The sequence below is a fragment of the Ailuropoda melanoleuca genome, chromosome 15 (genome assembly GCF_002007445.2).
Source record: "Ailuropoda melanoleuca isolate Jingjing chromosome 15, ASM200744v2, whole genome shotgun sequence".
NCBI lineage: Eukaryota > Metazoa > Chordata > Mammalia > Carnivora > Ursidae > Ailuropoda > Ailuropoda melanoleuca.
In genome coordinates this window covers 3,363,676-3,507,854 of record NC_048232.1, presented here as the reverse complement: position 1 = coordinate 3,507,854, position 144,179 = coordinate 3,363,676, and the positions used below count along the sequence as shown (strand labels likewise).

Below are 144,179 nucleotides of genomic sequence, written 5' to 3'. Positions count from 1 at the left end.
GATGGCGGGGACCCGGCAAGCTCTCTGCGGACAGGCGTTTACAACCAGGCATTGCGGGATTTAAATATTACATCCAGTGTGTGTGCATATGTGGGCAAGTGTGTGCATTATCTTTCTGGGAAGATACTAAAGAAGGAGTACAGGGTAAACAGCTGTTCCTTTTCTGGGTGGAGAAAATTAAATAAAGAGAAGAGTTTATTTTATTTTATATCTGTCTGTTCTGCTTTGATGTTACCTGTGAAGGTCATTTATTTCTCATTGTTAAAAACGTCTTGGTGGTAGAGTCAATGCCCCCTTTTTTCCTTAAATATCCTCTATATTAAAAGTGAAAGCAATTTATTTTAAAATAACTACCTTATGGCATTTTTTGGACTTTGATTGCTAGATAAAGACATCAAGGCAGAGAATTTACTTTGGTCTCTCACATTCTCTACATTTCTCAAAGTTTAAACCAGCATTTTAACACTTGCTTATGCTTTCTAGATTGACATCACTATTATTTCCACTAACTGGAAAACATTTTGTTGTGTGAAGAGCAGACTTCCTTCATGATGGTCTGAGCTGGAGGCAGAAGCCTTAAGTCCTCTCCAGGGGACCATGATGCGTTCGGAGCTTTCAGTGTAATTAGTCCGATCCCACCGCTTATGGGAATCACAGGGAGGGCAAATCACTTTATTAGGTTTCCAGCACCTTTATTACCCAGTAATTTTATAGTTTGTGTGTTAAATGCTCCAAAGCTTATAATCATTTCTGCTCTCATTCAGCACACCTACCACTTTACAAATGTGTGAAGGAAAACAGGAGGCCAAGTGCACTGCCAGGTTAGGGAGGCCCCTGCCCCTGCTGGCCTGGCGACATAGCCATGCGACTTCTCCAGCTAAGTTTCCTTCTCACGCACAGTCATCTTTAAAAGTGAGGTCTGGGGGCACCTGCGTGGCTCAGTAGCTTAAGCGTCTGCCTTCAGCTCAGGTCATGGTCTCTGGGTCCTGGGATCGAGCCCCACGTCAGGCTCCCTGCTCAGCGAGGAGTCTGCCTCTCCTTCTCCCTCTACCCCTACCCCCCACACGTGCTCTCTCTCTCTCTCTCCCTCTGCTGTCTCTCTCTCAAATAAATAAATCAAATCTTAAAAAGATAAAAATAAAAAGTGAAGTCCAGGAGACACTCATAGGGGAAAAGACATTGTTGACGTGTTTGGGGGTATTTAATGAGGAATTCATCTTGTTGGAAACACCTGCTCGCAGGATGCTGTCTCAAGGCTCCCAGCAGTGAAGAATCTTGAGACTGTTCTTCTGTGGCCAATCCTATGACACCACGTCCTTTCTCAAAATGAGGGTCCATACGCGGGAATAGTTTAGGATGACACAATGGCAGGACGTTGAGAGTTTGGTTGTTTTGGTAATCTGTTATAATATGATAATTTTATAATAAACAATATGATTTTTGAAAAAATAATATGATATTTAAAGCAATTACGGGAACACCCCTTAACTTCAGTTTGCTAACGGCTCGTCTGCTGTCGTGTGAGTCCTCAAGTGTGGGGCTCAGCTGGATTGCACATTCCAGAAACTCTTCCTGTCTCTCTGTGTGAGCCCCATGCCCCTCCACACCCAGATATTTATAACGCCTTTCACTCCATAGTTTTCTATGACCCCTATTTATGTTGGGGTAGACTTCCCTACCAGACTTTGGAGCTAAAGGCCCTTCGCATGTGTGACACAGGGGCTCTGACAGAGATTACGCCAGGGTAGGCAGATTCAGCAGAGGGAGCGAGCCACACAGGAGGCTTTGCCCATCTGATGTAACATTGAACGAAACACATCATATCCTTGTATGTAGTCTTTAAATCATACCCCGGAAGAAATACAGTACATTCTCACCATCTTTGTCTGATACGTGCTCAACACTGTGGAGGATGATTCTATCATAAACGGTGGCCTAGGGACCTACACAGCACTTATAACTTTGGAATTGGGGAAGTGGTTTTTTCCACAGAAACATAAACATATTTCTAAGTTAACCTTTACTGCACAATTGATTTGTACATTGGAAACTGATCCTACGTCATTGCTTTCGCTCTGACCCACGAGTCAGAAGGAACAGTGTTACCCCCCCCCAAAGGCAGAACCCTGGATGGCTTGTTTGGCCAAGTCAGAGGATCTGAGCCATCGTTTTTTGCAGACAGCCAATCAATCTCACCGATGCTGGAGACACGCACGCTCCTTAAATCCCGTCTGCTGTTAGAGCTCCCCACGTTCGTCCCTCCAGGCTTTGCCATGCCTGACTCGGGTTCTGTTAGTGGCTCGGTCTAAGCTCCAGACAGAACTTAGTCATGTCTCTGTACTTGTCTACCTCACAAGAAGGAGGAACAATGACATTGGATCGTTAAGAAAAAGGATGTAACTAGAGACTGGATGATAGACGATTTTGAACCTTTGGCCAGAGGAGACCAAGACGCCTATATGGGGCAAATGCTCTTCCCCTCTCTTCCTTGTGGGTGGTTACCGATGTCAGGTTCCTACACACACAGACTAAGAATAGAATATGGTCTAGGGAAATGTGCCAAGGAGTCTTTACATGTTCACATGAGTCCCAAGACAGCTCATCAAGAGAGTTTCAGTCCAAAGCTCCAACCAGAAATAAAAAGAGCACATTTCTGGAGGACCCTCTTTCCATATGCCCCTCAAGAACCTACCAGATGATCGAGAAGTTGGGTATTCTGGGCCCTGGCCAATTCAATCAGCTTCTCTCTTTCTACTTTTAGGTAAGACCAAAGGGTCCTCAGGTGGCAGTGCTCACTGTAAAATCCTTAATAAACGTAAATACAGCAAGGTCAGGGCTGGGGCTGTTCCTACCATATGCACCATACATGCTGTACACGGCCTGCACTGTCCCGGTACGACATGTTTTAGAACATCAATTCTAGGACTTTCTCATAAATGAAGAGCAGACCTTAGATGAACACCAAGTTCCATCATCTCCAAAGTGCCAGGCAACCATGGCACAACCAGTGACCATATGTGCTCCTTGGTCCCAAATTCCTTCATCTTTAGAAGCATTTAGAAGGTGTGTGTGGCATGTCTTCTCCCCCATTTGCTACCATCCAAGGAGGGACAACTTCTGTTAGTCATAGAGATAAGCCTGTGATCCACGCTGGCCATTCAAGTCACACTCTTTCATCCCCAAATCTGCACTCAACCCTCACTGGGCCAACAGGAGCCCTAAGACAGGTGGGGTTCAGTAAGGAAGCAGGAAGTATCTTTTTCTGAGATCCTGAAATCCTAAGGAGAACTTCCTTTCCACCAGATGGAGGAAACATGTCTCAGATGAAGCCAGTATTATACGAAGCACAACTGTAAGAAACTAAGTTCCAGTGCCAGAGGAGACCAAGACTCCAATATCATGGAGTTCCTGGCTCTGGCTCTACCTGAAGGCCAGTCACTCCAAGAGCATCCAGTCCCTGGGCCCATGTTTACCTTTTGTTTCATTGACATTGAGCTGTATTTTTGTCATGTGCAACTGGAAGATTCCTGCCGAGTGCCCTATGATTTTTTTCAAACAGTATGTCGTAGAAATCACATGAAAACACAAAACACAGGCTGTTTTTCTGAAGGATCAATATCAGTCATGCAAATTGCTTACTATCCATTTATCACCTCTTATTCATTACGTGGAAAATAAATACCCTATTTTTGGAATAACTTTGAGTTTTTGTAGGGGTCTTCTAATTAAATCATTATTCAGTTTAATTGAAACACTAGCAGCACACTGATTTGTCCAGAAGTCAGTGGGCATTATTGTAGTATTAATGTTTTTAAAGATTTATTTATTTATTGTAGAGAGGGGCTAGGGGCAGAGGGAGAGGATGAGAGAGAATCTCAAGCAGATTCCCCGCTGAGCACGGAGCCCAATGTGGGACTCGATCTCACAGCCCTGAGTTCGTGACCTGAGCCAAAACCAAGAGTTGGAGGCTCAAATGACTGCGCCACCCAGGTGTCCCTATAATATTAATTTTTTAATCAGACTGATAATCTTAGCAGTTTGCTTTTTCACAGCGAAATAGCAGAGGAGATCCCTGCATTTCTAGAGTGACGCTACCACATTGACCGATATTCACAACTTCTAGAATTTGAGGTGCCTACTTCAAGTGGTACTTGATCTGAACACAGGGATGGGTGGGTTTGCTCCACGGAGATAGGGACATTTTCTATGTCGCCCCAATGTATCCCAGTCCAGAGCAATCCCAGAAGATGATATCAACGTGGAGCCTGCTAGGAAACATCCTTTGGATGGGAGCGAGTTGTAGACAAAAGCAGAAGGGCTCTCATAAGGCAGCAAATGAAATGGTAACATGTGGGCTCCAAAGCAGAGTATTATGTTCATAGAGAAAAGGCAGATCTTCTCTCGATAAGAGGGAAAGACAGAAGGAAGAAATTTCTGGCAGTGTTGGTAGAAAATAAAATTTAAAGGATTAGAGGTAAATTTCCTCCATGGAACTTAACTTGAATATCAAGGCACGGACAAAACAACAACTAATACACACACGTTGCTATAGATGTGACAGAGATGCCAAGGGGTGGGGGGGGGTTGCAGGAGGAGGGTATGCTCATGGGCAAAATCTAGCTGAGTGGGCTGTTTCACACAGAGGGAGAAAGGGAAGGGAATGTATAATGATCTCATTATTTGTGTTGTATGCATAGTCTCAGATAACATTTTTTTAAAATGTTTTAGTAGTTTAGCTATTAAGATAAAGAAAAACACTGCTAAATGCAATCCTCTTTCAAGGGGAATAAGTTTCATTCTATAAACACAGTTCATTATACCAAAACCCACACTCAGAAATTCTTTGAGATGAGAAGCCATCGATCGGTGCAAGTTGCTTGCGGCTGGCTGGGAGCTGAATTTCTCTCTCCTGGTAATGCCAGTTAGCCTCCTGTGACGCAGTATTTCTTTTTAGCATCATGTAAAACGTCTACACTCTTACAGACATAGGCCTTAAAAGCTGGAGAACCACATGACTCACGCACAGTGTTTCAAAGGGAAACTTTAATTGCACATGTGGTTAATAAATATTTTGCTATGCCTAACCCATTAACAGTGGAAGGATTGAGTTATGGATCAAGCCACAGACACTTTTTTCCCCATTTCTTTATACCCATGCAGGTAACCACAGCTATTTAGAAAGGCCCTGCTTTGCATGTGTGCAGAGCCGCTGGAACAGCTACTAGGAATGCTATTTGCAGCCCTAATAATAGCAGAGTTTCAGAAGCTTAGGTGTATTCTTGGAGTGACCCAATTCACTCAATCACCCTCCAGACACAATGCAAGGCTATTGAAGGGTCCGGGACCCCAGCGGATTTGAAGGCTTTGTCCTTATTTCAGGATGTCTTTGTTGCAGCAACAATAGGTGACATCCCACACAATGCCGGGGCATTTGCACAACAGCCCATTGCAACTTCCTGTTTGGAGTGAATCAGAGTGATTTCTGAAAAGCCTGGATAGGTTAGTGAGAAAAGGGGCCAAACAACGCCGGATTTCCAGGATTTTCCCTTGTTGAAGATGAAACCAAATGTGTGCCAGTCAAGGGCAAGGGCGGTACGCCAAGGGGCAGCCCACGGGGTTAGGCCTGAGCTCACACATCCATGAACCGTCCCCAAAACTACTCAGGAGAGAGACCTGCACCTACACTCGAGGCCGAGGTGGCTCGTGCAGGTGCAGAGCGGCCTGCTTGCTTTCTGGAGGCTTGAGCCAGGGCCTCCAACCCGCGCTTTCCCATAGACTGCTGTTTATGAAAAGGTTTCCTCGAACTCTCGGAAACATCTTTGTGCAGTTAAAGCTACCGTGGGTGTTCGAAACCTGCCAAGGGAAGAAGAGAAGGCAACACATCTTCTCGACGAAGTGTGGCTAAAGAAGAAGGCACATTCCTGGAAGCTGCCAGAAGGGCTGACAGAGACCTAATGTCCACGCGCACTGCTCCCGCCCATCGCCTACAAGCCTGTGGCCAACAGAGGGCGTTGCAGAAGGACCCTGGGTTCCGAGCCTGGGCTGGGGGTGTCTCAAGTCCCACCCTTTCGTGGCTGTGTGGAGGGGGTGTCTGGAGCATGGTCACCCCACAAGGCCCTCCTTCCTCACCGGGGTTAGCAATGGCACCCTGCGTTGTGGCTGTGGAAGGGACCCAGCATGCAGAGCCCATAGCGGTCCTTCCCACTGAAACTGGATGTAAGAGACATCTCTCCACACTTGGAGCTGATTCTCGTTAGACTCTTGGACCGGGACTATGCGACAGACCCATGGCATCTGATTATTTCCAGCACAGCTTTCCAGAAGAGCTTTCAAAGGGATCTAAATCCTTTTGAACGGGGCCTGTACACGCAGCAGTATGTGCCTCTGAGGCGGGTCTTAGTTTGACACCGGAAGCAAAGAAGCCTTATCGGTGGCTTGTTGATGCAACATGACCGAGTGACAAATGTCTTTGGCAACTTTCCTCTGAGGACATAATACAGTTAGAGGAGAGCCCAAGAACACACTAACAGTACAAAATACACTCACTTATTTGCCGTGATGGTGAGGGCTGACATTAGTGAGCAGATGGTGTGGCAGAGACACTGCTCTTCACTCGGTAGGCAATGTCACTCACCAACCCGTGGAGGGAGACGCCATTATGATCACGAGGGAGAACACGGGATGAAATGAGCTAGTGGATACTTGATCTCGGACAAGAGAGAAGTCTAGATGTCTGCTACCATCAGGCACTCGGATGAAAGATTTTGATTATAAAATACTTCTATCTAATACTTACTCTCCTGTTGCGATCAAGAAGGGGTGGGTCACTGCGAGTGCCTACATTTAGCAGACGGGTCAATGCACATGTGACCACACCAAGTGATTCATGACCAGCTTATGTTTCTTTCTCTGCTCTAATTGTATCCTTGCACCTGGTTTCAGAACCCCGTGCAAGTCCTACCATAACCCACTGGCTGCGTCACCTTGGACTGGTGATTTCACCTTGCTGTTCCTCAAGTAGCCCATCTGTAAAATGGGGTTCATAACAAGAGCCCACGCCAGAGTGGGTGTCATGAGGACTGGATTAACTGAGTTGATCCCAGGCACATAATAGATACTCAATAAGTGTTAGTTAATACAGAGATTACTAATTATCACCCTTCCGTCTATTCTGTACAGAACTCTGACCTAGGACACACAATCACAGAATTCAAGTGCATGAGTGGACTGGGAACTACAGTTTGGTGCAAGCTCCCACCCTTCAGGAACTCACTGGCCGACCTCTTGGGTGCACACCACTCTCTACGAGATTCTTCCTTATGCTCCACTCCTGCTTTATGTTCTTTCCCGTCCTCCCACTCAACTCTCTGTGCAGGGGGGAGGAGTGAACAAGCTTCCCTCTGCGACCTCCAGCTGCCTGGCTCTCGCTCTCTGGGCCTTCCGGTCGGTCCATGTCTTTGTCGTTTTCTCCAGAAAAACTGGGGTGTCTCTTCTCTTCTCTTCCAGTATTTGCACCTAACAAGTTCCTTCTTTTCCTGGATTTTGACTGTTGGCCTTTCATCCAGAATACATTTATGTTCATTCCACAGTAAAAATTATATTTTAATGTACCAATTTTTTTTTTTTTCTCCAGGAACACGTGTCCTCTAACTGCTAAACGGCAGGCACTGTGTTAGGGCTGGCGATACAAAGGGAAAATTTAATGCAAAATCCTTCAGTTGGCCCTTGGCCTGTCTGCTAGGGGACACGGACATTTTTGTAGACGATGGAAATGCAGTCAGTCCTGTGACTGCGGACAAGTGTCCAGGAAGCACGGAGAGCGGGGCAGCAGTGGCCCTACGAGACACCCCCTTACCCGGCTGGGGCTGCGCCTGGTGCGGAGGAGTAGGGAGACCCGTACTTTCTCTCCACCCTCCTGAGAACTCCGTGCTGCAGGCCGGTAAGCTGGGCCTTGATTTGGGAGGAGGAGCAGGGGAGAATGAACCGATCTTGTTTCCCTGCACAAAAAGGATTCAAAGACAATCTGCCTGGAGATGTGACTGGGGAGTAGGAGCCCCGGCCTTCCTGCAGCTGACAGCAGCTTGAGACAAGTCCCAGCAGCAGTTTTGAGTCAGGGCTCACTGTCTGTGAAGGTGGAGGAACTAAGGGGGAAGCACGGAAAACTCCCTACTGAGAGGAACCCACTGGCAGGTTCTCCATCCCCATCATCTATCATGTCATACCCGCTACCTCTGTGAATGCAGCTGTCACACTACTGAAAATCCCACTCCAGATCTCACCTCCGGCGAATGGAAAGCCATGCAGAATCAGTAGGGAAAAGAGACAGTAACGGAGGTCCCCACCTCTGTTTGCTTTCTCTCTCGAGGAAAGAAGGATGTGCCTTCTCAGGGACTGGGACAGGTAACGACTAGCTATACCTTGTCTCCTAAAATTGCAGACAGTTCTCATAGCTGTCCAAGAGAGAGGAGGCACCAAGAACCCATTACACCATCCGTAACACCTGCCACTCCTCCCTCCCCCCTCCCTCCCTGTAACTCCCACCAGATAAACAGAGGGGAAGATAATGATGAGCTAACATTTGGAGCTGTTGGGGGTCAGGTGGGGGACCCACGTTCCCTGAATGACAAAAGATAAGGCCTTCGAAGTCAAGAGCTCATTTTGAACATCCGTATACAGGTGTAAACCCCTACCCCACAAATTTAAGTCCTCATTGATTTTGAAACTGAACCAAGATTCAGGTAGATGCGTGGTGGTCATCCCCAAGGTCTTTCGAGCCAAGTCGGTATGAACTTCAATTGCCTGAAGTTCAAAACGACTTGTTTTAGATCCCAAAAGACACACAGGCTCCTTATCAATTGAGTGTGTCCTCCCTCCCTGAGCAGATAAAGTGCCTGCCCCGCACCGTACATGTGAGATTCCATCAGCAACCGGAGGGTATGTGATATAAAGCATGTCCACAAGGGAAGAATCATCTTTTACCAGCAATCTGCGGGCACTACTGAAAAATGTTCTTCTGTGATCAAATTATTAATGCTTTCACATCAAACAAAAATTTCTTGTCTAAGCCCTGGGTGAATATCAGATGCCATTTTTTTCTCGGCTCGGCATTTTGATGTAACTATGTGATAATGTCCAAAATAATTCCGCGTCTACATAGGCCAGGTGACAAGTTGCATATGTGGAATTATGGCATTTAGTAAGGGATATTAGAAGTATCCAAAGCATAATGAAAACTGTATATTGAAGCATAATTTTTCTCCTACAGTTTTATATGCAGTTGGCAAAAAGCCGGCAGGAAAAATTATGCCAATAGTGAAAGTACCCCCCATGCATTCTCTTACAACCACTTTCCTATTATGGATGAAGTCAAAGATGAAAGAAGAAATCACTGCAGAATTATCCAAAAGAAAGCATAATTACACAACTATTATAATTAATGCTGTGGAAATCATTTCTGTGAGTGTGAAAAATTAATATTAACACTTCTATATGAAGACTACAATTTTAAGTCAAGCTGGTCTTTCAAAGACAAACTAATTACCATTTTTAACAAAAAGAGAGATATGCCAAATGGCATAGTATGTGTTCAGCCTTTGTTTAAGAGGCAGAATGGACTTGAGCAATGATAATTGACTCTACTCAACATAGCTCATTTAGACCTAAAAGAACGGTTTCCTAAATAGCAGGTTATCAGTTTTAAAATTATCTAGATAATTGCCTCAGATCTCCAAATTTCTTTGCTGTTAACATACAGCTAAAGAAATGTATCTAATTAAACAACAGTAAAAAATGCAGATTTGGTTGATTAATTCTCTTCATCAACAAGCTTAATTTAATATAAGTATTTATTGAGTATCTATTTTATGCCAGCCACCAAAGAAGCCTCTTAGATTATGAGCCTTTCCTGATAAAAACTAAGATTTTTGAAAAGGTATGCCAAGCCTTCCACAGTCTGGATCCGTGTTTATCTCCAGTTATCTCTTGTGCCCAGTAAAACCCAAATAAAGCCCTCTTGCCCTTATTCGGCTCATTATACTTCTGCTCTATACAGAGCAACATGTAAGAAAATCCTTCAAGCCTCAGAGGAAAGGCCACCCCCTTTATGAGGTCCTCCCTGGTATGGTTCGTCTATGCTTAATGTCTTTGAGCAATTGAGAAGAATGAGTTATATTCACATGTACTAACGAAGAAAACCATCCAAGACAGATTTCAAAGAAGTCATTAGAAGCATGTGAAGTTCTTTTTTACACGTCGCTGCCTAGATCCATCCTCTGCCTGTCCTGCTTTTATCTAACAGCCTTGAAGGTGCCAGCTGGTTCGGTCTGGCCAAAGAAAAGCACCAGTGATGGCTGAGTGTGAACAGGGAGACAAGGGGTGTCTCTCCCCAGCTTTGACATGATGCCTGTGGCAACAACTGGGCTCCTCCTGAATTCACTGATTCCAGTGGCCTTTTGTTCATGGTTCTGCCTCTCACTGGGCTCCTTCTCTACACTGAGCTCTTCCTTTCATCCCTTCTGTCACAGGGTGGAAATGGCTCCCAACCACTTCTGGTCTCAGGTCTCACCCTGCCTCATTCACATGCAGCATCAGGCATTATTGGACCCAGTTTTTAGCTTTTGAGGTTTTAAAAGTGGTTTAAATGGTATTTCATGACTTCTACCCTCTCTCAGAGGTCTTCCAAAAACCAAAGATAAAATACACTTATTTTTAAAAATAGATAAGACATTTACTATTTTAATTACCACATTGGTCCATGGATTTCTCCCGTAAGTTCATCATCACCATAAGGCACATTATGGGTCTCAGTGATCTTATTTTTCCTGTATCTTGAAATGTTTTGCTACTTATAATCCCAGAAATTATATCATCATCTCTCATCTTTATTCATCAATTATTCCCAGCAATGCTAAGAAAGACCAAACAATGAGAACTGGAGGGTGATGAAAGGGCCTGGAAGATGAAGCAATTGTGAAAACATATCCTCAGCCTTCTGTTTTCTTCTTGCGTGGACTAAAGGACTGCACTATCTTCAGCGAAGATTTAGAGACTGGGGGTGACCGTGGGAATTTAAAACTTTTCACATCCTATCCCTAATGGTACAGAAGAAAACTGGCAGAGGAAAACCTTTCACACTTATTAATTAAAAGATGAAAGAGATGGAGATCAGCACTTGACACTAATCATGATAGTAAAATTGATGCATAAGTAAAATTTTAGATTATAAATCTATATGAATATCCTTAAACTCAACAATCATAGAGTGATAATTACGAGGGGCTGGGGAAAGGGGCAGGGGGGAATTCTAGGGGATCATGGAAATGTCCTGTAGGTTGATTGTGAATGTATGTATGCCCCCAAGGGGCACCTGGGTGGCTCAGTCAGTTAAGCATCCAACTCTTGACTTTGGCTCAGGTTGTGATCTCAGAGTCTTGAGACTGATCCCTGCATTGGGCTCCACATTCAGCACGGAGTCTGCTGAAGATTTTCACTCTTCCTCTCCCTCTGCCCCCCCCCCAAAATAAATAAATAAATATACTTTTTAAAAAGTATGCCCCCAATAAATCTGGAATTATTAATGATCTATTGCTGTATAACAAATTATATCACGACTTAGTGTTTTGGGACAGCACGCATTTATTATCTCACAGCTTTTTTGGGTCAGGGGTCCAGATGCAGCTTCACTGGACCCTGTAGGATGGAGTCTCATCAGGCTGCAGCCCAGTGGTGGCCAGGCTGTGGTCACCTGGCAGCCCAGCCAGGGAAAGGATCTTGACAAAGTGGTTGCTTGTGTAACTCTATTCCTCGAAGGCTGGCAGAGGGGGCTGCCCTCAGGTCCTTGCCAAGTGGGCCTCTCCATCACGGGGGCTCGCTTCCTCAAAGCCTCAACCCAAGAAGGCAAGGGAGATACCACCAAGATAGAAAGCACATCTTTTGTGACCTAATCATGGAGACCTCAACACCTTTTCTGTGTTCTGTTGTTTGGAAGCCAGTCCCTAAATGCAGCCCACCGAGCAGGGGAAAGGATTACAGAGGTGTATGTGGGAGGTCGTTATTGTGGCTGTCTAGAAATCTGCCTCCCAGGAATACACTTCTTTCTTTCCCCAACTTTACTGAGATATTATTACGTGTAACATAGGTAAGTTTAAGAAATATCATGTGAGTTGTTTCTTCACTAAGATCTCTTCATTTGAATCATTTAGCCTGAACTTTGTTTCCTTCCAGAACCCTGATTGCCATAAGCAATACTGAGTTTGGACACAGTTGTGTTTACAACACACCCATACACACACACACACACACACACACACACACACCAGCCTTCCTGTTTGGGAAATACTGGGAGACCCAAGTCTTCCCGTGGATTGTGTGACCAGGGCAGCCGCCCAAGTGTGTCTGGAACAGGTGAGGGTCAGAGAACAGAGCACTACTGCACGCTCGTATCTGGGTATCCATGCCCTAAGAAAATCACTTAGGAGCTGTACAAGTACTTCCCTTATAATGTTGTTTTTGTTACTAACCACTCAGTTCTTTCCAAACAAAAATCATGCAAACCGAATACACATTCTGGTAATCAAAGTTTTGAAGAAACAAAGAATCCACACTCTCCCTGGAAATAGATGGTGCTGGGTTTGCTTGTTGTCTCGCGCTGGCCCCTCAGCTACCACGGAAGGATTATTTTCTTGACTGAAAACCCTGCCTTCACCCAGTACCCCATGGAAGTGTTCTTCTGGTCCCCACACTTCCACATGCTGCACATGGGGCCAGACCCTTCCATTCTGTCTCTCTTGGACTCAGTTTGAACACCATTGCAGTCATGACTCATACATTCCTTAAGAGCCTGTTTTTCATGATGACACAGATTCTAGAAAGGTAGAAAAAAAGGCAGCTGGACCTGGAAGAATAATGGACCTTTAGCTCCAGTCTTCATGAGTCACTGCGGAACTCCCAGTAAAGACACCCTGGTAGATCTCTGAATATTTCGGTAAACAATGTCATTCTTCAAATGTGGCAGAAATTCCTAAACTAAGACCACATCCCATACAATGACCCGAGGGACTGTTTTTGCCTGTGCCTCTCCCAGGCTGACTTGCAGAGCTGCCTGGTTGATTCCCATGGTGCCTAAGATGATGTTTCACATAGGGCAGGAAACTAATACACATTTCTCAACCACACTTTAATCTGATGGAGTTGAACAGATCACTTCTAACTTCAGTTTTTGGTCTGAGTGCCGGTCCATTTGTCACACGGGTCTTATTTTCACCCAACACTCAACATGCTTTATTTACCTGTATCCAAATGCATGACACCTTCGTTCAGATATCTCACAGGGCGGTAAAAGATCACATGTCCATAACTTGAACCTTTCATATCTGAAAAATAATGGCACTTCTCAGTCTTATCTCAGCAAGTAGCACGCCTGCACCCACCTACTCAGGGCAGAAAACCAGTCAGCTTCAATGGTGGCCTCTTCTCAGACTCCACACTCATTGGTGAGAACTGTCGAGACAGTCACCTACATGTGTGTGGAATGGGAGCTTCTCTCACTGCCCCAGGGCCGCCATCAGGGAACAAGCCTGCACCATCTCTTATCTAACTTCTGCAGGGGTGACCCCGATCTAGAATTCCTGCTTCCATCTGGGCCTACAATCCCTACCCCCCCTGGCAGCCATAGAGTCCCATAAAATATAAACAGAGAGGTCACCTCCTCAGAGAATCCCCTTGCCTCTCCTCTTACATATACTCACCTCCCTCCCTCCATACCCTGTTATTTACTGGTTGGGCTGCACGAGTTTTCAGTGACACTCATTGCTTCCAATACTATATACAAAGGCAGAGACTTCATCGGACTTGCCCGCCACTGCACCCCCAGTAGCAGTCACACAGCCACCACTTAACAAATATTTATTGAATTAATAAATGATGTAACTCCTTCTAAACTGGGTTCACCTTTGTGACCCACCAGTCTCAGCCCCTGCCAGCACCCACACAAACCCTGCCACATAGATCACCACGCTGTCCACGAATGCCGGCTGCTTGGCCTGTCTGCGCGGCTCTGTGCCCATTTGTGCTTCGCTGACAACGGTTTTCTCTTCTCTCTAGAAATCCATCTCCTCTGCCCTCTATCCAGACCTGACTCTAATTCCATTTCTATGGGAAAATCCTTCCCCAATCACACTGGGCCATAGAGATTCTGTCCTTCTCTGACATCTTCCCCTCTATTAAAATCCCCTATTTTTGCTCATGAGTCACATGATATTTTAATTCAGTGTTCTTTAAAAACTATTTCCTACTAAGCTTGAATTGTCAGTAAAAGCTGAATCAGAGACTGGAGCCCATTCATCCACTGCTAAGAAATCCAGGAGAAAAGTAGTAACCTTGAAGAGTTTTTAATTATTTTAAACTAGCAGAAATCCATCCCTGCCTTTTAAATGCCCAGAAGTTGACTGGAGACCAGGGAGCTGTCGTTTCAAAGGTCTCTGAAGCAGTGTGATATTTGTCATTTAAGAATTTCTTTCTACTTCTGTTTTGCTTATGAGCCATAGAGAGGGATCAGGGGAAATAACAAGAGAAGGGACTTTCCGCGAAGAGGGTTTTTAGAAAAGACTCAGGCCCTCCCTCTCCTCGCCCAGTGACCCCTAATGGCCCCTGCCCTTCACCAACACTGACTGGAAAGTGTGTTTCCACTTCAGAAAGTCACTGAAGGCACTCGTGGCTTATTGGATAAAGTGGAGCTTATGATGATTTTACAATATACAGATTCTTAAACCCAGAGAAAGGGTTCCACTATTCTCAACATACGCTTGGAGTATCGGAATACATTCTTAAACTGAAAAAAGAAACAACAGCACAACAAAATAGCAATGAAAATAGAGCTACTGTGCATTACTATAAATTAATTCTAAAACAGTGTGACCACGTGTTTGAGATTTTGATACCCATCCGACTCAACAGTAGCCAATAAGCCATGGAGTCCAGGAAATCCAACCAGCAGGTTGGGGCTGGTGAAATAAAATCCAGAGTTTGGTTTTGACACACGAAGTTGACGGTGCCCTTGTGGTGGAAATGCCAGGTGGGCAGCTAGAAACACCAAAGTGGAGTGCAGGGCACACTTGGGTAGTGACAAAAATACAGGGATTGTCAATCTTATGTGGTATTTAAGACCATGGGGAGTAAAGGCAGGGTAGGTGGGAAAGGCTGGATAAACAAGATAAGGGGAAGAAAGCAATTCAAGAGGAGGGAAGTATGATCTGATTCCATGTTACAGTAGGTGAAGGAAAGTTGGGGGCAAAGGAGAAGATGTTGTGCAAGAATCTAGCTCAATTGACCTTCTGAATGTAAGTGATGTCTACATTCCCTAACAGTGAGTAAGCCATTTTTTCTCTAGAAGATGTCTGAGCAAGTGGTTTAACACAGTTCTCCTCTTTCAGGACAAACAACTTCCAGTGTTAAAACACTGTTGATCATACAGACACTTGGTTTGTTTCCTTCCCAAATGGGAACTGGGCTCACCAGCAACAGCCACCATGTTTTTGAGGAATTTATACCCTCCCCTTACAAAGAGATGAGTGCCTACAAAATCACTTCAGATCTCACCACTTTTTCCCTACCAAAATGTAAACCCCTTTCCTGAGGAAAACTGGTCTTTACAAAAATCGTCTAGGCTCCCCAAACCCAGGACTTATTGCCTCAAGTTTACCGAGTTTAACTGTTGGCTGCTAAGCCAGCTGACAGGCAAAGCAATAACACATTCTTTAACTTGAATTTTTTGTTAGTCTATTGGCCACCCCGTTGAGTCAATATTCAAGTTTCCATAGTATACACCTTATTTTAAATACATGCCAACCCAATTTCCATATGTTACATTTTCTTCTTTTCTTCATCAATCACTGCTATCTTCTAAAGGAAATTTAGTCGACACTAATAAAAATGGAAATCTCCTTTGGAAGAGAGATGAAAGGTTTTTCACATGGGTTTAAATTAACAATCAATTAACTAGAAACGACGTAGTGATGTGAAGTCTGTGGATATGAGACAATGCACGGAAAATGCAGACCTCACAAGTGTAAAATAGGGCACGCAGGTACGATAGTTAGACGGGGGCAGGTGTGGGGTTTGTCGGCCCTGATGTCCATACAGTTTAAGGGTCTGTTTTATGGACAAGAATACAAAACACAAATACCAAAGTCGGGGTGCATTTGGAAAAAGAAAATGAAATAAATGATAGATGTTGTCACACTACAAATACCAGGACCATCACAATTCCAAGAGAACCCATAATATTGGATTCATTAGCTGCCCAACATATCTAACCCACTTTCACACATTTTTCCCTTCCCTATTCTTTGCCTTATCATTGGCAATGGTTTTGTGACATCATCTTCCAGAGGTAAAAGGAAAATTCAGTCTTCCCTTCAGCAAAACAAGACCAGTTTTAGTTTTCTTTCTTTCTTTCTTTCTTTCTTTCTTTCTTTCTTTCTTTCTTTCTTTCTTTCTTTCTTTCATCAGGCATACTTGGATGAATCCCTTCCAGCTTTACAACTCTTTGTTGATGATTATTGGTAAATGTTTTGGATCTCTTGTCAAACTTGAGAAACCTCTATCAACTTCTTTCATCTGTAAACTCTAAAAATGGCATCTTATGCTTTCCTGCATAGTAACTAATTATAAATCACTACCTGGTAGTGACCACTTCTGTTAGAAACTTACCTCCTCCTTTTAGTACATTCCTGTTTCAATATGAGGAAAAAATATTATACAACCTACATCTCAGCATGAGAATCATCTCCACTGATGTCACTGCTCATATTTATAGTTTTTGTTTCATACTCAATTGATTTTTATCTCAATCCCCCCCCCCAGTCCTTTTACTAGATGACTAGAAAAGGCACCTTTTAAAGTCACAAAACCAGAAGTCTGGAATTTCTTGCTTCATTGAAACATTCTAAAATGGCTTTCCAAATTGCTATTCAAATGGCGTAGTCCCAATTTAACTTCCCCTTAGTCCAGTCTCAAAAATTCCTGTAGCCTCCCGCCACCAGCTGACACCACAAAACTACAACAGGAGACACTGGAGCCACAGAAGAGACAGTGGTCTCCACTAGTGTGGTTACATCCCTTTAGAAAAATATTCACAAGATATGACCACGTTGTCATTGTGGAGGTCTGAAGTTTCTCCAGCTTCATGTAAAATGCACAGATTCCCTTTCACAAAACACAGAAAATTTAAATTACCAAATTTCTTCTACCTACAGACGAGGAAGGCTCGAAAGATGCTGCAGAACTCCATTAAAATTCCGGATCCTTGCCACTGCTTTTTCAGACCTAGAGTAAATCAAGCCAACTGCCACATTACTCGTCAGAAAAGGATCATTTGCATGACATGAGGTTTTAGAAGCACCTTTCCTCTAACACTTTCCAAATTCGCATTATTTGTGGTTCAAAGCAAATGTATAATTCATTCATATACTGATTCACCCATTTTTTCCTTCTCTATGCCTTATTTGCACTAGATTCTGGCAGAAGGAAACAAAGACAGAACATGCTTTCTCCCTGAGGGTCAGACTCTAGCCAGGGTGACAGGAAAGTCAACCACGGACAACACATCAGAATAAACGCATAGAGGAGTCAGCACAACACAAGTGACGTACAAGCGGGGTCTCTGGGGGAGGGGGTCTACCCTAGGCCTGTCACCCAAAGTAAGATGTCTAAGCTGCACATTAGCAAACATATAAGAAAATGATAGTCAAAGAATAGGATGTGAGGGCAGGGGAGGGATAATTGCTGAAAACCTTACAGGAGGAGCCGCAATAATGACTGGTGTTTATCGTATAACAGATTTATTGGGTAATTTGCCCACCATCGCATGCTAATAAACCACACAGCCAAGACAAAAAGCCAGACAGGCTAGCTGGAGAGCCATTTCACTGCTGCTTGGAAATAATGGTAACACTAATAATTACAGGAGTAATGACAATATAGCTGTAGGTAGACAACAGCGTAAACAGGGTGTTCATATGGAATGCTCCTTCCTGTATCACACACCCCCAGACTTATTTTCATTCAGTTTTCTTCCAGAATCATCTACCTAAATGCTTCCACTTTACTCCATTCTTTCTTCTATAGAAATTTATGATACCATTATATTCAACATGGGTGGAGCTAGAGGGTACTACGCTGCGCAAAATAAGTCAGTCAGAGAAAGAAAAATACCATATGATTTCACTCATATGTGGAATTTAGGAAGCAAAACAGATGAACATATGGGAGGCGGGAAAGGAAAAGAAAAAAGAGAGAGGGAAACAAACGATAAAAGGCTCTCAAATATAGAGAAAAAACTGAGCGTTGGTGGAAGGAGATGAATGGGGATGGGCTGAAGTGTGATGGGTGTAACAGAGAGAACTTGTTGTGATGAGCACTGGGTGTTATATGTAAGTGATGAATCACTGAATTCTATACCTGAAACCAATTTCACCATAGGTATTAACTCACTAGAATTTAAATAAAAACTTGAAATAAAAAAAGTGCCAAAAAAATAATACCTAACAATTTTTACTTTTCTTAAGGGTACATTATCCTTGAAGTAAATTATTACAATACTGTAAGAAGATAGAACAATGAATTTTTTAACTGCTTCTATTTTTTATAATAATGCTTTTTTATTATATTATGTTAGTCACCATACAGTACCTCCCTAGTTTTTGATGTAATGTTCCATGATTCCTTACTTGTGTATAACACCCAGTGCACCATGCAATACGTGCCCTCCTTAACACCCATCACTGGCCTATCCCATTCCCCCCCTCCCCTCTGAAGCTCTCAGTTTGTTTCCCAGAGTCCATAGTCTCTCATGGTTCATTCCGCATTCTGTTCACGCCCCACTTTCTTCTTCCCTTTCTTCTTCTACTGATCTTCCTATTTCTTATGTTCCATAAATGAGTGAAACCATATGATAATTGTCTTTCTCTGCTTGACTTTTCGCTTAGCATTATCTCCTCCAGTCCCATCCATGTTGCAGCAAATGTTGAGAAATCGTTCTTTTTGATGGCTGAGTAATATTCCATTGTATATATGGACCACATATTCTTAATCCAGTCATCTGGTGAAGGGCATCTCGGCTCCTTCCACAATTTAGCTATTATGGACAATGCTGCTATGGACATTGGAGTGCATATGGCCCTTCTCTTCACTACGTCTGTACCTTTGGGGTAAATACCCAGTAGTGCAATTGCTGGATCATAGGGAAGCTCCATTTTTAACTTTTAAGGGACCTCCACACTGTTTTCCAGAGTGGCTGTACCACCTTGCATTCCCACCAACAATGTAGGAGGGATCCCCTTTCCCCACATCCTCTCCAACAATTGTTGTTTCCTGCCTTGTCCATTTTTGCCATTCTAACTGGCATAAGGTGGTATCTCAGTGTGGTTTTGATTTGAATTTCCCTGATGGCTAATGATTTTGAACATTTTTTCATGTGTCTGTTAGCCATTTGTATGTCTTCATTGGAAAAGTGTCTGTTCATATCTTCTGCCCATTTTATGATTTGTTTATTTGTTTCTCGTGTATTGAGTTTGAGAAGTTCTTTGTAGATCTTGGATACCAGTCCTTTATCTGTGGTGTCCTTTGCAAATATATTCTCCCATTCCGTGGGCTGTCTCTTAGTTTTTTTGACTGTTTCTTTTGGTGTGCAGAAGCATTTTATCTTGATGAGGTCCCACAAGTTCATTTTATCTTTTATTTCTCTTGCCTTTGGAAATGTGTCATGAAAAAAGTTGCTGTGGCCAATGTCGTAGAGGTTGCTGCCTATGTTCTCCTCTAGGATTTTGATGGATTCCTGTCTCACATTGAGGTCTTTCATCCATTTGGAGTTTATTTTTGTGTATGGTGTGAGAGAGTGGTCAAGTTTCATTCTTTTGCATGTAGCTGTCCAATTTTCCCAGCACCATTTATTGAAGAGACTGTCTTTTTTCCACCGGATGTTTTTTCCTGCTTTATCAAAGATTAGTTACCCAAAGAGCCGAAGGTCCTTTTCTGGGCTCTCTATTCTGTTCCATTGGTCTATGTGTCTGTTTTTGTGCCAGTACCATGCTGTCTTTGTGATCACAGCTTTGTAGTACAGCTCGAAATCCGGCATTGTGATGCCCCCAGCTTTGTTTTTCCTTTTCAACAGTTCCTTGGAGATTCTGGGCCTTTTCTGGTTCCATACAAATTTAAGGACTATTTGTTCCAGTTCTTTGAAAAATGTCATTGGTATTTTGATCAGGATGGTATTGAAAGTGTAGATTGCTCTGGGTAGCATGGACATTTTAACTATGTTAATTCTTCCGATCCATGAGCATGGAATATTTTTTCCATCTTTTTGTGTCTTCTTCAATGTCTTTCAAGACTGATTTGTAGTTTTTAGAATATAGATCCTTTATGTCTCTTGTTAAGTTAATTCCGAGATAACGTATGTTTTTGGTGTTATTGTAAGTGGAATGGATTCCCTAATTTCTCTTTCTTCAGTCTCATCGTTCGTGTATGAAATGCAACTGATTTCTGAGCATTGATTTTGTATCCCTCCACATTACTGAATTGCTCTACAACTTCTAGTAGTTTGGGGGTGGATTCTTTTGGGTTTTCCATATAGAGTATCATGTCATCTGCAAAGAGAGACAGTTTGACTTCTTCTTTGCCGATTTGGATNCTTTTTAACTGCTTCTGGATAAGAAATAAAACTCTTGGCAAGAAAAGTATCCTACACCAAGTCATATCAGAAAAAACCACACCCAGATCTCCAAGCTTCTTGATTCTTAACCAATTCATCAAACTCATTTTTCTGGTTATTCATTTCCATGTAGCATATTACCCCAATACTTAGGGGCTGAAAGTAAGCGTTCCATCTTGCTCACTTATTTTGGGGGTCACAATTTTGGAAAAGGCTTGGTTGGGCATTTCTAGCTCAAGGTCTCTCCTGTAGTTGCAGTCAGGTGGAGGATGGAGCTGGGATAGCTGGTTGAACATCAGAGCTGTCCAGACCCCTCCCTAGTCTGTCTCTGTCTCTGTATCTGCCCCTTTACACCCTCCTTCATGTAGCTCAGGGCCTCGCTATGTGTTCTCTCCATGCAAATATTCCAGAGAACAGGTGGAAACTTCCTTATCTTCTCTGTGGTAGCCCCAGATGCCACGTAGCATCACTTCCACATTTTCTGTCGGTTATGAGTGAGACATCAACCCTTTCAGTTTCAACAGGAGGGGATGTGGTCCCACATGCCTACTCCCCTCATCCCAGGCCAAACCCCTTTCTGGGTTCCAGCTGGGGTGGTTTCCTCAATCCTAAGGCTTTGAAGAGAAGGAAAAGAGAAAAAAGAGAAGGAGGGAATGATAGGAAGTTAAGAAAAGAGATAAAACAAAGGGAGAAAGCAAGAATGGAGAAATGGGTCAACTGTTGAAAGGAAGTGATGTACACTGAGAAGGTGAAATAGCTGTTGATGGCAACCCCAGTGGACGCCATCTTCAGGCCACTTGATTTCATTTTCACTTATCATTATGATGTCAGGTTGTAGCAGCAAATTATGTAATTTATATTTCCCTTTTAGAAACTTCTGTTCTGGGGGTGCCTGTGTGGCTCAGTCAGTTAAACATCTGCCCTTGGCTTAGGTCATGATCTCAGAGTCCTGGGATCAGGCCCTGCATTGGGCTCCCTGCTTGGCAAGGAGTCTGCTTCTCCTTCTCTCTGCTTGTGCTCTCTCTCTCTGTCTCTCTCAAATAAATAAATTAAGTCTTTAAAAAAAATAAATTTCTGTCCCTAAATGTTGTTTCAATAGTGAACAACAGTCAACAAACCCTTTTTTTTTTTTACAAATTTCTCTACTATTTTTTCCTCTAATTTACTACAATTGTAAAAGGTTCCTGAAAGTGGAGCTAGAACCAATAATCCTAAAACTTGTATGGAACCACAGAAGACCTCAAATAACCACAGCAATCTTGAAAAAGAAAAGAAAACCTGGAAGCAGCACAGTTCTGGACTTCAAGTTATATTACAAAGCTGTAGTGATCAAAACAGTATTGGACTGTTTGGGCATAGAAATGGACACATAGATGAACAGAACAGAATAGAAAACCCAGGAATAAACCCACAATTATATGGTCAATTAATCTTCAACAAAGCAGGAAAGAATATCCAATGGGGAAAAGACAGGCTCTTCAACAAACGGTGTGGGGAATATTTGACAAAAGAATGAAACCAGATCACTCTCTTTCACCATACACAAAAACGAATTCAAAATGGATTAAAGACTTAAATGTGAGACCTGAAACCATCAAAATCCTCGAAGAGAACACAGGCAGTAACTTTTCTGACCTTGGCCATAGCAACTTCTTTCTAGCTATGTCTCCTGAGACAAGGGAAACAAAAGAAAAATAACTATTGGGACTACACCAAAATAAAAAGCTTCTGCACAGTGAAGGAAACAGTCAACAAAACTAAGATAACAGCAAATGGGAAAAGATAGTTGCAAATGATGTATCTGCTATAGGTTAGTATCCAAAATATATAAAGAACTTGTACAACTTGATACCCAAACAATGAATAATCCCATTTAAAAACGGGCAGAAAACATGAACAGGCATTTCTCCAAAGAGGATATATAGATGGATGCCAGACCCATGAAAAGATGCTCACCATCACTCATCACCAGGGAAATGCAGGTCAAACCACAATGAGGTATCACCTCACACCTGTCAGAATGGCTAAAATCAACAACACAAGAAACAACAGGTGTTGGTGAGAATGTGGAGAAAGGGGAACCCTGGTCCATTGTTGGTGGGAATGCAAACTGGTGCAACCACTCTGGAAAACAGTATGGAGGTTCCTCAAGACGTTAAGAATAGAATTACCTCATGATCCAGCAATCACACTACTGGGTACTTACCCCCAAAAAATGAAAACACTAATGAGAAGGGATACGTGCACCCCTATGTTTATAGCAGCATTTTTGAGAATAGCCAAATTATGGAAGCAGCCGTTGATGGAAGTGTCCATCAACTGATGAATGGATATAGAAGATGTGATATACATACAATGGAATATTACTCAGCCATATTAAAGAATGAAATCTTGCCATTGGCAATGGTATGGATGGAGCTAGAGAGTATTATGCTAAATGAAATAAGTCAGTCAGAGAAAGACAAATACCATCTGATTTCATTCATATGTGGAATTTATGAAAGAAAACAAACAAGAAAAAGGGAAAAAATAGAGAAAGAGGTAAACCAAGAAACAGACTCTTAACTACAGAAAACACACTGCTGGTCACCAGAGGGGAGAATGGGGGAAATAAGTGATGGGGATTAAAGACACACTTAGGATGAGGAATAAGTAAGTAAATAAGTAAGTAAATAAATAAATAAGATTTTTTTAAAGACCTTGCAAGTGAATCACTTCACCTTTAGTCTAGATCTGAAAATCAGTGAATATGACTTACAACCAAATCTTCCCCATGTTTTCACAGTAATTCCTTACAAATTTTAATTTTTAATTTTAGGTACAGCAATGTCCTAATAGAAAGCCAGCCGGTGGGGAGCTGGAGTTGGCCTGCAGAAAGGAGTGGGACAAGCAGCCCTAACATGCTGATTTCTGAGGTGGAAACACTCGACTACTGGAACGCACCATCAGTTTGGATGAATCCATGTTTCGGGCAAGAAAAGAGTCTTGCAAAAATGTTATTATTTCTCTTTGAAATACGAAGATAAGAATCAAAAACGAAGTTCAATGGATGACTTGTTCTTTTCTATAGGATAATTGGTTGGTATCAATTCAGTTTGCAGAAAGAAATATGCAAGCACTGATTAAGCTCCTCCATCTTTATGATTCTACCCAAAACTGTCATCCCAAAATGAACTAGGTCACCAATTAGGAAGGGAATCACACGAATCATGTTTGCCTCCCCACCCCTGCTGTAAATGAATTTTGCAAACTATGTATTTGAAACATTCGAAACTCATCAATGCATGTATGTATTTTATTCTGCACAAATCCTTTTAAAAACCTCAAAGCATCTCTATTCTTACTTATGTTGTGTTACAGACAGCAGTCTTCATGTGAGAAGAGAAAGCCTTCCAATGGGTAAGTAATAATCTCTGGAGGAAGCAGGAACTGAAAAGAAGCATACCTTTTGCAAAGTGCTTTAGCAAAAATGACAATGTCAGTTAACATATCAAATGGCATTTCTGAAATGTCAGAAGGAAGGGGAAATATCTTTGCACATGCAATTGAGAAATAACACAGCAGACCGTCGCGTCCTGGCAGGAAAGATCCATGAGGAAGCCACTGGGCCATCCTGAAGACGCGAGGGCCTAAACATTGCTGGAAGATTTTAGCAGCTCATGCCTGCTCCAGCAGAATGCCCCTCGAGGGAGATGGTGCTGGAGGGCAGTTCTAAGAGTTCTCCTGGGGTCCCTGATGGAGACCTTGAGCACAGGGAGAGAGAGGCAATTGAGAGCACATGAAGAGGAACTGCCTCCCTGGAAACCTGGAAACTTTATGCAGATGAAGAGGCTGGGACAACCAAACAGGCGTCAAGTAGATCCATGCAGGAACCAATTCCTCATCATACTTCCCAGGGGCTGCAGAAAGCAGTGACATTGGAATCAGCTTGTTTTCAGCACCTGTTAGCAACCACGTCTAGAGCTTACCAGAAAAAGATGCTTAAATGACAACTTCTATTTCTCATTCCAAACCTGAAAACTGGCAAGTAACCTTTATCTTTATCATACCACCAAAGAATGATTTGCCTGTCAAAATACACAAGACAGCACACTGAAGGCAGTGGAACAAATATGGTAGAGGTTAAATAAAAATCCAGTCAGTCCTTTGAAAATCATAATCATCTCCAAACCCAGAAACCACTCACTGGTGATTTCTCTGCCTGCCTTGTCTTTAAATATTCAGGCTTTGTCTTCAAAGACATTCAGCTGGAACATTCCAGTGGGCAGGACAGATCTGCCCATATGTTTATTGGAATTGACAGTAATGGAAGAGATTTCAAACTGTAAAGCTCAGAACTTACCAAGGAGGCATCATCTTTTATGCAGAGGGAGATCGGAAGCCAGGAGCCCTGGACTGCATTTGGGCTCTATCAGTTACTAGCCATGTGGCCTGGGACAAGTTACCAACCCCCATGAGTTTCCCATCTATGAACTAGAGATGATAAATCCCCCTTTCAGGGTTGCCCTGAGATTTCAAGAAGTTCACACCTGGGGGGAAAAAATCCGTTGTAAAATGCGAAGTCCCATGTAAATAACATCTGCCTGACATGGACATAATGACTTCTAGCAACGGTTCCTCCGTCAGGTGGGAAAGGCAATGCCAACAATCCCAGCTTGCTGCTAGGAGAAGACAGGGGAAGGAATCATATTTAACTGTGACAGGGTTAAGGGAAATCAATGTTATTAATAAAATACTATTTGCTATTTAATTGGCTTATGTCTACCAAAACTCCCAAAGCTAAGATTTGATGAATACAATGCTATGTAGAGTAGAAGTTGCAAATAAAAATGCCTCCATAGGGGCGCCTGGGTGGCACAGCGGTTAAGCGTCTGCCTTCGGCTCAGGGCGTGATCCCGGCGTTATGGGATCGAGCCCCACGTCAGGCTCCTCCACTATGAGCCTGCTTCTTCCTCTCCCACTCCCCCTGCTTGTGTTCCCTCTCTCGCTGGCTGTCTCTATCTCTATCAAATAAATAAATAAAATCTTTTAAAAAAATGCCTCCATGGGCCAAGAAAGCCACATAAGAAGAAATGTGGGCTGGGAGTAAGAAACACAAACACAAAAGCACAATATTGATTGGGAAGAAGCACTTGGCCCCAGCAGGGGCAGCTGTAGGGTGTGCTGGAGACCTTGCGGGAATGCGTGCAGGTATCCCTTAACAAAGGCAGTATTGCACCAGGGAAATTTGCGTCTAGTCTTGCTGGATTTCCCTCATTTTGGGGGGAGAAGATGGAAATCTAGATGTGTTATGAAATCTTCCCATTTTTTAAATTTGGCTCATCCTTCCCCAAAAAACTACCACACAGATCAAAATGGGAGCCCAGGAAACACACATGCCATTGGGTCTGTTTGCCAATAGCACCCTCTGAGGTGAGAAGACAAGAGGCGGAGAGTGGAGGGGCTGGAGGTTGAGCACAGACCTGACTGACGTCAAAATTCACTGAAAGTGTTAATTTGCCCACGTGGAATGTGGATGCTGTCAGAGAAGGCAGTCGTATGAAAAGTGAAAGTCGAAGTCATGGCCAGGTCATTTGTGGGAAATGACCACTGAGATCATCTGGCCTCATGTGAAACTGACCTTTTCATTTCTTTCCCCTCATGCTGAACATTCCTGAGGCCGACACGCTGGAGATGAAACCAAAACATCCCCCTCTGGCCAGAGAGCCTCGATTCCAAACAGCATGCACATGATACATGGCTGAGGACAGCAAGGTGGCTGGTGGTAAAATCTCGTCCCAAGTCGATTAGCTGAGCCCAGGAAACAGCAAAGCACCCTTTAGAACACAGACTACTAGAGAAACGTGAAGCCTGGAATTCAACTCAGTCCTGTAGCTTTTACAGCAATATTTTTATGACATCTTAGAAAACACACAAAAAGAACAATATGTACAAAAACAAACACCACCATTAAAAAAAAAAAAAGGCAGCCTCCTGGAAACAAAGACTAGTTTTGATCTTGGAAAGAAATTCTCATTAGTTTGTTCATTAGATGAGAATCTTAATTTCTCAAGCCAACAGCTCCCAAACACCCTGGGCATCTACAGATGAAAGACATTAGAGAAAACTGAATTTATCAACCTGTTTTAATTTAAAACTAGACATACAACTAGGTTGTATATGTTGGGGGTGAGGGGACTAATAAGCAATTAGAAGCTGTTAGTCTGGACTTTTTATTAATTATAGACTTATTGGTATTTTTGTTTCATGATAAAAAAATATATATATACATTTTGGTTGATCCAGAACAACTGATTCAATCAGTAAACTCACAGGAGTCAAACTCAACAGACAGAAATCCATTGCACGTCTGCACACCAATAATGAAGCAGCACAAAGAGAAATTTAAACAATCCATTTACGATTCCACCTAAACTAATAAGATAGCTGGGAATAAACCTAACCAAAGAGGTGAAGGACCTGTGTTCTGAAAACTATAAAGCACTGATGAAAGAAATTGAAGATGACACAAAGAAATGGAAAGACATTCCATGCTCATGGATTGGAAGATCAAATATGGTTAAAATGTCCATACTACCCAAAGCAATCTACGCATTTAATAAATCCTTATCAAAATGCCAACAGCATTTTTCAGAGAACTAGAACAAACAATCCTAAAATTTTATGGAACCACAAAAGATCTCAAATAACCAAAGCAATCTTTAAAAAAAAAAAAAAGAAAAGAAAAGAAAAGCTAGAAGCATCACAGTTCTGGACTTCAAGTTATATTACAAAGCTGTAGTGATCAAAACTGTATTGGACTGTTTGGGCATAGACATGGACACATAGATGAACAGAACAGATTAGAAAACCCGGGAATAAACCCACAATTATATGGTCAATTAATCTTCAACAAAGCAGGAAAGAATATCCAATGGGGAAAAGACAGGCTCTTCAACAAACGGTGTGGGGAATATTTGACAACCACATGCAAAAGAATGAAACCAGATCACTCTCTTTCACCATACACAAAAACGAATCCAAAATGGATTAAAGACTTAAATGTGAGACCTGAAACCATCAAAATCCTCGAAGAGAACACAGGCAGTAACTTTTCTGGACCTTGGCCATAGCAACTTCTTTCTAGCTATGTCTCCTGAGACAAGGGAAACAAAAGAAAAATAACTATTGGGACTACACCAAAATAAAAATCTTCTGCGCAGTGAAGGGAACAGTCAACAAAACTAAAAGACAACCTACTGAATGGGGGAAGATGTTTGCAAATGACATATCTGATAAAGGTTAGTATTCAACATATATAAAGAACATACACAACACCAAAAACCCAAATAACCCCCATTTACAAGGGGGCAGAAATGTGAACAGACATTTCTCTAAAGACATCCAGATGGCCAACAGACCCATGAAAAGACGCTCGACATCACTCATCATCAGGGAAATACAAGTCAAAACTACAATGAGGTATCACCTCACACCTGTAAGAACAGATAAAATCAACAATACAAGAAATAACAGGTGTTGAAGAGGATTTAGAGAAAGAGGAACCCTCGGGCACTGTTGGTGGGAATGCAAACTGGCGCAGTCACTCTGGAAAACAGTGTGGAGGGTCCTCAAGAAGTTAAAAATAGAGCTATCTTATGATCCAGCAATCACACTACCGGGTATTTACCCAAAGAATACAAGAACACTAATTCAAAGGGATCCACGCACCCCTTGTTTATGGCAGCGTTATTTACAATAGCCAAGATATGGAAGCAGCCCAAGTGTCCATCGATTGATGAGTGGTTAAAGAAGAGGCACTGTACGTATGCGATGGAATATTACTGGGCTATAAAAAAGAATGAAATCTTACCACTTGCAATGACATGGATGCAGGTGGAGAGTATTATGTTCAGTGAAATAAGCCAGGCAGAGAAAGACAATGACCATATGATTCCACTCATATGTGGAATTTAAAAAACAAAACAAATAAGCAAAGGGGAAAAATGAGAGACATAAACCAGGAAGCAGACTCTTAACTACAGAGAGCACACTGCTGGTCGCCAGAGGATGAGAGCGGGAGGACGGGGGAAATAGGTGATGGCGATTAAGGGGGGCACGGGTGGTGAGCACCACGTGACGTACGGAAGTGTTGAATCACTACATTGCACACCTGAAACTAATATAAACTCTGTATGTTAACTAAGTGGAATTTAAATAAAAACTTAAAATTTAAAAAGAAATTTTAAAAACCTGATTCAATTGACGATGCTAGTAAACGACTAATTTTCTTACTTCGCTTCAGTGAGATCAGCTTCAGATCCAGCAATAAAAAGGGAATTAGACTATTTATTCCTCATACCGAAAGAAATTCAGTATTTCAGACTGCAGATATACATGTAGGGTATATACTTATTTTCCACCCGTATTTCCTAGATTCCAACCCTTTGTCCACCCATAAACTTTGCCCACAGTGCTGCTGGGCTCATCGACGTCATACTGCACGTTGAGAGCCTCTTTGTTCCTTTGGTCTCTTAGCAGAGTAACTATGCCAGGAGATAAGTGCCCTGCAAAACAGCTCCCGATCTTGTTGGTCCAATTTGCTCACTTGCTTAAGTCCCACATATTTATAGAGCGGTCCATGTGCCAAGCACAATGATAAGCACAGAGACTGCAAAGCAGGCCGCTCATGACCTTGCCCACAGGGACCTATGCACTCCGCCTGGCTCTCGGACTGTCTCTGAGTAGCTGCTTACTTGGTGAGTTCCTGGAGGATTGAATGAAAGTACGGCTAGATCCTTAGTGACTAGCAGGTGCGTGTGTCGTCCATTTGATGAATGCATGACTTAGCAGCCCCGGGAACAGAATGGGAAGGGTGAGGAACGTTCCAAGAGTTTGAGGAGACAGGTACACATCCGGGGCAACCCCAGGCTTTGGAGGTACATGCAACCCCATCCCAGAACTGCCGTGACAATAACTGGCCCCGGACTGGGGCGTGGGATTCTCAGTTTTGCCAGGAAGCTCTCCTTCCTGGGAAGGAGGGATTAGTTTTAATTTATTACTTGACCCACCTGCCTTGAGTTCACAGGACTCTCAGGAAATGTCTGGAAATTTAAGACAATGGATAAAATAAAATGGGCAACGGCAAACCCCTTGGAGGTTGTGACAATTGTCTGGGCATAATGGCCCTCCAACAAATACTGTGAGGTGTTCCACTGATTGTCTGACATCCCCAGGTAGGTTTGAGGACGGGAGTACCCCCATAATAAAGGAAGGCACCCCGGAATTTACAGATAAGCAGAAGGGGGCTGAGTCCCCTCCGGCCCCATACAGTTCATTATACATTAACTAGTAAAAATGAGTCATTTCATTCTCCAATGATGTACTCAAGGAAGAACTTTGTCTGATCCCTCATCTATTGCTGGGCCCTGTTATTAAAATGAGGTAACCCTACTTACAGTTTTAGTCACACTGCTATCTCTCTTGCCTTTCAAACGCCGGGCACAGTTCACTGCAGCTCAGAGTTCCCTGTGATGTCAGTAATAACTGACCTATTTATCTGTACCCTGGGCCGCTCATCTGAAAGTTGAGGCTTACAGAAAGGACCAGAAATCATTACACAATTAGTAATCGGAAAAACCCAGAGAGAGAGAGGGAGAGAGAGAGACGGGGAAAATCCTCTGTGCATCGAGCGACAGGGAGAAATCCCTTGGAAAGTTAGACAAGGCCTTCTGCGGAGCGGCTGGGTATCTCTGTGTGTCATCCGAAAGGGCCCAAAGTCAAGAACCTCCCCGGAAAGGTGCTTAAGGATCAGGGAACACCCCACCCACCAGTCACCGGAAACAGGGCCTTCTCTGCAAGGAGCTCCCGTTGCCCATTCAGAGCCCAAGGTCAAATTCTTCTTCAGGGTCTCTGGACAGTCCTCGCTTCAAGCAATAACCTGCGGGGCCTGCACTGGGGTGGGGAGGGGTGACAATCCCAAGCAGTCTCCCTGAGCCTGAAAAGGAGTCAGTCCCTGCAAGTCGCTGGCCAAGCCCGCAGGCCCGCTGCAGGACGCTCCTGTTAGTGTCCTTCCACGCTCCCTTGTTCCGTTCTGTGTCCGGTTCTTCCCTCTCTGCTCCTTCCTGAACCCAACTGTTTGGACTTTCCCCACGTTACCACAGTCTCTGATCTTTCCCTGATTTGCATGCATATTAGCACCACGCTCCAACATCGCAGCCGTTTTTATTAGAGAATATCAGGGATTCCTTTGCAAGACAATCACCTCAGAAAATCAAAGACTTATTGCGAATGGAAGAAAATCCATGTAAAACCATCTTTTGCATCCTCAAAGCTAACCCTCTTGCCAATCCTTCCAAACCACAGGCCAGGGCCACACCCCTCAGTCAAAACAGTGTTAATAAACTGCCACTCATGTGAAAAGACTATTCTATTTCTTATCTAACATCAGGCACATCTCACAGACATCAGTCATGTTGTCAGAAAGCAGCTGCATGATTCGAAGAGGGAGCGGTGACTGGCCCTTATGATTTTTATTAAGGGAAAACGAATCAGTGTGTCTGCTGACGTTGCTCCCCAGGAAAATGCTCACAACGTAGTGGACGTCAGCCGAGAGTCTCAGCTCCGGGCCCGCCGCCTGGGTCTGTGATGCTGCGCCGGCCTGCAGGCCGCAGCCTGGGCAGCCTGGCCAGAGAGCCACTCGCTGGAGCCCGTGGGCTCGGAGAAGAAAGAGACTCCCAACCCGCAGTCTTCCTGCGGGCTGCCTCTGGGTTTCTTGGGACTCCTGTCTCTACAGCTGTCGTACCAGCAACGATGCTCCTTGAGCAGCTCTGGTTCCAGCGTGGAGTCTCCCAGCCCTCGGAACTTTGACACCTGCCCCAGTCCCACAGACACCCTTCCAGAGACCGGGCTCCTGGCCCCGGATCCCCTACTTGGAGCCATTCCCTCCATTCCCTTGGCGCCGGGGTTGCGACTGCTCCCTACGTGGGCCTCAGTTCTATGTCTTTCCTGCTCGATTGTCCTGTTGGCCCCCTTATTGGTGGTCGCCAGCCCTTCATGCTGTGCGCTCGCGGTCCAAGTAATTGGAATGCTATCCGCTTCCAAGTGGATCCTTTAAACTTACCTTAAAAACTATGATTACCGTTCAGAAAAGCCATTGTTGGAGAAGTGGGGTCCCAGGCTTCATGCACAAAATTTTTTCTCAAAATTGTCCTTAACCGATACCTTCACAAAGTGCACGGCCAACAAAAATGGACCGACCAATACAGTCCAGAGCAGAATGCTAGCAGACCAGTCCAATTCCCACTGAGTGGGTGCTGGCCGTACTGCCCGGCTGCCCCCTCAGCACCACCCCCAGCCCCGGGCAGGCCCTCCTGGAATGGCCCACGGCTAGTAGGAGCCAATAGGCTCCAGATACAGCAGCCCCTGGGAGCAGCCAGAATCCAGTGATGGGCCCATGCAGGCCACGAAGTCGTGCATCCTCAGTTTGTCCGGGAGCATCTCTGAGACACTGTGCCCATTTCAGGGCTACCTGTGGGATCCGCTGAGCCCCGTGCAGCCACTGCATTGTGGTTTACCTCTCCCGCTGCCCGCCCTGCCTCACTCACCCCGACTGGGTGCTTCTCATTTGCTCACAAGCCTTTGTCTCCTAGTCCAACCGCACGTGACTTGTGTCCCCAGGGCTTGGCTCTTCTTGGCCTAACGACCTCAGGGAGGCTCTGTGGTAATCCTCACTATGCTGTTCCCTCTCCAGGAGAAAGAGAATGAGCGGGGTCATCAAAACCAATCAGGAAAGCACAGGGAACACCAAGGGAGTGGAGGTTCATGGCCGTCAACCATCCCAAAGACTCATGCAGATGTTTGATGTTGGAAGTTATCAGACAGAAGAACAGACAGAAGTCCCTGAGGGATCCCCAGTGTCCACCTGCCACACACCAGGACCACGGACCAGGAGAAAGTCCGGGTGGGGACACGGAAGGACTGAGGACAGGAGCGCCGGACGGGAATGTTGTCATGTTGCTCTGGATTTATAAGATGTCTTCAGAAGAAACAGCCCTACGGATTAGTGCTAGGGACGGAGTGTTTGGGTCCGACCTGCCATATGCTCACATTTGGAGATAGACTCTTTTTTTTTTTTTTCAAAGATTTTATTTATTTATTTGACAGAGATAGAGACAGCCAGCGAGAGAAGGAACACAAGCAGGGGGATTGGGAGAGGAAGAAGCAGGCTCATAGCAGAGGAGCCTGATGTGGGGCTCGATCCCATAACGCTGGGATCACGCCCTGAGCTGAAGGCAGACGCTTAACCGCTGTGCCACCCAAGCGCCCCTTGGAGATAGACTCTTTATGGAAGCAAAGTTAAATGAGCTTATACGGGCAGGGCCCTGGTCCAGGAAGAGGAACGTAGACCCACATGCCTGCTCTCTGAGCACAGATGGGAGAGAGCCCAGGTGAAGACACAGAAGACAGCCAGCTGTAAACCAGACCCGAAGCTGCCCATGACCTGATCTCTGACTTCCTGCCTCCAGAACTATGAGAAAATAAATCTGTTGTTTAGGCCATCTGATCTGTGGTATGTTATGGCAGCCACGGTGGCTAAAACCATTGGTTAAATGGTTACTACTGGAATTCTGTTGATAGAGTGAAACCCAGAGTTGAAGAATTATTTACTGTCCAAGCCATCTGGACTGTATCTTAAAATTCCTGATCTTCACAGCCCTTTCTGAACAAAGAGTACCTGACAGATGACTCAGTTCCTTCTAGAATTTGAGATCCTCCCGTGACTGAGGAGCTTCAGGCTGGCTAAATATTTGCCAACATTATAAGATCAAACTGTAATAAGTTTATAATCAGCTTTAGCAAAATAGGAAGCAGCTCATAAAACTGTTGTAAATGACTAATGGTCTCAATGGCAGTTATAGGAAACATGATTCATTTTCCAATAATTACTAACATGCATTGATTACTGTGTGTAAGGCACGGTGCTAACACTTCATGTTCACTGTTATGCTTATTCCTACAATAGCCTTTTGGAACATCCTGATTACAACAATGAGTAAATAATCTGAGGTACAGAGAAGCTAGGGAACTTTCTCCAGGTCGAACGGCTCATGAAGGGTTGAGCCTGGATTCGAACCCGGGCATCGGACAGCTGAGTTCGTGTCCTTAATCACGTTCCTGAGATGCCTCCAGCTACTATTCCTTCCAACAAGACTCCCCAGCTTCTCCTTCCACTGCTGCTGTTAATTTTTAGCCAACCTCATAACTATCAGGATGTATTTTTATGCAGGGGAAATCCTCCGAGCATCACCTTGCGCAAATAAACTATGGAAAAGCCCCACCAAATAATGGAGAATTTCCTTGCGCGTGCCCCCTCATGGTTACCCAGAACAAGCAGAGGAGAAGAGCTTAATAACCTTCCGAAGTGAAAACCACCCATGAAACGGAATGTTTGGATTTGGAAATTTGGAATGCTAGATTGGCTTCACCTCCAACTGTTTCCGAAGTTCTCCTTCTTCTTTGTTCTGTGAAAACAGTGCTCCTGTGTTAGTGCCATACAACACAAGCAACCATACAACTGGATGCGATTGATTTTTAATCATTTTGCTTACAGGAAAAATAGACATGTCTTTCACATAGAAGGATACACGCTCGTTTGTTTATGTGTGTTACGAGCATAGAATTTTTTCTCCATTGAGATACTCTGCTCTTTTATTTGAAAAAGTTTCTTGGGGTGCCTGGGTGGCTCAGTTGGTTAAGTGTCTGCCTTAGGCCCAGGTCATGATCTCAGGGTCCTGGGATCCAGCCCAGAGCCGGGATCCCTGCTCAGCAAGGAGTCTGCTTCTCCCTCTCCCTCTGCCCCTCCCTCACCCCCACTCACACACGCGTGCTCTCTCTCTCCCCCACTTTCTCAAATAAATAAAATCTTAAGAAAAAGAAGAAAAGAAAAAGTTTCTTTATAAATCCTAATCTTCCATATGACAGTCTATGATCAGAAAACCCTGAGAAGGGTTATCTGTTTGAATTGGACGTTCAAATCAAGTAACTGTAGGCTTTCAGAGACTATTTGCATTATTTCCTTCTGCTGTGCTGGGTCAGGTTTTCCCCACTATCATCTGAAATCATCATCTGTGAAAAGGCCCTCCTTCAAAGAAAGAGATTAGGTATACACATATGTACATTCCTATCTTAACACGTGCAGAGAGAGTTGGGGATGGTGTTTGCTGCTTTAGTCCTACTTGTTATAAACAACGAGATGAGACTATAAATAGTGAGATAAGAGCCAGGGGTAATAGCCGTACGTCTTATTGAACACTCGGTAGGAGCCAGATAGTAAGCGCTTAATTTTCAGGAGCTCTTACGCTCCTCACTGTGTGGGTAGGATATTGTTTTCATCCACATTTTTTATACGTTTATGTGATTTTTCATTGACAGGGTATTTTCCGGGGCAGGCAAGCCACTGTGACAACACCGGCTGCCTTCTTTTCCGAAGGGAATTGATTTTGTTACAATTGTATTGTTATTTTTGAGAAGGGCAAATAGATTCGTCATGATTTATTATGAGGTCAATGCCAGTTGGGTGAATATATTTAGCATATGAATAAAAGTGAAAATAATTCTGTTTGCATATATTTATTAGAAACCACAATCCACTGATTCTTAGAAGCTTACACAGTCCTCGACAATGAGATCATAAGCAAGGAAAACACGAATGACAAAATCCCCTAGAAAGCCCTGGTGGGGTTTTTTTTAGACCTTTCAGATACAATTTCCTTTTAAAATATCATCTCAGAGAAGAGTGAAATGCCATTAAAAGGTTCCTTTTCAAGAACCATTGCTATTAACATATAATAAGTAAAATGCCAACGGGGTTCTGAAGTGCAAGAGAACAGGAACCAAACATAATATTGTCTAAGAAAACTTCCCTGGACGTGTTCTACCGTCAGCACAACAGAAAGAAATGGGAACACCCTTTCTCAGAGAATGTTGAAACACTAATTAAATTGTAATTTTTGATGGTTACATGAAACAGCCAGCTTCTAAACTCGTTCATAAATAAGTCCCTGAGTTTCTGATCAGGGTATTACACTATTTCTGATAACCAGTTCTGATAAATGTTATGCATTTTTCCTCAGAGAACTGAATCATGTTGACCCTTGGGCTCCCAGGAGATTCAAATCCACTGAACAGAATTTGGTTGATGACAATTCAAATTGATGCAATTTTGCTTCTTCCCAGATTTGGTCCACATCTGAAAGACGAAGTGTGACACATTTGATCACTGAAAGGGACCCAGGAGATTCCAGATAAGCCCAGCCTCTCCATCCTACAAGGAAGCCAGCAGGTTCAATGAAAATGGATGGTTTGGACCCTGTACCAGAATAAGAACCCCAAATACGCCCAGGCCAAAGCAGTTGGAGGACCCAGCGTTATGGGAACTGGCCCCTAACTAGGGTCTCGACAAATCTGAGAAAAGCTCTGATCTGGGAGTTTATTAGATCCTTCTTATTCAAGAGGAGGTCCCTGGACCAGCCAGTTGGGTGTCACCCGAGAGCCTGTCAACCAAGCAGAAACTTGGGCCCCACCCAGACGTGCTGAACCCAAATCGGCATTTCTACAAGGTCCCCAGATGCCTGCTGTGTCCTGGGGACACTGGGGTACTGGTTCGCTGCAGGGATGGCGGGCAGGGAGCACCCGTTCGCTGGGGCTTCCCAAACTTCAAGCCAATAGGGGGACCCACACAGACAAGGGCAGCTCTGGGAAGTCTGAACGTTTGCGTCCTCTGAGCTGAAAACCTGAAGCTCCCTGTCCCAGGGAGGCCAGGAAGGGATGGTCGTGGGGAAGGGCTGACGAAGGCCCCCGCCAGTGTTGAGCCTTCACAGATACTTCCCCCGCAGCGCTCCAGAGGCACCAGGCTCTCTCTGAGCCCACACTTCAAATCATCAAAAGGAGGAAGGGAAAATCAGTAACGTGTAACAAGGTTATGCTTAGCAAGTTACTATGCTGGGTTTTTTTTTTTTTTAGTATCGTTCATCTCCCCACAAAGCTGCAGAGTGGGTAGAATTTTCCCAGTTTTATAGGGAGGAAGGTAGGGGCTCAGAGAAGCCCGGTAACAGGGACCACAGCCCTGGCAGCGAGGAGACGCCTGAGCGGGGCTCCACTCCCTCAGAGGCCGACGGTCTCCAGGCTGGCACCCCAGAGCCGGGTGGCTCCAAGTCGTGACATCGACTTCGGTTCATCACGGACTCCTCAAAGCAGAGCAAACTCTTTCCCATTTGTAAATTATTATATGGTTCCCCCACCCCCATATCGATTCCTTTTCATGCTAACTTCAGGAAGGGAAAGTCATTTAAATAGGTTCTTAAAGGAAGACAGAATCAAACAGAAAGTGAGAGGCGGCTTTCTGCAGGACCCGGGGAAGGGCCAGGTTGCAGGGCGCGGAGACCCAGGTCTGCAGGGCCCAGCGGCCCACTTGCAAGCACCTGGCAGGGAAGGGCAGTGCTACGGGATTGTCTGTAGGGCGCCTCTGACTTCTGTTAAGTAACAGAAACAACCCCGCACTGGTGATCTTCTTCAGGGCCCGTGGGAGGCCCCAGAGCTGGAGCAAAAGCAGAGTCCCATTTCTGAAAGAGTCCAAAAGTTCTGCTCCCAGGAGAAGAAATGAAGGGCAGTGGTAAGCAAACGTATAGACGAAAAGTACAAAAACCTACTCATTTCTCTCTCTCTCTTTTTTTTTTCCAACTGGAGGAAAAGGAAGTACTAAGATCCCCGTGAAGTCCGTTTTGCAGCTGTTCCTTGGGGGCTCCAAAATAAAAGGCAAAACGTGTAGAAATTACTTAAAATGCAAAAATGGCAAAGGGAAATATTGCCGCGGGTAGGTTGTAAATGACTTTCGAGATTTGGGGAAGCTAAGTCACCCCGGCCAACTGAAAGCCTGTCGTTTTAATCTGAAGATAGTAAGCCTCTCCCTGCATATTGCTCATGTATTGGAACACTCTCTTATTAAATTACAGTGTTTTATAACTAGCGAATAAAATCGGTATCATGTTTACTATGCAAAAGCCCCACTATTTTTCAAATGGATGTGTATTTTAATATGAAATTGAAATTTAATATCGAAAGCACCAGGCAATAAAACCAACCCACCTAGTTTCAAACCCTGCTTAAATTATTTTTTGAATTTTGTATCTAATAACATAGTACAATAACACTGAAACAAGATTAACACTGTGATACTATTTGTTTAGGAAACCAAGAGTGTTGCTATGGAAACAGACATTCTGCATAACTATGGAAACAGTGACAGTGTTGTAAATAAACATACTGGAAAGGGAACCATGTAAACTTAACATACGAATTCTAAGAAGAATAGAGAGTGAGGAGGTGGCGGAAGGAGGAATTCTATTTTTTTTTTTTTGGTAAAACAAGCATATTTATATATTTTTTTAATCTCCTAGTAGGCCTTTTAAACAAAGTTTTCAAAACCTTGATTGTGGTTTCTATAATCTTCTGTTAGTTCCTCTTTTCTCATCGACGGTGCAAATCGTAACCTATGGGTTTGGAGTTTTTTTTATATTTTTGCAACCTATTTATAATTAATGATAAAATTCATTGAAACCTATGTTTGACTCGACTTTACTTTGGTAGCATTTTAGAAGCCAAATGACTTTTCCTAACTATGTTAAAACGGAAAAAAAATGCAGAAAGCATATGTTTAACTTATTACATTCTGACGTCCTAAAATAATGCTTTTTAAAGCCCTGTACATAACATTTAACCACCTCCCATATTCTTTTTGAATTTGGCTATTAAAAGAAAAATAGGTTATTTTTTTAAATTCTATGACCGTTTGAAACTATAGTTGGAATATACATTATTTTTTCTTCCTTTGTGACTGAGTCCCAGGCTGCCTCACCTCTTAATGGAAGATTATAACCGTGTCTTGTTCACCTTTGTCATTCTCCTGACATGAGTAGACCGCGACACGCCCAGGAAGTCCTTGCACACTGTGGCTTGAATGGATTCATAACGTTAGAAAAGCTATGGGATGCGGCACGACCATATAACACCTGAAAACCAACAGAATGCCCCACGATGCCAACTCCCTGGCAGTGATTTGGCAAGTCTGCTGGGTCGTGAACATGCAGAAACTGACCTGATCTAACAGGCAAGTGATGGGATACCAGGAGCCCCATACAGCAGGGGGAGTAGCATGGAGAGAGGGAGGGAAGCCGGGGAGGAGCCATGATCCCATGAATGCAGGTGGAAGGCACAGTCCTGTTCACTGAGACCACCAGGTCTCCCTCTTCTGTTCTTACCTGTGTGCTTCCCACCGCCGTCGCCACTGGGAGGTCCGATGGTGTTGAATGTAACCGCCCTTTTGGATCCAGGGTCATGTTCACGCCTACACGGTTAGTTCCCAATTCTTGAGATTTGGGCAGATGAATTCTTAATGTGCAAACACCTACTACATATCCTGGCCTGTTTTTAAAACCCTAGGATAATGCTTTTTTCATTTGTTTTACGTTGGAATTACCATTTTTGAAGATCCCCAAAAGGGCAGTAAATAAAGACTTTAGATAAGCACTTTGGACCACATCATTGGTTTTCAAATTAAGCTTCAGGCAAGAGGAGGGCTGGGGGGGCTGTCTGCGTCACCTACAAGCCACCTCCTTCAAACTGTGCCTCGAAGGACCGTCACTGCGGCTCACAGAAAATAACAAAAACAAGCTTGAAAACTGCCAGACAGAAAATTCCTTCCAGCTTTAGACTTCTGTGATTCTCTGGTTACTTCTCAATATAGAATTATAGAAGAACCAGTAGAAAAGTGTTTTTAATCCATGAAGCCCTTTAAAGTAGAGCTAAGAGTCCGTGACGTGGGACGACACAGTTAACAGCATCAGATGTTGATTGCAAATCTACCCCGTGCCAGAGCACTTGGTGGCGGGGGCTGATCGTAGTGAGCAAGGGTCCCTTGTTGGTGCCGGGAACACCCACACGCCGCCGAGAGGCAGGGCTGGGTCTGCGGGTGAAAGTCTGTGAAGTCTCGGGGGGCGGAGGCTCCTGAAGGCCCAGCCGTAGCCAGGCTGAGTTCTTAATTATTTTATCTTTGAATTTCTACTCCTGAGTGAGGTCTGATGGAACACTGAAGCACAAACCATGGACGAGAGCTTGGTAAACAGCAGACATGCACTCCTCGCAGCTCTGGAGGCTGGAGGTCCCAGATGAAGTTGCTGGCAGATCGCAGATCAGGTGCCTGCCCGGAGCTCTCCTCTTGGCTTGCCTACAGCCGCCTTCTCACTGGGGGAGGGGGAGGAGCTGTCCGCTGTCTCCTCCCACCCTATCAGGGCCCCACTTTATGCCCTCGCTGAAACCTGACTTACTCCCTCACTCCAAAGACAGACATACTGTTGGTTACAACTTCAATATAGAGATTTCGAGGGGACACAATTTGATCCAAAATAATATATTATCCTTGCTTTGTTTTTTATGGTTAAAAAAAAATGGAAACACCACCAAAAAGCAATTGTTGGTTAAACTGGTACAACCACTTATTGGAAGGTTACGGCTCATTCAATATGACATTTTTCAAGGTTCTTTCATAGCACAGAAAAGGCCTTGTTCATACGATAAGTAGGAGGAGTCATGTAAAACACTGTGTACATACACGGTATATCAACCACCTGGTAAAGGGACAGAACTGCCTAGAAAAAAGGTAGTTGGTATATCCGACTATGTTGTAGGAGTGATTGTGTACCCCGATAGATAGCTAATACAGATGACAGACAGCTAAACGGTGAAAGAAATCCATTCTCCTAGAAGATCTTCACGTGGAATCATCATAAGCCCATGGCTGCCCACACACCAAAAACAGGGGACTAAAGGTCATTCATTTGAAAGCATGCCTTCAATGTTTTAGACGTAATTATAACATCCACCGTGCTTGTACTGCCAGAACAACAAAGATTGCGTGTGCTGTTCTGCAGGTCTGGTCATAGGAATGACATCTACCACCACTGTCTCTATGATACGACCAAACCAGGTGGCGAGGCCCATCACCGTTAAACAGTGACAGAAGTGGAGAAAACAAAGACAAAAGCCCCAGGAAGAGAGCTATGGAACCAGAAAGGCCTCTTCTGCCTTTTACTGGGTGTGATCATGGCCAAGTTGCTAAACATCTCTTATCCCGAGGTGACCCACTTGTACACAATAAGGATACTGAGGCCTAATCGTGTGGTTTTGGCGATTCCATGAGAAAGACAATCACAGCACCTGCTATGTTCCAAACATTTTAGGTAAAAGCTGTACTGCCATATCTCTTTCCACATATTTGAGCCATCTGAAGTCACGCCTGCCACATGGCAGGTAATCAGTAAACCTTGGTCCCCATCTTCTCCCTACATGGGAGATTTATGCATGCTTATGCGTCGGTGATCTCATTTATGTGCCCTGATACAAAATCCATTACTTCCCTTTTGTGATTATGGCAGACATCTTCTCGAAGCTGTGCTCTACCTAGAAAAAATAATTCATCCTTTGTGATTTCAAAGGAATAAACATTACAATGAATCATACTAATGAATATTTAAAAGTTACTGTTACGCAGTGTGGCTTTACTTCGGACGCAGCCTCGCTCAGGCGGGGTCATAAAGAGGGGAAGGACCATTTCATTTTCCCCGTGAGGACCTCACTGAAGCCCCAGGTCTCCGATGAGCTCAGGGGTGTCAAAAGCGGGGTGCACATGCCCCAAAGGCTGCAGGAAGTGATGAATTGCAGAACAAGGACAGCTGTTAGAACTTCCACTTGCATGCATGTTCATCTGAGTCACAGTTTCACTTGATGTTTCCGTGTATCTTTTTTAAAGCTCAGAATATATTAGAAGACTTCCAGATCTATAACTTACAAACTAAAAAATCAGTGTCTCTGGGTATTTATGATTCAAAACTTTTTACCAATGGGTGTGTCTCCCCAAAATGTTTAGAAACCTCTGTAAAGTGTTGATAAAATTAGAGCTAAAATTAACATTTATATGAACTAAGACTGATTATGTCACCCAGCTCACAATAAACTTGTTTTACAAAAATACAAGAAAACAAAGTGGCTGGATTTTTTTGTTTAAGATTTTATTTATATAGAGGGAGAAAGAGAGCACAAGCAGGGGGAGTGGCAGAGGCAGAGGGAGAGGGAGAAGCAGGCTCTGCGCTGAGCAGGGAGCCTGATGCAGGGCTTGGTCCCGGGACCCTGAGATCATGACCTGAGCCGAAGGCAGAGGCTTAACTGACTGAGCCACCCAGGCGCCCCAGAAAGGGAACAGATTCAAAGGCGATTTCCAAGTTACTGGTAAGGCTGCTGCTTGCTTTTTCGAATAAGATATTTCTATATAAATGACCATGAGGTGAAAACCCCTCCAGAGATGAGTGTCAGAACCTGATTTACGCTGTGGTTTGCGATGGCTTCCATCTTTGCTGTTCATGGAGAAGAACCCTGAGTTCCCTGACAGACTCCACGACAGCCAAGCGTCGCTTGTCCTCGGTGTCTGAAATATCACATGACATGACACCAAAAGGACAGGTACCAAAAGCAAGAATAAACAAGTGGGACTACATCACACTAAAAGGTTTCTTCTACAGAGCGAAAGAATCAACAGAATGAAAAGACAGCCTATAGAACGGAAAAAAAATATTTGCAAATGATATGTGTGAGACGGCATCAACAGCGAAAACATATAAAGAACACATATTGAGTTATAAGCTATTGAATTAGAGCTAAATAAATAAATAAATAACCCCATTAAAAAGTGCTCAAGGGACCGGAATAGACATTTTTCCCCCCAAAGAAGACACACCAATGGTCAGTAGGTACATGAAAAGGTGCCCGGCACCACCAATCATCAGGGAAATGCAAATCAAACCCACAATGAGAGATCACCTGACACCTGTCGGAGAGACTATTATCAAAAAGGCACAAATTAACTATTGGGGAGGATGTGGAAAAAAGGGAATCCTCTGCTGGTGAAAATGTAGACTGGTCCAGGCATTATGGAAAACACTATGGAAGTTCCTCAAAAAATTAAAAATAGAACTACTGTATAATCCAGCTATCCCACCTGTGGGCATACATGCAAAGGAAATAAAACCACTATCTCTGAAGAGTTACCCGCACCCGTGTTTGTTGGGGCATCACTCATAATAGCTAGGGCCATGGGAGCAAACTAAATATTCACCGATGGATGGATTGATCAAGAAAATATGGTGTTTACATGCAATGGAATGCCATTTCAGCCATAAAAACTGAAATTCTGCCCAAAATGGACGAACCTGGGGGACGGTATGCTAAGTGAAATAAGCCAGACACAGAAAGACAGATAGCGTATGATCTCACTTACATGTCGGGTCTAAAAATGTCCAGATCCCAGAAGCAGAGAATGGAGTGGTGGCTAGTAGGGACTGGGTGTGGGGAAACGGGGAGATGTTCAAAGGGTACAAACTTTCCGTTACAAGATGAACGAATCCCGGGGATCCGAGGTGCAGCATGACGGCTAGGGCTAATACCACTGCTTTGTATATTGGAATTTGCCCAGAGGGTAAATTTTAAGTGTTCTCACCACACACACTCATACAAGGTAACTATATGAGGTGATGGATACCTTATTCAGTTAATTAATCATTAATTAATTAATGATTGTGGCAATCATTCTACAATGTATATGTATGTCAAACCATCATACCGTACACCTTAAATATACACAACTTTCCTTTTCCATTTTCCTGCTTTTTAAATAATTTTCATCCCAGTATCATTAACACACAGTGTTATATTAGTTTCAGGTGTACAGTGTAGTGATTCAACACTTCCGCGCATTCTCAGTGCTCATCGTGACAAGTGTCTTCTTAATAATCCTCATCACTTACCCCCCACCCCCACTCTCCCCCTGGAGACCAGCTGTGTGTTCTCTAGAGTCAAGAATCTGGTTGTTTGTGTCTTTTTCTTTGTTCATTTGTTTTGTTTTTTTAAATTCCACCTATGAGTGAAATCATATAAACATGCACACTTTTATCTGTTGATTACACTTCAATAAAATCGGGGGGAAATGAAATAAAATTTGTCATGTATTTCTGAGACAAAGGTGAGCAGGAACCTGGGGCTCACGATGAGAAGCAGCATCCCTCCTTAATTTGTATCAAGACACCTATTCTTACTGAGCTGCAAATACTCTCACCGAAACACGACAAATATTGATGGACTGAGTGGTCGTTGACCAAACGACGAACCACGTGGTGGGGAAAGCCAGTTCTAAACAGGCGGTCATTTGCTATTGTGCAGGACGTCTCATACAGCCCTTTGTCGGTTGCATTAGTTTGAAGGTCTACGTGCAAATTAAGCAGATTCTTACTTTATCAGATCTCTTTCCAGTTACTCCGCTGCCCCTTTCAAACTGTGACATCAGCCTTTCTGTCTGTATTTTTAATTACCACGATCACAATAGAATTACTTGCTTTTAGCTTTTAACTCCGTAAGTGACAGTATAAAACGGATATCCGTCATCAGCACACCTGTCCCAGATGAAGCCCCTCCTTTCTTACCGGTGCACACAGAGATGCAGAACATAGCCACGCAAGCGTGGTGCTTGCCACAGAATGCCATCTCGGGGGTCCCGCAGTCACAGCAAACACGAAGTTTAAAGGGGATGAATTACTTGCAGGGTGTTTCACAATTACAGACTGTCACGAAGAAATCTTGCCGAGGATTAGGGGTAACTAATGACTTTGTGGCCTGTTACAACTTCTGAAGTTTCAGGATGAGTCACATTTCCATTGTGGTGTTACCCTATGGCCTGGTCTCACTACCTTTGATATTTAGACTTACATATTGGGAATTTCCTTAGAGGAAAAAAAAAAAAAACTCTAGTGCTGTTGTAGTCTGTGCAGTAAAAGTAGATTGGAACGAGCTTTTGGAAGGATGGCGTGGACTACAATTGCTCATAGCCAACATGAGCTGGGGCTTATGCCCACTGATAGAAAATTGGCTGATAGGAAAAGCTCTCAAAAGCAAGTCAAAGCTATATTTAAAGAAAACCTAAGTCGATTACTAAATAAAATTTTCACATGACTTGTAATCAAATATTGAAAATGTATTTGAATCTAAATAAATTCTACAAATGCAGGTAAGTGTTCTCATCTCTATGAATAAAACACGTTTTTTTAAAAATTTTGTTTTCTTTCGTGAATGTAAATGATAAGGCCATCCACATGCCGTAAAGACGTCCCCCTGGGTATTTCCTGCATGGTACTTTTACATTTTTATACTCATAGAGTCACATGGAAATTACAGAATAAAATTTTGCATTTTTGCTTTTCTACGGATATTTAAATTAGGATATAATGTAGAGTAAATACACATCCTCCTGGAAAGTCTGAGTGTGATGAATGACCTCCTCCACATGAAAGCACCTTGCCTCCATGTGGGTACCTTTCTACCCCGCTTAATTCTCTCCCCCTTGTCGGTGAGGACGCACGATGGGCTTTGCCAATGCAGAGGTGGGGCCTTGGCTTCTGTCCCCAGCGCTCATCTCCAACACCGTGGGCTCTGCCTCCTCGCTCTGGACCGCGCACCCCCTTGCCTTGCTCGTTCACACTCCGGGATGGCGCTTTTTGGAGGGGCCAGTCTCTGCTTCTCTCCTGTCCTGTGAATTCTAACAGCATTTGTTTTGGGAATTGCTCCTGTGACCTTCAGACCATGATTTGCCACCCATCGTTGCTAAGTGTTTCAGGGGGACCGCTCGCTCAGGTCGCTGTAAGCTCTTGATGGGATGGATTATCTCAGATCTGACTTCGGTTCTGTGTCTGCCCAGTGAGTTACTTTGCTGGGGCCACCGGAACAAAGACTCCCACGCTGGGCGGCAGAAACAGCAGAAACGTGTTGCCTCACGGTTCTGTAGACCAGCAGTCCCAGACCCCTGGCTACTTCCTACCGAGGTTCTGAGGGAGGGTCTGGTCCCCGCCTCTCTCCAGTTGCCTCTTCCTGGCAACCTTTGGCACCCTTTACTCACCCACAGGTCAGACGTCACCTCCACGTGGACTTCTTCCTCGGTGTGAGCCCCCTTCTTATAAGGACAGCACTCTGATTGGATTAGGGATCACCCCCACGACACCTACCTTAGTTCCCTCGAAAAGACCCTACCTCCAAGTCAGGGCACATTCTCATAGTGGGAGTAAGACTTCAACCTATGAATCTGACACAATTTAACCCGTAACACCTAGTGAAGTGTGTGCCTAGGAGATGTCCCCAGATCCCACAGGTCACTGAATTCACACCCGTAGAGGCAAACAGGACAGGAAACGTACCTCGACAGGGTTCCAGTTGTTTGAATGTGCTAGCTCGTGGGCATGTTTTGTTTGTAATTTGGGGGTTCATCTATCTCACTTTCTTGTTCTCCTCGTTCCACTGTCTCAGGACGGCAGAGGCATAGAGCTCAGCCTTCCCTTCACCATCACCAGTTGGACTCCGAGCCCATGGGCAGAAGCACCCTTTGCTTCCGTTTTTACATCTCGGACTATCGTAAACGGTGAGTCTAGCAAATTTAACCCTGGAGTTGACTCCAAGAGAACNCGTACCTCGACAGGGTTCCAGTTGTTTGAATGTGCTAGCTCGTGGGCATGTTTTGTTTGTAATTTGGGGGTTCATCTATCTCACTTTCTTGTTCTCCTCGTTCCACTGTCTCAGGACGGCAGAGGCATAGAGCTCAGCCTTCCCTTCACCATCACCAGTTGGACTCCGAGCCCATGGGCAGAAGCACCCTTTGCTTCCGTTTTTACATCTCGGACTATCGTAAACGGTGAGTCTAGCAAATTTAACCCTGGAGTTGACTCCAAGAGAACACCTTCGACTACTGGCTCTTCCTCGAAGTCATCACATCAGGCAGAATAAAATCAAGTCTTTGTTTTCTCTATTCCATTTTTTTTTTCATCTAAGAGTTAATGAGTTCCCCTGGGTTTAAGGAGATTTGTAATGGATTTTCAAATCCTTGCTATTATTATTTTTATTATAATGCTGGATTATTAATACCAAGCTACAAATGTCACTCAATATGCAAAACGAGGTGATAAGTACCCCTTGGCTTTTAAGAAGTACATTATATAAGGAGTCTATTAGCAGAATAATCTCAGGTTATAGCCAGCTCTCTAAAGACCTGGCAAATAAGGTTTTAAAATCGAGGCACTTGCAGGTCATTGTAACAACTGAATTGGTAAAACATATTAGAATCCCAGCATAATAAGTGTCCCTTAGAGAATAGTGACAAATTGTATTAATATTGTATTTCCGAAAAAAGTAAAAAAAAAAACAAGACTCAGTTGAGGTTGAAAGTACTATCGTCCAGCGATATCAATGCAGAAATACACAGCGTCTGGGCATGGTACTCAGGTGTCAGGCTGGACGGGACCCTGGGTCCCTAAAGCACGGGTCATCACCGGATGGCCTCTCCCCGGCATTCCCAACAAGGAGTCAGTGGGAAATCGGGAAGGACCAGGAGAGAACCTGCAGGGCTAACCTGGTGACTGTGAGGCACTGAGGGTGGAGAGTGTGGAGTCAGCGACAGGTGCAGGCTCCGCGTGCAGGGCTGCTGCCCGCACAGGACGTTGACTGCTGATGGATGAGCTGCTTCGGAGGGGAGGAAAAATCTCTGGACTCGCAGACTTACTGTAAGCCCGTGACGCTGTCATTTGCCTCAATTAGCTCCAATCACGAGGACACAATGAAAAGGGATAGAAAGTGACTTCGGACCTACACTATGTCCCAAAGTGCTCATGCCTCATGAATGTGGGGGCGATTTCCCATTCAGTGAACGGTAACATCTGCCAGCAGATATGGGAGGGTGCTAACGCAGCGCAGGGACAGGAAAGTAACAAGAGCAGTGCAAAAATAAAATAAAATATTAAGCACAACTTTGTGCATTCAAAAGTGTGTTTCCTCCTGCAATAACATGAAGAAAGTCGTGTGTGTGTGTGTGTGATCCATCTATATGTAATCCAAACCTGTGATCGTTTCGTTTTAACCTTAATTTTTCATTATCTAATATAGTCACACAGTTTAAAATTCAAAAGATAGGAGAAGCAATCAGGAAATTCATCTTTCGGAAATGTTTTCAGATGGAATTCATTACACAAGATGGTCAGGCTCCTGACTTTAGAATCACACTTCAGTTTTTTGCTTGTTTGTTTTTACGAGGAACAACATTCCCCAGATTAATCACCAGCTACCACTAAGAATCATCCCAACACTGAGCCTCAAACAGAGGCAATTAATTCACAGACCTTTGGGCTGGAACGACTTTGAACGACATCCACGAGGAGAACTCCAAACTCTTTTGAGCAAGGAGCACATCTCTGGTCCAGGATTCAAATTTTCTGGAGTTTTCTGCATGAGTTTGAAGATTCAGGCAACAGCTGTCGTGAGATTTACAAATTTAGCCTTTGGAAAAAACCAATCATGCCATGAATTCAATTAACTGCCACTGGTATTGCATTATCCACTGAATTACTGATTTTTTGGATGACCATTTTAATTGCTGAAATAAGAGTAAAAAATACTCTGTGGCTTTTTATATGCTCCAGGGAAATGAAGTGCCAAGACAATTATTCAGACAATTCATGTCAAAATAGGATTCTGACCTAAATTGTTGACTTTATCATGGCTTACAACAGCAGGAAATTGTGGCAGATATCCACCTGCATTAATTTATAAAGTTTTGCTCCTATGTGTGTAATGTGCAAGCATAGTGGTCCCTTTGGTTATACACTTACTTTGTCTTTCCTCTTCTCTGTGTTCAATGAAATCCCACAATGGAAAAAGAATCATTCCTAAGGGTCATTTAGAAATGTGTTTTCAGGGGCGCCTGGGTGGCACAGTCGTTAAGCATCTGCCTTCGGCTCAGGGTGTGATCCTGGCGTTCTGGGATCGAGCCCCACATCAGGCTCCTCTGCTGGAAGCCTGTTTCTTCCTCTCCCACTCCCCCTGCTTGTGTTCCCTCTCTTGCTGGCTGTATCTCTCTCTGTCAAATAAATAAATAAAATCTTTAAAAAAAAAAAAAAAAGAAATGTGTTTTCACTGAAGAACAAGGGAACTGGGTGGGGTGGTGGGGGGCGATATATATTTTATACATACGTGTGTGTGTGTGTACACACATATACTTTTATATTATATATAATATATTTTTGTATTATATATATTATATATAATATACTTTCATATTACATATATATAATATACTTTTAAAAACAAAAGCAGGTATTCATCTTAACTGACTTCTAGAAAGGCTGAATACAAATTGTATGAGTTTTTAATGCCTTAAAAGATGATTTTTTTAAAGATTTTTTATTTATTTATTTGACACAGAGAGAGACAGCCAATGAGAGAGGGAACACAAGGAGGGGGAGTGGGAGAGGAAGACGCAGGCTTCCAGCGGAGGAGCCTGATGTGGGGCTCGATCCCAGAACGCCAGGATCCCCTGAGCTGAAGGCAGACGCTTAACGACTGCGCCACCCAGGAGCCCCTGAAAGACTCAATTGCAGGCACTTAAATACCGTTATTTTTAACAATAGTAATTTTATTTCTGCTATAAGTCCCTGACAAAACCAGGAGAATTTTGCAGAGGAAATTTTGTCCTTGCTATCTGAACTACATTATATGATGAAACTTTTCTAAGACCGGAAGGCTAAGTAACTTTGTTTTTTTTAATATTTTATATTTATTTATTTGACACAGAGAGAGAGAGCGCGCGCACGCACACGTGCGCGGGCGCAAGCTGGGGGAGGGGCAAAGGCAGAGGGAGAAGCAGGCTTCCAGCTGAGCAGGGAGCTCAATGCAGGGCTCCATACAGGGCTCGATCCCAGGACCCCAGGATCACGACCTGAGCTGAAGGCAGATGCTTCACCAACTGAGCCACCCAGGCGCCCCAAGGATAAGTAACTTTAAAGACCACCTTGATTTCTACAACTTTATGCTTCGCGGACTTTGACATTAGACAGAACCAAGTTCAAATCCAGACTCGGCAGATTTCAGGATAACATTGAAAAGCTTTCTAAACCTCTCTTAGCTTCATTTAATTCAACAATAAAATGAAATGAATAGTACGAACCTTAGTGTGGAGACTCGGTTCAATTAGGAATAGGATTAAATGGGATAAGGGGATTATATGAAAATGAGAATAACTCCTTTCGTGGAAAAACTAAATTATATAAGGGAATTCTAATGAATCACAACGTAAGGGGGTTGGAGATATTATGCCTTCTGACCAGCCCCTGTATCAGCCAGGATGAGCTGGGTCATGCTGCAGGAACAAAGGAACCCCCAGTCTCTGGGGCTAGGCGCACAGCTTTCGTTTTTCACTTTCTGGTTCCACTGATGTTTGGGTTCTGGTCTGGAAGGGCTCACAGAGCCTGGAGATCAGCTGAGGGGATAGAACACAGCCCTTGGAGCTTGACCGCCTGGGTTTCTACCCCTCACCCACCCTTTTTCTGTTCTGTGACCTTGGAAATTGACTAAACTTCTCTGAATCTGGTTATATTATCTATAAAGTGGGGAAAATAAAAGAACTTACCCTCCTCATTGGTTGGGAGGAATAAGTAGCAAATGCACTCACTGCCTGGCACAGAGGAAATGCCACATGCGTGCTGGAGGTTGCTATTCTTTAGCTTTACAACAACACAGCCTGCGTCTTTTAATCACAAGAATGACTTTCTGTTAACGCATTTACTCGGCACCTTTGGCCTACACTTTAGGGTAGACTTGTGACAGTGGGAACCATCAACTCTCCTCTCAACTTCAAAGTGAGTTTTCTGCCGTTTCTCTGCCAGCCTCTGTGCAAAGAGAAAGAGGATTGGTGCTGGGATCGGGCCACAGCGGCGTCCAATCTCAGCTCTGCTACCAACAAGGGGGGCAGCTTTAGGCAGATTAGGAAATTCCTGTCATTCTGTGTCCTCGTCCATAAACAAGGGTAGGGTAAAGCTATGGTAAAGAATAAATCTGAAATTGCATGTAAAGGGCTTATTGTCACGCGTGGAACATGTAAATCCTCAACAAATGTAGATATTAATAGTATTATTAACATCCACATTATTGAAATAGATCCCTCCATTCAAGACCCTGATCAAGAGATCCATTTTACAAAGCATTCTCCAAAAACCTATATAAATTCCTGATTCTCTGATGGCTCACTTACTTGATGCGTGTCCTAGAGTTGGGTCCCTTATTATTTATCAATAGCCTGTGGTAATAAGTGCATTGTTTCTTTATCTTAAATGGATTAGCCAGGATCTAATCTTCTTAAAGAGAAGCCCAACTGCACACAGAGTAAACAGACCGTAGGTGTTAAGACAGTAGCTGCAGGGTTTTGGGGTTTTTTTCTAATTGACAAGCCCTTTTTATGGATCTATGTTGTGCAATCGAAAATAACAATGTCAACAACGGTAATAAGAGCTAGTATTCTTGGGGCGCCTGGGTGGCGCAGTTGTTAAAGAGACTGCCTTCGGCTCAGGGCGTGATCCCGGCGTTATGGGATCGAGCCCCACATCGGGCTCCTCCGCTATGAGCCTGCTTCTTCCTCTCCCACTCCCCCTGCTTGTGTTCCCTCTCTCGCTGGATGTCTCTATCTCTGACAAATAAATAAAATCTTAAAAAAAAAAAAAAAAAGAGCTAGTGTTCTTGAGCGCTGGCTTTGGGCCTGGGATCTCACGATCCTTGCAATATATCCCAGCAGCAACACTGGAAAGCTGGTGCATAGCAGTTACAGTTTTCTGCCGCGAATTTAGTGGCTTATGCCAACAATGCCTGGGTCTTGTAAGCGTATCTGTGGCTTTACTGCTTAGGGTTTCTGCAGGTCTAGCCTGCACTTACACATGCGGCTGCACTTAGCTAGCCGGTTGGCCAGACGCTGGGCTGCCCTGGAACAGCTAGGCTCTGTGCCTCTCTTTCCAGAAAGGGTTCCTGCCAAGCCTCTTCGCCCAATGGAAGCTTCTGAGCACCATCCCCGCCCTGCGCAAACTCACACGGTGCTTGCGGGTTCTGTTTGCCGGCTTCACGTGCTTGGATGACTGGTTGGCCAAAGAAAGCCCGGGCGACGCCTGCATTCAATGGAGAAGAGCAATTCCAACAGAAGGACTGATGCGCCGGGCGGTTCCTGCAGACATCTATCAAGGGGGCAATCCCACCGAATCCCAGGATCATGGGTATTAAGTATCTCGCCCAGATCATACAGCTGGCGGGTGATAGCACAGAATTTGAGCCCAACGTGGCTCATTTCATATTATTCTTAGTTCCAGTAAACTAGTAATCAATTGGCACTTTTTTTTTCTATTGGAATTTTATTTGGATGAAGTCAACCAAGAAACGAGATAAACCCACAACTTGACTTTCCGCTGTGTCTCTCCTACCACAAGCATGAGAGGCACTACGGCAGAGAGCTGCATTTGCTACCCCAAAACCATTCAAGTCACCGTCCTTTGCTTCCTCCACTATAGAGATCGGAAAGCTGATTCCAAGCCTCCTTTGCGCAGGGGCGCTGACATGTGGCAAAGTTCTGGATTTTGAGGTGTAGGTCGATTTCTCCCAGGAATGGGAGGAGTATACTTTCCAAATATGTTTAAAAAAAGAAAGAAAGGGGGAAAAAAAGATAGAAAGTTTCTTCAAGAGAAAGGCTTGGTCTCTTCTTTTCTTTTTAACAGCTTTATTGAATTATAATTGATAACTCAATTATAGAATTGATTACCATCAGGGTAATGGATATACTTATCACCTCCATAGTTTCCTGGTGTCCCAGTTCATTCTTTCCTTCCTTCCCTCCTTCCTTCCTTCCCTCCTTCCTTCCTTCCCTCCTTCCTTCCTTCCGTCTTTCTTTCCTTCTTTCTTTCTTTCTTTCTTTCTTTCTTTCTTTCTTTCTTGTTGTTAGAAGAACACTTAACAGAGATCTACTTCTGACATTCTTCAGTGCACGACGTGGTCTTGCTGACTACAGGGACAATGTTAGGCAGCAGGTCTCTGGAGCTCACTTATCTTACATAACTGAAATGTTATGCCTGTTGAACAACAATCTCCTGCCCTTTCTCTAAACCTGAACGTGGAGCTGCCTGCCCTGGCAGCAAGCGTCCTAGAACCTTGAGAATAAAAAGTACAAAGCAGAGATGATGGATCACAAACCAAAGAACGATACTAGGTCTTTGGAGATGTTACTAAGATGCTGCTGTAGCCCCAGATCCTCCTTGTTGGCCCTCATTCTTATGTGAACTGAATACAGTGTCAATCGTGACCATCTCTATGAATTGTACTCTCTGTAACTTGCACCGGAATATAATTCCACCTGCAGGAAGATGTGCGGAGTCATTTCAAGAGAGCGAAGTTGACAATACAGTAGTTTTTCAAGCAATTAACTAAAGAAACAATCAAAGCAGAACGTTTGTAAGTCCACAATCTTGACCATTTTGCAAGTGCCAGTTTGGCCTTGCTGAGGAAAGACATGGTGGCCAAAATCGCTGAAACGGTTAAATCATTGCTTCTCTCTCCTTTGCTTCTGGAGCCCGAGCTGAAGGCATCCGAGAGGTGGGGCTGCCCAAGGAGCTTGCGATGTGGCCTTTAAACCCACATGTTGCAATTTAATGAAATAACGTCAGAACAGTTTTAAAAAATGTATTTGCAAAGTTCAGATAGAAACCCACTAACATCATGGATAATAAATTTCCAAACATTACTTTTGAATAAGTAAAAGATCCCTAATATGTCGTCCAAACAAAAAATCATTTTTATAATTTAATAGAAAGGTAACTCATGAGTCAAAACTACATCAAGCAGGTTAAATGAAGCTCGCCGTCATTTTAGGCCAGAAATGCAAATGAAAGAGCTTTCGGATTATTTTACGACATACACACTCTCTCTATGAGAACAATTAAAAGTGTTAATCCCTGGTCACTTTAGCAGGAACGGCTTTATTTTCTGATCAAGTCCAGGTTATTGCTGTTAATTGAAAATCTTGCTTTTGCACTCAATAATGCGGCCGCAACTGAAGAGGTCAGCTCCTTTCTTCAACATTAATTTCATGCAGAATGAAGAAAGAACACCAGGAGAGCAGAAAGAAATCATTTTTGGTTCAACCGGTATTTTCCCCTCTTTTTCTAAGAAGAGATTAAATGATTTTAAAGGAAGGGTGCAGGATGAAACCCTGGTCAAGTACTACAGAATTTAATGGGATTTTAATTCTATCGGTAAAACACCTTCCCTTCAAAGACAATTAAAGTGCGCCTCTCGTAGGATTTGGCTCGTGCCGTTCTATGTTATGTCCACGTGCCAGTTGAAGGGCAGAAGTGACACTCTGGATCGTTCCAGGAGAAAATAAACAGCTCTCAGATCTCAAAATAGCCAGAGGTGCGTGCAGAATATTCCCAATATTTCTTTGCCAATCCTGAAACCGAAGTAAAAACAAACCATTTCAGCCTACCAGGTACCACTTGGCTTACCAACTGGCAGGCCAGTTGATCAATCAACAAATATTCCTTTTCATAGTGTTAGGGATGTGTTTGGCTGTTAGGCAAGGGGGACACATATGTACACGACCCCTCACCGGAGTCCTCACGGCAAGGCTTCTACTCAAGGTGGGCGGGTAAGAACGCACACACCGTGGGAGATCCCAGAGCACGAGGGAGCAGAGGCAAAGGGGCAGAACCATGGCCAGGGCCCTCCTTGTATCAGTGGTTGAAGATGCCTTGTCTTAGCATGGGCCACGGTAATGGAACAGCACAGGTGGGCTGCTTAAATCACAGCTATTTCCCATACCTCTGAAGGCCAGGAGTCCAAGATCAAGGTGGCTGCACGGCCAGGTTCTGGGGACAGCTGTCTTCCTGACTTGTAGACTGCCGCCTTCTCACTGTGTCTTCACATGGTGGAGGGAGAGAGAGCTCCCTGCTTGTCTCTTCCTCTTCTGACAAGGACACCAGTGCTATGGGATCAGGGCCCCACCCTGATGACCTTGTTTGACTTTAGTTACCTCCATAGAGAGCCCATCTCCAAACACAGTCATGGTGGGAATCAGGGCTGCAACACGCACATTTTGGGGGGACATAATTCAGTCCACACCTGTCCCACGGGCTGGAGGAGGGCAGGAAAGAGCCGGGCCAGTGACTCTGAGGCTGGGACCCCTCCTTCCGAGGCAGGAGGTCCAGGCCCTTCAGAGACCACGACTGTCACATTGCAGGCACCCAACCATCAGAGTCTGACTTCCACGGGCCCCCCCCCAGAATTTGTTCTCGTGCCCTTGACAGGCCTTTGCTTTTCATCCAAACAATTAAAAATGATTAATTAAATGGGAGTTAGAATTCTCTGTCTTCACACACACATGTGATATCCGAAGACAGCACGGTTAGTTAAAAGCTACTAGAAATGACATTTCTGTTGACTTTCTTTATTATTTGACGGCTCCCCATAAGAGATCTCCTACAGAGGCTGACGTACGCACCGAACACAGAAGGGATTCTTCCCCTCAGCTCCCCCCGACCAAAATAACACGCTTGTGAGAGCTCATGGTGTAACCCGAGCGCTTAGAGTATAGCCCGGGACGCCCAGCTCCGGCTCTCTGGCTGGCGGGAAGGGTGGCTGGCTGCACGGTGGCTCGTCTGCCCCTGAACACCTTCTGGCTCAAGCGCCCAGGAAGAGCATCGTCTGCCCTTATACGGAAAACAGCTTTGCTTGCTGACTTGAAATGTTGTCTTCGGGCTGCTCTTGGCCCACCGTGCTCAACAGTGAAACCCCAGTGCTCAGATATTCATTGAGTAAAATAATAGAGAAGTGTGTCAGTGGGATTTGAATACCCTGAGACAAGTGGGAAAGATTTTCGTGAGAAAAGTGACATTTTCGAAGCAGCATTTGAGGACCCATCTGGCCGTCATGTGAAGCATTCACGAGAACTGGAGGGAGGCGTGTGGCCCAAGGAAGAGGAAGTTGGAAGTACAGATGGGCCTGACATAAGGAGGGCCAAAAATAGGACGGTGGCCGTGGGGACGGACAGATCTGAGGGTCGCTGTGAAGGCAAAGGCTCTTTAGGTCTTTGGAAAGGGAAAGTGGTGGGGTCAGGAAGGGAAGAGAACGTGCCTTCGGGACCTCAGTCTTAGGGTTTGGGAGAGAGAGGTCACCATTCGCTGCAGGAGAGGAGTGAGGGCTTACCTGCTGCCTCGGCGGTTCCGGTCACAGGAAGTCTGATTCCCAGAAAGTTCTACCACCTGCAAGGCCATGTAGCGCAGAGAGGGTCAGGAGGGAGTCCAGACTCCACCTGGGTGGACCAGGCACCAGGACATGACCCATTCTGTGCGGCCTTATAAGTCAGACTCTGAGAATCCAGAGGAGCAGAGACCCGGACAGGCCAGCACGGTCCCTGAGCCCTGCCCCGACTTCTGTTCTGAACGGCCAGCTGAGGCGACACCAGCCTCTTTCTGGGCTGTGCTTTGACATTCCCTTCTAACCAACTTTCAAACCCATTTCTTTATCGGTTTGGGTTAAAAGGAACTCTTGTAGAAAAGCAGATCAAAGTAGAGTGGTCCAATTTATAAAAGAGATCGATGAGGGAGAGGGAGCTGGGACACACAGCATCCCACCTGCCAGGCTAGGTCTTAGCCTCCAGCTCGATGGCTCCACAGTCTCAGATTCCAAACGCAGAACGATCCGACTGTTGTCTGTTCGCAGGGAAGGAGAGAACTACAACGCGACAGATCTCTTCTGGGCCCTGAACTATCTGAAATTACCCCCACCCTGAGCCTGCAACCCAATATTTAGATCAAGTTCAGTGGGAGGATTCATTACAAAACATAGGAGGTAACTTCGAAAAAAAGAGTGGATTTCCAGGGACTAAAAATTCCAATAGCCTTTTCTTAGGAAACCAAGAGGAGGAAAGAACCACTAATAAAAATACTTGTTAGGAGGGCCCGTGCAGAGATCCTGCAGCAAGATCTCTGTCCCCTGGGCAGATATTTGGAGCTGCTTTTCCAGGAGTGGTGGCAGGTTTTGCTGTGACCCAACAGTTCACTTTTGCAAAGTGGTTGGCCAACATTCTGGAATGTAGTCTATGGCTATTCAATGAATTCTTTCCTCTGAGCAAACAAGCTGGCTACAGAGGTACAGTACACACGGTCTCTTATTCCCATTAGCAACCCCAAACAAGCAAACGGCCTACCCAAACAGTAGAAAAGGCTAGGTTATTTTTAAATGTGCTCAATTTAACGTGTTTCACAATTTGTGATTTCCCAACCACAAAAAGAATTGTACAACTGTTAAAATTACGCGAGAATTCAGAAGAAGGGATACCAAGTAGGAGAAGAGGCAACAGAGGGCAATTCACACATTGTAAATGAATGGAAATAACGAAATCCTATTTCGAGAGCCTACTTCCATTTTTGTAAAGTCCTAGTGAAGATCCAGTCGAGGAAGAAAAGAGTTATGAGTTTTGGTGAGGAATGCACTCATCTGATGTTTTTCTCCCAAGAGGCTTCTTGTATTTTTAAAAATAAGTATGTTCCAAACTAACTTTGAGGAATGTGTTTGTAAAGACAGCTTTGATTATAAAGCACAGGAGATTACAGCAAGGCAGAGAGAGGAGGGTTCTTGGGTTCCCAGGACGGCACTGCCTGCTGAATGGGTTCAAGCCAACAGGACGCGGCTGGAAATCCCACAGTCCCCAGTCCCGGTACAGTCGTGACGTCCCTAGATACAGAGTGGGGGCGTCCAGCGCTGGCCCACAGATGTCCCACACAGATGTCCAGCATCACCAGTAAAAATACATCTGGTGGAAAATAAAAAGAAACTTTGCTTTAAGTCCCCATTTTTATTTTCAGTGTTCAATCGTCATGACACCTGATTTCCACAAGCTTTCCAGGAGCACTTTCTTCTGAAATCCACAGTTGTCATGTAGTCAAGGGTAGAAATGGCCCTGGCTTTTAAAGTCTGACATGATTTCGTAATAAAATTTCCTTGTCCATAGACCTGATAACCGGGCGAGCCAATGTCACGGTCAGCCTTGCTTTAAAAAGACTGGCCACGCATTCCCTGAAGGAAGCATGGCTTACCTGGGTGATAGTCATTTCTCCAACAGCCCCTTTCATCTGTAAATGAGGAAATGAGTCAGCTTTACTAAGTGTTACCTCATCATCGGTGTGTTACTCAGCAGGAATAGGGACATATTTTGTTACTCACGCAAGCCTGGTATCACCGAGAGTCCAGGTCCTGTTGTTACCTCCTCTTCAAACAAGTCCAGGTTCTGTTCGAGATCTTAACTGTGTCTCGGATTGGAAAAGCGCCCGGCCGGTCACAAGATTGCGTGACTCATTGTAACTGCTCAACTCGAGCTAAGCACAGAGCTAAAAGAACAAAATTGGCGCTGTGATGTCATCCCTTCTCTATGTAGCTTTAACATAGCTAAGATACAGAGACTGTTGAGTAAAGACACAAAGCTTTCCAATGCGAAGAATGTGTCTCAAAGGCTTAGGAAAGCAAACATTCTGGGGTTATGTTTGATTACAAACACGAGACCTGCTCCGGGAATCTGGGTGTGTGGTCTGGCTGATAGGAAGTATTCCACAGGGTTTTAAGATCTATGAACTGCTCACCTGGGTTGATCAAAGTTTAACCCAACTGAAACGTGTGGGGTTTCAATCACCATTTTGTCTTTAGAACAGACTGAGAAGGGTCCTCATTTAGGATGATTTAAAACCTTCAAAAATAATGAGAGTTCCTTAATGTGCCTCACAATCAAGGAAAATAGAAAGTGTTTGAAAGTGTGGGGATCATCAGTAACTTCTCTTTTTTCCTATCCTTTTATAATTATTTAATGAGCACGCATTGCTTTTACAGTGACAAAAATTAAGGGGAAGGAAATGTTTCCAGCTTCCTGAGAGCTCACTCTGTAAGATGAAAAAACCCAAAAGCCAAAACAAACGGAGTTAAGTACGTTGACAGCAACCTCATATCTTGTTGATACCTTTCATGATGATGTTAGTAAAACTGCATGACCCAAAATGAGATCACTGTTTACCTAACTACACTACTGGTCCCACAACAGCCCCTTCGGCTATTGTAATGCCAGCAGCAATCTCTTCTAAGAACTTGAATCACTCCTTTTGGTAAAAGGCAGCCAAGATGAAAGAAGTATTTTTTTTTAAAGATTTTATTTATTTATTTGACAGAGACAGAGACAGCCAGCGAAAGAGAGAACACAAGCAGGGGGAGTGGGAGAGGAAGAAGCAGGCTCCCAGCAGAGGAGCCTGATGTGGGGCTCGATCCCATGGCGCCGGGATCACGCCCTGAGCCGAAGGCAGACGCTTAACCGCTGTGCCACCCAGGCACCCCGAAAGAAGTATTTTTAATTAGGCTGATGATACCACTTCCTCGGGATGGCTTCAGCTGGAAAAAATTGGAGAACACAAGCAGGGCAAAGAGCGTTGCATTTGGGAAAGGTTTGGTATCATGTGAAAAGTTATGTTTCTTTCAAATTTAGCACATCATGGTTCAGCTTCCTTTCTACCCCCAGCATTGTCTGTCTGCATGGGGGAGGTCCTATGAAAATATAGAAGCTTTGTCAGGCTCTAAAGAGGAAGTCAAGTATTGTGATAAGATGGCATATCGCGCTCTCTGACCCCCAACGCATACAGTGTATCTTTGAAGAAACTTGCTTCCCCACCCATGGTCCTGCTGGTTTCATGAAGGCTGCAGGGTTAAAATCATGTGTGTCTGTCACTGCATTGTTCATAAGTGCAAATATCACTTATGTAAGAACCTTTCAGCGCTCAATTTTGCAGTCAGAAGGAGTTCTGTGAAATCTTAGAGCCCAGCCCTGGGGACAAGGCTGGTGTCCGGAACTCTGGATGCCTGTGCCCACATCTGGGGTTCTCCTCACCATGCGCCTCCCTGCTGCAAGTGTCATTGCAGTGCCTCATCTCATCTGTCATCATCATCCTGTGTCCACAGCCTAGTATTGATCATTTTAACCTCGAGTGATCACTAGGAGACATATCTCATCAGAAACAAAGGCTGGCATCTTTAAAGGCCAAGACCAGGTTTACAGACAGTAACAAAAATAAATATATGGACCCCCTAAAATGATTCTTAAACAGATCGTTTCCCCTGGATGTCCTTCTAGGCAGGTTTCAATAGTAATGACCAGATACGCATGCTCATCAATGATTTGCATTGCTCTGAAGAACTACAAAACTCGGGCCGTGGCTCTTTTACCGAATCTTATCTTACCCTCGGAAAAACTTCATTCTAAGGGTGAAACTGACCATGCGACTTTATTTTTTCTTGCATCTTGTTTAAAGTCTCTCTCTTATGCTAGGCTCCCATACCAAGATTTTCCCCACAATGTCACGGTTTAAATCTGGTTTAGCCAGGCTGCAAAAGGACTGCATCGGTCAGAAGTGCTCCTCCCCTTTAGATGCTGAGAAGTCCCAAACACCCCAACTTCTCGGGGCTGCCCCTACTCGCTCTCACCGATTGTGCACTCTGTCCTCCTCTAAAGTCAGGCGTGCACACGAACTATCCTCATCTTCCCTGAGACAGGCGATACGCTCATTGGAACCAGAGAAACTCCCAAGTGCATTAACATTTCAACCAGGAGATGCCGAACACAAATAGGGACCCTCACTCACCAGAGCAGGAAGCCCCCCCACAGCTTCTTCTGCCCCTTGAACAAACCCTTATATACTTTCTGAATCAAAATAAAATTAGTAATCTGACACTTGATTTTTCCAGATTAGCAATTTTACATATGTATGAAATGGCTCACACAGCTATAAAATTTAAATGAAATATACTATGCTTTCAATAATTTGATTCCAGCAAACTGGAAACCCATTCCAATGGAGGAAACCTGTTGAAAGACACAGAAAACATAAAATTCCTCGTGGCTCTGGTAGCCAGTAAAACTGGATCGCCAAGAAGAGGGAACCTGATTGTCGTCACAGGTACATTCCTCTGGTTTTATTACCCCTCAGTAAAACCGAACATATGACACAATCCCAGCTGACACTTTCTCCCTGGTCCTGGTCATGCCCACCAGCATCTTTTCCTTGACAAGGGCTGGTATTTTTATTATTCAATAACAGTTGGTGCAAGATATTGAATGTCTTGCTCCGTTTTTGTTGATTGCATAAATAAAAAAAAGATATTGAAGATTTACATATAAATATTTATACACATGCATTTAATTGACACTTTGGGTCACATTCTCTAAGTATTTGGTATGCCAATTATATGAATGAGTGCGAATTTTAAAAAAAATGAGAAAAAGAAAGAAGAAAGAGATTTGCCCCCCAAACAAGTAAAAAGAGAGGTTAATGTCTACAGGGAATTCCAGTTAACAAATTCTCTAAAAATTAAATTGCTATTTCATAAAAGCTACTGATATAGTTCATTTTACTCAGTAGGAAATTGTTTGATTCAGGAAATTTTAAGTGAAATTACCAAGAATCTCTATGGCAACTTTTCTAGATTCAGGCTGCCTTATATGTTTTATTGTCATTGTTTCAGTGAGTATGGAACAGAGAAAAGTTTATATACATAAATATGTATAGTTATATTAATACTGTATTAATTCATATTTAAAAATACATAATTTTAAAAATATGTATATTTACTACATATATTTTACTATATATAAGACATATGTAAAGTTATATCTACCCTGTATGTTATATCCTTATGTATTACACGTAATTATACACAGTTACACACTCACACACACATATACACATACAGAGAGAGATGTCGGCTCTTCTCCCTGTCTTGAGTTAAAGATAGTACCATAACTATCATTCTGTATTTCAAGAAACACCATTCTATCGTGCTATGACACCAGTTAAATATTGTGTAATTATTTTTTTAGTATGCTTGAGACATCTGATCATTATTGATCTCTTTCCAAGTATCTTAACATCAAGATCAAACAAAACTGAGGAGAAGCAATGATCTAATTTCTGTCTGATATAGGGCTGACTCTTATCTAGTCATTTTGGGGTGAGAAAGTTGATCCCAAGCAACGCTGTACATCTTTGGTTTTTGGAGCACGTGGAGCTCATATAATTAAGGACTCTGAGGTTTCTATAAATTAAAACCTGGGTAAAGACATAACCAAGGCAAGGAACAATCAGTGTCTTCAAGTAGTTACTCCCAAGCAATGAGTTTCATACCCCAGGGGGAGATGGTCCGAATCTATGAATCACTTGGGAGTTGTAAAAAGTTAAGTCACAGAAAGCATGCTTTTCTCCACCTCCCCTTCTTATGAATTTTCTTAGCAGGATTAAAAAATATTGATATTTAGGGCACCTGGGTGGTGGAGTCGGTTAAGCATCTCACTCTTTGTTTCAGCTCAGGTCATGACCTCAGGATCCTGGGATCGAGCCCCATGTAGGGCTCCATGCTCAGCATGGAGTGTACTCAAGATTCTCTCCCTCTGCCTCTGCCTCTCCCACTCCTGCTTACTCTCTCTCTCTCAAATAAACAATTCTTTTAAAAAGTTGATATGAATAAATACAGTGCGTGAGGTAGATTTGTCCTAGAACCCACGACATCCGTAAAACAGACTTATCCAGTCACATGTCTGGCTTAACAATAACTAGATCGTGTTGGAAATAACACACTCACCATATTCCATTTCTAATTAAAAAAACAAGAGCCTATGGACTCTGCGAAACAAACTGAGGGGTAGGAGGAGAGGGTTGGGAGATGGGCTAGCCCAGTGATGGGTAGTAAGGAAGGCACATATTGCATGAAGCACTGGGTGTTTTACGCAAACAATGAATCATGAAACATTACATCAAAAACTAAGGATGTACTGTATGGTGACTAACATAACATAATAAAAATTTTTAAAAATAAATAAAAATTTTAAAATTTTAAAAAATAAGAGCCTCTTTGATATTTGATCTATCTAACGACTACATCTGGTGAGGCTATTACGACACTGATAAAGAATTCTAGGGCCATCACACATCTCAAAGCAATTTAGTCGTCCAGCAGCGAGGTACAGACTTTAAACTGCAGGTTCTTGGTCATGGGAAGAAGTAGCCCAGTTTTTAAAAAGAAAATAGTCTATTTGGGCAGCCCATGTCATCTCAGATACAAACCCCGGGCAGCTGATGGAGGTAAAGCAGGGGTAATGAGGAGGAACAGGGCGGAGCCGGGGCCGTAGTGAATGCGTTGGGCATGAGCACAACCTTCATTCATGAGTTTATCAAGAGAGATGTCCTCGAGTGACTTAGAACCCACAGTACGTAAACAGTCTTCATGCACAAGGGTCTGCCTGAAGGGTTAATTGAAGAATGTGATTTGCGTACTCACACTGCCTATGCGAATTTCCATGGGAAATCGGATGTCACACTAAGGAGGTGGTTCTCCTCCACGGGCCTGAAAAAATGAAACACCTGGTTCCTTCAAGTGTTGGCCATATTTGATCTGAATTAAGTTCAAATCTTTCTATGTTATGAAAAGTTAGATGAGCAGATAAAGGAGTCGATCTTAGAAGCATCACTGTATGAGAATGTGAACTGAAGAGTTAACACTGGCCAGTAAATACTGGTTTATACAATTTGAAAACCCTACTGATTAGCACAGGCCCATCACACCCAAAAAGAAAATAAGAGACCTTGAGGAAAGAAGAAATACGGATAATAATGAAAATATTATTTAAAATCTTTCCGATTGCTAATGTCTGTAAGGATAACTGTAATGTCTATTGAAATGTTTTCAAGGGCAGGTCAGCGGGGAGAAAAATGTGCTTAATGGTCATATACAAAATAAATAAATGAAAAATAATAAAAATTTAAAAATCATATGCAGTGTTTGAGATATTATCTCAGGCATATTTCTATGTCAAGAATTAGGAGTCCCTACTAATCTCCAATGAACAATAAGATCCGTTAATGCAATGTTTTTGTAAGCCAGAAATCATGGTAATTAATTATTTGGCATATCTAAAATAATCCCCCAAAGCCCAGTTCAATTCAATTCAACAGCTATGGCTAGCTCAATACCAGAGTTGACTATTTTGAGTGTTTCATTAACCCAGATATGTCTCAAGAAATGAAAGAGAAGGAAGAAAAAATGTCTACAACTAAGTAACCCTAGGGGCCGATTAGACAATAATGTGTTAAGATTACCAAGTAAAACAGTTATTACACTATTGCAAACAACAAATCTGCCTATTGTACTGAACATTCCACTTAAAAAAAACCACACTCACAAAGAAGCAGTAAGGAGAAAGTTATTTTGTAAATGATATCAAAACTGTTTTTCATCCTTGGTTATCACGCAGCTTAAAACCCAGGGACCACTATGGATGAAAATATTCAGACAATGCTGTATCCAAAGTCATTCTAAGGAGACAATGTTGGCAAACAAAAACTAAAATGTGAGTTCTACAGCACCTTCAACACAATCATCTAGGGAGCTTGTAAAAAAGCAGACTTCTGCGCCTTTTCCCAAAATGTCGTCAAGTATGTCTCTGTGTGCACCTTAGCCTCCCAGGTGACTGGGAATTTGAGGACCACACAGTGGGATTTCCCTGCAAGAGTTTGGGGCTCTCGCTCCATGTACATCTATGTTTCCTTTGAGACAGCGTGTGTTTGTGTGTACTTATTCTCTAAAAATGTTCTGTATATATATACCAAAAAGTTAATAATTTTATTCCTAATCTTTGTGAACTTTTTTTTTTTAAGCAGGCTCCACGCCGAATATGGAGTCCAATGTGGGGCTTGAACACAATGACCCTGAGATCAAGACCCAAACTAAGATTAAGAGTCGGATGTTTCACCGACGGAGCCACCCACAAGCGCCCCAGGCTTTGTGATCTTTCAAATAACACAATGTTATTACTATCTATTATTACTTAATTTAGCTTAAATGATACATCATTATTATTATGTTATGATTATTGTGCACACATACAAAGATGGATGGATGGATGGATGGATGGATGGATAGGATGGATAGGATAAATAAAAATATAGGTAGACACAGAGATAAAATTTGATGTAGATATAAGTAATGATAATCTTCAGATTATAAACTTCCTGGAGGTGGATATTATGTCTGTCTTGCCATCCTGTTCCCAACATCTAGCAAAATGCCTTGCACGTGTCTAGTAATCACTAAGTATCTTGCAGTGAATAGTGTTATATGTATAGTACTGTTACACATTTCAACCATTCTAACGTGAGATTCAAGTTGTTCTGGAATCTACACAGAACATCATCTAGAAAACCTGCTATCCTGTGCAATCCTGAGGGACTTTCTGGATTATCAACCTGCACTCCCATTCTTCATTGGCTGAGGCACCGTGGACTCTCCTGGATGGGCTGTGGGGTTGGGAACAGTGCTTTACCGAGGGCTATCCCATGTATCAGCTCCACTTTACTGTAAGCCTGATACCAGCACAACTGATCTTGGCTCTTCGCTCACTTCTGCACCAGATCGGATTGCCATGGTGTCTAGTGCCCGACTGGCCAGGACCATGACCAAGCCGCCACATCTCTTGGACTCCGCCAGCTCCGCTCTGCAGAGGGCAGAGCTTCAGACTGAGTCAATGTGATCAGGGGCAGAGGAACGTCCGTGGCATAGGAGCAACTATGAACTCAAGGGTTGGTTCCTGAGACCTATGATCAGCCGTTAGGACTGAAATCTTGGTGTCGGACGGAACACGTTTTATGGAGAACAGCACGCTGAAATTTATCTTTCTAAAACCGACAGCATTTTGGAATTAAAACCTAATTAGGGGCGCCTGGGTGGCGCAGTCGTTAAGTGTCTGCCTTCAGCTCAGGGCGCGATCCCGGCGTTCTGGGATCGAGCCCCACATCAGGCTCCTCTACTATGAGCCTGCTTCTTCCTCTCCCACTCCCCCTGCTTGTGTTCCCTCTCTCGCTGGCTGTCTCTCTCTCTGTCAAATAAATAAAATCTTTAAAAAAAAAAAACTAATTAAAAAAAAAAAAAACCAACAGCATTTTGCCCAGCAACCATCCAATTCATTGGCCTTTTCGGTGAACAATTTCATGTCACTCTCCTCCTCCAGGCATCCCGAGCCTCCGGACGGAATCACTGCCAAGACCTCAGCCCTGCTTTCCCTGCCTGGCGGCATCCAGGCTCTGCCAACTGTAGCCCTCGGGAAAATTCCAGCCTGCTGCCTCTTTTTGCATGACCCTGATCTCAGAATAAGGTTTACATTTTTACACGGCTGAAAAAAATCCAAAGAAGATCAGTATTTCTAAAAATCTGTTGCAGTATAATCGACACATGACACCGTATCCATTGCATGCATACGACACAGTGATTCTGTATCTGCAGGAGCTGTGAAATGATGGCTGCAGTAGGTCTAGTTGATGTCCATCAGTAGACCTAGTCACAAAATTTTTGTATTGTAATGAGAACTTTTAAGATTTATGCTCTTAGAAACTTTCAAATACACAGCACAGGATTCTTAACTATAACCACCATGCTGTACGTTCCATCGCCGGGATACAGGTGTGTGTGTGTGTGTGTGTGTGTGTGTGTGTGTGTGTGTATACCTGCTACTTTGTGCTTTTGCCCCATTCCCATCCCCCATCTCTGGCAACCACCAATCCGTTATCTGTATCTGTGAGTGTAGGGTTTTAAATTTTATTTATTTATTTATTTTTTAGATTCCTCCTATAAGAGAGACCATGCTGTATTTGCCTTTCTCTGTCTGACTTATTTCGCTGAGCATTATACCCCCACGCTCCGTCCTTGTTGCTACAATGTCAGGATCTCCTTCTTTTTCACGCCTGACTAGCATTCCATTGTGTCTATACACCACGTTGTCTTTATCCATTCATCCGTCAACGGACACTAAGGTCATTGACATATCTTGGTTACTGTAAATAAGGCTGCAAGTGACCATAAGGGTGTATATTGGGTTAGTGTTTTGTTTTTTTCAGATATACGTTGAAGTGCAATTGCTGGGTCTTAGGGCAGCTCTATTTGTAACTTTTTGAGGAACCTCCATACTGTTTTCTGGAGTGGCTGTACCAGCTTGCAATCCCGCCAACAGAGCTCAAGGGCTCCCCTTTCTCCCCATCCTTGCCAACACCTGTTGTTTCTTGTGTTATTGATTTAAGCCATTCTGACAGGTGTGAGGTGATATCTCATTGTGGTTTTGACTTCCCAACCGCTCACTGTCTTGTCTTCTGAAGTGGACCCCACTCCCACATCCCTTGTTTCTTTCCTTCCCCTCCTCTCCCTCCTCACCTTCAAGGGCACATTGTCTCACTCTCCTTTAGAAACTCTGGGTTTGCAGGTGGACAGATGGGGAAAGAGGGTCCAAACGTTTCTGCTGCTTGACATAAGGTGGCTGCCTCGGAGCTTACCTCAGCCGAGATAAGCAGTAAGCGACCAGAGTCTCTCTAGCCCTTGCTAAAGTGCTTTTGTTGCCGGTGTTTTTATTTTTGCTCTATCTTGCCGGTCTTTTTATTTACCATCCTGCAAGACGCCCCCCTCCCATCACCTCCAAGACACAGCCTGTCCTTTCTTAGCGGGTCAGACACACGCCCCCTGTCCAGTCTCCCCCTGGGATCTCCCCTCCACCCAGCCTCGAGGTTGAACACCCACCAGCAAACACACGGACCCCTGAACACAGCACCGCCTCCCCACCTGCTCCGACGGCCCCAGACCCCGACCTTCCCTCTCCAGGGGCCCTCTCCCCAGATTCCACCCAGTGCTTCTCCCCACAGAGACACTGCTCTCAGCCCTGCTGTCCTTCGGTGCCTCCCCCAGACTAATCTTACTTTGTTTGGATTTCCTCCGCCGGTTAGGCCATTTTAAGTACACTCTTCCATGTTGAATGAAGGAATGTATTAAACTGTAGGTATTTGCAGGATCTTAATTCTCTCAGTCCATTTGGGTAGATAGTGACAAAATTGTCATAACACAATATAAGCATTTTGAACATACTGGAGGACCAGTGTACTCTTATTAGACCAATGTCGCCATTGCCTTCAGGCCCGTGGACATTATGTGCCTCTGGCTTCTCTCGGTCCCCTAATAATCAGTGCAGAGAATTTATGACGTATTGTATTTAGAAGGAGTAATTTTTAAAGCAGAATAAAATGCAGGAATGGCTCTGCTCCAAGAGGACAAAGGAATCGTTCTAGAAGGGAATATTATCCCACAGTCGGGCCCCTTATGCCATTTGCCCAGCCTAACCCAAGAGGGTGGATGACTTGGTGGGCTTCTAAGGTGACCCGTGTGACTCCGCTGTCCATGAGCCAGAGATTTACAGAAAATTCCCTGAGAATCGCTGAGGTGTGGGAAAGGTCAAGAAACCACTCTAGGGCACTATTAAACTAATAAGGATGATTGAAACCACTCACACATGCTAGAAACATATCATCAGTCATAAAATTTTTGCCATTAAAAAATAAAACAGGTATGTCACAGAAAATTTGCTCAAGTGTTAGGATTTAAATTTAATGTGTAAACCTTCCTGGATCATTCGAGCATGGTGAATTTTATCACTGTTAATATTTGGGGGGTGACAGGTGAACCAAATACAGGAATGACGATGTGCCGTAATTCTCAACATTCTCATTGTTTTAGACGTATGAACTCACTTCATCCCTACAAGGACCCTAGGAGGTAGGTACCATATCTTGGATAAGGAAACTGAGGCAAACAGAGGTGAAGTCGAAACTGGCGAAGCAGGAATTGGAAACAAATTTCTTGGCTTGAGATGCCTCCCCTCTCCATGCCAGGCTGGCTGTAGACAAATAGTAGAAACAGTTGGGATTGGTGGCTTATGACTTCATGAACTCTGTGTGCTTACCGCAGGGTTGGTGATTTGTCAATCATTCGGTGAAACTGGTCAAGGAAAACCCAGTCAACATTGTTGAGTCCATGTGAGATTTATGCATACATGCGGCTATATGTGCCTTATTTTCCTTGTTGGGGGAGAACAGAATACCAGATTATTTAGGTCGGCTGTTACAACATACAAACAACAATAGCAAGTAACCACGCAGCCCTTTCACATTACTAAAATTAAATCCCCGCAGGCTTTGGGGAAAAGGTGTAGCTATTTACAGCCAGCCAGACTTTGTCCCCAAGGTAAACATACCTCTGTAAGTATGTACATAAGATAACATTCAAATGAAAGTTTGATTTTCCACGTCAGTATGAATATTACCGAGCTGATGCATCATGAAAACCTTACTTGGTCTGGTAAGACTGGCTTCTTTGAGACTGGCATTCTGTAATTTATAAACTTCTATTTCCAAATGTAATTTAAAAACTATTATTCCCGGGGCGCCTGGGTGGCACAGCGGTTAGGCGTCTGCCTTCGGCTCAGGGCGTGATCCCGGCGTTACGGGATCCAGCCCCACATCAGGCTCCTTCGCTATGAGCCTGCTTCTTCCTCTCCCACTCCCCTTGCTTGTGTTCCCTCTCTGTCTGGCTGTCTTTATCTCTGTCAAATAAATAAATAAAATCTTTAAAAAAAAAAAAACTATTATTCCCAATTGTAAGAGCATAGGGAAATTTGACAAGCTGAGTGGCTCCAGTTTCCAAGTTCAGAGAGTTGGATCACATCCAGAAAATGTGGAAATGCCATTCTCCACGAAGCTGAGATTGAAGACATTCCTACAGAGACAAAACATTCACACGATGAAAAACACAAGATAATTTCAGTTCTGATCTATCCCTAGGTAGAAATGCTTTACAATAATATATAGATATTCACACAAATAGGCGGTTTAAAAACTAGCCGTGAGTTTTCTAGAAGGTATGAGTATAGTGGAAATATAAGACCCACAACGAATGCCACATGATAGCCCACATAAATTGGTAAGGAAAAGTTAGTGCCACGTCACATTCTACCCACACGGATGAGCTCATAGCTGACAGGTGGGAAGTCTGTGATGAAGATGCGAAAGTCTGTAAGTCACATAACTTTTACGGACCTCGTGAGTTCCACCATATACATGACAACGCATTAAGACCCTTCATAGAGCATCGGTCAGTCACATGGTTTCTTGTCCCAGTGGCTGCCCAGGCGCCGTTCCTTTCTAGCCAACATTATCACATATTTAAGCACACTAATGTACGAACAGTAACTCAGTAAAGCTGAACCAGACTGCAGTGGTTTCGAGCTGGAAGTCGTGCACAGAACACGGAGTCGAGCCTCTGAGTGTATCTACCGTTGACAGAGCAGCGTATCTCACCCTAGCATCTTCAGTCAATAAATTGCAAACTTGCTTTTGCAAGTAGGAATTGCAGTTGTCTGTAAAAAAGACTGTAAACAATGGCAAGTTCCTCCTGCCAACGGTCCATATAACTTCTGTCTGCCTTTGACAGGCGGCTCACTAATGAACGGACTAGTTTCCTTTGAATTAGAAAGTATGATTCCATAATTAAATAATCTCAAAAAAAGTGAGCTGAGAAATCAGAAAGCAGTTTGGTTTTAAAAGCACAACACAAAACAAAACACAAAACTCTGTACGTGCTATGTAGCTGAGGAAAGAAGGAGCCATTTATTAAAATTTGGTTCTCCGTGGAACTCAGTCACAACCGGGTTGCAGAAGTTTTTAAGCCCCTCAGAGAGAAAAAACTTGACAAATGGTTTAATATTACTCAGTAAGTCAGTGTATTTAGAGAGCTATTAACATCTGCTAACAGAGTTAATAAATTAATGCATTTATTAGAGATTGAGTAAATAACTGGAAACTTGGTAATCATTAATTTGAACAAATTTTAAAATTCACTTTACAGATGCAAGGCTTACATTAGAGTAACTAACGAAGATTTAATTACACACGCGTACATTTTCATACAACAAAATTTTATTAAGTAGATAAAACACAAGAGGAAAACAGGTAAAAAGTGTTATGCCTCTATCATGGAAAATTCTCAACTAAATATTATAGATGTTGAAGATAGGCTTGGTTTATTACAATTTTATTCATTTGGATTTAAAAAATATGTTTAATGGTAAACGGCCTGACTAATTCACAACCAGCTCCATACAGAATCAAAGCAATTTTTACTGTGTTGCCCACATCTTGCCCGAAACTTTGGACTAAATATATCAATTGTCTTGTCATTCTATACTCCAGTGGGGTGATCTTACTAAACTTTTGGTTTCATTCATTTTCCTCAAGACCATCCGCTCTGGTTCTTTTCAATAGATTAAACTTAATCTGGTAGCAGGAAGATATTTTGAGGATCTGTAGGGAAAAGCACTGTGTGCTTACACAGATTTGATGAGACAAAGATGACTAAACCCAATCACTTCCCTCCAGGAGATTATAATTCAGTCTGCAGAAGTCAACAGCTGCGGCGTGGGATAGATTTGATGATGGTCCATACAGGGATCTTGTAGCGTTGCTAACGTAAACTTTCAAATTGAAGCAACCGTTCTTCAGATGTGGTCAAGGAATGATAAGACCTGGCTTTATACATTACAAAAACGTGTCTGTCATCTACTGAATGAGTAGGGAAGAGCCTCCGGCTGCCAGACACTGTCCTTGGCATACACCTGTCATGGGGAACAGACCTGGTCCTCCTGTGTGGGGCTGAGTATGGGACAGAGTTGAAGATGAGGGGATTAACCCACATCGAAAGACCTCCTTCTCCCCCCAAACCAAGACACAGGGACCCAGTTTTCTTCTGGGGCATCCCATCCATGCATCCCATCTGCACAAAAGAGATACAGCATCGGGGGGAAGGAGTGCATCAAAAACATCTGCAGCCAGCCGTTCCCAAATCCTCCCTTCTCTGCGTGCTCCCTGCCAAACTCAGGTGTTCCTGGTTCACTTCAAGGGCTATCTGGAAACGACCCACCTCTCTCGGAATCTGCGAGGGAGCCGCCAGCCTGGGGCGGCCAGCAGAAGCACACCCTTCGATGAGACATTTATTTTCCTTGGGTTGAAGGTGCTGTACGACTTCCCTCCTCCGATGACGGTGCTGTTTCCTAACACAACACCGACAAGAGAAGCAGCTCTTAGTGAGCGCTTGTCCATCCCAGGCAGAGAGCCGGGCATTTTACCTGGACGGTCTTTTGTCCTCACCGCACCCCATGAGGGGAGGAGTCCTGTCATCGTGACTGGGAAAGTGCAGTGTAGGTGGGTTACATCATGTGCCTTCGATGGCCCAAGGAGCAGGGGCGGTTGGAAGCACATGGAAGACGAGCGGTTTCACTTCCATCTACGAGCCTGGTAGTCTGGCTCTTCTTTGTCGGGAAGGTGCTGGAATGCCTGCCTAACTTCCCCTGATCCTCTCTGCCCCACTTCCCTACAAACCTTTATTTTTCTGCCTCTGTAAAGATTCACCTTTGCCAGTGGGGGACACGTCTCCTCTCTCACTCAGAACTAGCCAGCCATCATCTCCAAAAAAAAATTTTGGGGATGCCTGGGGGGCTCAGTTGGTTGGGCATCTGCCTTTGGCTCGGGACGTCAGCCCAGGGTCCTGGGACTCCTCTGGGAGCCTGCTTCTCCCTCTGCCTGCTTCTCCCTCTGCTCATGTGTACTCTCCCTCTGACAAATAAATAAAATCTTAGAAAAAAAAATCTTTTTTCCACTGATTTCAAATGATGCTTCACACTTTGATAAACAGGCTTAAAAAAAAAAAAAAGTCCTAAACAAGACCTCAGGCTCTGGAATATTTGCCGATGTCTAGGGAACAAAAACCAGCAGGAAGAGATGGTCAGCAATCCTCGACATGTCGGTAAGCTGTGTTCTTGTCCACCTGACAAGTGGTGTAATAATTTCTCTTTCATTCCATGGGATATTAATATTTAACCAAGGGGAAGCGGTAAACAAGAAGACACAGTACTTGGGTTTTGTCTTCATTGTGAAGATTTTGTCCAACCTCAGGATGCTTTAAAATCTGAGTATCCATTTTCATTTGTGAAACAGGAGTTACGATGCATGAACATTCTCACAAAGTGATCCTGGAAAACGAGTAGTTTCTATAAAAGTTACGCAAATGCAAACAGTTTCACCAAACTGTTACGAATAAAAGTTCCTTCCTTGCTTTTAGTTTTTGAGGGAATTGACTTAGGATTAAAAACTCCCTCCCATGTCTCCACTGCCTCGTGCATTTGCTACATGGGTTCTCCATGAGCCTCTGCCCAACAGAACTCGGCCGTTCTCTGTCGATGGCATGCAGTGACTCTTCAAATGCACGCAAGAAATCCAAGACTGTTCCAGCCCCGATGTCTCCCAAGGATACGTTTAATTCTAGTTTCATTGGAAATAAAAGCAAGTAAGGAATGCAATTTTTCATATCCATAGTTCTTTGTGCAGTTCCATAAACTCTGGGCAGAATCACCGGGTCACCAGAGAGAGGGACACACCTCACATTCTGGGACAGAAGCATGCACATCTCGGTGTGGTGACCATAGGATTGCTGGAGCCTGACGACTCCACGAATCCGAAGAAGGGGCTCTTTTGCAGCCAAGGTAATTTCTCTCCATAAAAACAGCACATCGAAGGTATTTCATTAATTAAATGCTGGACGTAATTCAGAAAACGTTCATGCAGACGTTGTTTTATTCAAAAATGGGAAATATTCCTTCCACCATCCAAGCCGATGATGCCTTATCCCAGCCTCCCTTTTCCACGTGTTTCCACGTTGCAGCCAACCCATGTCAGTATAAAATTGATTTAACATCTCGAAAGAAAGCTGATCGGAGACAGAAGGGTCACATTTGCAATCTAGAGTCGATCTTTCCAAATCATCGGGACGAACCAAGCTGTACGTTTTTCCTCAATGTTTTCTCTCCCTCCATCTCCTGTATCCTGAAACATCACCATCAGCTGGAGTTCATGCATGGAACATGCTAATAGCCAATCTTCACATCTTTAGGATGCAAATAAACTCTCTACAGATATGATTTTAAATAGAAATTGCTTATAAATGTTGTTTGCATTTTACAAAAAGAGCTTTCCTTTTGTGGGATGGGAGTTATTTCTATTGTACAAGTTCAAACATTCAGTCACTTTGAAAACAGATTAAAATCTAATCTCCCTAATGGGAAATTTGATGACCTGACCGGGACACTCTGCCGTCTTCATGTTTGGCTCATAACTGTTATCCACCTTCTTTTTTGAATTCTGCCATCAGTACCTTCTGAGCTCCGTCCAAAGCTTGGAATTTCAAACGAATGTGTGCTGTGCTTTTTGAGTGTGTTGGGACCTGTTTTCTGGAACCCTCTGTCAGTTGGATTACATGCTTATTTGAATCAATAATAGAAAAGCAAATGATGGGGCGCCTGAGTGGCTCAGACATTAAGCGTCTGCCTTTGGCTCAGGTCATGGTCCCAAGGTCCTGGGATCGAACCCCGCATCGGGCTCCTTGCTCTACTGGGAAGGCTGCTTCTTCCTCTCCCACTCCCCCTGCTTGTGTTCCCTCTCTAGCTGGCTGTCTCTCTCTCTGTCAAATAAATAAATAAAATGTTAAAAAAAAAAAAAGGAAAAGAAAATGATCGGCATATTAGTATTTTTCAAGTTCGCTCCTATAAGAATCCTAATCTAAACCATGGAGATTTAAAGGTGCTTGTATAGACAGCCAGTCTGAATGTAGTAATACAATTGATTAAAAAAGAAAGAAAGAAAGAAACTCTTTGCCTCTTTGATCATGTAAATTTTAGCATTTTCCGCTGTCCCACTGCAGGCTGGCACTCATTGTGCAAAATGGTTGCTGTGTTCTAGGCATTTTCCCGGTTTTGTTTCTAACTTTGGATTTTATCCACTTTTTACTGAGAGGAAATGCTTGGAGACATGACCCGGCACGCGGTAGGTCACACAGAATGTGAGGCGCTGCAGACACAGGACTCGAAACTCCCCTCAATTCAAACTCCTCCCAATGGGTATGACGTCACCGCCTCCTACCGTTTCCATGGCAGCGAACTCCAGGAGATGCTAAGAGAGGTCACTATTATTTTCTGAAGTGTCCTGGTCCACCAAACCTGGGAAACACACCCTGAAACCGTGTTCAGCAGACTTTTTCAGCAGCGGGAAGTCTTAGCCCCGGACAGTATGCCAACAGCATGAGAAGAGCACGGTCTGGAGGCCCTGAGCTCGTGTGTCCCCCACGGGGGGACTAACTGTGAGACGCCTTGATGAGGACGTTCTCTGGAGACGCGCACGTCCTTGCAAGCTGGGCCCACGGAACACCGACGGACATCCACCGCCTCACAGCCGGCTCCTGGACTCGATCATGTTGACCACCAGGAAGCCGTGCATTCGTCATGTGACTTTAACTTACCCACTAGGGGTGCATTGAGTCAGGCCCTGTGTTAGGTCCTGGAGGCCACAGCTAAGAGAGGAGGCTCTCATCAGAGGGGATGGGGGCAGAGAAGGAGCCCGCCCCCAAACTCTGGGAGGTAGAATTTGGGCCACAGGTACAGGGAGTACCTCTTTAAAAAAAAAAAGAAAAAAGATTTTATTTATTTATTTGACAGAGAGGAAGAGAGCATGAGCAGGGGAGCAGCAGAGGGAGAGGGAGAAGCAGGCTCCTCGCGGGGCAGGGAGACAGATAAGGGGCCCGATCCTAGGACCTGGGATCATGACCTGAACCAAAGGCAGTCGTTTCACCAGCTGAGCCCCCCAGGTGCCCCTGGGGCACCTCATCTTGGGAAGTTGGTCCTCCAGGGCTTTCTTCACACTTGGCATCTTCAGCCGAGCTCTAATTTCAAAGGGGACACGGACAGGGAGACAGAAGCCCTACTGGCAAGAGCTGGGAGCCCAACAGAGCAGACCTTCCAGAAGGTTCCATGTGGGCACTGCCCACGCAGGGAAAGGGCCACATGGGAGGCTGCCTCACTTTTTTTTTCTTTTTTTTTGCTTTGTTTTTTGAAGAGAGACTGTTGTTCTGTTTGCGTGCTCAGCCGAATGCAGGAGGATTCGACTACCTTCCCACTGCGAGATAATGGGAGCCGTGGTGATGTGAAGATGGGTTTCTGCTTCACGGTGAAGACATGGTGGCGACCTTCCTGATACCTTCCCCCCTCTCCAGGCTTCTACCAATACGAGATGCGCCCTCTTTTAAAACCAACATGCATTGACTCCTAGATTTTATAAATAGAAACTAAAAAAACCTTTGATGCCAGGTTTCGCAAATGTAGCTTTTCCTTAATGATACCGTTTCGTTTCTTGATGACCATGTTCAGGGCTTGAAAGGCACTGCTGGCGTCCTGGAGTTTGTCTCGCTTCCGTTTCGACTTTGATCGTGCTGTGAAAGGGAAAGGAAGCTGGTGCAGAAACTGTGCCTGTCACCCAGTCAAAAGCCAAAGGACTCAGTAGTAATGGAGAGAAAATGGATGCAGGGGTGTGGGGGTGTCCCGACCACGGACCCCCGAAGGAGCGTCTGTTCCTCCAACACGTTGGTGTAGTCTAAACTGCTCCTAGTCATTGTTTCAGAAGTCCTTTCAAAACCGATTATGCTTACGCACACACATACATTCATTGGTCCGTCTTTATTGCAAGGGAGGCTAGATAGCCGTGCTTCCCGAAGAGCTCGGCTTCGCCTGCGTCTACGAGGCTGCAGGACAGTCACTCCATGGGCTCGAGAGCTGCGCGTCCAGCAGCGGGTGTGTGTGCTTCCCACAAGCACACCAGTGCTCCGTGAACATCCTGCAAAGCTTCCTGATTCTACCTCCTTCCCCACCACACAAGTGCACACACACGCACACGTTCGCAAATCCGTGCTCACACAATACACGTATGCACCCACACATGCGCACACATAGACACCCCGCACACAGAGACATGCATGTGCATGCAGAGACCCAGCCACAGTCACACTTATACACACATGCATACATGTAAACACATGCACACGCATAGATATACACAGACACACATCGACATACACACATGCACACACCACATATATGTATGTACATGCTCGGGGCCACACAGAGACACACGCACAGAGACACACAATCCATACACACGGGCACAGAGACACACATGTGTGTGTTCACGTGTACATATATACACACACATGCATGCAAGTACACACATGCACACATATGCTCACACACAGAGATGGGCACGCAGGAGGCGAGGAAGTCATCTCACCTTTCCTCTCTCTCCCTGCTCCCTGCTCCAGCCAACACTTGCTCAGCTCCGGGCCCAGGAGGGATCCCCAGCAGACGGTAAGCCAGTTCCTCTGGACAAGGTCCCCGTCACAAGCATGTTGGAACAGAAGTCAGACAAGCCTGGCCAGGAATGAAGAGCAGGGATCAGGCATCAGATAAACGCCACTTCTAAGCCTCCTCACCAGACCACGGGGCTCCTCGCCATGGAGACCTCCCCGGATTTTGTAAGAAGCTGTCTCTTCAGTAACGAACAGCAAAGACGTGTTAATACAGTGACTTCGCTGAGGCTGTGCCCTTGGAGCATGAACAGGGTCATCGAGCCCTGGTCCAGGCTCTCCCTGTACCGGCGAAGGCTGCGTGCCTGCTGGGAGGTGACGGAGCTGGGAGGGCTCCTCAGCCTGAGTCTGTTTCCGCGCCCACGACAGGGGCCACAGGAGCTCCTGCCTGCCTTGTTGCCCTGCTCACCCCCGCACCCCACCGGCTGGCAGGTGTCCAGCACCTGCTCGTGCGCCCACCTTCCAGCCCGCTCCTGCGGCCGCCTCCTCTGGGACATTGCTTCTCTCCGGCTCATGGACAGCTCGGCCGTGGAGGTCAGACGGGAGTTTTAACGTGTGCGTTGAGGTGGGGAGGGTGGAGAGGGGAAGAAACCGTCGGGCATCGCTATGCTCCTAAGGAAAGGACTGTGCTTTCTAAGAGGGAGCCACGCAATTACTCCTCCCGCGGTCAGCTCAAGCCACAGACCTTTTTAAAACCTTTGTTAATGCCCCATGCTTACATGTGGTCGCTGACAGATTCCCCCTTTCTCCTCTTCTTCATTATTGTCATCAAAATAACAGCAGTGGGTTTCAAGCATCCTTTATTGGTCAGGGTCCTGTTAGGGCAGGAGCCGGTGTCATCGGGCCTGTGGGGTTTTGTCTGATTTTGTAGGTTCTGTGACACCAAGCCTCCAGGGAAGCACGACCTGGAGCCAAAGCTGGCCAGGCCCTGGGTGAAGGCACATTCTTCCAGCCAACGCTGGGGTCAACCCTCAGAAATACTCTTGAAAGTGAATCTGGCCTACGTAACTTGGGCCCAGTCTCTTGAGAGGGTCAGGAACCCTCCAGAATATTCTGGTTTCACAGGGGCTTTGTAATTCCACAGACACATTACAGAGATTTCCAAATCTGAGACCACCCAACTCCTGGGATATCTTCCTAATATTCTAGCCTGGTCTTGAGCGACACTTGAACTAGAAAAACTAGGAGCCACTGACATTGACAAGGCAGCCCAGTGGGACCACTAGGAGTAACGGAAGGCACCTCACCGCCAGTGTGTTCGTAACTAGACCCGAGAGCTTGAACCAGTCCCCTGGCCGATGGCTTATACATGTGTCCCGCGGAGGCCATCCTCCACCAGTGACCACCAGCTCACAGAGAGGAGGCAACAGTGAGAATCAAAACCAAATGCCCTGGGGGAGCCCAGAAGGCACAGATGTGACTCTTGATCTCAGGGTCATGAGCTCAAGCCCCACCTTGTGCTTAGAGCTACTTAAACCTACGAACAAATAGCAACAACAGAACACCACATGCCGTGGCCCCTCCTGCATGAGGAGCTGTCTCCCTGTGTGTGACTTTCAGTTGTGAGCAAGCCAGGTATGACCTCTGCCGTGCGTGACTTACATAGTTCTGGAAGGGTCAAGTTAACGGACAACCTCTATCTCTGTATTTCAGCGGCCTCTTACCCACCGCGCGGTGACGCACCTGACGCCGGCAGCCTCATTACCAACGTGGTCCTGAGCACGAGGCTACGTGAGGTGGCCGCTCGGGACCTCGGCCCTCTCCGAAACCCGCTGTTCACATAAATCTACTGCATCTCCAGCTGACTTGCTGTGATCTCCCGATCATTAAATGACTCTATTCTATGCTTTTAAGTTTTAAAAAGGAATCCCCACCCCAGCTAAGGACACTTCTCTGCCTGGAGATGCTGTAAAATGGGCAGTGTCTTCATTCCACTCCAGAAAACTGCCAGTTCGCAGGTTTTCTCCAAGACTCGATCGGCGTTATTCAAACCCTTGGCTTTAAGGTCAACTGAATGGTCCTGAGGACCCTGAGGGTAACGGTCTACTGAAGTCCGGTTACTTGGACTGTGTTCCAACATTTGTGGCATACGCACTACCACCTCCTCCCTCCCCCAAGTAACAGATACCTTATTTCCAGAGCAGAGGCTCCCCTGTGACCTCATGGCTGGGGAATTCTGCTCCTGGGCTCTGGACATACCATTCCAGCCGTGCGTCCTTTCCCATCCGTCCTAAATAAAAGTGTACTCACAGTCCGATTTCCTCTCCCAAGTTATTTTTTGTTGCTTGGGGATCGAACACCAACATGGTGTTGGGAACCACCCACGATGACATACAAAAATACAGTCTATTTAAATTATTTTATAGCTTTCCTGTAGGTCTTTGTTGATGCACATGCCTTTCACCTACTATTTTTTCTTAACTACAGCTTTTTTCCTTAAAGAAGCCTCCGCCTCCATATCTAAGAGCCTGCCGTCATACCGAGTAAGTATTCATCGTACGCCTAAACAAACAAACAGAAAAGTCATAAACAAAAATACTGAGTTTTTAGCCAGATGCCTTCCAAGAGGTTGGAGATCTCTGGTGAAAGTAGGCTCTGGGGAAGAAGCTGTGAGAGCTACGCTTCAGACTCTTTCTGGAAATATTTCCACCTTAGCTGAACAATTCCAGTTTTTACGTCACCATGTTCAGAATTGTTGTAACACTGACCCCCCAAAATCTGAATATATTAGATGAGTAATTTGGATATTGTTTCCATGCACAATACTTCAGTATACAAAGTTGTGACCTGGATCCCAGGACCGTTAGATAGATTTATAAAGTCATGGAGACAATACTATTAAGTATATACTTCAAAAAATTATTTTCTTAATATGCTAAAGTCAAAAAGAAATTGCCTTTTCTTCCAGTAGTGCACAGCAAGCAGAATATATGCTTTGCAACTGTTGGTGCTGTGTGCTGCTCAGAGAAGAGAGAATTGCCACGTGAAATTGATCCAGCCCCAAATCCATACCTCACTAGTCACTGGCCCCAAGGAAGTCACTTAAACTTCATTAAGTTCTGTATCCCCTTCTGTCTCAAGGAGACATGACTACCTCTTAAAAGTCCTCACTGCTCTTGGGCATATCAGTAAGACAAAGAGGCTGAAAGCACCTTGATAATTGTAATCGAACATTTCATGTTCATTCCCAAAAATCTCCATGTCATAACCTAGAAAAAAGAAATCAATATGGAAAAGATGAACCAAAGTTATTCCCTTTGAGATGCCGAGACTTTCCTAACTTAAGTTAGTGCCCATCAAACGGGTTACAGACGAAAGATTAAGTCTCAGTATCTGTTAAGACTCTTCATCGCAACCTAATTTCTCAATTACGTGGCTGGCTGTTATCACCAGGATGCCTCCACTTTTCATCTAGACTTTCTTCCTCTTTGAAGATCACAGGGAGCAGCTCTCGCTTGATCTCATGCAGTTTGACCAACAATCTAATCCGTGTGGCTGATAGGCCTCCATCACCACCTTGATAAACGGGGCGGCGGGGGGGGGGGGGGGGGAATAGCTGAATTTCCCAGAAACCAAGTCTGATTAAAATAACAGTGCTTAGCACTCCTGCGCTTTACACAAAGGCCCACACAAAAGAAATGGTGTTTTTAGAAAGAGAAATAACATCATGCCAGGCTATCGGGAAAGGGAATCATAATGCTGGGTGTGCTTCCTACAATATGATATTAAGCTTGATTGATGTGATTTTCTTTCATATGTCTCAGTCTTGTAACAGTGCCACGAATAAGGGTCTTGTAGTGGTAATTCACACTGAACACTGGGTTTACCTTAATTGACCAAATGTAGATCAAGGAACAGAGAGGCTGCTTAAGAGAGAGATGGATGGGAAATTCAGATAATGCCACACCAGAAACACACGGGGCATTCAAACAACCTCACATCACAGAGAAAACCTGATGTGCTCAAAGAAAGACGATGCCTTGTTTGTCTGTTTGTTTTGAGGTGGGGGAGAGGCCGGTATATTCTCAGTTAGTTCCAGCGGTTGGCATCTGCGCCATCTCTGAGGGCAAGTCTTAGAAACAAGGGGTCGTCCCCCTAAGCTGACAGCTAGATGACGCGCATCGATTCTTCGGAAAGGGATGCCACGCTCAGATTCCTTTCATGGAACTCTTGAAACAAGCGCACGGTTTTTGTAAAGGACAATAAATGCGGAAGGCAACACAACATTGCAGAATCACCACCTGCCTAAGTATTAGAAGGTCATATCATGCTTACACTAAACACCGGGGCGGTGATGTATCTGCATGTGAGTTTGAACTCATTTGCTGTATGACTCATGCCTCGCGGAGTGTGTGCTTCCTGACTCGGTGTGTTCATGTGCCTGTCACTGGGAGCCTTCAAAAAGGAAGCTGACTTACAAAAACAGCATGTCAGCATCTGTACTTTGGAGTGTTTGAATGTGTTCTTGGGCAGTGTTCAAAGATTAGTCATGAGAAAAACATCTTCTTATTTATTGAATGTATAGGCTAAATGTGCATTTTGTGAATTCCCCACAGTGGTGTTTAGAAGAGTACATTTCAATGGGAAGCATCATGACGGTTCATGAAACAGAATTCCTGGATTGACCCAGGATCTACAGAGAGCCTAAGCCCAAATCAGCCCCCTCCGGACTCCGGTCCACGGTGAGGTCAGGGCACAATGATCGGTTCCTTAGCCAGGAATTCAGTTCCTTCTGGTAATGCGATTGCTGGTCTTTCTCTCAACAAGAAAATTTTCTGCCATGAGAAGTTTGTAGGCATGGCCTAAGGATTAACGGTGATTTTAGATGGGAATGCATAATGCCAACATCTATGAGTGATATGAATTAAAGTGGCAATGGAATATTGTCTCAACCTTAAAAAGAAGGAAATCCTGCCATTCGCAACAACGTGGACGGACTTGGAGGACATTAGGCCTCATGAGATAAGCCAGACACAGAGAGACAAACACTGAATCATGTGACTCCTATGTGGAAATGGGACCGATCTGGGGATCTCAGGTACAGTGTGGTGACTATAGTTAATAATACTGTATTGTACACTTGAAAGTCACTTTGTGAGTAAATCTCAGGTGTCCCCATGACACACACACACACACACACACACACACACACACACACAGCGGTAACTATAGGAGGCGATGGATGTGTTAGTTAGCTTGATTGCAGTGTTCATTTCACAACATATATCAAAACATCGCATCGTGTACCTGAAACACACACACGTTTTGTTTGTCAATCGTCACCCAATAAAGCTGGAAAAAATGGAAATATCCTATGCTGGAAATCTATTTTTCCAGAAATAAAAAGTTTTGGAACCTATAGGCTTAGCACGCAAGCAAAGGAGGTAACGTCATTTTACTGAGAGAGAAATAGAAAAGCTCAAAAGGGGTGAAGTTCTTGCTCACTCGGTCACTGATTCATTCACAAGCATGTGCACAGACCACTGATGTGCCCGGGCATCTGGGGGACACAGAAATAGCAGTGGGGGCCCTGCAAGGCTTTAACCCCAGGGGTCTTACCTTCCTGACCTCACATTTCCGATGACACCCCACAACCCGGGGGGTATCAGAATGAGTCTTGTAGATGTGCGTTGGAGGAGATCGAGTGGAACCATCTGGACTTGGAGTATGCGAGGCAGGGACCACGCTCCTGAAGGACAAGGACTTTCTCATCACAGCTGCCGACGGCCTGCCCAGGTTAAACCCCAGCCCATCAGCAGGGCAATCGCTGCCTTTCCCACCCACCTCCCTCCAAAGCCAACTTCCCGAGCGTAGCTGTGTGAACAGGAAGACAGCAGCAGTGATGAAAGACTGTGGCCAAAAGGACTGCGTCCCCGGCCCCAGACCTTGCAAGCCTCATCTCATTCAATCACCAGGATAAGCGCAAGAAACAGTCAATGGTTTTTAAATCAGCGTTACTGACCTGTGATTTGCATACGCTAAAGTGCCCCTGTTGTGAGGGTTCAGTGATGACTTCCAGCTACTGCGTGCACCTGCGCGACCATGCCCACAGCCGCACCGAGCATCTCTGTGAACACATCCGCATGCCCATCTCCTTGAAACGGAATCACACACTGTGTCTCTCTTGGGTCTGGTTTCTTTTGCTCAGCGCCTGATAGGTTTTGCACCACTCCCATGGCACATTCGGGACATTTCCCTACCAGGTATTTCTGCTTCATCAAACAGATGCTGGAAACTTTAACGGAATTCAAATTCCATTCATTAAAAAAATAAAAAGATTTAACCTAGTAGATGCTGGACAAAGCATCCAGTTTAACTTGTGGGAAACTATCAGTGGGCCATCTTCCAGCAACCATCACATGAATGTCTAACACTTGACATCAGAAATCACCATATAAATTTTAATGATATAATATCTGCTGAAAACGTTAAGTTTCTGATTATATACCACCTGGTACTCTTTTTATTAAGTTTAAAGAACACCGACAAATTAAAACGTATGTTTTTTAGAAATATACATACATGGAAGGAAACGGTATCAAAATCAAAGGTAGGAGCTAATGATCGCAGGATTCAGCACGATCTTGCCCTAGGTGGAAGGTTTGTGGACCAGGATGAAGGTTTTCCCTCCCATGTCACAGAGGGAAAGCCACCTGCTGACGGTTTACATGTCAGAGCAAGAGCATCAAATACACCTCAGCAGACAATCAAATTCTTACTTAGAAATGCAGCGTGCACACGTGTGTGCGGTATGCATGCACACACACACTTCTATGGGAAAAATCAGGCCTGTCTAATTGAAGTCCAAGGACCTATGGAAAGAAGCAGGCACATCTCGAGGCACGGTCGTTGGGTTTCTGAACAGGATGTGCTCTGTGAACCCCATGGGCTCTGAGGGAGGGATGCTGCCCGGGCTCCGCACAGCTTCTGGGAACCCAGGTCCAATCTCTCATGAGGCCAAGAGCTCTCCCCGTATCTTCCATTTCCAACTTCTGTTAGCTAGTCTGTTGGCTTCTTTTGACATACTTTGAGCAGTTTCCTTTCTTTGCCACCAAATACCCACAGACCAAGCCACGTGCCCCACTGACAACATGATTTCTCTAGCTGCAAAGTAATGCCACGGCATGTCTGGATTTACACTGGGTGTTCTCCTCTGGCAAGGGACTGTTCGGTAGAATGGGACATTTTGCTGAGTATTATACCTTCTCCGTCCCTGAGGGGGTCCCTAATGCTGTGGGTTCAGGTTGCCAGTGGAAGCTATGACCTCTGGAGCCAGGCAGTGGGCATCTGAGTGGGCCTTTCTTAGGAACTCCAGAAAGAGCAGAGCCCTGCAGAGAATTCTGTGGAAAAGTCACAAGGATCGGCGGCTTCTGCTCTCCAGCTGCGGGAGTGCCCAGCGTACTCACATCACAAAGCCAGCTCGCGGCCTCACCACATCAGCCCTGGAAGCCCCAGGCTGCTCTTGGGCAGCTCACGACTCTCCCATGTGCTTTGAACCACAAGTAACCAGCCTGTTGCTGCCACGGTTTGCTGTGCCGGAGCCAAGTGTGGAAGGTTGCGTCCGATGAGGGTAACTGACCGGACTTGGGATCAGCTTCGTGCAGAGACAGTCCTTACACGTGGTGATGTCAATGAACAATTTTCTCAAACACAATTAGCTGTGATCAATAACATTTCTCAGTACTTCTCAACAAAGGTGCAAGTTTGATAGATTCCAGTCAATTAAGAAGTAAGAGTAACAATGTCACTCCTTTTCATGGCTGAGTGTATTCCATTGTGCGTAAACCCCACATCTTCATCCACTCATCTGTTGATGGGCCCTTGGGTGGCTTCCGTGTCATGGCTACTGTACTTAATGCCGCATAAACACAAGGGTGCACATCTCTTTTCAAATTAGTGCTCCTGTATTTTGGGGGTAGATACCCAGTAGTATTGCGGTGATTCCATTTTTAATTTTTTGATGAATGTCCATTCTGGTTTCCACGGTGGCTGCAGCAGTTGGCATTCCCACCAGCAGTGCACGAGGGTTCCTTTCTCTGCACATCCTCGCCAGCACCTGTTATTTCTTGCCTTTTTGATACTAGCTGCTCTGACAGGTGTGAGGTGATGTCTCCTTGTGGTTTTGATTCGCATTTCCCTGATGATGAGTGAAGTTGAGCAACTTTTCATGTGTCTGTTGGCCATCTGGATGTCTTCTTTGGAAAATTGTCTATGTAGGTCCTCTGCCCATTTTTTAATCAATTATTTTCTTGGTGTTGGGTTGCATGAGTTATTAATATATTTTGGATATTAACCCCTTATTGACTATATCATTTGCAAATATCTTGTCCTATTCAATGAGTTGCCTTGTTTTGTTTTGGTGGTTTCCTTCACTGTGCAGAAGCTTTTTATTTTGGTGTAGCCCCAACAGTTTATTTTTGCTTTTGTTTCCCTTGCCTGAGGAGACATATTCGTAAGTATGTTCCTAAGGCTGATGTCCAAGAGATTACTGCCTGTGTTTTCTTTCAGGAGTTTTATGGCTTCAGGTCTCACATTGAGGTCCTGAACCTATTTTGAGTTTATTTTTGTGTATGGTGTACGAAAGCAGTCAAGTTTCATTCTTTTGCATGTCGCGGTCCGGTTTTCTCGACACCATTTATTGAAAAGACTGTCTTTTCCTCATTGTATATTCTTGCCTCCTTTGTCATAGATTAATTGATCATAGAAGCATGGGTTTATTTTCACCGATGAATGCATCTCTCTTGCCATTCGTGACAACACAGGTGGGCTCAGAAGGTATAATGCTAAGTGAAATAAGTCAGACAGGGCAAAGCAAATGCCATGTGATTTCATTTATATGTGGAATCTGAAAAACAACACACATCAACAAACAGATTCTTAAATACAGAGCTCAAACTAGTGGTTGCCAGAAGGGAGGGGAGGGGTGAACAGGTAATCGGGAGTAAGAGGTACAAACTTCCAGTTATAAAATTAGTAAGTCACGGAGGTGAAAAGTACCGCATAGGGAATACCACCAGTAAGACTCTAGTAACATTGCATGGGGACTGCATTTATCATGGTGAGCACTGAGTAATACATAGCATTGTGGAGTCACTACATCGTAGACCTCAAGCTACTGTAACATTGTGTGTCAATTATATTTCAGTAAAAGAAGAAGGAAGAGCAATGTCCCAGTGGTCTTCCAGCTGAACATTAGGGCAGTAGCTTCACGGGCAGGATATGAATTGAACGTGTGCTGTCTACTTTAGATCTGATAGAATACCTTTCTCTACCCTTTCAAGCCTTCACTCACTAGACCTTTTCAAGAAACCCAGCCCAGGGCTATCCCTTCTTCTTTCTACAAACTGAGCTGCAGAGTAGGAAGTAAATATTTTTAAGGGATAATGATGAGCTGTAGAATGTATTTACCCTGAACGTGCATACGCTCCAAAAGGAACTTTGGTGGCAATCGTGCCGAAGTTCGTAAGCAAGGACGTGAGACAGGGTGTGTGATACGTTGCAGCAATGCTCCCATGCAGGTGCCTTCTGGATTATGAATTGATGTGCTCCTGGTATCACCCAAGGGTCCTTCCTAGTGGGCGAGGGAGCTTTTCCCTAACCAAGTAAAATTCCCATGAATCCGTATTCTTTCACTGCCAGTGGAAGCTGTTACCTAGTGCTATGTTTACAGATGGGTGCCCTAATTTCTGAGGGCAACAGTTCCTTTTTTATGACCAGAGACCTCAAGACCACAGACAAAGAGGGGTGAGAAAGAATGAAGTCCCCTGCATGTTCAGCTTCTGGTTTCCATTTGGTGAGTTTGGATTCGTTCCTGCACTTGGCAGGGAGAGAGTTCTAGAAGGGGAAGTGATGCCACAGTGGCCTCAGCTACCTTGGAGATCTTATGGGTTGGCAGCTTGGCTTGGGGCTGGGACCATGCTTAATGCAAACATGAATGAACCTTCTTGTGGGTCAGAAGTCCACCCAAACTGTGTTTTCCCTTTGCCTACTTGAGCTCTGTTGTTTTTCCTATGTGCTTCCTGGAAAACAGGATTCTTCACACAGAGGCACCTGCGCTTGGCTCCCAAACGGAAAGCTCAGCGTAAAGCACAGCGTGCTGGTGACGTTAAGACTCCCCCGTTTTCTCCTTCTCTGCTCTCGGAGAAGGACAGAGAGCAGTCAATACCTGCCTTCTGTTTCAGACCTTCTTTACAACCCAGGACAGGAACGGGGCGTGGAACCCTCTTCAGCAGATTCATGAGATGTGGAAGGCTGGCAAATCCTACCTCAATGCCTACACCCCAATAGATAAATGGGTCTAGGTCATCATGAAAATTTTCCCCAGAGCTAATCTACGGGAGGATTTATATTTGCAGTCAGAAACATCCCACGTAAAATTTAATTGCAATTAACAAATGCTGACCCCCAATCTGCCGTGTCTGTCACTTCAGGAGTCTAATGTGGGATGATTCTGTGAGCAGAATTCCTACAAGTGCCGTATTCTGTTATGGCTAAACAGGCCAATGAAAACACAAAGCATATGATGTACTATTTGTCGGCTAGCTGAATTTAAGTTAAAAATATAAAAAGAAAAAAAAAGAAAACACAAAGTGTAATGATGTATAAATATGTCAGTCTGGTCACTCAAAAAATGTATTATTGAATTTGGGAAGTGCATAACACAGTATTGATTGGGGCTATTTTGACAAAATGGCTCCAAATTCTTGGATCACCTCCCCCTGTAAAGAGGGGGAGGTCTGTGTCCTTTCCCTTTGACTTTGGCTGGATGTGTGGGGGCTTCGACCAACAGCTTGTGACGATGTGCTCTCATAGGACTTGCACAGCTAGGTCAGAGAAGGCTGAGCGGCTCTGATGTTTGCTTGCAACGCTCACCCTGGGAAGCTGGCTGCACACGTGACGTCCAACTGCCCGGAGACCGCCATTCTGAGAGGTCACCTGTAGGTGCTCCCGTGGGCAGTCCCGGCTGTGCTCCCAGCCCGCAGGCAGCACCAGACTCCGCCCATGGGACTCAGCCGTCAGCAACCTCCAGCCCAGTTGGCCTTCAGGGACAGCAGCCTTGCCAATGTGTCTGACTGCAATTGTATGAGGAACCCCCAGAAGAACTGCGTGCTTGAGCCATTCCCAAATCTCTGGCCCACAAAGTCACAAGAAAAAATAAAACCATTGTTTGAAGTTGCCGAGAGTGTCGGTCCCTCGATCCAGAGCAGGAGTGACAGCACGGTTTACATCCTGAACAGAATCAGACAAAGGAGGACAGCTGGTGCATCGTCTGGACGGAGAGGACTCCAGAGCCACGAGAAGAGGGGTCCTGGTGACACCCAGCTTCCTGGATCTCTTTTAAAGAGACTTGGGAATTTGGGAGAAAGAAAGTAAAGATAACAGATTAAGTCCTGTTCCCAGAAAGTGTCAACACACCCCTGGTTTTAATTCTACAAGCACATGTCATGTAGCGTCAGCGTCAGAGTGATATGTTGCAGGATTGGGGTCGCCTTTTTATCCCGATGGTTACAGCTTGGGGGCTGCATCTTTTTGGAGGTGTAATAACACTAAGTCGTTTCAGTCTTCTGGGAGTGATCACTGGCCCATTCTCATGAAACTCACACGGATGTGCCTTTCTCACCACGTGATGAACACTGCACACAAGTGAGGAGGCATGTACTAAAAACCAGGTTCGTAGATGCTTTTAAAATAGTTTTTTTTTTTTACGTCTGTATATTTGCAAAACCAGAGAAGAAAACAAAGGAGACACATCTATTCCTCTGTTACACATGTGACTCTCTTGTAGCGAGAGAGAAGACTTAGTCATGGAAAGCCCGTTACAGCACGTCCTGGTATGTCTAAAATATGTACCAAAAATCACAGCAAGAAACAGACTACAGATTTCACTCCTGAAGCCCTGGCGAGTGTTCTCATTCAGGGGCCTCTGATGCACCATGCATTAAAAAGGAATACAGCCATGATGTTTTGAGTGCTCGTGTCAATCTGGCTAATAGAACCAAATCAAATGGTCGGAGCTTCCATAATCATCAGAAACAGCAGGTGGGTCAGGTTTGTACTCAGGAACGCTAAGTGGGTCCTGGGGTCTCCTGGGGGCAGGAAAACGTCAGAGACAAGAAACAGTGGGAAGTAAGTTAGGTTCCTGGGCTGGGGAGCCAACCCACCTTAGCTTTGAATTCTCGCTTTGAAAATTACTAGTCCTGTGATTTGGAGGTTTACCTGATTTCTGCAAGCCTCAGTTTCCCTCACATATAAAGCACGAACAATACCAAACGAGATAGGAGCATCTTTTAATTCCAACAAAGGAGGTTTCTATCTAACCGTGGGAAGGAGGGGCTTGCGTGACCACTGTGTGTATGCTCTTTCAAATGTCTAAAGCTTGGACCAAATGCTTAATCATTAAATGCCAGTAGATTCACAAAATTTACACGGTATGTCCACTCCTCAACATAGCCGATGGGAATGCCATTTGGTATCACTTTTGCGAAAATATTTGATGAAATATATCCAAAGTCCTAAAAATCTGTCTCTTCCTGATCCAACACCTTGAATCTGGGCCTTCCCACTATTAGCTCCAGGGGTAGTCACTGCAAGCCGGCTCTATGTTTATACAATGTTTTATTATGTGGCTGTTATAATGAGAAAAGTAGATATCCAATGATACAGAATAGCACACCTAATATATTCTTACAGATATATGGCAGGTTCCCAAACACTACGGGGACTGTTATTTATCTCGATAAGTTAAACACACGTACGACTGTGCGAGTAGGAGGATAAACACAGACGAGTGAAGATGAAGCAGGTCGTACGTGTGCTAAAACTCGGAGGGAGGTCAGAGCTTCCCCTAGGCTTACACGTCCCTCTGTCCAGAGAGAAAGGTAACCCCCAGCCCGACCTCCACTGCCCTCTGCGCCCAACCAGCGACTGGGCTGGGCAGGCCAACAACACCCGCCACTCAGTTGTGTGATTATGGGTAATTTGCATTATCTTCCTTTTGCTTATCTATATTTCTTAATTTTTCGACCCTGAGTAGGTTGTTTTTTTTTAAGATTTTATTTATTTATTTGACAGAGATAGAGACAGCCAGTGAGAGAGGGAACACAAGCAGGAGGAGTGGGAGTGGGAGAGGAAGAAGCAGGCTCATAGCAGAGGAGCCTGATGTGGGGCTCGATCCCACAACGCCGGGATCACGCCCTGAGCCGAAGGCAGACGCTTAACCGCTGTGCCACCCAGGCGCCCCCTGAATAGGTATTAATATCTAGTTTTTTAAAAATTGGGCCCTGAAATTCCTTGCACCACCCCACACCTCTATCACCCCCAGTTCCATCCTTCACACTCAGAGCGGTGGTAGATGTGGGGTTGTTGGCCGGGAGGCCACGGCCAGAAGCCCCTGCGTCTGTCCTTTCTGTGTTGCTAATATGCGATCTCTCTGGCCATTAGGTCCTATCTGCTCAAACGATCTCAACAACACAGAATCAAAAACTGAATGAGGATCAGCAAAGGGTGGCTTGGAGCAAGTGGAAGAATGAACCAAGAATGTATCCGACACTTCCCTTTCTTACTGACTTACTACATTTTGAATGATTTATATTTAAAATAGATGGCTTCTGTCTTCCTCTGAATTCTTCCACGTGCAACAGTAATACATTTTATTTGTTTTTGGCTTGTGCCTATGGCTGCAGAGATACGAGTAAGTTATCTCTCCATCCTCAACCATGCAAGAAACTTGGTGTCTCTGAAAACTGCCTAGACCGGAAATATGCCCTTCCTGCCGGTAAACAGTGAGACTACCGAGGGGGAGTGTGCAGGTAGATAAGTCAATATAAGATAAATTCATGCGCACGCCCTTCCAAAATACCCCCAAAAGTCCACTCCAAGCAATGAAATGGCAAATTCCCAGGATTTCTGTCCACTGCTCTGTATTTTAATGGCAGCGGCCCTTTCTATCTTAGACATCTACCGACATGAAAGACATCACCCCCAAACTTAGTGGCTTGAGACAGTGAATATTTAGTGCCTCATGGTCCTTGCTTCAGGAACCCCAGAGCGGCTGAGCTGGGTGGGCTGACTCGGGGTCTCTGGGGGGCCTGCACATAGGGTGCTGGATGAGGCTGTCATCCTTTGAAGCCTTGATGGAGGCCGGAGAAACCACACTGAAGACAGTCTTCCCACGTGGCTCTGGGCACCGGCCTCTCCCCCAGGGGACCAGCCCCCTCACCATGTGCCGCCAGCCTCCCCAGGGCCAGTGATCCGGACACTCAAAGAGGAGCCCGTGCTCCTTCTGGTCTCAGGTACACACGCAGTCAAACTCACTTCACACGTTCTCTCCATTAGAAGCGAGTCACTGAGTCCAGCCCACACTCAAGAGAAGGATTATCAAAGCACTTGGGGACATGTTGGAAACCACCACAGAGCCTTACTAGAAACATGAACATTTACCTTTTATTTCTGACTTAGGACTCTATCAAAGTATGTTTTTCTCTGATTTAACTCAATAGAGTACAGACATTTTTTTCCCAGACACCTGAACAATTGAAACGTATTAACTCACACTGTCTTAACCTCAGATATTTTTAGGAAGGTAAGTGAATTTTAGTCTGTCTCCAAAAAACACAAAAACCAGTTAGGTGGGGCCATAGAACCAAACCTCGGTCAGGATTGAGTATCTCACCCCCGAGGTAGACTGTCTAGGACAACCTATGGCCTCCATCCTGGACATTTTCCACTTGTGTGGAGAAACAGCCCAGTGAGGGTTGAAACCAGTCCAGAAAGATGGCTCACGTAAGCGTCTGTGAGAGGACGGGGTGGCTACGTTCAAGAGCAAAATACAACTCCTGTTATTACTACTAGTTTCATTTTACTTTCATTGCCTTAGAGAGCTGCCAGAATGGAAAAGGAGATTGATGGGTGTGTGGAAGCCGGCCTGGGGGAGGGGGGCCAGTCACAGCAGGCTCCTGGAGGAGAGGTCAGGTGAGGACTCTTCAACCTGCTCATTCTCTTCAGCCAGGCACACGCAGACACACTGTGCTTCCCAGTGCGGTGGCCTGTGACTTGTAGAAGGTGGCAGCTGGAGAGAGATGTCTTACAGGGGTATTTGCTGATACGAGTTCTAAGCTAGGAAGGACGGTGGATGGCCATGAGTGCTCATGGAATCACCGTCATCGTCCAAACAACGACCGTGCTGTCTTTCTGCGGTGCTCGGTGTAACTGGGCAGAGGAGAGAACCAGTACATGAGCCCCACGAAACTCTCGAGAAGGTGTCCTGGTGGGTCCACCTTTGAGATCTGCAGGAATCTCAGGCCTCCACTGTAAGGAAAAAGCTCATGTCTTTAGATCTTTCAAAAAACAGAAAGAAATGCTAGTTCTTACCCCTCTAGGCTTTAGATTTAGGAAAAAAGCACTTCTTCAAATCTGCCTACAAATGTATTTGTCATAACGTCCACAGCACGTGGTGTTTGAGGAATGGGAAGTACTCTCCGAGCAGAGTAATGCCTTGGGCATGACCGGGTTTTGGGGAGGGGTCGTCTTCTCACCCGAAGACCCCATGTGAACGCTCTCTGGTCTTCCTAAAATACCATACTGCACTGAGAATTACTGCAGGAATGGCAAGCATTACAGTGGCGACCCAGGACACAAGCCAGGGATCTAGAGGAAAATGATAGTGAAATACGGGCTAAGACTCGTCGGTACAGCAGCCGTATGCCCGGCACAAGGGAACCGAGGTGCTCAGTGCTCACCAGCGGAACCACGAACCTGTTGGGTTCTATGTCCTGTGAGATCCTTTGGGATTTCCAGCTTTTACTTACTCAAAAAATGCCCAGTACCTATTTGTTGAGAGGTCAGTGCACTGGATTGTTTTCTTTCCTCACCAGCTGGGAAACACTGGGGGCTTATATTTCTGGACTCTAACCAGCTCCCCACCTGGCCACCAAGGGTGCTGGCTGACGAGAGTTTAGGTGACGAAGTCAACCTGACAGCAGGTTAGGAAGCGCTACATTGCAGGACCTTATTTGGATGCCCACCCCCAGATCTGTAAGGATGGCCATGTGTGGTCTAGCAGAAAGGCTATGGAGAGACACTGGTAAGTCCCTGTCCACGTGAGTTCACTCTCCGTGCATTTCTTGACATATTTGTGTTTACCCTGGAAAAGCCAAAGCACGTCATATTAGTAAGAATTTAATTTTACTATTTGAGCGAAGTAAGTTATGTAACTAGCTACAAGGAATGCAAAAGCAATTTACAAACATGAAATTGCTTTAAGGAGTAAATGTAGAATGGCGCTATTAAGATTATCATCAAAATTCAATTAAATGTTCACTGGTTTTGGGTTATGAAAAGGAGAACACATACAGAAGAGCAATGCTAGCCAACTCTTAAATAATAATTAGTGGAAGCAACGTTTCCTGATTTGGCCCTGAAAGTCGGTGAAGCATTTCAAATAAATTTTATAAAAGCAAATTTTAAAACTACCTGGAGTATCATTCAGCAAGTCTTGGGAATCTGACCTCTTCCACAAATGGAAGTTGAGTATTTTTCTGGTGTGTAAAAAAGTTTTCTTTTTTTTTTTTTTTGCTTCCTGTTGAAATAGTTACTTTCACCCATATATGGCTCCAAACATACAAAAACCATTTTAGAGCGGCTGTCGAAATTATTCACCCTTGGCCTAGAGCTAATTTTGGTTTTCACTCCCAGCAACATCTTCCGGGAAAGCGTAAGTGAAAATAGGATTAGAATGCCCGTGTACACACTGTGGAGCGTTCTTCAAAAGAAACTACATACATGTCCTTGGGTTGGTTGGTTTGTTTGTTTTCTGTTTGGGGAACATCTGTTGATCAAAAGGCTGCTCGTGGCTCTTCAGAAACACATTTTCCAGGGTGTGTGTGTGTGTGTGTGTGTGTGTGTGTGTGTGTGTGCTGGAGAACTTTGGACACGCTTACTGATTTCAAAGCAGGGCAATATCTTTTCGATGACGTCAGCTTCCACTCCCCGGTACTGGGAACTCACCGTCCTCTGAACTGAAAGTTAAGGGCTGGGTGCCAAAGGTTGTCTCACCTGTGAGCGTATTTGCTGGAAGCCCAGCTAACTATGCCGACCGGTTTTGACAGGGAGGCAAACCTCTCCGGCATTTACATGCATCAGCCTCAGGGCTATCTCTGGATCATAGAAAATTCCACAGAGAATCTCCACACTTCCCGGCCTGCCATCGTCCTCACAAGGCTGCCTGCTCCTCTAGCCGTCAGAACAACACGGAATGAAAGTATTCTGACTCTCGTGGGCCTGAAGTGAATCTTGCCATTTTTAATACGTGGTGTCACCTTGTATGAAACACCCACAGCCAAAACTCCCCCTGCCTCAATTGTTATATAATCACACGCTAATATTCTTAGGGACAGGTGTATGGACAGACTTCTCCGAGGGATGTAAGGAGAGTCTCTTTCCTGGGATTCCAGGAGCCATCCCATTCAGAAAACAGGGGAGTAGATGAGGAATTCCCCCAAACCCACACACACACACACACACACACACAGAGTAATGTATACCTAAGACATTCTAGAATGTTCTTTACAATTTCTCCAATAATTCATATCACTGTGTAAGTCTGATTTCTTCCAACTTTACATATGAAAACACATTTTAAAACATTCTAACATCTCTCTCTTGTTTAAAAAGATATTTTTAAAACCATTCTGAATGAAAGATAATGGGTGTAAGTCCTCCCACCCTGTGTTTCTTCTGTGGGTGACTGACATCTCACTAAGTAAAATCAGACAGAGGCCCTCAACGAGCCCCTGACCGTGACAGAGCTACCCTTTCAGAGCAAGGCAGTTGCCAGACTAGCTGGTGAAGGAAACGAAACCCAGACTGAACGATACAGGCCCTAAAATAGCAGCAGGGTTATAACCACGGCAGCAGGAACAGCTGCTAATTGTGTGCCAGGGCCCTCTATTCTGGCCTGCCACTGTCGAGGGGCGCGGGGACTTGGGGTGCAGAAGCAAGCAGGCCACCCGGCACACAGTTCAGAACCACAAATCAGAACGTCTAACAACAGCACCCGGGGCAGAGCCATCTTTGTGAAAAGCTTTTAAAGAGTTTGCTTCCAGAGATCCAGGAGGGATGGTAAGTGATGCTCACCGAGAACCAGCCCTGCGTCAAGCAGCAGACTGGGCATGTCCCCTCCCTGAGACCCTGAGGAGTCCGTCTCCGTGTCCTCATGCTACAGAGGAGACTGGCTCGAGGTCGCACCGCTGGAAAGCTCCTTCTAGAACACCACAGATGGACGAGTGAGCTGACCGTCTGGGAAAGAGTCTTACCTGACCCACCCCTAACCGATGACCGTCGTGCAGAGGGAACTCTACGTTTCAGATTGTCAAACAAATCCTAAGACCCAGGGGCCTACAGGCAGGCAGGGGAGGAAGACCAGGCAAGCGGGGGTGGCTGGAAAGAAGAAGCTGGATGAAGGGAGGGGACACTGTGGCAACACAAAGGGGGGCAGGGATGGGGGCAGCTGGCAAGACAGGAGCCTAAAGACAAGAGGTACATTTTCCGCCCTTTACCGAGCGTAGGCTGCAGGGTTCAGATCTAGATGAGTTCAACCTAGCTGGCCAGCTGTAGGGCTCAGGCCGGAGGGACTTTGAGGCCACACCGTGGAAAGTGAGAGCCAGCTGCGGAGACTCACCTGTCCCTTGGCTGCGGGAGGATCAATGTCCCGAAGATACTCGGAGCGAGCCCCCAGGATGGGGCATGGAGGGAGACCACAGATGCCTGTCCTGTCACTTTAATTTGAGCAGAAGCAAGAGGTGACCAGCACCAGTCGATAGACAGCCCACAAGCTCCTGATAAGCGGAAGCAGTTCGGGGGTAGACTTTGCGTATCTTAGCGTCTTCAGGGGACCCAGAGATCCAAGTGACTTGTAGATGCTAGAGATGGACCAGGTCACTCCGGAATGGATTGAAACCCTGAAATTAGCCCAATCCACTTCTGCATTCCCACATTGCGTCTGACTGGGACCTGAGCCCATGGCCCATGGCCTATCACAGACTGTGGGCCCAGGTCCCCAGGACCGTACGGCTCCCCTAGGAACTTCAGGCTTTAGCAGAAGGACAGAAGATGACTATCTTTCCAGCAGTTTCCATGGCAGCATGTTCTTAAACTGTGCTCCCGTGACTGAGGCCCGAGCGACAGCACCGTCACAGTGAGGCCGGTTGGCCCTCATCCCAGGCACACAGGGACCCTGCAGGTGCACGTGCATCGGGCTGAGGGCGCAGGCCCATCCAACCCAGCGGCGCTCACACACCATGCACACCAAGGCCGCCTTGGGCAGCCGGTGACAGGAAAGCAGGGTCGTGCCCACCGTATTCCTTCTTTATAACTGAGGGCAAACATTGACTTAGCAATTACAGAATGCCTTCCCCCACCTTAGACGCTTGTGTAGACTTCTACTGAATGTCAATAAGATGTTAATTATTATAACCTAATGACGCCTTGAAAGTGAGGCTTTAGATGAATTTTTAACACACACTTGAGAGCGCACACGGTCGTCGTGTAATTCTCTACGGGGATTTTGAAAGAGAGCTGGTTGGTACCCAGATGCTGCCACAGAGGGAACAAGATTTTAAATGGGGGAGGGGGCAAAACCATGCCTGGGTGTGTGTCTGAAGTTCCCTTGCCACTGCAGGAAGCCCTGCTCCCCTCCTTGCTTCATCCTACTCGTCGGGCACTATCACACCTCATGAGTCAGCGAGGGGGCCGCCCGCGAGGGCCCTGGAATGTGTCTCGGTGCACTGCGCATCTGACCCAAATCACGTTAACGCCCCCAAACAGCCCGGGATGCTAGTTCAGACATGGTCGGACTAGACATACCGATTCTCTTCCTCCCCCCACCAGCCCTGTCCTCGGAGCTCTGTTCCATGTCTTCCAGCCCACCGCCCAGGGGCAGTCAGAGCGCTCCAGCCCTGATCTGCAGTGATTTGCAAAAATGCTAGCCAACACCCGCCCCCCCCCACCCGGGGGCCAGGGCTGCCTTGTCCTGAAGGCTGTGCGGCACTGACTCACACAGGTGAATCACCTAAAATGTGCCCCATGACGCCTCTGGGGGGCCAGCTTCTAAATTCAGGGAGCGGCGGGCACGGATCGCACAGACACATGCCAATATGATTTCATGATTCCGGGCAAAGGGCCGCAGAGTTTGTCCCCGGAAGAATCCCGGGGAGATGATGCTATTTGACACCATCTCATTTCACGAATGTGGAAATGGAGGTCCAAGGTCCGGCGGTCACTTGCGAGCAAAGCCAGGCGACCAGCTGGAGGACACCTCTCAATCTTGGGGGAAACCTCTACTCGTTTGGGACAGGACTTGGAGGACGGGAAGACATGGCCACTTCGCTGGGCAAAATTACAGCAGCGTTTCACGCTGCAGGGCAAGCATTCTCGCTCCCATTAGGGAAGCTTTGGTTCAAGCACAAATAATCAACAGGGCAATGGGCAACACCGTGCCAAAACTGCTCACCGAAAGTTTCTTTTTTGGTATTAGAATGATGAGTGTATTTTCCCTAAGAACTTTCTGGCAACGTGTCCGCAGAAAGCCACACACACAGTAACAAAGTGCGGCGCTTAGCAGTTAGCAGATGACATCCTTGTTATTGAAACAGGAAGTGAGTCAGCCACGACAGATCATATATTTTATTCCGTGGTGTTGGCTCACTTGAAAAAAAATAACCTATCACAAGGCAACAGCGTTTGTTGTCTAAATAATACATTTTTTTTGGATGAACATGTAACACAGAGGTTGATACTTTGAAATTTTAATTAATGGTTTCTAGGAAATTAGGAGAGACTTGCTCAATCAAGATCTCATCGTTAAAATCTTGCAAAATGGATTTCACAGGTATTCTAACAGAATCAAACAAGTATTTTTTTAATGAAAGGAAAAATAAGTTTAATACTTTCAAGGGCATGGATTCTAGTATTTGGTATTCTTTGTAAAACCGTCTACAAAATAAAGAGTAGTAATATGATTGCTATTAACTAGAAGCTTACACTCGCTCAGGGGAACTATTTAAGACATTCAAAGGGACTGAGTTTTTAGATATTACTAATTTCAGAATTTTTATTCATTAACTCTGAGCAGAGCTGCGATAAAGTCTGTCCTTGTCCATTAAATCTTTGCATCTATACAGTGTATATTGGCAACATAAAAAATATACTTCAGGACAAATGCTGAAAACACTGAAATACATTTCCATATATACAACGAAAGCTCTTTGCCTACTGAACACTGCGAATACGTTTATAGTGCATGGGCTATTCAAGAACAATGCCTCTATAACTGAAATGTGCTCAAAATAAATAAAGAAGGATTTTTGAAATCCTATTATTAGATGCTCACAAATTCCCCCACCCAGCCTTTCAATGATTCAAACAGAAAGGCTTCTCTGCCTACAGAGTCAGATGTGTGGCATTCTTGTCAAGTGCTGGCCATCCAGAAAAATCTTCGCCCTACACACCACGTACTTTTAAGGAACATCTCCCACAACGGGATGCAGCAGACAGACCCTGGAAGGAGAGCCCTGGGAAGGTTCCAGGCGGGCCTCTTCGTGCACAGACACCAGAGCCAGAACCACTGCGTGGTCCCTGCACCTCCCGCCTCCTTCCCCAGGATCCCCCGTGTCCCCCCCCCCTTGTGGGACCCTCCGGACTGCGCTGGCTCAGTTCCCTGCCCTTTGCTCCAGCGGTCGGAGGGCACGGGCTCTTTTTTAGTTTTGTTCTGCTTTCCCCCACCTTAAATCTCAGAATGAATAGTTTCTGTCTGTAATTGTCGGTTTTATAGTTTTAAATAGTGAACCAAGACCCCTAATGTCTTCTCTGAAAGGATTCGCTCATTGCTGCCTGTGACCTTGGGGAGCGCCCCTCCACACTGACACTTCACTGTGTCTGGAGGGAGGGATGGGCTCAAAGAAAGCGCCTTTGACATTTTTGTCTTTATTAGTTTCACATTGCCTGTTATCTGCTATTTCCACATTCTGCATAGATCTAATTTAGGTATTTAAAAAAAAAAAAAAGGAACCCCAGACAGTATCCTGGATTGGCAGTTTCAAAAACGCATGTGGTTTCAAGCCTTCGTTGCAGATCTGAAGCGAATTATTTCTGTAAATGTGTGAAAAATTGACTTTCCTAAAAACTGACTTCTGATGTATATGAGCTAAAAGCCTATTCGGGAAAACCGCAGTGCCTGACATTTCCTCTCCATTATTTTCCTCGAGACATGAAGAGTCCTCGATAATTTTAGCTTTCTAAAATGACAGATTCCGTCAATTTGCTTTTTAGAGGAACATGTTTTCTTGTGCCCTGTCCTGTAGTATTTTACCTTACAGCATTAAGGAAACATCGCTCTGCTCCGCCGTCTGTAAGGGCTTCTGGGCTCAGGAGAGCGACAGGATTTCTCACCACAGAAGATCCCGTCCTTGTGGTCGTATGCTCACTTCACAGAGAGACAGTCACACTGTAGCATTTCCTCGCTACCCTGACAACATGTTATTTTCAAGTACCACTTTTTTCCCAGCCGGTTCCAGGATTTAACTCCTAATGAGATGTTGCATTTCAACAAGGTAACCTTTTAAAACAGTGTTATAAATAGCCCATCATTCCAACGCTTTTCTTCCACGGACACTGTCTGAGGGTGGATAATTCTAGCCAAATATTTGCTACCTACTCAGTCTCTCCAATTAATCATTAAAATGCTCTCGAAAGGGGCGCCTGGGTGGCACGGCGGTTAAGCATCTGCCTTCGTCTCAGGGCGTGATCCTGGCGTTATGGGATTGAGCCCCACATCAGGCTCCTCTGCTACGAGCCTGCTTCTCCCTCTCCCACTCCCCCTGCTTGTGTTCCCTCTCTCACTGGCTGTCTCTATCTCTGTCTCTGTTGCATAAATAAATAAAATCTTTAAAAAATAAATAAATAAATAAATAAATAAATATAAATAAATAAATAAAATACTCTTGAAACCTGGCATGTTTTTCCGAATCTGTTTATAACAACAATACTATACTTTATTCTTAAGGAAACCTAAAGGTACTCATTCAGGCTGTCCTTTGCTTGGGTCAGCTACAAACTCTTCACAGCCCAGGAATTAATTGGCTTCGATACAGCCAGGAGACCCTCACTCTTGTGTGTCTGTGTGTCTGTGTTTGTGTATCTGTGAATGTGTGGACCTCTGAGTTGTCTGTGTGTGTCTGTATGTACTTGTGTGAGTGGTGCGTCTCTGTGTCTAGCTGTGTGTGTGAGTGTGTGTGTGTGTACGTGTGCATGCACCTCTGTGTGAGTATGTCTGTGAATTTATCTGTATCTCTGCATTCGAGTGTGTGTGTGTGAGTGTGTGTGTATGAATGTGCCCACGTGTGTCTGTCTACGTGCCTAGTCCCAACCAAGACTATTTCTAGAAGCAATAAAAACCAAGAAAGTGGGGTGCCTGGGTGGCTCAGTTGGTTGGGCGTCCAATTGGCTTTGGCTCAGGTCATGATCTCGGGGCGGTGAGATGGAGTCCCTCATGGGACTCCACACTCAGAGGGGAATCTGCTTGAGATTTTCATCTCTCTCTCCTTCTCTCCCTCTGCCCCTCCCCCTGCTCTTTCTCTTTTTCTCTCTCTCAAATAAATAAATAACAATCTTATTAAAAAACCAAACAAACAAGTGATCAGCGAAATCAAGGAAGACAGTGTGCCTTTGCACCATGGTCACAAGGACGACTGCGTGGAGAGGCCACCAAGCCCTCCTACCTGCTAGCCATCAAGGACCAAGAAGGCACCACAAGAGTGGGGACATGGGGACTCCCCTACGGTCTGAGGCCATTTAAAGCCAGTGTATGAATGGATGTCTATACAACCGAGAAGACACAGAAATAGAGGGGGAGAAACAAGCGTTCCTCCTCCAGGAATTCACCTGCCCTCCGTGCCCAGCACTATGACTGCCCCCCCGAGCCCTGAAACGGGGAAAAAAAGCCTCTGCATTCTGCTGGTAAATGTTACCCCACGTTTCATACCTGCAGAGTCTGCCTGGGAGTCAGGCTGGGTTTGTCACCATACCTTAAACAGAGCTGTGTCTGGAACTGTGGGCTAAGCATACATTATCTCATGTAATCCCCAGCCAGTCGTGGAAAGGAAGCGTGCTTCTAACTGCCATGCAGAGAAGTTGAGTCAAGCCGCCAGTAGACATTAGAGATTAGGTAGGAACTCAGGGCTGTCTCCAAGAGCAGACCCTCGGCCATGACCCTGAAGGAGGGCAAATGAAATAAAATCAACACTGTGTGTTTAAACTCCATAGACGAAGGATATGTTATTAGAGCTTATGGATCCCGGGTCACCAAGCTGACTTCCAAACTCTTCAATAACAAATAGGGAGCGGGAAATCACTAAGCCCCTTGCTGTTACAATTCCATCTCTGGGGACTGATGCTGAAATCTCTCATCTCAGGCAACACTCCACAGAGCCTTTCACAGGAGTCGAGGACTCTGGGAAGGGTCAAGTAGGCAAGTGCCTCGGTACCAGCTAATCCATGCAACCCAATGTCACTTTCAGATTTGGGAACGGTGGTATGGCCCACCAGGCTGCCCAGGGTTTGTGTGAGACGTGGGGCTCAGAGCTGCAAGGTTTCCTCATGTGTGCCCATGACTCCAAGAGAAAGAAAGGTTCACTTACCAAAACAGAGAAGAAGCACCGCTAGGTACACAGCCATGCAAAGAGCCCAGTTGTGCAAATGGCCCCGTCATGCACATGGTCCAGTTGTGCAAAGGGCCCAAGCAAACAGTGTTGCTTAGAAGCCAACTCATGTTTGCTCCACTCCTGGCAGTTTGTGCACCACACGAAATCAATCTTGGAGAACCTTCCAGGAAGGAGGCTGAAGTGCTCGGGACTCTGTTTCCTCTAGAAGAACCCCCCACCCGAAGCCGTGTGCCTCCCAGTGTTCCGGGCTCTTTATCAGATCGACAAAACCAAACAACAGAGATATCATGCTGGCTGGGGAGCTGAGGGGCTTTTGAAATGGTTTCATCTTCCCTGGCGGTGGTCAACCTGGTTTCCTACATCAGATTCAAGTAGTCTTACAACATATTCAAACAGAAGCTTTTCCATGAACAAACTTATTGTAAGTTTTAAAGTACTGTTTACCTCCGAAAAGTTTCGTGTAGGTTGTCCTGACCTCTACAAGTTTATATCTGAGGTTGCCTAAGAACAAACGTTATGTAAGGAAAAAAAAGGACAATTAAAATGTAAAGAAGTACCTAAGGCAATAGAAAATCCTTAAATATCTTTTAAAATCATGGCAGAAGAGGACTGATTGTCACTTGTCTTTCTGCATGCGCTTCCTGCCAGATATCACCATGCCTTCCTTTTATCCCTCCCTCTCACCCCTCTCTCGGCAAATGCACTTCATCCAAGAACCACCCTAAGATAGCCTTCCCTGACTCCCCCTGCTCTTCGCTTCCCACCCCACCCCCTCCAGGGCATCTGTCATCACCTGAGTTACTACTTGTTCACCTGCTGTCCCTCCAACAGAATGTGAGCTGGGTGGGGAGGTAGTTTTGGACACTGTTGTATCCTGAAGGCATAAAATGATGCCCCCAAAAAGCAAGCAGTCAGCAACAACATAGAAAATGATTTTCTCTGAGCGCTTGGCATGGGTTGCATACATGCAATGGAATGGTGTTACCATAGATGATAAAGGTTTGTGACTCCTCTGAAAATGTGAACATTTCATGGAAATGAGAAAGTTGCACGGAAGGCTAGACGACCTTCCACACTGAGCTAAGGTGGAGATCACCTTTATTATGGAGGCTTCTCTTTTCGGAGAAAAATGTCACAAAACTTTGGCCCACATATGGATTTGCTAAGTTCTCAATATGTTTCCTTTGATTATGGGAATTTCATTTTGGGTTCTTTCTGAAAAATCAAGCAAGCGTGGTTAAAGGCACCACATTTCTTTTCATGCTTTCTTCATGTTCTTTCTCTCCCCTCCCCCTCTGCTCACGTGCTCGCTTTCTCTCTCTCCCCCTTTCTCTCTTACATCTTGGGCTTATCAAGCTTTTATAAAACCCAGTATATGAAAACGGAAAGAAAACAGATGTCTATCACTGGCAGAGTAAGAAAAAATGCAACCATGATCTTTATTGTGGGCTGTTAAACTTATTTTTTTAATGAAATTCACTCCCTTTGGTTTAAGCTAACAGTCCAGGCTCATAACTTTGCCCCCATTCTCTCTCTCTCACCATTGAAATAAAAATGCACCGTTACAACAACAAATACATAACAGGGATTAAATAGGGAGATGTAAAGGAGAGCTCAACACGGGTCTAGAAAACAATTTGGCAACAGTGGGTGGAGCGAGGTATCAGGTGGAGACGTCTACAGCCTGGAATATGCTGGAAGTGGGTTTCAGACGAGGTGAGTGTCAGCACACCCATCTGAATCGCAGAGATGCTGGAACCAGAGTGAAACACAGATGGGTGTGGGGGTGAGAAGTGGGTGGAGGACAGGAGGAACAACTGAAGTCCTATCTATGGGGCAGTGTGCCAGTCAAAACCTCAATCTCCATTCCCCTATGCCACCCATCCCCTTAGAGCGCAGGCACTTACATTCCAGCAAAACATCAGACCCCTCCCTTCCCCAAGACACAAGAGCAAATGCTTCAGACAATGTCTGGCATTGGGTAAACACACAGCCTGTGGGAGCTCCCCACCCACTTATCCTAAATGGTTTGTCCCTTAGAGTCCTGGAAAGAACTGCTACCAGAAGCGATGTCCCTGGAAACATCTCTAGAAATGGAAAATGCTAGAAGACCACAGGTATACATAGGTATCCCCAGCCATGTGAGAAGAACCAAGACGTTACTAGAGGATGTACTCCTGAAAAACTGAACGATAAACACAGAAAACAAGAGAAAAGGGAATCCACAGTCCGAGAACAGCCACATGCGTCCAGACTGGCTGTCACCTAGAGGGTCACTCTGTCCAACACTCCATTTTATTTTTTTCTTCCTTCAATTTCTCCAGCAAACAATAAAATATCATGTGTAAACATATTTCTGAGTCAGCCTGTAATTTATCCCATGGCTGTGAACTTATTCAGGATCGCAACTCACATAGGTCGTTCCTAAGTGCGAAGCAATTTAGGACATAAAATTAGCTATGACTTCTTTAGGATGAAGAGTCATCCTTTGTCTTAATTTCTAGATGGGCAAAAAGAGGGGCAAAAAGCGAAGTAAAATTGGAGAACCAATCTTATCTTCATTTACTAAAATTAGAAAATACTTTGAAGTGACATCATTAACCCTTATCCTTACAGACGCGTAATGCCACTCAGAGAGCATTTACTGAACTGCTGCTAGATCAAGCATTATGCTAAGAGATAGTTATGAAAAAAGAATGAGAACCCTCTTTGTTCAGCCTATTAGAGGAGACAAAGGCCTAAGCCAGCCACTGAAGCCATGTGTATCTGTGGCGCTAAACGACAGTGTACACATCCTGCAAGTATGAGCGGGGTTATTTGTTTATTTGTGTGTTACATATTTGCAGGGGCCCAATACCTGAAGACCATCTATATTATTACCTGATTATGAGATTTAATTTCCTGGGGAAATTTTTAATGATTGCTAAGTGTTTAGCAGGCACTCTTGGCAGTTCCTTTTTATTTAGAACATAGTAGGTGAAAAGAAGACGAAAGGCGTTCACCTGCAAACATAATCCTACCTTATTTAATTCACAACAGTGGACTTTAATCTTACTTGGAATTGCCAGTCTGCAATTCTCTCACTCAGCTGTGGGTTTTTATGTTCTCTCTCTCTCACTTTCTTTTTTTTTTTCTTTAACAATTTAAGGCTCAATGACAGGCTTTGGATTTAGACCAAATGCATCAATCATTAATTTCTGGCAATCTTCCCTTTTCTTTGTGTCCTCTTATAAACTCTAGCTCTGAATTTCAATTTGTAGAGGCTGCCTTATAGAGTGAGTAGGCAACATTATTGCTTCTAGAAAAGTCTCTTAAGATGAGTGCCTGCTGACATCTGCAGAGGGAAGAAGGATGGCAGTACTCGTCATTACTTCTTGGAAGCTTGCAGTCTCCTAGGGAGAAGCAGCTTTCATGACTACCTGGGATGCAACACAACAGCACACCTCTCGACAGGTAAACTCGGGAAGCTTGCCTTCTGGGCACCATCTCACTGAGAGTGAACTGAGCTGCGTTTCTGAGCCGAGCCATAAACCCTGTCCGCCCTGGCGGTGAGATGTCGACGTGGAGGTCAGCGCCCCTCATGGGGTGCTTGCAGACCTTGGGGAGAACGACAGCACAGCAAGCCACAGCCACAGCCCAAGGCCATTACTGCAGAGGCGACAGAGGGCATAACAAGGTGCTGGGCAAACTGATGGGGAGCTGGGGAGGGCTTCTAGGGGGTGCATTTGGGCGGAGTCTCCAAAGCCATGCAGGGGACAGTTACAGAGGGTTCTCCGGTATTGCAAGGTGGGACACACCTGGCTGACCAAATCAGGAGGAACGTGGAGGAGACAGTGACACAGGATGTGACTGCCTGGCGCTGCGGCAGCCAGGTCCAAGGGAGCAATCAAGCCCTAAAGGCTGATGTGGGGGCCCCATAGCTCACCACCCCAAACCTCATCTCCCTGCTACCAAATCCTGGGGATGTTCCTCAGAAGCAAACCTGCGGTCTTTTCTCTGGGTTCCCATGGCTACAGTCACGCAAGGCACTGGTCGTGCCCTTGGGCTCGGCTCAAACCCCAGCCCGGTTCCTCAGCCCCGAGGCCGCAGAGCTCGAGCTCCGCTCGCTCCACTGTTTCAACCTGGATCTGCTGCCCTCAGCCAGGTGACCTCAGGCAGCCGATGGGCTTCTCCTCGCCTTGGCTTCCAGATCTACGGAATGAGATAACAAGAACATTGATCTCAGAGGCTTGTACAGCCAAGCACATAGGAAAGATCATGTTTCCTTACTCCCAGCTGGATGATTTCAGACAAGTCATAGAATCTCTCGTGTCTCTGTTTCCTTTCGATTTACCATGGCAGTGGCGAGGTAGTCGTGAAGATTAAAGCAGGTAATCCACGCAGAACGCTTAGCAGAGGAACCCGGCAGTGCTCTGGTGTCCGGCGGTGTTGATCCAGCCTCCGAGGAGAGCTGCTTAGAGCTTAGGGTCACTGCCTAAGGGTCACTTGCCTGCCATCCGGTCATTCTTCCAAATCATTGTCCACACTCCTGCCATGATTTCCTTTGCAGGAAACATTCTGCTGGTGTCCTCCAGCCTCACCTTCCCAGACCCTCTTCTCTACAAGGCAGCATACCAGCCCGGCTCCTGGTCGCCTTACCTTGGGACTTCTCATCAGGCCGTCCCTCCTGGCGCTCCCTGTCACCACCTTTCAACACCATCTCCAGGAAGCGGCCAAAATCAACGTCTCTTCTGTGTTTCCATGTGCCTCCCTCCGCCTCCTCAAGGCTGCTGACTTGATCCTGGAATGTGGGAAGAGAGGGGCCTTCTCCCTAATCTCTCACCCATCTACGAAGGAACCAAGACCTAGAAACACTGACATCTTCATAGGCCCCGATCTCTGAAACAGGCCAGAAGATCTGTTCTCCTCTGCCTTTAGCAGAGCAGCCCTGGACCAAGAGCCCTCAATTTGAGGTCATTAAATTCTTGAAGAAAAGCAACATGAGTTTCTGTCCCTTGTTGGTTTGTATCAACACTAAATCAATCAAGTTTTTAATAGGAATGTTAAGACTTGTGTCCCTAACAGCTGGTGGATCCTAGTTTTGAACAGGAATGAAATAAGCAAGCTCTAAAAGTGATCATATTATCTAAAAAGATCTCTGAAATGTTAAGTAACATATGTTCAAAAATGTTTGCTGTTGATAATGTAGGAAATTAGGATGAGTTTGTCATATCCCATTATTCTACTGCCATAAGTACCATTTCATACGAGTGAATTTACATTCTTTTCACAGAGTGCAAAAAATGATCTCTCAAAAGATGTCCACATCTGGGGCGCCTGGGTGGCACAGCGGTTAAGCGTCTGCCTTCGGCTCAGGGCGTGATCCCGGCGTTATGGGATCGAGCCCCACGTCAGGCTCCTCCGATATGAGCCTGTTTCTTCCTCTCCCACTCCCCCCTGCTTGTGTTCCCTCTCTCGCTGGCTGTCTCTATCTCTGTCGAATAAATAAATAAAATCTTTAAAAAAAAAATGTCCACATCAAATCCCTGGAATCTAGGAGTATGATCTTATTTGGAAAATGAGTCTTTGCAGATGTAATTAAATTAAGGGCCTTGAGATGAACTCGTCCTGAATTAAGTGACTCGGCCTTAAAGCCAACAACGTGTGTTCTTCTAAGGGAACAGGGAGGGAGGTTTGAGACAGAAGAGGAGGCAGCTGTGTGACCAGGAAGGAGGAAGGGCAATGATGCAGCCACAAGCCAAGGAAGCCAGAGGCCACCAGACGACAGAGGAGACAAGGAAGTGTCCTCCCTCGGAGCCTCCAGAGGGAGCATGGCCCTGCAACACCTTTGTTCAGACTCATGGACTCCAGAACTGTGAACTGTGAGAGAATAAACTTCAGTCGTGTCTGTGGTGATTTGTTGCAGCACCCAAAGGAAACCAATGCAGGATAAACAAACATTAATTTCATATTCTGACTCATTACATGCTTGAAATCAATATAGCACATTCCTCCTTTCTGTCTCTCTCATGTCTCTCATTCTTTCTCTGTTTCCAAAGTGCACTGCACACCTTAGTATACATCCCCTCTGCAGCTTGCACATCAGAGTTAACCAGAGTTCAGTCTTTGTTTACAGTTCTTTATTTTGGTGGGGGGAAGCGAAATGTACAGAAAGTGAAGTGCACAAGTCTTGAATGTACCATTGGAGCAGTTCAAACAAATGCAGTCACCTGTGCAACCACACACCTATATCCAGGTAGAACAGGTCCAACATCACCACCATTCATCACCATCATCACCATCACCACCAACACCACCACCATCACCATCACCACCAACATCAACACCATCACCACCATCACCGTCAACAACACCATCATCATCACTGTCAACACCATCATCAGCACCATTACCATCACCATCATCACTATCATCACCAACACCAACGCTACCAACACCACCACCACCGTCAACACCATCACCACCACCACCATCACCACTGTCATCACCAACACCACCAACATCACCATCACCACCAACACTACCATCACCATCACCACCACCATCACCATCACTGTCAACACCATCATCACCATCACCATCGTTACCACCATCACCACTATCACCATCATGATCCCACCGCCATCATCATCACCATGACCAACATCCTTTAGCCATCACCAACATCTGTCACTGTCACCATCATCCATCACCAAGAGAACTCTGTCATGTCCTTTCTCAGTTTCCACCCCTGCCTACCAAAGTCAACCAAACATCAGTTTTACCTTGTCTAGCACTTAATGTAGTCTGAATCTCTCAGTAGGAATTCCTGTGTGCAAGGCTTCTTTCACTCAGCCCACGGTTCTGAGATACATTCATGTTGCTGCATGTGGTGAAGAGCAGTACCAACTATACGGAAATACCGCCTCTCCTGCTGATGGACACCTGGGCAGTTTCCAGGTTTTGACCGTTATGGCCAACCTGCCATGAATAATCTTGCACAAATCTCTGAACATGTTCTTTCAGTGCTTTTAACTAAATGCCTAGAAGATGGAGGAGCTGAGTCATAGAGTAGGCATATGTTGGGCTTTATTAAAAATGGCCAGCATTTCACACCTCCACCAATAGTGTAGGAAAGTTCTGGTCGCCCCCCACACATCTTCACCAACTTGTAGTGTCCTGAGTCTTCTTAACTTTAGCTATTCTAGTGGGTGTCATTTTACATTTCCCCGATGACAAGTACTGTTGAACATGTTTTTATGTGCTCATTAGAAATGTATGTATCTGTTCAAGTATTTTGCCTATTTTTTACGTTTTCAAAAAAATTTCATTAGTGACTTACACATACCCTGGATACCTGTTCAACACTAGATAGACCTTTGAGAATATTTTCTCTCAGTCTGTGATTTGTCTATTAATTTTCTTAGTAGTATCTTTTGACGAAGTTTTAAATTTGGTGAAGTCTAATTTGTCAATCAGAAAAAAATATTTTTTTCCTTATGCTATGGCTTTCGGTATTCTGTCCAAGAAGACTTTGCCTACCCTTATGTCATGATGATTTTTTCCTATGTTTTCTTCTGGAAGCTTTACAGGTTAGTCCTTCATTTATTCTATAATCTGTCTCAAATTGTTTTTGTATAGGATGTGAGATTGGGCCGAAGTCTGCCCCCCACCATATGTGTTCTTAGGTGTCCTTGCATTTGTTGAGACTTTCTGTGCCCATTTGGATTTCTCTGGCACTCATTTCTGACTAGTGTGAAGAAAGTCATAGGAGAACGTTGCTCCCTTACACCCTAATAACAGGAAAAAGTCAAATAATCTACAAAATCCTCATTTTCTTCAGCCTACTTAAGAGCCGAGGGCAGGTGGCCCCCAGGGGAGCTAAATCTCAAAGGTGTGAAGACGGACCAAAGAGGAGTCAGGCCCCACATCGGTTCAGCTTTAGCAAAGTAGGAAGAGGCGGCCGCCACGGGAGAAAACAGCGATACGGTAATAATTTGTTAATGCCTAAGTGTGGGCTGGCAGGATAGACTGTCTGGAATAAAGAGGAGCCTGAGACAGAAGCTGACCTGCAAGCTCTTTGCACAGGCCCCCACCAGGTGCTCACAAGAGAGACGAGTGTGCAGGGTAGGAGAGCAAAGACACCCCTCCGCTCTCCGCTCCCCGCCCCCCGCCCACTGCAACCCCAAGTGGGAAGGAAGCATGAAACCCCACCCCCCCCCCAGACCCTTGTCTCGAAGGCAATGAAAGCCTTTCAGAGCTGGGACAGAGGCAGGAGCGGGGTCCTACAGGCCAGGAAGCCGAATTCCCTTGCCAGGAGAGGGCCGGGACTCTCCCACCTTCAACCGTCCTCTGGCAGGTGCAAGAAAGTCTGGCTACCAGGGGAAGAGGGAGCAACACTGAGAAAACCAAGCCCCAGAGCACAGATGCACAGGGCCGCTGTGAGAGCAGTTCGATCAGAACTGAAAACATACCCTGCTCTCACCGTGAAGCGAGCTAGGAGAAAAGAGGCGGCAGCCACTGCTGGGCGGGCCGGGCCGCCCAAGTCCCTTTATGAGACTTGGAATGTTCCCTTCCATTTCCAATTTCTGAGCGTCTGTATCTTGAATGGTCTCTGTGAGCTTCACCTGCTTTTAAAGGACATTCCTTTAGGTCGGGCCCACCCAAGATAATCTCCCTTTTGATTAACTTCAAGTCAGGTGACAATGAGGGCGGGTAGCCAAGCATCTCGGCCACACTTAGGAGAGGGGGAGTTGCAGGTCAGGGGCCCCTTGGCCACCTTAGAGCTCTGTCTGTCACAGGCCCCTTGTGCCCAGTCCAGTGTGAGAATCCTGCTTGAGAAGGCCTGGACAGGGGAGCTGTAGGCCGTCTGTGGAATGAGAAAGACCAGGATTTAAACACCCTGACAGTTTGCGAATCACACGCTTTCTCTGAGCTTTAAACTTGTTTTTTCAACTGTCGACTGTAACACATACTCCACGGGGTCCTGCGGGCGCCACATGGAAAGGGTTCAGGGCAGGACCTGACATAGGGAACATATTTATCGAGTGTGGATTAATTCTCTTCTCCTTCGTTCCTTTCTTTCTATAAAACTTTGATAGATACAACATATTTTCCCACTGTTATCAAATACCCCAGAGTTCATGATATTTTAAAAAGAGGGCCACTAAAACCGAGGCTTTAGGTGTGTATAAATCTTCCCCCTTTGATGCCCTGGAGGCCTCAGGGCCAGAGCACTGAGCACATTTCATATGTTGATAACATAAGTTGAACATCTATTAAAAACTATCAATAGAGAACTTTCCTTATTACCTATTCTCAGCACTAATAGTTATTTAAGGAATGGCGTAGAGTAATTGCTGTTTTGGTAATAACACCAAAACCAAAATGAAACAAAAGCAGCTTCTCATCCAACAGAGCATCTTGTCCGTCAATATCACTGGGGACGTTGTTGGAATGACCCTTGGATCAGCCTTCATAAGACTCCTCTTAAGAGCCCTACCTGAATTATCTAGAAGAATAGGGAGGACTGAACGTGCCAAAAGCTTGTATTTCACCCTATACATCTTTAAGCTGAAAGTTAGGTTTAAAACACAAACTTTATTTTTTCTAAAAGTGGCAGAGAGAACTTAGTGGTATGAAATGTCTGAGTGTGACCCAAGTGTGACCAGAGAGGAAATGGAGGAGGGCATGTGTGTGGGTGGGGGGAGGTGAGGAATCGGCAGGGGGTTGCTATGGCGTCAGACTCCTCTATGATCCCAGAATGTGAAGAGCCTGGGGCAGCCACAGAGAAGGGTCCTGAGCTTCTGAAGATGGTGGGCAGTGTGACCACTGACAGATGGGCAGAGGGAGATAGAGAAGAGCAAGGGTCATGCTCAGCAACTGGAGTTGAGGATTTTCTCTCTGACAGCTTGGACAGCGAGAAGGGGTGGGAGGGAGGGAGATCTGCAGGGTGGGGTGGGTTGGACAGAGAGGCTCGCTTTTTTTTTTTTTAAGATTTTATTTATTTGTTTATTTTAAAGAGATGGGGGAGGGGCAGAGGGAGAGGGAAAAAGAACTTCATGCAGACTGCCCGTTGAGCAGCGAGCCCGATGTGGGGCTCAGTCCCACAGCCCTGAGATCACAACCTGAGCCAAAACCAAGAGGCAGACGCTTAACTGACCAAGCCATCCAGGCGCCCAAAGGAGCTCTTCTGGAGTTCCTGGACCTCACTATGGGCCCAACCTCACCTCTGACTGGCGATGCGATCTGCTGTCTACATTCACTCATCAATTTTTTAAAAAGTGGGGGGAGGAGGGGGTTTATAAAACAAATAGCAACAGCAAACTGAAGAGATGAATGTATGTTGAATAGCTGAAATACTGCCTTCAATTTAAGAAATGACTATTTGTCATAAACCAGGGGTTTCATGCATCATCTTTCAGTCCTACCAAACTGATTCTAACAGACATTTTCATCTCCTATTTAAAGGATGTGACCAAGGCCACACGTGTAGCAAGGATAGCTGGAGTTTAAATACCATGCCACACTCCCCCCCCACCAAATAACTCTGGCCTTCTCTGAATCTTCTGTGCCCATCTTTTTAGAAATCAGATGTGACTATTATAACTCGGATCCCACGCAGACTTTTTTCTCATAGGAGGCTGACACTGTTTCCCCACCAAATAGCTGCTCCTACCAGGAACAGAAATGCCTCTGTTTTAAGATAGCTCCCCTCCAATATATCTCCCACCTCCCCCGCCGCAGGGAGCTGTGCCGGTTTTGTAAACGTAGGAGAGTCCCAAATACCTGGCCAGTCACAGGGCGTGAATATGAATAACACAAGCTGGATGGCTCACAGGTGCACAGGTGCAGTGGGAGGTCACAGAGCTCATTCTCTTTGAAAGCCAGTCTACATATCCTGTTTCTATACCATTTTATTTTTTTCCTGAAAATTACCATTTTGAGCATCTCTGTATCATGTCCAATTAGGCTCACTATTTTAAAAATACACAGTCTTCTAAGTATTTGTCAATGCGTGCAAGAGACAAGGAAAAATCTGCATTCCATGGGAATGCAGATAAGGAAAATTATTAAAACAATGAATAGTTAATTGTCCAAATGGTACATAGGGCACCATAACCATGACACCCATATGCACTGCACAGAGCCGTTCCCTTCTCAGGACTTGGGGAGGACTGCCCTCTCTTCCCCTGACTTTCCTCCGTATTCCGGGATGCCGGGATGCCGGCTTTGGTCACTTGTATATGCCCTGGATTTTTGCTTCCTTTGGCAATGGCTACTAAATACTAAGAAAATCCTACCCCCAACAAAACCACACTCTTGGAATCATATCCCAAAGATGACCAGCTGCTGGTCACCAGGTTGGCTCAACCTGTGGATGGTTCAAGGCCAAACCATCTCTGTTCCTGGAAATAGACGCAAGGCACACGTCTCACCTACAGAAGACTAGACATCCTCTTTGTTTCTGGGGCAAAATGACATGAACACAGGCCAATGATCACTCGTATTGACTCATTGTGGATCATCTTCACAGACTATGTGATAGATCATTGAGCTAATAACCTTTTCCCACTTTGGATTCCCAAACAAAGGTCCCTGCCTAGAACCTTACAGGGTCATAATGCTGGTATATTCTAGTCTGCTCTAATCTGTGCAAATCTAACATACAAAATCCTCTCAAAATCCTTTTACATGGTACATTTTTAAAAACTTCAAAAGGATGTTCATTAAACTCTATCTTGAGATAAAAATGAAACTACTAGTTATAATCCAGTTTTCCATTTTGAATTTTAAAATGCACATTCTTTGTGGTCTTGGCATTTTTCTTGAAAATGAACATTATGGTATATTTTAGGACATAATTCATCTGGGAAAGAAACACGTTGAATGTCAGCACCATCCTAATTTAAATGGTTTGCACATTCAGAGGAAAAGCTTAGCTGTTAACCTTGCTAAGAGTTGAGATCGCAGCTCTACCAGGTAAACAGATTCCTCCCCATTAGCCATGGACCCTGCATCGTCTTAGGATGAAGGCCATCGTGTGGTAGGTAACAAGTAAACAGACACTTCAAGTTCTAGATTCCTGGTTGGCAAAGCTTCAGTGGGCAACAGGCTCACCTGGCAGGGGGCTGTTCAAACACAATGGCTGGGACAGCCCCACCCCCACCCCGGCTTCAGATCCTGTAGGTTTGGGGGGCTGGACTTTTAACAAGTACCTTATGGATGCCTTGGGACTCTACTGAGAACCAGCTATAGGGCATCTCTTTTTTAAAGGTCAAAATTCTTTCTCACAGAATCAGGGTGTAAAACCTACATTCCATCCTAAAGTACCCCACTCAAAAGCCAGCAGATCCAGCATCCACCTTCCAGGCCTTTCTGACCCTTTCCCCGCAGTTTAGGCAGGTTTCCCAGGCATACAGGTGTGTGTGCCAGAGAGGGAGTGGGAAGGAGAGACTCAGTTTCACTCCCAGCTTGTCAGGTCCCTCCCCACACACTGGCTCTGTCCTCCAGCTCCAGGGGTCACCAGCACTGTGGGCCTGAGGTCTGAGGGGGATGGGGGGGCAGAGGAGAATGGGGGGTGGGGTGACAAGGGGGGNAGGGTGACAAGGGGGGGGCACAGAGTACAGGGTGGGTAGGGTGGTTCCGGAGGTGGAGGGACAGAGGGGACAAGATGGAGCAGAGGGGGACTGGGGGACAGAGGAAGATGGAGGGGGACAGAAGAGGATGGGGGACATGGGGGAAGAGGAGGACGGAGGGCGACGGGGTTGGGGGGACAGAGGAAGGTGGGCGGACAGAAGAGGATGGGGGGGCAGAGGACTGACGGGGGACAGAGAAGGGTCAGAGGAGGTGGAGGCGATCGGAGGGGAACAGAGGGGGCCAGGGGCGCAGGGCGGCCCCGAGGTTAGAGGGGGAGAGACAGAAGGAAGAACGAGGGGAGCAGCGCGGCCCCGAAGGTGGACGGAGGAGGGACAGGGACCAGGGGGCCCGCCTGGCTCCCCTCGGCGCACTGAGCCGCTCTGCCGGGGGCAGGGGACGGGGCCCAGGGTGACGGGGCCCAAGTGACCGGCCCGGAGACGGGGCGAGAACGGCCAATCTGGCGACCGGGACGGGGCCTGGGTGACGAGGACCGCAGGGCAGGCCTAGGATGAGACTGCTGGCCTGAACTGTGGGCCGGGGCGACCGGGCCGAGACCCGACCCGACGAACGGGGCACGGGGACCGGGGGATGGGACGCGGCCCGGGGACGGGAGGAGAGCCTCCCTCGGCCGGCCGCGGGCTCACTGAGCCGCTCGGCCCGCACCTCCCAGCGCCGACTCCTCCGGCGCGCGGCGGCCCGCGCCTTATATACCCTGCTAAAAATAGCCTGCGAGGACGCCTTCCAATCAGAGCCGCCTGAAGTTCGAATTGAGCCAATGGCGAGAGCTGTGATGGAGAGGCTCGGTCACGCCAGGCGGGGCCGCTGTGAGTCACCGCCTGCCATTGGCCGGAGCTGACATCACCGGCGCGCAGCCCCCGGGCCGGGCGCAGCGTGATTGGGCGGTCCGCGGGGCGGGCGCGGGCGAGTCACGTGGGGGGAGGGAGTGGGGGGAGCCAGGCGGGGAGGAGGGGGAGGCTGGCAGCGGAGCTTTGAATAGGGAAGTTTTGCAGGGGTTACGTTTGCAGTCAGTCCGGTGTTTGCAAATATTGTGTGGGCTCGCGAGCGCGTCTCTGGGCTCCGGCAGGATCCGAACCCGCGGCGCCTAATTGCTGTGCACTGAGTTTGCATGAAACTTTCCCCGGCGCTGCAGGCACGGCTGCTGCGCTCCCGACTCCAGACCGCACACCTCCCTGTTTTCACAACAGCAGTGACTGTCTTTTCCAACCCGACATGGATGTACTCCCAATGTGCAGCATCTTCCAGGAACTCCAGATTGTGCACGAGACTGGTTACTTCTCGGCGCTGCCCTCCCTGGAGGAATATTGGCAACAGGTAAATAGGAATTTTCGTGTGCCAGGTGCCCGGTGCACCGCGGAGGGAGTGCATGCACGCACGGACAGGATGGTGTGTGGTTGGAGGTGCATTTCTTTTTCTCCTTTTTTTTTTTTAATGGTTTGGGTAAATTTTTGAAAAATTAAAATAATGAGACTTAAAACGTACTTGCGCTGTCTGCGTGCGGAAGGCACTTTAAAGGGGCCTTTGACGGCGTGGAGCGGAGTTGTCATATGAGCGGGGCGCAGCAACGCTTCGTCTCTCCGAGTGTTTTCGCCCGTTTCTGGGGCTTGTGGGCTGCATCCTCCCGAGGGCAGTCCCAGCTCCGCGGCCTGATCCCGGCCCGAGCCCTTGGCAGAAGTTTGGTGCCTTGTACCGGCTCCAGACTCCACAGCTGGATCTTGTCATATGAACTTGCCTGGACTGCCAAGGTTTTTTTGTTTGTTTGTTTGTTTTTTTGTTTTTGTTTTTGTTTTTTTAATGGGGAATTTGTTTTTGGTTTTGTTTTTTTGGTGTTTGTACATAGAGTTTTTTAATTATTATTATTATTATTACTATTACTATTATTATTATTAAAAACGTCACCAGTGAAACATCCACCAGCTCCTTTTTTCTCTGCTAGGCCATTTCCAGTTTCTTTTTCCTCTTTGGAATCCTTAAGATTTGTTTTGATCTGCCTTGTTTTTCTTACCTGCTTCTTTTGTTGACCAGAAAAAAAAAAAAAAAGCCAACAGTGTTTGCACAACCAGTGACTTATCAGTCATATGACAATGAGCCCGTCCAAATTGCTTCAAGTCTGAGTTTGAGAAGAAGAGTCTCGGTTTCCGGCATTTTTTTTAGTAGAACTGGAATTTTTGACATTGGACATTTAAGAAAGTTAACCCCCCCCCCCAGTTCATTAGGATTGCCTAAAGGGAGAGAGATTCTGACACTTGTCCTATTGTCTTTAAAAAGACAGAAGGAGGGGTCGGGGCTGTCTCTCTGCCCTGCTACGCTGTTTGCTTTTTGTCGCAAAGTAAATTAGCAGATCAAATATATTCTGTGCGTTTCAAAGCCTAGAAAGCTCTTAAAAGGGATGAAATGCAAAGTGTTGCAGCCTTCACATGCCTGCTTAATTGTTCCCAGCCCTATCCTGCCTTCCTCTCCCCTCCCCCCTTTTCCTCCTACAGAAGCTGCTCGCTAGGACGTGATTGAAACTGATCTAAGTAGTTTCCTTCGGGCGTTTGGGATTTGGGCCACCAGCCAGGCTGAGCTCCCGGTTGCCTTTAGAGGCTTTTAAACTCTCAGAGAGCTGCGTTTTGGTCCCCAGTGCTTATCAGCATAATGGAGATTTTAAATTAGCCAGATTATTAAAGTTTAACAAGATCTCAGTAAATGTGCTTTCCTTTTTCTTTGGCACATCAATAAAATACCTGGCCGGCCGTCTCTCCTCGGAACACGGTTTCTCAGAACACCGCAGTATGCACTGTAACTCAGACGTCTAATTTTAGGGGTAAAGAGAAAACAATGATTGTTTTTTCCCCTTTGCTTGCTCATGCTAGCTATGTGACGAGTCTGTGGGGAGGGGGAAGGGTATGTGCTATATTATAGCAGGCACATTTGCTAAGTAAGCAAGCAAGCATGAGCCCTTCCGGTAGGCTTTTGCTAGTCCTGAAAATGATTTGCTAAAAAGAACAGAGTTTGCTGTAGAAATGTCAATCCGTAGAATTGCAGTTGCATAGACAGCCTTATAAGGACACGCAGGCAGTTGATCCTAGTAAAGATAAGGGCAGACATAATTTAATCCTAAAATGTTTCCTACCGTTTTTCTTTTCCAGTGGCTAGAAAGTTTGAGATGGTGGGGAGAGGGGATGCTGGTCTCTCGGCAATTGTAGCTTCTTGAAAGGTTGGTTGTGGGGCTGGGGAGGGGCACTGTCCATGACACACTGCATGTATATTTGAACCGGGTCCTTTTTTGGCCGCTGGTCAGAATTTCAAAAGGAAGTCTCCTTTGGCATTGCGTGAAAGAAACAGAGTGATGACTCATACAGTTGTACTCTTGGCCAGTAGATAAAGTTCTTGTCCATTGTGGGACTCCCAGCAGGGCTGGGGAGGAATTTCCCCTCCTGCATCGTTTACAATAGCAGATGGCCATTCTGGAATTATTTCTCCACTCCTGTTGTTGAAGCTCTTGTTTTTCTCTGACCACTGTGGAAGTCATTAAAGTTGTGTGCGAGCCTGGCCCGGCACTTGGGAATGGCATTCTCTGAAAGCCTCCTAGGTCGGGGCTCTACAGGAAATGGGGTGGCTTCTCTCAGCTCCATTGATGGCCCTGAAGGCAGACCATCAGCTCGCTGCGTCTGCCGGCTGAATGTGGCCCTGCGCTCTCAGCTGTGTCTCTAAAGAAAGACACATGCAATGTCAGAACACATTGCCTCGCGTGCAGTGCGGCCTTTCTGTCTTGTGCGTGAGAAAGGAGGGTGGCTGGAGCATTCCTTAAAGCACATGGTTCTCGAGACTGTCAGATGATCTGGTTAAACCTGTCGGGGGGCATGTGTCTGCAGCTGGTTTTCTTTGTGTGGTTTACAGAAACTCAGTAGTCATGTCAACACTGGTAACTATGACAGAGGTGGCTTGGTGACCATCAGTCCTTGGGGCCACTGGTCCAACCTGGGAAGGCCCAGAGAGGTTCCACCTCTGGTCCTTCTCCTGATTGTATATCCGTTCCTAAAAACAGCTTTCCTCTCGCTCTCCTAGAGATGCGATTCTTACAGCCCCACGGCCACAGTCTGTTTGCCCTTGATTCCTGCATGTTTTTGGAAACGTGCTTTCAGTTCCATTGTTAGTTGTCATCACGATCACGTGCCTTCTTGTGGTTCCTTTTGCACAGACCTGCCTGGAGTTGGAACGTTACCTCCAGAGCGAACCCTGCTATGTGTCAGCCTCCGAAATCAAGTTCGACAGCCAGGAAGATCTGTGGACCAAAATCATCCTGGCTCGGGAGAAAAAGGAGGACCCGGACCTGAAGCTTTCCTCCAGTCCCCCCGAGGATGCTCTGAACAGCCCTGGCTTTGCTTACAACCTGGAGACCAACAGCCTGAACTCCGATGTGAGCAGCGAGTCTTCCGACAGCTCTGAGGAACTTTCTCCCACCACCAAGTTTACCTCCGACCCCATCGGTGAAGTCTTAGTCAACTCGGGGACCCTGAGCTCCTCGGTCACCTCCACGCCCCCATCTTCTCCAGAACTAAGCAGGGAGCCTTCACACCTGTGGGGCTGCGTGCCTGGCGAGCTGCACCCCCCCGGGAAGCTGCGCAGTGGGACTGCGGGAAAGCCGGGTGACAAGGGCAGCGGGGACGCCTCCCCGGATGGCCGGAGGCGGGTGCACCGCTGCCACTTTAACGGCTGCAGGAAAGTTTACACCAAAAGCTCCCACTTGAAAGCACATCAGCGCACGCACACAGGTCAGTCCCTCCTGCGACGCACGCGGGAGGCGGGCCGCTGGTGGGCGCCACTGAATTGCACCAGCCCTGGGAGGGGGCCGGGGCTCCGCAGGAGGCTGGCAGAGCAGACACATCCTCACCTCATGCTTCCCCAAAAGAGTTGGGTCTCTGGGGAGGACAGAGTAGGAGCTCAAAGACTGGACGTGTGAGCCCGATGAACGGGCGAGACTTTCAGATTAAACAAATGAGGTAAATCCCATTCTCCGCCTACACCCCATCCCTCACTCACTCCAACCTTCCCGGTAATGGGCCCCCCCCACCCCCGGTGCCCGGTGTGCAGCATCCAGGCATCCCGTCTTGTGGAGTTAACCTCCCGAGTTTCTGAAATGAAACCCAAGGGTGGGGGGAAGGGGCGGCTGGGGGGTACAGAGCATGCGGGTGTCCACGGGGCCGTGAGCTGAGAGCTTGACCCACGCGCTCCACGGAAGCAGTACTGATCCCCGGGTACTTGCTGAGAAGTTCTCTGTGTATCACGTGGCCTTTGTTTTCTGATACCAGTTGGGGAAAAAAAAAAAAAAAAAAAAAACCACACACACAGAACAGCTTTGTAAATGAAAGCCCACAACTCAGATGGAACTCGCATCTGAGATGACTGTGCTGGTCTGGGGTAGCTGGGTGAAGAGTCACGCAGGTTCCCGAGTGGGGAGGGATCGTGCATGCAGAGTCACGTAAGCTCTGACCTGCCCGGGGACGAGAGGGGACTTTGGAGCCCTCAAGTCGGGGTTCCCCGGCAGAGCCACGGTCAGGACCCAGGTGTCGCCCCCCCCCCGTCTGTCCCAACAGCCCACTTGGGCACTGGCTGGGGCAACGTCTTGCTTGCCTCAGGTAGCACTTTTAGTGAATTCATATTTCTTGTCTGACTGATGGAAGAGGTCACTTTGGTCACTTGATTGTCATTTAGAAAGTGCTTTGAAGGCCTCAGGATGGGGTTTCCCAGAAACTCATGACCTCAGTTTTGGAGAAATGTTGTTTCCCGGAGGAAAGTACAAAGCCTCATTCCACAGGGAAGTGAGTAAGGAACAAAATAAGTGCTTGAGAGAAACCGTTTCCATGGAGAAAGCAATAAAACCCTGCCCCCGCCAGGGCTGTGGGTCCAGCGGGCTGACACGTCACCCCTGAAGTATTTTGCCAGTCTGAGTATTTGTCATTCTTACACGGTAACTCCGATGACGGTCACGTGGGCTCTGCCCGGCCCCGGTCCCGTCCACGGCGCTTGGCGGCCCAGGGCTGGGTCAGGAAGGGGCTCCTCTGTGTCACCTCGAGGGCCAGCTCCGTGCTTAAGCGGGGCCGGCCCCAGAGCTGGCTCCCGAGTTGACATTTGTCCAGCCGCTCTGTCGCTGCACACCTTCTCCTGTTCAGGGAAATCACCGTGTGCCTGTCGTGTGCTCTCTTCCCAGGAGAAAAGCCTTACAGATGCTCATGGGAAGGGTGTGAGTGGCGTTTTGCAAGAAGCGATGAGTTAACCAGACACTTCAGAAAGCACACTGGTGCCAAGCCTTTTAAATGTTCTCACTGTGACAGGTACGTGCACAAAGCGTAGGGACGCAGAATGGCCTCTCCGGGGAGGAACAGGCCGCAGGAAAGAAGGCAGGCACTTCCCTGTCCCGCGTTTGAGCCTGGGACTTGCTGAGACGGTCTGTAATCTGCCAGTTGTCCAAATTAGGAAGAGCTGGGTTCTGTGTGCGTGAGCACAGAGTGATTTCATTCATACTTTCTGGAGGTCGGCCTTCATCCGTACACACTTGAAGGTTGAGTAATAAGGTCAGGGAGAATCCTCCAGAGAGCTGATGGGAGGCCTTCCTTTATATGCCCCTCTGTCAGGGTTTCCTGCCCCAGAAGCCCATATGGGAATGGCCGGGACTCCGTGGGTTCCCGCCTTGCCTCGGAGAGGGGCTGGGCCCGGGGAGCGCAGGCCGGGTGGGCCATCAGCTCCGGAAGGCTGGAGACCTAACGTGTCGGGGGCTGCTTTGCTCTGCAGGTGTTTTTCCAGGTCCGACCACCTGGCCCTGCACATGAAGAGGCACCTCTGAGGGAGCAGAGCGGCGAATCCCGCGGGCTAAAAGGCTTCCAGGCTGAGAGACAGCCGTGGAAGGAGGGTGCGTGTTCCAGCCAAAGCATGCCATTTTGCACCCCACCCAGTTGCCTCCAGGACCTCTACTTGGAAGGTCTTTCGAGGGCGAGAAACGTCATGTCAGAAGCGGCAGAGCACCTGCGGTGTGTGGTGTTTGGGTGGCCCTGGACTCGCCACTGGTACCTATCTTCTGAGTGGTCCCTAAGCCTTTGCCGTGAGCATGTGCACTGAGAATGTTAATGGTTGGGTTGACTGTCTGTGGAGGGTCTGTTAGTTACTGACTGTGTGATGGGGGCAGAGTCTTTTTCCCTTGCGGTAGCAAGACCGCAAGAGGCCGCAAGCGCGGAGTTTGAATGTTTTGTGTGTCAGGAGTATCCCACGAGATGAGATGACCACCGATCATTTCCTGGGGGGTGGGGTCTGCGCCTTAGAAGAAAAAAAAAAAAAGAAAAAAAAAAGAAGAAGGGAAAACATGGAGGGCGGGAGTGGGTGGTCAAGACCCCCGGAGTGGCGAATGGGTGTGGGGAGGGGAGCCCCTCCCCGTGTGAGAGAACTTTCGGTGTCTGGTGCAGCTAAGAAAAAAAAAAAAACGTGCAATGTGTCAAGTAGCTTGTTTACTTGCTACAACAGAGCTCATTTGTTACCCGTTGTATAAGCTGTGTATTTACAAATATAACACATTGATAACTTTTCCTTATAAGACAAAAAGTAGTGCATGGTCTGGGGAACTGCTTTCCATTCTTAAATCAGGACTACGATGTTGATTCCAGTTACTGAGCAGCTATGATAGGATTGGTCAAATTCAGTGATCCCTAGCCATTGGGGCCTGGCAATACACAACCCTCCCCCACGCCCCCCCCCAGCGATTTTATAACACTCCCCTTTCAGAAAGGCGTTGTGCAGCATACGATTATTTTTTAAATGATTCTGAATTTGAATTACCTTTTTGGAGAATTTCCTGATGCCCTTTGAAGACATTGGGCATATGTTGGGTATCAAGAATGCTAGGGCTGGGAATTGCTAGTCTAATGTTACATTAGACTAAGAACCTAAAATTTTTCTCAGTTGGGTGGATAAAACCACTAAAGCTTAGAAACTGTTTTCTCATGCAGCTAAGTTTCTCTTATTTATGCCTTGAGGACTAATTTCTGGTTTTCTAGCTGTTAATGCACTGTAGATCTTAATAATGGTGCCTTATGCAAGTGACCCCTTCTGTGGGGGTCTCATACAGGGGTATGGGTGATGCATGCTTTATTAAGGCTCTTTTTTCACCTGGCATTGTACTGTATCAATATATAATACAGAAAAAAAAAATCTCTTTAAAGTCCTCGTTCACAAAGACAAATAGAGAGGTTAAAAACTCCCCAAACAAGTCAGTATTTACTCGATATTTTAGACAACTTGACTGTCAGTGTTAAAGTGGAAAACACATGATAATTGGAAAATCGGACCATTTCTGCCACCATGAGACTTTCATATAGACTTTGCACAACAATTGTATAGATCACACACCGGCTGTATTTAATATGTAACGTTGTCACACATATTAAAGATACAGAAGTATAAAAAAAAACAATGTTAATGTATTTGCTTAAAAGGCACAAGCTCCACGTATCTATCTAGCTATCTGTTGGTAATACAGAAAGTATATTACTTTTTTTTAAAAAGTGGGCAGAATTCTTGTGTATGTGTATTTGTGTGTATAATATGTGTATGTGTGTGTGCGTGTGTGTGTATATATATACATATATATAGATAATATATAAATATTTTTTTAAGGAGAAATGAGAATGTTTAGATAGAAAATTCCACAGCCTGTGAAGAAATATTTCAGGATGGCCATAAAGGAGGTGAAAATGAAAACCGTAACTTCTAAAGGCTTTATCTGTAATTTAATGATTTCCTACAGATTCTTGGCATCCAGTCTGTTCCAGACTGCTGACTTAACTCATCGTTCTTGGCGGGTCCAGAGTAAGGGACCTTCAGCCGTTCGAAAGTGGCATGAAGGGAATCCTAGCCCACTAATTGGTCTCAGACACACTAAGGGTTTGATTTTGAATTTCAGCCTTATTAGAACATCTAACCTAAGAGGAAGCGGAATCACAGGGATTCTTTTTTAGAATACTTTTTATGCAGATGAAGCTATTTTTTCCAGCACATAGATTCTTCCAGTTTTTCCAACGAGTAATTTCCCCGAATTGGCATGCCGCAGCATGGACAGCTGATATTTCATCCAGCTGCTGGCTTGTGGGTGTGGATCTTTTCTTTATATATATGTATATATATATATATATATACACATATGAGTCTGGCTGGGCTGGTATTTTGTTTGATCTTCCTGGAAATGAGCAATGAGGAAAGCTCACATAACTGGTTTTTTTTTGTTGTTGTTTTTGGGTTTTTTTTGTTTTTTTAATCTGGGCTGAGGAATACACTTACCTGAAGAACTCATTTCATTTTGCTGAGGGGAAAATGCACTTTTCTTTTGGCAACTCCAAATCCAGGCACTTGATTTGCTGGGTTTGGGGAAACTCCTTTTTTGGCCCTGCTGTGTTGCTTAGCCATAACAATTCCATTAAGCAAGAAGGTAAACAAAAGACAAAAAAGGAAAAAAAAAAAAAAAACCCACAACAACTTGCACTGGCTTGTCTCACTTATGAAACACCATGAAGTTGTTTGATTGGGTGGGGCTGGGTGCCATGTGTGTCAATGCCTGTAATTTTCATAATAAGCAAGTACATAAAGAATTACATTCTGTTCAGGTGATAACTGAGCCTCAATCAAGCAGAAACTTTTTGCTTGACATTAAAAAAAAAATTTCTATTAGTGAAATTTCTTTTTTTTTTTGAAGCACCCTGTTATCTAAAGAATCTTTGTAAGATTTTTGTAAAATTTTGTTTTACAAGATTTTATTTGAAATTGTTTTTTGCAAGATTGTTATATTTCTGTATGAATGTATTTTTTATTGGAATAACATAAAAGAATTCTTATCAGCATCTTGAGTCTGGTGGTTCTTTTCTTGGGGGTGGGGGTGAGGCAAGGGTGTCGAAACCGATTCCTGTTTTATTAATCAGCCTGGCTTCTCCTTGGGAAATGTCGCTTGTGCAATTCTGACAGCCACTTGCCTGCCTTTCCCCCCTGACTTTTGAACAGCCTGTCCTGGGAGCTAACGTGGAAAGAGGAAACTGATCTTGCTCTGAGGAAGGTAGAAATGACAGAGGTGGGGCAGCAGGTCCAAAAGTCACCCCCTGGCCTTCAACCCACTCTTCTGTATAAACTATATGTTTACTGATCAGCCCAGTGAAATAGGGCACAAAGTAAAAGATTGTTTACATGATCACATGATTTTATGTAGCTAGATAGATACAATGTTTAGGGCCAACAGCATGTATTAAATGTAGGGTTTGAAAATACAATCCCTTCTGGTTTTCAGAAATGTTTCGTGTGAGCAGCTTTCGATCTCGGGCTTGGTTTTGCTCTGTGATGAGTAGCAATTGGTCCGCCTACAAGTCCATTTCCAGATCATATGAAGACTCGGGAGTGACAGGGTAAAACCAATGTGCTTTCTAGAAGAAGGGGGCTGCGGGATGACAAATTTCTGTAGGCATGAGCTTCCTAACGTCGTCGTTTCAGGAAGTTCTTGATTCTCGCTCGCTCACTACTGCTCTTCCTAGCGTACCTTCATTTTGCTACATGTGCCGAGTTACACTAGTCGGCTTTTAATTTTATAATTAGGGAGGGGACGTTTAAATGCCTCCCCAGATTAGGAATGTTAAGTAATTTTCTTTCTAGAACGGCAGTAAAAATATCTGCAATTTGCAAAGAGTTGAAGTGTGGGAGGCAGCAGGAAGCAGATGCAATTTTTGCCAGGACTCATGGGTGTGTGGTGTTCTGAGGCACATGTCAAGATGACTAATAGTTGGATTGCCCTGACAGTACAGCTAAATAAAGGCTTGATAATGCATTCTCGGCTACTAGTAAGACTTGACCACTTTGTCATGCGGAGACTATGCCGAACAGCTCAGTTATGTTCAAATAAGGCTGTTAGAAGCCGCGTCGTGTAAGGAATCGGCTGTAAACCAAGGATATTTATAGAAGTCTAAAAAATTTCAATGTGTTTAACGAATTTTTTGAAACCTAGCTCAAAGAAAGGATATGTTTCTGTTTGAACTAGTTGTGTGCTTCTGGGCAATTTGCTGTATTTCACAGGACCTCAATTTTCTTATTGCTAAAATATTTTGGGCCAGGTCACATGTGTCTGGCATTTCATACAGCACTACAATTCTGTGGTTTCTGAGTATAGGGTGGATTTCAAATTACACGTTCACCATTTTCAGAATGCTCGGCTCAGATCTAGAAAACTTCTCTTTAGCTACAGTAGAAAGTATTGTTGGGAAAATTGCTCTGACTTAGAATGGAAAATGGAACGTTCTCAAATTGCCCTTTGCCCCTTTAATTATAGTTAAGTTATTCAGGCATTTGGTGCTTTATGGCATACCATTTTTTTTTTAATTTAAAAAAAAAAAAAGAAGAAGAAAACCTCTTTGAAAAGTGCCATTGTAGCCACAGCAGATCCAAAGTGTCTCCAGTTGTCCCTTCTGCACATCCCAGCTGACCTGGGTGCCCAAGGGGCAAGTGGGGGCGATTGGAGTCAAGTTGTTTACCTTCATATTTTAATTGCTATGGAGAAAGAACATAGCTTTCCTATGTAGTTCCTTTCTTAGGATTTAACCTTCTGGTACTCTGAGCTATTTTTTTCACCACAATCCTCCTTCTCAAACTGAATTATCCCCCTCCCAAATGTGGGTGATGATGAGGATTACTATTTCTTGCGCCTTAACCAGGAGTTGGGTAGGCAGTATGTTTTCTCTCTCTCGGGGGTATTTATATATGTTTCCCAGAGCGTGCCGCATAGCAGGAGTTATCCCCATTTCACAGATAGGGAATACTGAGGCTTCGCGAAGTTAAAGCTGATTTTCCGAGATCGCTCAGCCAGTAAAAAGCAGGCTAAGCATTCGGTCCAGCTCTCTCAAATGCCAAAGAGCAAGGTTTCCATCACCACCCACCCCTGCTTTCTGTCTTGTCCAAGCTCTCATGAGAGCCTTCTGCTCGTTCCACTGGATGCACTTTAAAATGAAGTTATATTTATGAAATGGAGACAGAACTTGCCTACAATTCAGAGGCACTAAAGCTATAAACTGTGCTGCAATCCTAAGCAAACAAAAGTAACCATTTTGAATTGCTTTCAAGATATGAGACAGATGGCATGTATTTATTTTTAATGTTTAAGAAGATAGAGAAAGCAATTGGGGATGTGACATCCTGCATTAATTGGCAAGCATCACCTAATGCACATAGTTAAGACACAAAGAGAGGAAAATTAAGTCCATGCATCACACAAATGAGGCAATACAACAAAGTGTATTTAACTAGGTTTATTTTATAACACGGTCTCTCTGTTTCGCTCTAAGTAATTTTAATGAGAATTCTCTAAACGTCTGTGAGTGAGAAGAGACAAAGAGGGGAAGGAGTCTGGGTACCACATGTCCTGATACGAGCCACGCTGGGCTGAGCAGTCGCTGAAGAATTTTCAATAAAAGCAGATTTCACTCAAATGCCTGATGTGTCCCTGTCAGTTCCTCCAAACTCGGGGTGCTAGGCCTTGACTTCCCTTTACGTAAGCCGTACAAAAAAAAAAAAGCAAAGCTATCCTGTGATCTGGAACTGTTCCTTAAATTAAGAGCCCCCATTTCAAAGCTGCCATAAACAATGATTAACTTTTTAAAGGCCTTAGTTACTTAGCTAATGGGTAACTGCCCCCCGCCCCGCCCGCCCCGCGGCATATCAGCATTTTCTGCAGCTTCCTGAAGTGCTGGGCACCCAAGCATGTGTAGGGGTGACGGGCATGTACCCAACAAAGCATAGTTCTGTTCCGTCTATTTCTTCAGTTTCACATTGCCACACTTCACTCCGGTTGTGCAAGACTTCCTTCCAAATGTGCAAGATAGGTGATGGTCTGCGCTGGCGGTCAGTGAGGTCGCTGTGTGAAGGGTGTCCCTGCTCTGCTCCTGCAGGTGAGGACAAGGGACAGGTTCAAAAGCAGTCACTGGACCACGCGCCCTCTCTTGCCATTGCGATGGGAACCGGAGAAGCTCTTCCCCGGCACCCCTGGCCCGACTCGTACAATTTACCATCCTCCCCAAACCAGGTCATTTATTCACAGCTCAAAAGCTAAAGCAAGCCGACTCACCACGAGACAGATGTGTGCCTGCATTGTCACTGTAAAAATTTAACTCTTTATGGCAAAATTGCCTTCAGGCAGAATTCAGATGGGTAAGTCGTTTAGTTAAAGAAAATGAAAGAGAACGTCCGTGCTCGCTGCAGATTGAAGATAGGGAGCCCCAGTAGTCCAGGGTTCAGGATCTGTCTGGTGGTGCCCTGTTGGAAGATGGAGACAGGCAGCAGGGGCTACGGCCTGGTGGGCAACAGGCCACTGGAAATCCAGCATTTCCAAGGTCACTCCTGCAACACCCCCGTGCCTGGGGGAACAGCAGCAAAAGCTGTGGGGGCCTCTACTGAGCCACCCAGCCGCACGTGAGGACGGTCCCAAGGGACGGGCCGCCTGTGTGTTGGGCTTCTCCAGGCTGTGATGCCGCATACTCAACTTCGAGGATGTCAGGAGGAGGGGGCAATGGGAACCAGTTCCAGTCCCATTGTGACTAGAAAAGTTCCTGGGGTTTGAGAGAGGAAGGCACGCCAGCAACTCCTGGTTCGCTGTGAACCAATCACGACCCACCCACCGAGCTTCCTGTGCTTAGGTCATCAGCAGTGTCGCGCTTAAGGATGCCTGGACTCCAGGGACAGCTGGAGGGGCACCTGGAAAGCACACCACCATGCGAGAACGTGGGAAAGCTGCTGTCCAAATACCCCGGAGCCCTTTCTTCAAGTTGTGAGCTCCCTTGGAAACTTCTAACAGTGACCCAGTCTAGGAACCTCTGTTGTTTTAAGGGAATTCTAGCAGTTCTATTTGCCAAGACCGGGCATTTACCCTCCTACGTTCTGGGGGAATCCATGGTGAACCTTCCCACAAAGAACTTAACAAACGAAAAGATTCATTAATTCTCGGCTGCGCAATGGTCTCCTACAATCCTTAAACTTTGTCATTCTCATCTCCAAAATGGGAATAATGGAAATCCTTTGGGGATTGTTGAAAGACTAGAGAAAACGTAGGTCAGCGGGGACCGAGCCTGGGGTCTGGAACATGACGTGATGGGTAGCTGCTGATGCCCATTGTGTGGTGGATACTTATTTCTCAATCAGGAAAATAACTCTTGTTTTCCCCACTGAATTTATGTAAAAATAGATTTTTTAAAAACTCGGCAAGCATTAGGCAAATTTCACCCATGTTTGCTTTCCACGACATCTTCCTATAAATCCAGTGAAGGACAAGCTTAGGCTTTGCGGGGTGTTTTTATGATCAATACCGTAGCTCCCTCTCGCAATTCTTGCCATGCTACTGAAATCTTGCAGGAAGGAAGTTCTGCAAATCTTTGAGTAAAACACTTTTCCTGTCAGAAGCCGTGAACACGCTGGCCAATGGCAGAATGGAAGTGACCAACACATTCAGGGAGCGGAATTCACAGTGTTTTTAACAAATGACGAAGAACCCAGAAGTCCCGAGCGTTACCGCAGTTTTCACGCATGGCTATAAATCCCGAGACTGGTCCAATTGTTCTGATCCGGTGGGCCAAGCTTAGGTTCNAGTGCTGGGCACCCAAGCATGTGTAGGGGTGACGGGCATGTACCCAACAAAGCATAGTTCTGTTCCGTCTATTTCTTCAGTTTCACATTGCCACACTTCACTCCGGTTGTGCAAGACTTCCTTCCAAATGTGCAAGATAGGTGATGGCCTGCGCTGGCCGTCAGTGAGGTCGCTGTGTGAAGGGTGTCCCTGCTCTGCTCCTGCAGGTGAGGACAAGGGACAGGTTCAAAAGCAGTCACTGGACCACGCACCCTCTCTTGCCATTGCGATGGGAACCGGAGAAGCTCTTCCCCGGCACCCCTGGCCCGACTCGTACAATTTACCATCCTCCCCAAACCAGGTCATTTATTCACAGCTCAAAAGCTAAAGCAAGCCGACTCACCACGAGACAGATGTGTGCCTGCATTGTCACTGTAAAAATTTAACTCTTTATGGCAAAATTGCCTTCAGGCAGAATTCAGATGGGTAAGTCGTTTAGTTAAAGAAAATGAAAGAGAACGTCCGTGCTCGCTGCAGATTGAAGATAGGGAGCCCCAGTAGTCCAGGGTTCAGGATCTGTCTGGTGGTGCCCTGTTGGAAGATGGAGACAGGCAGCAGGGGCTACGGCCTGGTGGGCAACAGGCCACTGGAAATCCAGCATTTCCAAGGTCACTCCTGCAACACCCCCGTGCCTGGGGGAACAGCAGCAAAAGCTGTGGGGGCCTCTACTGAGCCACCCAGCCGCACGTGAGGACGGTCCCAAGGGACGGGCCGCCTGTGTGTTGGGCTTCTCCAGGCTGTGATGCCGCATACTCAACTTCGAGGATGTCAGGAGGAGGGGGCAATGGGAACCAGTTCCAGTCCCATTGTGACTAGAAAAGTTCCTGGGGTTTGAGAGAGGAAGGCACGCCAGCAACTCCTGGTTCGCTGTGAACCAATCACGACCCACCCACCGAGCTTCCTGTGCTTAGGTCATCAGCAGTGTCGCGCTTAAGGATGCCTGGACTCCAGGGACAGCTGGAGGGGCACCTGGAAAGCACACCACCATGCGAGAACGTGGGAAAGCTGCTGTCCAAATACCCCGGAGCCCTTTCTTCAAGTTGTGAGCTCCCTTGGAAACTTCTAACAGTGACCCAGTCTAGGAACCTCTGTTGTTTTAAGGGAATTCTAGCAGTTCTATTTGCCAAGACCGGGCATTTACCCTCCTACGTTCTGGGGGAATCCATGGTGAACCTTCCCACAAAGAACTTAACAAACGAAAAGATTCATTAATTCTCGGCTGCGCGATGGTCTCCTACAATCCTTAAACTTTGTCATTCTCATCTCCAAAATGGGAATAATGGAAATCCTTTGGGGATTGTTGAAAGACTAGAGAAAACGTAGGTCAGCGGGGACCGAGCCTGGGGTCTGGAACATGACGTGATGGGTAGCTGCTGATGCCCATTGTGTGGTGGATACTTATTTCTCAATCAGGAAAATAACTCTTGTTTTCCCCACTGAATTTATGTAAAAATAGATTTTTTAAAAACTCGGCAAGCATTAGGCAAATTTCACCCATGTTTGCTTTCCACGACATCTTCCTATAAATCCAGTGAAGGACAAACTTAGGCTTTGCGGGGTGTTTTTATGATCAATACCGTAGCTCCCTCTCGCAATTCTTGCCATGCTACTGAAATCTTGCAGGAAGGAAGTTCTGCAAATCTTTGAGTAAAACACTTTTCCTGTCAGAAGCCGTGAACACGCTGGCCAATGGCAGAATGGAAGTGACCAACACATTCAGGGAGCGGAATTCACAGTGTTTTTNGTCAGAAGCCGTGAACACGCTGGCCAATGGCAGAATGGAAGTGACCAACACATTCAGGGAGCGGAATTCACAGTGTTTTTAACAAATGACGAAGAACCCAGAAGTCCCGAGCGTTACCGCAGTTTTCACGCATGGCTATAAATCCCGAGACGGGTCCAATTGTTCTGATCCGGTGGGCCAAGCTTAGGTTCCCATTAAACAGGTATCTTACCGAAGTCCTCCGGACTCGCTGCATTATTTAACGTGCTATGTTCTTTCTGATGAAATGAATTCTGTGCATGGAAAGCCTCCTCCATCACCAAGTCTCAGCCTCCATGCTAGAAGCTATTCTAACTCGGCATATGTTTTATCCAATTAAAATTCCTATGCTTACATTCAGATACACATGTTGGTTTGTTTTCTTTCTTGTTTTCTTTTAGTTAACTGATGTTTGCTTGTTTTTTATTTTCACCCCCTTTTCCCATGCCTCTGTGACTTTTGATGAAAATAAAATGCCATATGTTTGCAGAGGTTTTTCGGTTTTGTTTTGTTTGGTTTCTTTGTTTCGCTCTGTTTTGGGGGCGCTGATGTTGTTTGTCTGTAAAACAGTCTTACTGGCCATTGTCCTCTGACAAATGAGGACTCCCACGGGTTCTGATGCAGGCACCACTCCGGGTAACAAATTTGATCAGCAAGACTGTGAGAACGGCTCTCACTTGCTCCTCAAACTGAACCAGCGGCGGTGAGCAGGCAGCCGATAGCGTTCTCAGTTTGCGGACTGGACCAGAGGTGTGGTCAGCCCACCGGCACGGCCAGTGGGAGGCAGAGCCAGAGAAACAAGCCAGCCGTCTCGTTACTTCTGTGTGCATGCACCCTGTAGACCCACGTTCACGTTCTCAACCGACCCGGAGCTGGAGTCCACGTGAGCCAGGGACAGGGGATCTGAGGGCAAAGCCCACGTTTCATTCATCCACGCAACAGTGAAGCCCAGCCACCGCAGACAGCATAGGACCGACCGAGTCTGGACCCTTTTCTCCAAGCTTTAGGGTAGAAGCAAACCCCTCCACCAGCCACCAGGGCCACGCTGGTCCACAGGTATCCCCTTCCTTGAGGCTTGCTTTTTATTTGCCTTATTTGATACGCAATGCAAGGCACCTCCGTGCTTTTATTTTTCACTTGAAATGCACGGCCAGAGAGCTAGACCTTTCAAAGCTTGGGTATCCTATCAAGTCCGTGCTCAATACGTGCTTGCTAGTTCGGCAGTGACGATGAATGTGGATGTGCCTGTGTGTGCCCACAGCTCCTTCACCAGTGCCCTCTGAGCCCCTGTGACTCAAGTTTGATTGGATCTGAAAACAAGTCACCCGGGCCATTCCTGCGGGCCACAGAGCATACCCTGCTGTCAGTAATTATGCCCACAAGGATAACTGGCAGGTGCGTGCCCTTATTTCTGGACCAGTGTTGGAATTTCTACCACTGGATACCGAGGATGGACGTGAACATGATATGCATGGAATTTGTTTTCATGTCTACTATGAGGTGGTTGAATCGAACGAAGAGAACACCTTGCCCATCCTTCAGGTGTGATGGCATTTCAGAAATACGACAGCCAGTCTCGAAGTCCCTCCTGGGGCGTCCTCTCTGCTCTGCTGAACCTCCAGCACCTGCCTCTTCTCTGGGTTTCTTCACTTTCTCTCTCTCGCTCCCCAGAGCAGGAGTCCGTTCGGGCGGTGAGCGTGGGTGCGCTGCACCTGCCTGGTCCGCGCCCGAAGGGACGGACGGCCGCTCTGTCTGCTTCACTCGTGTGGCCAGCAGCATGCAGACCTTCATCCTAAATAAAGCCCAGCTACTCACTTGATCCAAGGTATTAGACGTCTCTGGTAAATCTTGTACCCAGAGGGGCCTGAGGAAGGCCACTCACCCAGCGTGTGCTCATTCTTTTCCTTCTCCCCGTCACCTTAGACACAGAAGCTCTTGGAGAATTTGAAGCTGCTGAAGACCAAGGGAAGATGATGGGCGAAGTCCGTAAGGCTGCCGAGGCTCGGTTCCGAATACGCAGCACTCACAGGGGCAATGTCACCACCGGCTCCCTTCTTTCCACTTGACGTGAATTCAAAGGACTTGTCCCTCCTACAAATGCACTGAATACTCCAGAAAGAGCCCCATGCCTCGGAGTAGAGCTACTCAGGGAAAATGAAAATGAAACTTTATTAGAGCTGGCTCTCCGTCTGTCATTCAAATTTAAATAATCAAGTGTTTTGACATATTACTTCCAAACTAAATGCAAAGCCTTTTAAACCGTGGAATAAGCTGGGTGTTCCCAGGCGGCTGATTTACTCATCTACAAACCTCGAACCTCCTCTCTCAGGAGCGTGGAGCCTTTTCCCGCATCTGACTTGCCAGAGTGCCCCTCTTTTTCTCCAAGCTCACGAGATGATTGCTTCTCACCTGCTTCTCACGTGCTCGGTTCTGGCAGGACCTGGCGGAGTCGTCCTGTCCCAGGTTCGGGTACCAGGATCTGGTGACCGTCTGAGATGAGAACGTCGAGTTCGACTCCCAGCCAGGATCATGTCATCCCCGTGGGCGAGGGGCTGCAGTTCCATGTCTGCCTCTGTCTCACGCTGCTGCCAGCGGTAGACACGGGGTTCGTGCTGTCCCCCCATGCGGTCCCCGGTGCCAGGAGGTGGCAGAAAGTCAACCCCAATCCACTTTTCTCTGGACGGCTCACTTAGGGGCACGTGGTTTTTGTCTGAAGTCCTTGGACAGAATCCTCTCTTGCTTGCCAAGATTCCTTCTAGTGACCCTTCTTTACTCCATCTTTTTTGGGGATCAGTCACTGGGAAATAGCCTTTCAGGCGATCTCAGGAGCAAATAAAACGTGCTGCAGCCCGAAGGCCTGGTGCTCGCTCGGCCAGCGTCCACCGCTGGCTGGGTGGCCTTGGCAAAGACACCACACTTCCCTGGGGGTGAAAACGCCTGTCCCCTAAATCCCCGAGACAGGTGTGGCGCTCTCAGGGGCTAATGCTGGGAAAACCCACTGGTGGAAAGGACTGTGCTACAGGGTCCACACTGCTGCTGCTTTTCTACCTTCTGCGGCTCCGGACTGGAGCCCTGGAGCCGATCACGGCCGACGGCGGGCCGTGCTGGGACCGCCCGTGACACCCGTGAAGAGCATGGCCTGGGCCCGGGCGCCCCTGCGGGCCACGAACATCATAGCTCCCTCCGGTTCGGGTGAGTGCTGTAGCCTCTTCTCTGAAAAACAGGGGCAGTCATTTGAAAACAGCATCTTGAAGAGATTCAGCGACGCTGAGTAAGTCAGAACCCGCTCACACGGACCCTGCCGTCACCGTCGGGGAGGCTGAGCCTTGACCTGTGCTCCTGCACCGACATCCCCGCTCCAGCAAGTGACCCTCACACGTGACCGCCCGGGATGGGGACTGCAGCATGGGGACACGACAGGGGCCACACGGGGAGCAGCGGCCGGGTCACCTCTGATGGGCACACATGGCGAGAACATAAAGCTCATCTGTGCTTCCTGATTGCTCACAGTTTTTACGATCTGAGAGCTCTCTTCTTACGAAGAGGGGCTATTACTGGCCGATGAAAACCCACCTTAAGATGATGCCATGACCAAGCATTGAACGCACTGCTGGCCTCCTGGTCATGAGACAGTCAGGCCGTCCTCCCTGGGTAACTCGGGAGGACAGGGTGCCGTGTCTGCACCTGGCATCATCAGCCCGAAGGCACACGCTCCCTGCAGTCCGAGGATGGAGAACACATCAGAGGCAGCCCAGCCTCGGAAGGACGGCCACGTTCCTTCACCCCCTCACCTAGCGATCAGCAGAGGCCACAGAGTGAATAGAGGGGTAATTGTGGTTGAGCGTCTTGAAGTTGGCCCACGCGGGCCGGCCGTCTCCCCAACCCGTTCCTACAAGGGCAGCAAAGGAGGGACAGAACAAGTCTAGTGACCTTGGGGACAAGTCTCTGAACAGGCCCTGGACGAGAAGATGGACCCAGAAAAGGCAAGGGTGTTAGTGAGGCTTGCGGGGAGCAGCTCTTCACCAAGGAGAGCTCTCCGTGCGGGACGAAGGCCGCGGTGACTCAGTTGCCCTGGGCTTGCACCCCACACACGGCCAGTGACTCAGAGCATGAGCACCTGGGGTGGGACCGTCCAGCAAGACTCGGCACTTTCCTTGCCCATCTGTACTGTTCTGGAAAAGTCTGTCGAGCCCTGGGACGGCAGCCTGACCCACGTCACAGGACTTCACCTCCAGAGCGTGTGCGAGCAGACGAGCTGCACCCTTAACCTTACAGGAACAGGAAGGGCCCAGGGCAGACTCCCTGAAGAAATGTGAGGTGTGTCCTTGTAAAACTGGATTGTTGGGGCATGACTTATCAAGGGGGAGGCAGCGCGGAGTCATAGGATGAGGTGGGTTTGGGAACCAGTTCTGAGTCCTCCCTGCCCCATCTGAACTGTGAGGCTGTGGGCAAGTCACTTGACCTCTCTGAGCCTCTGGCGTAAGACGTGTGAAAAAGGGACATTTCCCGGCAAAACTTCTCGGGGATGATACAAAACAGGTATTTGGCAAATACAAATTCCCTTTTCTTTCAAATGTAGGGATTTTAATATTCTAGGGGCAAAGAAAAGGATGGTCAGGGGACTACTGTTTAAGACAGTGTCAGTCAGGGGCCGTGCTGTTGCAGATGTAACATAGTGTAGAATTATGTGGGCTGGCATGTTACAGGTGCAGAAGAGACAAGGATGGGGGGGCCTGGGGGGCTCAGTCAGTTAAGCAGCTGCCTTCAGCTCNTTCAAATGTAGGGATTTTAATATTCTAGGGGCAAAGAAAAGGATGGTCAGGGGACTACTGTTTAAGACAGTGTCAGTCAGGGGCCGTGCTGTTGCAGATGTAACATAGTGTTGTAGAATTATGTGGGCTGGCGTGTTACAGGTGCAGAAGAGACAAGGATGGGGGGGCCTGGGGGGCTCAGTCAGTTAAGCAGCTGCCTTCAGCTCAGGTCTCGGTCCTGGGATCCTGGGATCCAGCCCCACGTCCGTCGGACTCCCTGCTCAGTGGGGAGTCTGCTTCTCCCTGCCCTTCTGCCCCTGACTGTGCTCTCTCTCAAATAAGTAAATAAAATCTTGGAGGGGGGAAAGGAAGTGACAAGGATGCTGTATTCACTACTGATGACTACTGGCTACAATAATTTACTCTTAGAATACTTACTTTAGGGGTAATTTTGTATTAGCTTATATAGTATTCATGGCTGTTATTGTATACCCACAGTTAATCCGGTGATTCTCAGTTTATGATGTGCCTTAGAATTCACAGGCTTCCTTCGATCCGACTGCCACACGGGTGCCTTGGCTAAGGCCTGAGTGACACTTAGGACACTTGCCTTCAAGTACTTCCCATTGAAAACAATAAAATCTACAAACACAATTAAAAGAGTATTGCATAAGCGCTCTTAGGCCCAATAAGTAACGAACGCTTATTAAAATATGTTGACATGGTCATATTCGACATGTTGCGCTCATAACATAAAAGCCTGGGTTTGCAGATTTCTCCTCATTCAAAATCTATTTGCCGTGTCCTTAATGGACAGAAAAACAGATGCACAAACATATTTTGACTTAACTGTCAGCTCCAACGAGCAGGTCGCTGGGAAGGTTATATGCAGGTTGTAGGTATGAGCTTGTCCAAATGTTTCCCCAGGACAAATGCTGGAGCACAGTATAAATCCTAAGGAATCCAAGCTTAATTATTAGCACTAAAGTGGGTTCTGAAGGCTGGTAATGATGGTCGGTTCCCTTTTTTCCCCAAAGGGCAGAAAAACATGCACATCTGACCTTCTAACGCGTCACTGAATGGGTGTGGATCCAAAGTTAGACTCCCAAGGACAGGCAAAAAGTCATTTGTGTGTCCTTCTGTTTTCTAACTTTGGGGAATTGGGCAAATCAGAAGCAAGAACAGAAGGGAGGAAAGGCTTGAACAGGGCTAGAGGAGAGACCTGGCACAGATTATGTGGGCTTACGATCTCTTCTGCAGCCCATTTAGTCTTTAATGTTTAATATATATGTACCACTTATTTTCTGCCTAACCTTTTCCACAGTTGATGATGTCTTTATCTCAGTATACTTTTTCAGAAAGCCCCAAATGTTTGGCCCAGAAATAAAACCAAAGTTTAGGTTTTGAGGTGCTTCTCTTCTTTTTCAAATATACCAGGGAAAAAGGTCAAGCGAGCACAGTTAGGTTGGGTCCCACAAAGAGTCCCAGAGCAGGGTCTTTTCATGGAGCGAGACCTTGTCAGCACTTTACGTGCACAGCAAGGAAATGCGCGGGTTTTACTATTTTATTTTATTGTTTTCCAAGCCAATCTAAATTAGGAGACAGAAACCAAGATGACTCAAGAGCTTTGAAAAAAGGCAAGTCTCCTACAGAATCGCGTGTTTTAACGCAGCATGTGCAGGGGGAGGGGGGTTGTGATGAAGGATCCGTAATTTTTATTTGCAGACTTTCGGTTCTGCTCTAAGTTGGTGGAAACCATCGGTTCCCTCTTTCATTTCCTGTATCGAACGCCCTACCAAGAACAGCTTCTTGCATCTCTGTGCTGGCATCTTGAGGTGCAAGGCCATGCCCACGTCGGCTGTAGGAATGAAGGACTCTAGTTCATTCCGGGGAGCAATCCCCAAAGTGGACGTGAGCACTCCAGCGGTGGAACGCGTGGAAAGAGCGCCACGCTCGCTCCCACAGCTGCGCGCATAGCCCAGGGCTTGATACTAAATGCAGAAGTCAGGGACAGGAGGAAAATGCCATTTCCACTGTACATGGAACTGTGGTTTTGAACCAGAGTAAAAATCAGAAGATTTGGGGGGAACTTGAACGTCACCCACAGCCCTTGGCTCTGAGACTAAAAATTCAGCTTCTCTTTAAATATCATACAGATCCTGAGTCCTAAACATGCACCAAAAAAGAAAGAAACAAATGGGCACATTTTGGTGCCCTTTGAAAAAAGAGGGACCAATCCTTGATGCTAGTAATTCAGCTCAAATTCCTTAATTAAGCATCAAATGAACCATCTTGGAAGAAAAGTGATCTGAGGGCAGAGGTGGAGGGATGGAAATCTTGGAGGTGTCCCCTGACTGTGCTGGTCACTTTCCCTACCGTTCTTGTCTTGATGAACCAGGTCCCCTGGCCTTCCACATGTCAAAACTGTGAGAAAACGTTTGATAGAAAGCCCCTTCTATTTATTTTTATTTGTTTTTTTCAAAGATTTATTTATTTTTGAGAGAGAGAGAGAGCACATGAGCAGGGAGAGAAGGAGAGGGAGAAGGAAAAAGACAATCTCCAGCAGACTCCATGCTGAGCGCCAGAGCCCGACGTGGGGTTGGATCTCACGATCCTGAGATCAGACCTGAGCCGAAACCAAGAGTCGAACACTTAATGGACTATGCCACTCCAGCGCCCTCCGCCTTTTTAATTTTTTTGAGTAACTCATTTTCTCAGTTATCTCATTTTGGAGAAGGACCAGGAGAAAAATGCATGCAATGTGAGTTCCGCATCCAGCCACAGAGCCTTGTTCTGCCTGAAATCTGCATCTCAGAAACCATCTCAAGGATACAGGGTGCATCCTGGGTCTGATGCCTGGGGAATGAGCGAGGGGAGGGCACGGTGCCCCACACCCAGGGAACTACAGAGCACCCCAACACCAGGACCTTCTCCACCTTGGGCAGGGATGCGATGCACAGAGCTCTTCAGCCCCAGATAGAGTGGGGGCACAGGGCCAGGGGGCAGAAGGAAGAACGGGTGTGCACGGCTTGTCCTCGTTTCCTTTCGTGACGCGTCTTCCAAGAGATTCTTGATGTTTTTGAGGGAGTGCCCATTTCTGTGATTTTTCAGAGCTCCGAAGCTGGCTGTGTGGGGAGGGAGCAGCAGGGACGTGGGCTTGGGTCCCGGTTCTGCCACCACCTTTCCCTTGGCCTTGCAAGGCATTGTGGCCTCTCGTTTCATCTGGAAATAACTGCATATCTCTCATAAGCGAACAGTAGTTGAGACAATATAAATATGTCATGGAGGCCCCGGTAAGCGTGGTTTGCTGTTTAAACCACACAGTGTGGGCTCTAAGAGATGGGCAGCTGCAGGATGCCTGTCCTGGTGCCCAGTGATGTCCGGGCAAGGACATTTAAGGTCCCTGCAATGGGTCATCTTGTTGCCCAGGTTCTGAGAAGATACTCTCACCAGAGTTATTCTAACGCTCCTTAGAATTGCCATTTACTGCCAGTGATGATAAACCGCCAACTTCAGAGCTGAGGTTTTCCCCTCCTTCCAAAACTTACTCTTCTGTGAGCAGGGCAGACAGGCGTGAGGGGTGCAGGCACACACACCACGCTCTTCTGGAACCCCTCACGTGTCTCAAACCGTCCTTAAGTATGGACACTGTGTTAACACAACCCCCCGGCATTTCCTCCTCGTCCATTCCGGCTGCTGTAACACACACCCCAGACAGGGGAGCTCACGCACAACAGACATCTGCCCCCCGCCCCCCGCCCCAGTTCTGGAGGCTGGAGGCTGAGATCGCGGCTCGTGCAGGTCCGGTGTCTGCTGAGACCCCATTTCCTGGCTCACTGTGCCCTCACGCGGCAGGAGGGGAGAGAGGGCTCTCGGGGGCTCTTCCATAAGGACACTAATCCCTCCTGACCACATCACCTCGCCAAATCTCCATCTCCTCAGACCGGGGTCAGGCTTCAACATGTGGGGGACCTGACATTCAGCCCACCGTGGTCTTCAGACAGGGCCCCCGAGGCGGCCACACAGTGGGCATCCTTCTGCACTGCCCCCTGCAGAAAGGCAGCGGCTCAGCCCGAGAGCCCGGGTGCCAATGCATGTGGGCCCCGGGGCGGGGGGGGGGGGTCTGTGCGGCTCCGTGGCAGCTGCAGGTGGCTCGAGGAGACCAGTTGCAGGGAGACACTTCGCTGCTGGCAGGAGCGGAAGGGCAGAATGGGGACCCGTGCTGATGTGACCCTGGTCTCAGGTGACCACCCCCAGGGGACAGGCCAGTGGGGCCAGAGGAGCGAGGACGCATCCTTACTGACTTTGCTATTGTTCCTATGCCTGAAAACACAGTGTCCTCTGTTCTTCATCTCAGTTTACTCATTTATTGCATTTTCTACATGATTCCATTTGCTTAAAGTTTCAGAATACAGATAACACCATTGATTGAAATAATGAAAACAGATCGTTTCAATAAAGACAGGGTGGAGTAACCGCGGGCCGCGGGCTTCGGTTTTCCCATCCTCCAGAGCCCCCGGGCTCCACTCATGCTCCCTGAACGTGCCGCACCCGTGGGGAGCAGCGCTGCCGCGATGGAGAGAGTGAGTAGAGGCGGGACCGTGGAGCTCTGTCAGATCCGAAGAGCAGCCAGCCCGTCCCCTGTGACCTCCTGGGACAGGGAGGAGGGTGTATGTCCCTGGAAGTAAGATGAGTGGCATCCTGCTGGCTGTGAGGTTTGCCTTTTAGGGAAGGGGTGTCCTTGTGTCCATGCAGGACGTTGGAGAATTCTGCTCTCCTTTTTAGAGCAAGTTTGCCTCTTAGGAAAAATAAAAAGCACTGGCTCCCACAATCTGGGTCTTCGAGTTCCTAATAGAAACATGGAAGGAGGCATCCCTGTTCTGTATGGAATGGGGCTTTCTCTGGGTGGACACAGGCACACACACAGCTCCAGGACCCCTGACTGAGGACAGCCGTCACCTTCAGGTCCCTTTCAGGAAAACAGTCCCCTGATAACAGAGCAGGCCCAGGCCGGCAGGCAGCCTTTCCAACAGATGCTTTCTGTTCTCAGTTTGTGTCATATTCTTCTCTCATCTCATTTTCCTTCTTTGCTGGTGATTTCTGCTGCGCCGTCCCATAGCACCTCTTCAGCTGTAAGGGCGGGAACGTGCACGAGGGGTTCACGTACTGAAGCTTGAGGTCATCATTGTCCTTTGCTAGCAACTTTTGAGTAACTGAGACTTTCTTCTCACACACCCCTACTTTGCCAAATACAGCATCGGCATTTAAACCCAAAATGCCAGGAGTCTGAGAGACCGTGGCTACAGAAGGGAATGTGGCTGTGGGCGAAGGGCAGAGCCCTGGCTCCAGCCCCCACCCCCCACCCAGTTGTTAACAATAGCCTGAGCTGGAGGCCCTGGGGCTGCAGCCTGGATAGGCACGTCGTCCATCTGTCTGTCTGCCTGTCTATCTAAAGAGCAGGACTTAGAGATTATCCAGGTAAACAGACCCTGAGGACCTTCCACCCCGAGGCATTCCAAGGATGCTCACGGGCAGGCTCTTTGAAGCTCAGCTGTACTGTTGGATTTGTGACCCATCACTCAGAGAGACACGTGTCATTTCTGTTAAGTTAGTGACATCCTCCCGTGGCTGTTGGTTTGAGAGCATCCCCAGTGGGAAGTGGTCTGGGGTCCTAGGGACAATAAAATTGTCCCCGAGTATTTGCACAGGGGTGAGTACAGATAAGCGGCCCCATTTTGTGTATGCAGTAAGGATGCCTCCTTTTCGTGCATCGGACACTGACCCCCACCCCCAGGTGAAAATTCAGACGGCTGTGGCTGCCAGAGGCACGACTGAATCACCCGGCAGCCTGGGTATCAGAGATCACACAATGCTGCTGGGCAAATCTCAGCTGAGTCAGCCTCCATGGGTCCCGCTCCAGACAGGCGGCGGTGGGAAGGCTTGGGCTCCAACAGCCTCTTGGTCCCTTTATCTGCAGGCAGGAAGATAAAACCTGATGTCAGAGCCAATGACTCAACCAGCCGGCGGGGAGGATTCATGACGCTCCTAGGAACATCCTTGCATAAATCACAGCCAAGAAAGCCTGGCAAGACCACGTTTACGTTTCAAACTCTTTCAGGAGAACAGGTGAGAAAACAAGACTCCTCCTGGAGGCGAGTGCCCTGTCCTGGGAGTCGCTCAAGGAGGAGCTCACTCCATGGTGCCCACTGGTTTAGCATTGTTCGCTGCTCACGGGTTGTCCTTCCCGAAGATCCCTGTCTGTTACGATGGCAAGTGGGATGCCACCTTTGCTCACTTCACAGTCTGGAATGAGGGGCTGGAAAAACAGGTCTTACTGCGAATTTATGTGATTTTATTGATTTATTTTATTCAACCCCAAAGATCCTGTGTTGTTACATTATTTTTGTCGGTCACTCTGAATGTAAATTTGTCTCCATGAAATAACTCTGGTATGATGCTAAAAACTGAAAAATTATAGCAAATACTTATTCAGGGTTTATTGTGCACAAAACGCGAAGATGAATGTTTTGTATTATTTAATACTCCGGGGAACTCTGAAGTAGACAGTGTTTTTATCACCCTGGGACGGCCACACAGAACTAGCACAGCTGACGGTATTCCTAGCAGGCTCTCTCTGCAAATCGAAAGGTTACCTTTACAATCCAGCATTGCTCTCCTCTTCATTTTCAGGAAAAACAGCTTTTTAACGTAGCCAATAAGATACAGCTTTACAAGATCTGACTTAAATCCAGAGCACCGAGCGAGTTGATACAATGGTAAGAGTCATTAACAAACCGAAGCCTACCATACAGTCTTATATGCGTGGGAGAATTTATAGATATCGTAGAGACATTTAAAATATCAGACCCATTTCGTGCCAAATAGTTTAGACCATGTTTTCTCAGCCTCGACCTATTGACATTTCAGCCCAGATAATTCTGTCATGGGGCGCGGGGGGCTGTCCTGCACAGTGTGGTAGTTCGGCCTCACCCCCAGCCCTGACCCACATGTTGCTAGGAGCACCCACCCCGACTTGTGACAAGCAGAATGTCTCCAGATATTGTGCAGCGTCCCCCGGTGGAGGGACATTCGAACCTTCCCCAGCTGAGAACCACTGGTTGGACTGTTGTGGGACACTCTCATTCTCGAGGTCCCATTTCTTGGTCTGAAACATAAGATGCGTTTGTGGCAAACATTCCAACAGATGTTTGCTAGTCAGGAAGAGATTAGACAGTCTTCTGTGTTCCCAGGTCAGCACCGTTTGGCCCGAGCAAACTTCTCATCCCAGAAAGTTATCTTTCCTCTTCTCTGAGACCGTGAGAGGGGTTCTTCAACATTCGGTCAGGCCCCAGCTTGGACACCTGCTCCGTATCTCTCAGGACTCTGCCCATTCAAGGTCTAGTCTTTCCCAGGATCTGACTATGTTGCATGACCTTTTGTTCTAAGTCTTCAAACTGCTTTCTGATTAGATTTTTTTCTTCTTCTCTTTCAAAAAACAACAACAAAAAAATCAAGACCCTTATTGTTGGATTGCCAATCATCCCTGAACTCGTCTATCAGCAGGCTTCTTCTTTCTTCAGAATATCTGGAAGAGAAAAGTCCTTACAGGGAACTGACTTTAAAATAGGATGGTTTTCTTGAGTCCTCAGAATGGTTTTTATTATCCAGACCACCTGGTGATGAGAGCTATTGCATAAAAGGACATAAGTGTAGTCTAAAAGTACGCACTGGCACCTTTCAACAGGACACTTGCACTGTGGATGCTGGTAGATGGTCCTGCATAAGTCACTGGGACCTAACCATTCTGGCCCCAAGAGAAACAGCCACCCCCCCCCATCCCTTCTAAGGCTAGGGGATTCAGCAGGACTTTCTCCAAACACCTGCTCCCTTCCACCTCCAGTCCTTGTTTCCTAGAACACAGATGCACAGTGCTGGGATTTCCCTTCTGTATCCTCCCTGACCGTCTGCAATTTTCTGGGCCACTGTCTGCCTCTTTCCAGTCGAAACTATGTCTGAGACCACAGTGATGTGCGCTTGAGATAACTGGCAGATTCCAATGTCTGAAACCTAAAGTTAGCCTAAGTGCCTTGGTGGTGTTGTCATTGTTTGTTTTTTGTTAGAACGAGGCTCTGTTCATATGAAGGGTGAAGAGATGAGATCAAATTAGAGAAGATATAAGATCTATTTCTAAAAGATTTACATATTCTAACACTTCTAAAATCTTTTACAATGAGGACTAATCTTAAGTAAGGTAGTCTGTTCTTTTTAACTGAGGTGAGAAAAAGTTCCTGTTATTAGATATATAGTGTTTTACAATGGAAAAAAATAAATATACATTTTTTTTTTTATGAAAAAGACTATACGGGGCCACCTGGGTGGTTAATGTCTGCCTTCGGCTCAGGTCGTGATCTCGGGGTCCTGAAATGGAGCCTCATGTCGGGCTTCCTGCTCAGCGGGAAGCCTGCTTCTCCCTCTCCCTCTGCCCCTCCCCCTGCTTGTGCTCGCACTCTCTCTCAAATAAATAATAAAATCTTTATTTAAAAAAAAGACTATATGAATAAATTTAATGGAAAAAAAGTTCTAAAATAACTCCTAAAATTCTCTTCACCTGCACCAAGTGTATTATTGATTAATAAAAATCAGGGACTAATGTGCCTGGACTTTACTACAATGGAAAAACTTGTCCTTGTATAAGAAAATCGATACCACCAGGCATTTTCCTCCACAGTGATAACTGATTACTGCAATCTTCTCAAGTTCTACCACTCAAAAAGCCATTTTAAATATT

General features: G+C 45.9%; 1 protein-coding gene and 5 long non-coding RNA genes across 7 annotated transcripts; 3 read left to right on the top strand and 3 right to left on the bottom strand.

Annotated features, from left to right (window-relative positions):
* The first annotated feature begins 37,131 nt into the window (after positions 1-37,131).
* On the top strand, positions 37,132-41,687 carry LOC117796462. The gene is made up of 3 exons (XR_004620990.1): positions 37,132-37,355; positions 38,659-39,934; positions 40,669-41,687. It is a non-coding gene; the product is annotated as an uncharacterized LOC117796462 (long non-coding RNA).
* Positions 41,688-52,050: 10,363 nt separating this feature from the next.
* On the bottom strand, positions 52,051-69,079 carry LOC117796441. Its single transcript, XR_004620966.1, has 4 exons — positions 68,532-69,079; positions 57,902-58,065; positions 54,500-57,810; positions 52,051-54,128 (listed from the first exon to the last, which is right to left on the bottom strand). It is a non-coding gene; the product is annotated as an uncharacterized LOC117796441 (long non-coding RNA).
* Positions 69,080-69,137: 58 nt separating this feature from the next.
* On the bottom strand, positions 69,138-101,769 carry LOC117796415. 2 transcript variants are annotated; one of them, XR_004620912.1, is made up of 4 exons: positions 101,551-101,769; positions 100,939-101,124; positions 76,786-76,925; positions 69,138-69,343 (listed from the first exon to the last, which is right to left on the bottom strand). It is a non-coding gene; the product is annotated as an uncharacterized LOC117796415 (long non-coding RNA). The 2 variants fall into 2 exon arrangements; XR_004620913.1 differs by lacking the exons at positions 69,138-69,343; positions 76,786-76,925 and adding an exon at positions 85,508-85,706.
* A 13,407-nt stretch (positions 101,770-115,176) lies between these two features.
* KLF6 (Kruppel like factor 6) lies at positions 115,177-124,073 on the top strand. The gene is made up of 4 exons (XM_011227465.3): positions 115,177-115,524; positions 118,394-118,967; positions 120,404-120,527; positions 120,985-124,073. Exons 1-4 carry the CDS (start codon positions 115,423-115,425, stop codon positions 121,034-121,036), a joined length of 852 nt encoding a protein of 283 aa, XP_011225767.1. The 5' UTR covers positions 115,177-115,422; the 3' UTR covers positions 121,037-124,073.
* A 2,433-nt stretch (positions 124,074-126,506) lies between these two features.
* LOC109489952 lies at positions 126,507-128,828 on the bottom strand. Its single transcript, XR_002143117.2, has 2 exons — positions 127,328-128,828; positions 126,507-127,145 (listed from the first exon to the last, which is right to left on the bottom strand). It is a non-coding gene; the product is annotated as an uncharacterized LOC109489952 (long non-coding RNA).
* A 3,783-nt stretch (positions 128,829-132,611) lies between these two features.
* On the top strand, positions 132,612-143,712 carry LOC117796273. Its single transcript, XR_004620646.1, has 3 exons — positions 132,612-135,179; positions 141,369-141,517; positions 142,082-143,712. It is a non-coding gene; the product is annotated as an uncharacterized LOC117796273 (long non-coding RNA).
* Positions 143,713-144,179: the final 467 nt, after the last annotated feature.

Bases quoted from the DNA above. Each gene is read 5' to 3' on its own strand.
- KLF6 (XM_011227465.3), top strand. From the start codon at position 115,423: ATGGATGTACTCCCAATGTGCAGCATCTTCCAGGAACTCCAGATTGTG. The intron at 115,525-118,393 runs GTAAATAGGAAT...CCTTTTGCACAG, and splicing joins TGGAGGAATATTGGCAACAG to ACCTGCCTGGAGTTGGAACG. The intron at 120,528-120,984 runs GTACGTGCACAA...TTTGCTCTGCAG, and splicing joins AAATGTTCTCACTGTGACAG to GTGTTTTTCCAGGTCCGACC.